Below are 120,977 nucleotides of genomic sequence, written 5' to 3' on the forward strand. Positions count from 1 at the left end.
AAGACGAATGCTATTGCCAGTCGAAACAAATCCTGTTTAAAGTAATGCTTCTTACCGACAATATACTCGGTAACCTCCTGCCATTTTGATTTTGAATCAAGTGTATTATTATAACTTTTTTGCCATGAAACACATCTGTTACTTTAACTGATAATCCAATGAGCCATCAAAACATTCAACACGTATAACACAAAACAGTTATTTGCACATCTAATTAACTGTATAAGACAAAACAATGAAAAGTCTGTTAAAAACTTTTATAAACAATTCAATGCTTAGGATTTCATAACAATCATTAGAGACTTTTAGAATAAAATTATAAATTCCAGTATTACAGCATACGGCTTCATACAGCAAAATTTATTTATAGTTCTACCAAAGCTTATTTTCAGAAACTCTACATCATATTTCATAATTTTTAACGATTCAAAAACAAAGAATTAAAAATATTTCTATACACGAAATCTACCAGTAATGTTCATATAAAATGCTTTTGTACTTTCAATTATAATATTTTTTTTAAGCTTGCTTTAGGAAAAAACATGGAAACATTAGTCATTATAAAAATAAACTATATTTAAGTTTCAGACAAAATACCCTAAAAATCATGAAACAAACAATAGGCAAGACTATTTTTTTATTTGAATTTTCAATTATACAGTAAGCATAGACTAACATTACATATATTTCATATCCTCAGAGAAATATAGGTATATGTATAACAAATAGCATGGTCAACATACAGCTGCGAAATTACAATAATAATACATATGTTTCAAACCCTTTTTAAATGACAGCAAAATATTTTCTTCAAAATTAAATAGAAAAAAGTTACACAAATAATATTACGATTATTACAAATATTAAACTCGATTATTATTCGATATCGTAATATTATAATACGAATACGATACAAATAATAATAGGAGTTTGAAATAAAAAGATTCAAGCTGCATCCTTTAAAAACAATTTTTGCTAAATTAAACTATTAAAAAATAGTTTTGCAAATTTTCTTGCGGAGAAAAAAAAAACAGCCCACAGACAATTGTAATTATGGGAACCATATATAAAAAACACAAACATATTTCACATATTGAATATCAATAAGATATTTCTTAATCAGATAAACATTTATAAAAAAAAGTATTAATATTAATCGAATTCCTCATAATTAAAATTATTCTACATCTTAACTTAAAAAATATTCTTCATTAATTTGATTTTCATCTGCAATTACTAAATGGGAGATGATTAAAATTCAATGAACAAACCGCATTTTTGAACTTTTCTTAAATCTATTAAAAATTAAATAAATCTATTAAAATTTAAATCCAGATAAACATTTTATGATAGATGTCTAAAAAATATTTTCAGAAATTATTCGACTTACAGTTTCAAAATTAATGTAACAAAAAAAGCATTTCAACAATCTGCTTATTATTTTATGTTAAATTGAAGGTAATTTCAGCTTTTATTTTGTTGAGAGATACCAACAGAAAGTTCGAATTACTGTTTTGGGAGGCCAGTTTCTCACCAGAGAAATGGCTTCTCCTACTCAAAAACTGAACCAATCATATTTTACTATTATGAGGATATCACTGAAATAGAAAGCTGCAGATATTGCTTTTTCTTAATTTAGATCCACAATAGGTGCCACACGATATATATGTTGTCAAATGTTTGGGATATTAATGAAACGTCCTCGAGATATCAAGAAAATGTTCGAATTTCTGCTTTGCGAAACCTGTTCCTAATTAGAGAAGTGGCTTCTATTCAAGCAAAAACTGAGCCAATTATTTTCAACTTGGATAATGATATCATTGAAATGCAAAGGAGCAGATATGGCATTTTCTTCATATACATCCACAATAGATGACACACGAAATATTTGTCATACTAATAAAATGTCCTCGAGATATCAAGAAAAAGATCGAATTTCTGATTTTCGAAACTTGTACTTTATTAGAGAAACGGCCTCTACTCCTCAGATTTAGAACCAATCATTTTCAACTTGGATGACGATATCACTTAAATGGACAGGTGCAGATATCGCTTTTTCTTAATTTACATCCACAATAGATGCCACACGAAATGTATGTTGTTAAATGTTTGGCATACTAATAAAATGAAATCGAGATATTAAGAAAAGTTCAAATTTCTGCTTTGCAAAACTGTTCCTTACAAGAGAACCGAATTCAAACAAAAACTGAACCAATTATTTTCATCTTGGATGAAGATATCGCTGAAATGCAAAGGCGCAGATATGGCTTTTTCTTAATATATATCCACAATAGATGACACACGAAATATTTGGCATAATAATAAAATGTCCTCGAGATATCAAGAAAAAGTTCGAATATCTACTTTGCGAAATTTGTTTCTGTCCAGAGAAACGGCTTCTTCTTCTCAAAAACTGAATCAGTCGTTTTCACCTTGGATTATGATATCATTAAAATGGATAGGTGCAGATACTTTTTCTTAAACTATATACACAATAGATGCCACACGAAATGTATGTTGTTAAATGTTTCGCGCACTAATAAAATGTCCTCGTGTTATCAAGAAAAAATGCGAATTTCTGCTTTGCGAAACTTGTTCCTTACAAGAGAACTGCCTTCTATTCAAGCAAAAACTGAGCCAATTATTTTCAACTTGGATGATGATATCACTGAAATGCAGAGGCGTAGATATGGCTTTTTCTTAATATATATCCACAATAGATGACACACGAAATATTTGGCATACTAATAAAATGTCCTCGAGATATCAAGAAAAAGACTGAATTTCTGATTTTCGAAACTTGTTCTTTATTAGAGAAACGGCCTAATCTTTTCAAATTTAAAACCAATACTTTTCAACTTGGATGACGATATCACTTAAATGGACAGGTGCAGATATCGCTTTTTCTTAATTTACGTCCACAATAGATGCCACACGAAATGTATGTTGTTAAATGTTTGGCATACTAATAAAATGACATCGAGATATCAAGAAAAGTTCAAATTTCTGCTTTGCAAAACTGTTCCTTACAAGAGAACCGCCTACAAACAAAACTTGAACCAATTATTTTCATCTTGGATGATGATATCACGGAAATGCAAAGGCGCAGATATGGCTTTTTCTTTATATACATCCACAATAGATAACACACGAAATATTTGGCATAATAATAAAATGTCCTCGAGATATCAAGAAAAAGTTCGAATATCTACTTTGCGAAATTTGTTTCTGTCCAGAGAAACGGCTTCTTCTTCTCAAAAACTGAATCAATCGTTTTCACCTTGGATTATGATATCATTGAAATGGACAGGTGCAGATGCTTTTTCTTAATCTATATACACAATAGATGCCACACGAAATATATGTTGTTAAATGTTTGGCGCACTAATAAAATGTCCTCGTGATATCAAGAAAAAATGCGAATTTCTGCTTTGCGAAACTTGTTCCTTACAAGAGAACTGCCTTCTATTCAAGCAAAAACTGAGCCAATTATTTTCAACTTGGATGATGATATCACTGAAATGCAGAGGCGTAGATATGGCTTTTTCTTAATATATATCCACAATAGATGACACACGAAATATTTGGCATACTAATAAAATGTCCTCGAGATATCAAGAAAAAGACTGAATTTCTGATTTTCGAAACTTGTTCTTTATTAGAGAAACGGCCTAATCTTTTCAAATGTAAAACCAATACTTTTCAACTTGGATGACGATATCACTTAAATGGACAGGTGCAGATATCGCTTTTTCTTAATTTACGTCCACAATAGATGCCACACGAAATGTATGTTGTTAAATGTTTGGCATACTAATAAAATGACATCGAGATATCAAGAAAAGTTCAAATTTCTGCTTTGCAAAACTGTTCCTTACAAGAGAACCGCCTACAAACAAAACTTGAACCAATTATTTTCATCTTGGATGATGATATCACTGAAATGCAAAGGCGCAGATATGGCTTTTTCTTTATATACATCCACAATAGATGACACACGAAATATTTGGCATAATATTAAAATGTCCTCGAGATATCAAGAAAAAGTTCGAATATCTACTTTGCGAAATTTGTTTCTGTCCAGAGAAACGGCTTCTTCTTCTCAAAAACTGAATCAATCGTTTTCACCTTGGATTATGATATCATTGAAATGGACAGGTGCAGATGCTTTTTCTTAATCTATATACACAATAGATGCCACACGAAATATATGTTGTTAAATGTTTGGCGCACTAATAAAATGTCCTCGTGTTATCAAGAAAAAATGCGAATTTCTGCTTTGCGAAACTTGTTCCTTACAAGAGAACTGCCTTCTATTCAAGCAAAAACTGAGCCAATTATTTTCAACTTGGATGATGATATCACTGAAATGCAGAGGCGTAGATATGGCTTTTTCTTAATATATATCCACAATAGATGACACACGAAATATTTGGCATACTAATAAAATGTTCTCGAGATATCAAGAAAAAGACTGAATTTCTGATTTTCGAAACTTGTTCTTTATTAGAGAAACGGCCTAATCTTTTCAAATGTAAAACCAATACTTTTCAACTTGGATGACGATATCACTTAAATGGACAGGTGCAGATATCGCTTTTTCTTAATTTACGTCCACAATAGATGCCACACGAAATGTATGTTGTTAAATGTTTGGCATACTAATAAAATGACATCGAGATATCAAGAAAAGTTCAAATTTCTGCTTTGCAAAACTGTTCCTTACAAGAGAACCGCCTACAAACAAAACTTGAACCAATTATTTTCATCTTGGATGATGATATCACTGAAATGCAAAGGCGCAGATATGGCTTTTTCTTTATATACATCCACAATAGATGACACACGAAATATTTGGCATAATATTAAAATGTCCTCGAGATATCAAGAAAAAGTTCGAATATCTACTTTGCGAAATTTGTTTCTGTCCAGAGAAACGGCTTCTTCTTCTCAAAAACTGAATCAATCGTTTTCACCTTGGATTATGATATCATTGAAATGGACAGGTGCAGATGCTTTTTCTTAATCTATATACACAATAGATGCCACACGAAATATATGTTGTTAAATGTTTGGCGCACTAATAAAATGTCCTCGTGTTATCAAGAAAAAATGCGAATTTCTGCTTTGCGAAACTTGTTCCTTACAAGAGAACTGCCTTCTATTCAAGCAAAAACTGAGCCAATTATTTTCAACTTGGATGATGATATCACTGAAATGCAGAGGCGTAGATATGGCTTTTTCTTAATATATATCCACAATAGATGACACACGAAATATTTGGCATACTAATAAAATGTCCTGGAGATATCAAGAAAAAGACTGAATTTCTGATTTTGGAAACTTGTTCTTTATTAGAGAAACGGCCTAATCTTTTCAAATTTAAAACCAATACTTTTCAACTTGGATGACGATATCACTTAAATGGACAGGTGCAGATATCGCTTTTTCTTAATTTACGTCCACAATAGATGCCACACGAAATGTATGTTGTTAAATGTTTGGCATACTAATAAAATGACATCGAGATATCAAGAAAAGTTCAAATTTCTGCTTTGCAAAACTGTTCCTTACAAGAGAACCGCCTACAAACAAAACTTGAACCAATTATTTTCATCTTGGATGATGATATCACTGAAATGCAAAGGCGCAGATATGGCTTTTTCTTTATATACATCCACAATAGATGACACACGAAATATTTGGCATAATAATAAAATGTCCTCGAGATATCAAGAAAAAGTTCGAATATCTACTTTGCGAAATTTGTTTCTGTCCAGAGAAACGGCTTCTTCTTCTCAAAAACTGAATCAATCGTTTTCACCTTGGATTATGATATCATTGAAATGGACAGGTGCAGATGCTTTTTCTTAATCTATATACACAATAGATGCCACACGAAATATATGTTGTTAAATGTTTGGCGCACTAATAAAATGTCCTCGTGATATCAAGAAAAAATGCGAATTTCTGCTTCGCGAAACCGTTTCCTTACAAGAGAACTGACTTCTATTCAAGCAAAAATTGAGCCAATTATTTTCAACTTGGATGATGATATCACTGAAATGCAGAGGCGTAGATATGGCTTTTTCTTAATATATATCCACAATAGATGACACACGAAATATTTGGCATACTAATAAAATGTCCTCGAGATATCAAGAAAAAGACTGAATTTCTGATTTTCGAAACTTGTTCTTTATTAGAGAAACGGCCTAATCTTTTCAAATTTAAAACCAATACTTTTCAACTTGGATGACGATATCACTTAAATGGACAGGTGCAGATATCGCTTTTTCTTAATTTACGTCCACAATAGATGCCACACGAAATGTATGTTGTTAAATGTTTGGCATACTAATAAAATGACATCGAGATATCAAGAAAAGTTCAAATTTCTGCTTTGCAAAACTGTTCCTTACAAGAGAACCGCCTATAAATAAAACTTGAACCAATTATTTTCATCTTGGATGATGATATCACGGAAATGCAAAGGCGCAGATATGGCTTTTTCTTTATATACATCCACAATAGATAACACACGAAATATTTGGCATAATAATAAAATGTCCTCGAGATATCAAGAAAAAGTTCGAATATCTACTTTGCGAAATTTGTTTCTGTCCAGAGAAACGGCTTCTTCTTCTCAAAAACTGAATCAATCGTTTTCACCTTGGATTATGATATCATTGAAATGGACAGGTGCAGATGCTTTTTCTTAATCTATATACACAATAGATGCCACACGAAATATATGTTGTTAAATGTTTGGCGCACTAATAAAATGTCCTCGTGTTATCAAGAAAAAATGCGAATTTCTGCTTTGCGAAACTTGTTCCTTACAAGAGAACTGCCTTCTATTCAAGCAAAAACTGAGCCAATTATTTTCAAATTGGATGATGATATCACTGAAATGCAGAGGCGTAGATATGGCTTTTTCTTAATATATATCCACAATAGATGACACACGAAATATTTGGCATACTAATAAAATGTCCTCGAGATATCAAGAAGACTGAATTTCTGATTTTCGAAACTTGTTCTTTATTAGAGAAACGGCCTAATCTTTTCAAATTTAAAACCAATACTTTTCAACTTGGATGACGATATCACTTAAATGGACAGGTGCAGATATCGCTTTTTCTTAATTTACGTCCACAATAGATGCCACACGAAATATATGTTGTTAAATGTTTGGCATACTAATAAAATGATATCGAGATATCAAGAAAAGTTCAAATTTCTGCTATGCAAAACTGTTCCTTACAAGAGAACCGCCTTCAAACAAAAACTGAACCAATTATTTTCATCTTGGATGATGATATCACTGAAATGCAAAGGCGCAGATAGGGCTTTTTCTTTATATACATCCACAATAGATGACACACGAAATATTTCGCATAATAATAAAATGTCCTCGAGATATCAAGAAAAAGTTCGAATATCTACTTTGCGAAATTTGTTTCTGTCCAGAGAAACGGCTTCTTCTTCTCAAAAACTGAATCAATCGTTTTCACCTTGGATTATGATATCATTGAAATGGACAGGTGCAGATGCTTTTTCTTAATCTATATACACAATAGATGCCACACGAAATATATGTTGTTAAATGTTTGGCGCACTAATAAAATGTCCTCGTGTTATCAAGAAAAAATGCGAATTTCTGCTTTGCGAAACTTGTTCCTTACAAGAGAACTGCCTTCTATTCAAGCAAAAACTGAGCCAATTATTTTCAACTTGGATGATGATATCACTGAAATGCAGAGGCGTAGATATGGCTTTTTCTTAATATATATCCACAATAGATGACACACGAAATATTTGGCATACTAATAAAATGTCCTCGAGATATCAAGAAAAAGACTGAATTTCTGATTTTCGAAACTTGTTCTTTATTAGAGAAACGGCCTAATCTTTTCAAATTTAAAACCAATAATTTTCAACTTGGATGACGATATCACTTAAATGGACAGGTGCAGATATCGCTTTTTCTTAATTTACGTCCACAATAGATGCCACACGAAATGTATGTTGTTAAATGTTTGGCATACTAATAAAATGACATCGAGATATCAAGAAAAGTTCAAATTTCTGCTTTGCAAAACTGTTCCTTACAAGAGAACCGCCTACAAATAAAACTTGAACCAATTATTTTCATCTTGGATGATGATATCACGGAAATGCAAAGGCGCAGATATGGCTTTTTCTTTATATACATCCACAATAGATAACACACGAAATATTTGGCATAATAATAAAATGTCCTCGAGATATCAAGAAAAAGTTCGAATATCTACTTTGCGAAATTTGTTTCTGTCCAGAGAAACGGCTTCTTCTTCTCAAAAACTGAATCAATCGTTTTCACCTTGGATTATGATATCATTGAAATGGACAGGTGCAGATGCTTTTTCTTAATCTATATACACAATAGATGCCACACGAAATATATGTTGTTAAATGTTTGGCGCACTAATAAAATGTCCTCGTGTTATCAAGAAAAAATGCGAATTTCTGCTTTGCGAAACTTGTTCCTTACAAGAGAACTGCCTTCTATTCAAGCAAAAACTGAGCCAATTATTTTCAAATTGGATGATGATATCACTGAAATGCAGAGGCGTAGATATGGCTTTTTCTTAATATATATCCACAATAGATGACACACGAAATATTTGGCATACTAATAAAATGTCCTCGAGATATCAAGAAGACTGAATTTCTGATTTTCGAAACTTGTTCTTTATTAGAGAAACGGCCTAATCTTTTCAAATTTAAAACCAATACTTTTCAACTTGGATGACGATATCACTTAAATGGACAGGTGCAGATATCGCTTTTTCTTAATTTACGTCCACAATAGATGCCACACGAAATATATGTTGTTAAATGTTTGGCATACTAATAAAATGATATCGAGATATCAAGAAAAGTTCAAATTTCTGCTATGCAAAACTGTTCCTTACAAGAGAACCGCCTTCAAACAAAAACTGAACCAATTATTTTCATCTTGGATGATGATATCACTGAAATGCAAAGGCGCAGATAGGGCTTTTTCTTTATATACATCCACAATAGATGACACACGAAATATTTCGCATAATAATAAAATGTCCTCGAGATATCAAGAAAAAGTTCGAATATCTACTTTGCGAAATTTGTTTCTGTCCAGAGAAACGGCTTCTTCTTCTCAAAAACTGAATCAATCGTTTTCACCTTGGATTATGATATCATTGAAATGGACAGGTGCAGATGCTTTTTCTTAATCTATATACACAATAGATGCCACACGAAATATATGTTGTTAAATGTTTGGCGCACTAATAAAATGTCCTCGTGTTATCAAGAAAAAATGCGAATTTCTGCTTTGCGAAACTTGTTCCTTACAAGAGAACTGCCTTCTATTCAAGCAAAAACTGAGCCAATTATTTTCAACTTGGATGATGATATCACTGAAATGCAGAGGCGTAGATATGGCTTTTTCTTAATATATATCCACAATAGATGACACACGAAATATTTGGCATACTAATAAAATGTCCTCGAGATATCAAGAAAAAGACTGAATTTCTGATTTTCGAAACTTGTTCTTTATTAGAGAAACGGCCTAATCTTTTCAAATTTAAAACCAATAATTTTCAACTTGGATGACGATATCACTTAAATGGACAGGTGCAGATATCGCTTTTTCTTAATTTACGTCCACAATAGATGCCACACGAAATGTATGTTGTTAAATGTTTGGCATACTAATAAAATGACATCGAGATATCAAGAAAAGTTCAAATTTCTGCTTTGCAAAACTGTTCCTTACAAGAGAACCGACTACAAATAAAACTTGAACCAATTATTTTCATCTTGGATGATGATATCACGGAAATGCAAAGGCGCAGATATGGCTTTTTCTTTATATACATCCACAATAGATAACACACGAAATATTTGGCATAATAATAAAATGTCCTCGAGATATCAAGAAAAAGTTCGAATATCTACTTTGCGAAATTTGTTTCTGTCCAGAGAAACGGCTTCTTCTTCTCAAAAACTGAATCAATCGTTTTCACCTTGGATTATGATATCATTGAAATGGACAGGTGCAGATGCTTTTTCTTAATCTATATACACAATAGATGCCACACGAAATATATGTTGTTAAATGTTTGGCGCACTAATAAAATGTCCTCGTGTTATCAAGAAAAAATGCGAATTTCTGCTTTGCGAAACTTGTTCCTTACAAGAGAACTGCCTTCTATTCAAGCAAAAACTGAGCCAATTATTTTCAAATTGGATGATGATATCACTGAAATGCAGAGGCGTAGATATGGCTTTTTCTTAATATATATCCACAATAGATGACACACGAAATATTTGGCATACTAATAAAATGTCCTCGAGATATCAAGAAGACTGAATTTCTGATTTTCGAAACTTGTTCTTTATTAGAGAAACGGCCTAATCTTTTCAAATTTAAAACCAATACTTTTCAACTTGGATGACGATATCACTTAAATGGACAGGTGCAGATATCGCTTTTTCTTAATTTACGTCCACAATAGATGCCACACGAAATGTATGTTGTTAAATGTTTGGCATACTAATAAAATGATATCGAGATATCAAGAAAAGTTCAAATTTCTGCTATGCAAAACTGTTCCTTACAAGAGAACCGCCTTCAAACAAAAACTGAACCAATTATTTTCATCTTGGATGATGATATCACTGAAATGCAAAGGCGCAGATAGGGCTTTTTCTTTATATACATCCACAATAGATGACACACGAAATATTTCGCATAATAATAAAATGTCCTCGAGATATCAAGAAAAAGTTCGAATATCTACTTTGCGAAATTTGTTTCTGTCCAGAGAAACGGCTTCTTCTTCTCAAAAACTGAATCAATCGTTTTCACCTTGGATTATGATATCATTGAAATGGACAGGTGCAGATGCTTTTTCTTAATTTATATACACAATAGATGCCACACGAAATATATGTTGTTAAATGTTTGGCGCACTAATAAAATGTCCTCGTGATATCAAGAAAAAATGCGAATTTCTGCTTTGCGAAACTTGTTCCTTACAAGAGAACTGCCTTCTATTCAAGCAAAAACTGAGCCAATTATTTTCAACTTGGATGATGATATCACTGAAATGCAGAGGCGTAGATATGGCTTTTTCTTAATATATATCCACAATAGATGACACACGAAATATTTGGCATACTAATAAAATGTCCTCGAGATATCAAGAAAAAGAATGAATTTCTGATTTTCGAAACTTGTTCTTTATTAGAGAAACGGCCTAATATTTTCAAATTTAAAACCAATACTTTTCAACTTGGATGACGATATCACTTAAATGGACAGGTGCAGATATCGCTTTTTCTTAATTTACGTCCACAATAGATGCCACACGAAATGTATGTTGTTAAATGTTTGGCATACTAATAAAATGACATCGAGATATCAAGAAAAGTTCAAATTTCTGCTTTGCAAAACTCTTCCTTACAAGAGAACCGCCTACAAATAAAACTTGAACCAATTATTTTCATCTTGGATGATGATATCACGGAAATGCAAAGGCGCAGATATGGCTTTTTCTTTATATACATCCACAATAGATAACACACGAAATATTTGGCATAATAATAAAATGTCCTCGAGATATCAAGAAAAAGTTCGAATATCTACTTTGCGAAATTTGTTTCTGTCCAGAGAAACGGCTTCTTCTTCTCAAAAACTGAATCAATCGTTTTCACCTTGGATTATGATATCATTGAAATGGACAGGTGCAGATGCTTTTTCTTAATTTATATACACAATAGATGCCACACGAAATATATGTTGTTAAATGTTTGGCGCACTAATAAAATGTCCTCGTGATATCAAGAAAAAATGCGAATTTCTGCTTTGCGAAACTTGTTCCTTACAAAAGAACTGCCTTCTATTCAAGCAAAAACTGAGCCAATTATTTTCAACTTGGATGATGATATCACTGAAATGCAGAGGCGTAGATATGGCTTTTTCTTAACATATATCCACAATAGATGACACACGAAATATTTGGCATACTAATAAAATGTCCTCGAGATATCAAGAAAAAGACTGAATTTCTGATTTTCGAAACTTGTTCTTTATTAGAGAAACGGCCTAATATTTTCAAATTTAAAACCAATACTTTTCAACTTGGATGACGATATCACTTAAATGGACAGGTGCAGATATCGCTTTTTCTTAATTTACATCCACAATAGATGCCACACGAAATGTATGTTGTTAAATGTTTGGCATACTAATAAAATGACTTCGAGATATCAAGAAATGTTCAAATTTCTGCTTTGCGAAACCTCTTCCTTACAAGAGAACCGCCTTCTATTCAAGCAAAAACTGAGCCAATTATTTTCAACTTGGATGATGATATCACTGAAATGCAAAGGCGCAGATATGGCTTTTTCTTAATATATATCCACAATAGATGACACGCGAAATATTTGGCATACTAATAAAATGTCCTCGAGATATCAAGAAAAAGTTCGAATATCTACTTTGCGAAATTTGTTTCTGTCCGGAGAAACGGCTTCTTCTTCTCAAAAACTGAATCCATCGTTTTCACCTTGGATTATGATATCATTGAAATGGACAGGTGCAGATACTTTTTCTTAATCTATATACACAATAGATGCCACACGAAATATATGTTGTTAAATGTTTGACGCACTAATAAAATGTCCTCGAAATATCAAGAAAAAGTGCGAATTTCCGTTTTGAGAAACCTGTTTTTCACTAAAGAAATGGATTGTTGTCCTCAAATACTGCACCAATCATTTTCGATTAGGACGATGATATCATGATTAAAATGGAAATATACAGATACAGCTTGTTCTTAATTTATATCCACAATACATGCACATGAAATTTCTGTTGTTAAATGTTTATCAAACTAATGAAAAGTCGTCGAGATATCAAGAAAAAGTTTGAATTTCTCTTTTCAGAAACAGATTTGTTACCACAGAAATGGTTTATTTTCAAAAACTGAACCAATCACTCTTTACTAGGATGAGGATATTACTGAAATTTTAAGGTGTTGATATCGTTTCTTCTTAATTTATTTCCACAATGGATGCCTCACGAAATGTATGTTCTTAAATTTTTGGCATAGTAATGAAATTGCCTCGAAATTAAATTGATATTTTAATTTTTGGATAAATAATCTTTTTCTAATTAGTTTTAATTTTCAATTCTCTTAAAATTCATGTAGTAGGTGCACAGTTAAACAAAAAACATAAGCTGGAAATTTCCTAGAGAAAATACTCCATTTGATTGTTAGAGTTGCCAGATTCATAGTGCATACTAAAGCAGTTCTCAAATTAAACTTATTATTTTTGAATACACAATTTGTGCTCTTAAAATTACAAATATAAAAAAGGGAGCATCACAGAAAGAAACGTTCGTAACAAAAACTTTAAATCTGCTTTTAATGTGGCTTCAAATGACACCTGATCTTATCCTTAAAATCAATCACTATTATTTTGGTTTCTTTTATTGGAAATCCTGTTTCTTTTTTTCATATTGTTTACCATGAGGCACAATACTAAAAAACCCATAAGTATTTTGCTATAATGAAGTAGTAGTTTCACATATAAAGCAGCAGAAAATATAATAATCATGGTTCCATAATAATCTGAATATCATTCAATAATCTTAGAATAAAGCAAGTTAAAAACCAGAAAAATTCAAAATATATACAAAACCATTTTTTAATTTACAATACTTCGGCAATGAACACAGACATGCAAAAGAAATATAACCATACACTATGCAAGAACAACAAAAAAATGGATTAGTTAAACTGAAAGGAAGCAAAACCACTTTCTTTTCAAGACATAAAATTAATTTCAATTACTAGCAAATTTTTAGATTGAAAAAGCGTATCAGTGTATTAAAAGCTATATTCTTTTTGATTAAAAAAATAATAATACACAATATAACATATGAGATCCTTCTCTCTCACATTCCCTAAAAGATTATCCTATTTCAAACTAAGATATGAAAATATATTTTTAAAAAAATCTAAAATTAGTCAAATTTTAAAACAAGAATTTCTTGAAACTTACAGGTTATTTCTAAAAATTCAAAAACCTTGTATTAACATAATCATAAAAAAAAATCAATATTAAATATTTTCTAAAAACGTAATTTTGAAAATCTGCAGCTAACTTTGAGATAACACATACAATTTTAAAGAATAAGGCGGTACAACAATTAATCTTAAAATTTTCACACATATAAATTACAGTCATAATTAAATCTTGCATAAAATATTAAAAATACCTTTCATTGAGCCAACAAGATAATCTAGTAAAGAGCGACCGAGTGAAACAATATCCATTGTGAAGTATTTAATACTACAAACATGACTTTTTGTAAAATATTCATATGCATTCGTTTTATATAAATTGAAAACCAATTAATTGAATGGAAAAAACTAAAAACTTTGGTAAAACAGGAAAATGACATATTGAAATATGACACGAATTCTTAATCGTTCAAGAGATATTAGAGAAGTGAAATGAAGTTGAGTTTCAAAAAACTCTTCCTCTGATAAGCCTCATACATGGAAAAGTGTCTTTTTGAAAAGACAATGTTTTGAACATTACATAAATTTACAATCACAATTAATCAAGATATTACTTTTCAAGTAATCTCAGAATTATCTATTTTTTTATATTATCAAGAAAAGTGCCAATCTGAAAGATGATACAGTATATTAAAGTCAACCTATATGAAAATTTTCAAATTATTTTAGATAACTTAAATATCCAAACTTGGAGATGTGGGGAAGTTTATGAATGATTTATTCATAAATCTGCAAATGAATATAATGTGAATTATTTTATGTCTTATTCTTTGAATAATATGAAAAATTTCTATATATTGAATATGTAGAATAATATATAATTTTTCATAAAGTCAAAATTTCTTTTTCAGATATATGCAAATGTTCCTTTGGTATCAGAAATTTCTCCAATTTCATCATTTATAAAACACTCCATTATATCAATATTTTTATAAGCATGGTTCAACATAGTTTCCAGGAAAAGGACCTGTTATTCCATTCATTACACCTTTATACCATCCATCATCATTTTTCTTCAGAACATAAATAATTGCATTCTCAGAGAAAGAAAGCTCATCTTCTTTATCAGCTGCATAATCATAAATAGCCACAACTGAAAAAATAAATAAATACATAAACACCAATAAAAAGTAAAGACGATCGGCATTTTGAGTTGATTAATAATAAAATTTCTCAAGTATAGAAATCTTAATCGCATCTAGAAATTTGAAACTACAATCATTTTTAGAATAAACAAAGAATACCTTTTGAAAAGAATTCATTGTAGCTTGAGCCACATATTTTATTTATATAAATATGAAATACTCATCACAGTAGATTTCTCTTTTGCAATTGAAAGCATGTACACGATTTAAAAAAAAAAAAAAAAAAAAAAAAAAACATTGCAGAGTTTCCGACTAGATTTTCACTTAATATAGTTTTTAGTCGAATTAAAATCTACAAAAGGTGCCTTAGTACTTTAAATGAATGCACAATAGATCTTGTGCAAGCTACTTCAAAAGACAAATATCAAAGCAGAGAGCAGGATTGTTTTTTTAGGCGTGTCCTCCACCAAAAAAAAAATAATAATAATAAATTTAAAAATGTATTAATTTTTTAAGTCAATATAATTTGTCATAAAACCTAATAAGGACAAAAAAAAAAAAAGTAGGGTTTAAAAAAAATTCTTTAACACTGTTGTGATGCATGAAGCATTTCTAAAAGTTCCTCATAATCTGGCCCAAATCAAAATGAGATTTTTTAAATTATTATACTATTATTTTTAAATATTCGAAGTATTACATATTTGGTTTGTGGGCTGTAATGTGCTCATCACTGATATGTAGAATTAAAAGAATTATACAAAATAAGTAAAACACATTTATCAAAATAAAAGAATAGGATAGATTTGAAAAGACTTTACGCAAGATTGCATGCAAAAAACAATAACATTTTAGATTTGTTTTACAGGGTATTCTCTAACAAATCATTTAATCACTTTAATAAATTTCACACACACACACACACACACACATATATATATATATATATTTGAAACACGACCCTCATTTTTTTTCTGATTCTTTAAATTGAGGAGTGTTAAGATTGAAAGTGCAACTACATAATAATATAAAAAATAGTGCAACTAAATAATAATATATAAAATATTTTGTAATTAACATTATCTAAACAAATAACTTCACAATGATCGTTATATATGGGCAGCCCTTGAAAACAAAATACATCATGAAATTTTTTTTTAATTGCATGTGAAGCAAATTTTATAAAATTATTTCCGAAGTTTAATGCTAAACTTAACATAGAATTTTATCCATTCAAATTCTGATAATTCAAATAAGCTCCAAATAAAAAAAATCAAATAATTGTTAGAGAAGAAGTTTTAATGCATAAGAAAAATACAAATCAAAAAGGATTTCTTTTTATATCATATTTTAAAAATATATATAGCGTTCCCAAATCTCTTAATACATTGAAAAGGAATATACATAAAAGTAATAATGAAAAACTTATATTACCTTTTTACCCTTATATGGAAACTCTAAATATCGAAATAAATCCTTTGTTATAAAACCATTCAAATGCTTTGGTAATGACGTTAATATTTACAATATTATACAGAGTTAATTCAAGCATAATCTTAAATTTAACGATTAAAATTTACAATTAATAACTTTTAATAATATAAATAGTACCCTGTCACAAAATTAAAATGCATTGCATGAAATAAAAAAAAAAGTATGAAATTATACAAAATATGAAAGATCTGATTCAAATATGAATTGGTAACTTGTCTATAATACATAAAATTGCACTTTGCTAATATTTTAGTAAAAATTATCTTACATATAAAAAGGGAGATATTACTTCTGAAAATTCTGAAGGCTTTAAACTTCAGAAATGTTATAAATTCCGCTTCCTCGTTTTTATCGGTGCGAAAGTATTTATGATTTCGTTGAAGTCAGTTCATACTAAAAAAAACTAAATCACAATGCTTTTTTATTTTTTTGTTGTTGTACGTATATTGTGAGATTTACAACAAATTAAGGATCTTCCACAGATTAAAAGATCGTTCGCAGCTTGTACTTCGACATTGTTATCATCAAAAGTATCAGCAGAGTTGGTTCAAATAAACTACAAACAAAGAAATTCATAGATGTGTTTATGTGGTAAAAAAAATCAGACTGATATTTAGTAATTATATCTAAAGGATCTTAAATCGTAATATAGATTTTTGTTGTATATACTTTCCATGATAAGCACTTGTATATTTTATGAAAATTATGTCCGGATATTCACTCAAAACACTAGCTCGAATTCCACAAGTTCAGGCGTACGGAATATCGTTGATATTTTTTCCTGAATAATAAAGTTTCAATAAATGAAAATTAATCTGGTCTTTCTTCCTTTAATATACCAAATAGGAAAAGCTAGGAAATTTAGTTTTATTATGAGTAAGTCCCATTCAGCACATTTTGAAATATATACCTTGAAAGTATATAAATCATAAATATACTTTCTAATATTCATGATTCGATTTTCAAGAGTGTAGTTTCCAATAATATGTTTTATTGTTCACATATGTGAAAAACGACTCGTCTCTGAAAAGCATACGATACAAATATTGAAAATTTTGAAATTTATTCTATTTTTAGTCATGCTATTGTTGAGTGTTCTTTGTTTTCGCGAAAATAAAAAATCCTTTCATATCAACACAAAAGATTTAAAAATTTTCCTTCTTGCTTTTCATGTAAAAAAAAAAAAAAAATTATCTATTATGAGGTTTGTTATCATTTATTCTGTTTAATACATAAAATAACTATAAGGTCTAAGCCCTAATCGAATAACAATACATTTCTAATTTTATTTTCAATCATTGCAGATTCATTGTAAAGGTTGTGGATTGTACATTATTTTTTTAATATTATATTAAAAAAAGGACAAAAATGAAGATTATGTTAAATTATATTTACAATTAAAAGACAACAAAATATTAGATAAAACTGATATCAAGAATGAGAAACACGATTTTTTCTTTTTAATTTACATTATTAAAAGAAACTTTTCATAATACATTCCAACAATTCTTCACTTTAAAATCTACATTTGAAGATGTGGAAATGATATTTAGCAAGAAAATTATTAGGAAACATCGTTAGGTAAGCATGAAGTTCATACTTTCTAATTCATTTTCAATAAAAATTCAGAAACCTAAATCAGCAACAAAAAAAAGGCAGAGTTATGAGAGTAATCATGAGAATCAATTTTTAACATGGATTCTAAATTATACAATAAGATCTAAAGATTTTGAAATTTGTAGGTCACTGTCTCTTAATTAAAGGATATAAAGCAAATATAAAAATGTTTAGTATAGAAAATACCCTATTTACAGCATTATTATGAAATAATATAAAAAAGGTATGGATGTTAATTTAAATGAAAAATATTTTTCTTTAGCTGCAAGTCTCTGAACAAAGATTCTTAAATTAATGTTACTGATACATTTTTTAAAAATTTTATTTATCTAGATAAATAAAATAAAATTGAGAGTATAAAAAAATTGCACTTTTATTACAGCTGAACAAACAACAAATATTTTTAAAAAATCCTCCAAATTATGAAATTTAAAAATTAATGATATCAGATAATTCTTACAATGAAATCTATCACATAAATTAAAAATAACACTGATGGTTTCAAACAATGTTTACTAATAATCTGAAAAAAAGATATTACCCTTTTCAAGATAGTTCTTTGGAACCCAATCAGGATCATGATTTCGGTGAAGAAAAGGTAGAGATGGAGGATTATAATTTTGATTATACAAACTATCATCTTCAGGAGGTGGTGGAGGAAAAGGAAGAGAGGCTGAAAAAGTACATTAACATATATATATGTATGTATACAACAAAATTATATCAGTTTGACAAATAATGATACATAAAGTTTTTATTTTAACAACAGGGAAAAATATCTTTATAAAATATCATATTTTTTTCATCACTGTAAACAAAATTGTATTAAATGCATTAAAACAAATAAGAGAATTTCAATTTTATTAAGTGAAAGAGTTTGCAAGTAAAACAGCATCTCAAAGACAGCTACACCAGGTGATTCTAAAGTTTGTTAACATATGAAAATTTAATAATTTAAGAAATAACAATAGTATTTAGGTAAAAATTGACACATGCTTGGAATGCTATTGGGTTTTATTGAAACAAACAAACAAAAAAAAAGTGGAAAAAAGAGCACTGGATAGGAAAATGTCAGTGATGCGGTATGAGATAATGAGCTGCAGTGAGTAAGGAAATATGGTACACTAGAAATCACGCCTTTACCCAAAAAGGCTCTGTTAATGAAGTTGTACTTCAGAATCGAGCATCTGCTACGGCAGTTTTATGATCCTATCACCATAAGAAGGGCATTCGAAAGGATAGGGTGAATTTTCAAATGTTAACGGAGTTTTGAATCACCCAGCATATGATTTTATCAAGTTATGAGATATTTTAAATTAAAAAGTTAGAAATTAATTTTGAAGTTCTCATTAATTAAATGCTAATTTCATGATAGAGAAACAGAATACCGACTATTTATTTTAATTTGAAAATAAAGAAATCACTGTATAACTAAACATATCTAAGCTATATAGACCTTGCATTCATCATTCCTTGGTTTCATCCTGCAGAGTCAACTACTAACAATAGCTAGTTTGTTCAAATACATTTTGTAGAATCTGTGGAAACCTCCTATACTTTATTAACCCATTGATTAAATGTTATTGACATGTAATAGGTTAAATATGTCTTTCAACAATAAAATAAAATGTCGAATTCGTTAGCTACTTAAATTAAGAATATACAATAACATTTCTAAATAACTATGCTTTAAAAAATAATAAGGATGACAGCAATTTTCAAAGCAAGCAACATTATGAAATCTTATTTAGTTTAGATGCAAAATTATAAAGGTGTACACAATAAAGGATATTCATGATTAAATAATGATCAGAAGAAAAAGCTAATGTAAAGTAACTGTATTTTCAAAAAAGTCAGAAATGGAAAAAGTAGCATGCATAGAAAACAACAATAAAACCCCCCACACAATGAACTAAATTAAGACACAAAATGCTACTCTTAAAATCAGAAAATGTACAAATATTTGTATATAAAAACTCGCAGAAAAAATAAGAAATGGAGAATACAAACTTTTATATGAATCTAAATCTTTCTTTTAAATACAAAAGTATTTTAGTTGAAGGAGTAAATATTATCATTTAATTGAATATGTGAGATCACAAACATGATATTATTTCTGCCGTTAAAGAGTAATTATATTTTGAACAACATGTAAGGGAAATATGGCACAATTTTAACAAAAATATTTCTCATAAATTATTTTCCACAGGAATAATATGGGAATTTTCAGAATAACATTTTAACAAATTTAAAAAAAACATAAAAATTTGACAGCAATAATTAAAATTTTTGGATTGTAAACCAATTACATTAGCAAGAAAAATGCCCTCCTTCACATGAGTTAAGGATATGGTATGTTTTTGAAAATGAAAATTCAGATTTAATTTTCAAAACGTTGCAAAAAGTTAATAAAGATACTTACATACCTAAGGCTCACAGAAAATTACAACATTTGTTTTATTTTATATTCATAAAAACCGAATCAAATAAAAAAATATATACTTATATCTAACTATTGGATGCAGCGTCGCAATTATGTTTAGTTCATCAATGACATAACAGACAGTTTCTTGTGGGAAAATAAAATTTCCTTTTTCATTTCTCCTTATAAATTATATCCTAGAAATATTCAAAGCTTCCTCATATTTTCTCTCAACTATTTCAATATAGCAAATTACAGATTTCTCTTTTGTTAAAAACTGAACTAAAATAAAATAATCTAAACTTATATTTTGTTTATCTTTACTCCAATCTACTTCTTGCATATTTTCCTGCTCATTTATATTAATAATATTTTAATTAAAGCTTTTGTGGTGGTGTTCATGTAGAGTGTTGTATAAAGCATTTCATCGCTATTAGAAAAATAAAGTCTTTATTACACTAAAGGGGCGGTCCAACGACCTGCCACCTCACGGATTTGGTTATAAATAAGACATCCGACCCACTGGGGGATCACACTCCCCCGTGGTACGCCTGTAGCTTCACGCAAAATGTCGGTAAATGGATAAACATCAGAGAACCGGAAATTTTTTTTTAGCTATGGGGGGGGGGAGGGGGTCAGAGAAACTCAGGGTTTTGAGCGGTCGAAAGGGGAACGCGTGCCGTCTGACGATTTCTCCGGTCGTGGGTCCGCTGCCACAGACGGGGGTGGCACCACGAAGGAAGGGTGAAAGTTATGCGACCACATCTGTGAAGATCCTCCGATCGTGGGACCGCGGCTTAACAACTATCGAAACATTGCTACTTAGATCACGTATACACAGAATGGCGATTCCTCGGGCGAAGTATTAACATAGATTGTATTAGGGAAAGTAGATAGGTTGCGCTTTAGAATGACATTATAAAAGATGGCGCTACGATCACTACATGAGTATTCCCCTAGTAGAGATCTTTTAAATAACAAATAATATTGCTATTGTTATTTTTAAATATGCGTTCCAAATATCTGTTATTTCAATCATATTATTAATTAAAAATTATTACTTAATATTAAATATAAAATTTATTAATTGTAATTAATACTTAATTTACTAATTTAAGTAACGTGTGATTGAATTAATTTATCTGTTTCAGCTTACTTCCTAAATTTTATTTTTTTTCTCAAAACTATTTTTTTAATTTATTTATTAGATTAAACCATTTTCTGGAAAAAGTGAGTTAAAAATATATGTCATTTATTTAAAATGTTTACTTCAGTCCTATATTCTACCAATAGATGGCGCCAGCAGTAAACAGAATACATGTAATCAAAGTCAATCATGTCACGAGCAATTAAAAATGATCTGTATGGAATAGAGTATCATCAAATACGAATATCGGTCACTCCTGTAAAGTGGAGCGGTAACTTCGCACTTTCCAGTGAAGCCTCGCACTTTCCGGTGAAATTACCGCTCCGATAAATTTCAGTGATATGCAATTCAATGATACGATACGATAATTCCAATAAGCGGTTCGTTCACTTTTCAATCCAATTTCTTTCGAGAGCTTCGATTGGACAGATTGTATTGATTGTTACTTTCCAGTGAAGTCACCACTACAGCAAATTTCAGTGATATCGTATCGATTGATACTTTCTATCGTGATCCAAAACCTGTAATCGAAATACATATGAATACCAATAAGACCGGTTACTCTCATGAAGTTTAGCGGCGACTTCACACTTTCCAGTAAAGTCACCGCTCCGACAAATTTCAGTGATATGCAATTCAGTGATACGATGATTCCAATAACCGGTCCGTTCACTTTTCAATCCGTTCACAGATTTCTCCTTTCCTGTTATGTTCGAGAGTTTCCATTGGACAGATCGTATCGATTGTTACTTTCCAGCGAAGACACCGCTCCGGTAAATTTCAGTGATATTGTATCGATTGCTACTTTCTATCGTGATCCAAAACCTGTAATCGAAATATCACCAGTAAGATCGTATCAAGCATTTGAATCACACCCCTCTTTGAAAAGTATTGATCACTTGTATTTGTGACTTTTTGATATCAGTTACGTAATAACCGCTCGTAAAATATTCGTCATCCCTACTAGTGAATAAGGAGAACGACAAATGTGATAATACAAGATAGTATACGTGCATAAAAAACAACATCACATAATACAATAAGTATAATATAGGATAATGATTTCAAATGGAAATTAGAAATTGATGCAATAATATATGAAATACATAAAATTACAGTTACAATATATATATATATATATATATATATATACACGACAATTTATATCTCAGTAATTAATCTCGTTGGAAAATGGACATGACGTCCACTACGAGTGGTAGTTGGTTTTGTCGGTAATTGTTCATTTTTAGAAGAAAGTTCAGCTTGAGTTTTATGAATAGATGCAGGTATAGAAGGTAACGAGTCATTAGATCCTGTCACCACATATGCAGGTTTGACACGGTCTAGGGAAACTGTGACATTTTTATTATTAACTTTTGATACAAAAGTTTTATCTTTCCTGCTGATTACAAGGTGTGGACCAATGTAAGGAGGTGAAAGAGGAGGTTTAACACTGTCCACTCTCAAAAATACATGAGAGCAAGTACTTAAGGATGGATGAATATAAATAGACTTAACCGAGTGTCTAGACGTAGAGATAGGATTTATAGATTGCATTAAAGCTTTGAATTTTGATACATAAGTATCTGTTAGTATTGATATATCTACTTTTGAGGTTAAAATGTCAGAAGGCAATCTGAGGGTTGTACCAAAGACTAATTCAGCACATGTGGCATTTATGTCTGGTTTAATTGCAGATCGATTCCCGAGTAAAACTATGGGAATAGATTCAGTCCAGTTTGGTTGACAATGGGCTATAATAGAACTCTTAAGATCCATGTGGAAACGTTCTACAAGTCCATTGGATTGGGGATGGTAGGACGTTGTGCGAATCGGATTTGTACCCAAAATATTATTCAAATGTCTAAATAGATTTGAATCAAAATTTTTACCTTGATCTGTAGTTATAGTTACTCGACAACCGAAACGAGATATCCAATTATGAATTAGAGCTTTACATGTTGTTTCAGAAGTTATATCTGAAGTAGGAATAGCTTCCGGCCATCTGGTAAATCAGTCAACTATTGTCATACAATATTTATAACCATCAGATAGTGGGAGTGGTCCTATGAAATCGATATTTATATGGGCAAATCGAGCATCTGGCAAAGCGAAAGTGCCTATAGGAGATTTTGTACGTTTTGGAATTTTAGAATGTTGGCCATTATGACAAGATTGAACAGAATTTTTAATAAATGAATTCATGTTTGTCGAAAAATAACGTTTAGTAATCAGCTTTCTTGTTGCTCGAATGCCAGGGTGAGAAAGATTGTGAATATTTTCAAAAACTATTGAACGAAAAGAATCTGGAATGTACGGACGAGGTGAATTAGTAGATAAGACACAATATAAGGTTACATCCTCTAAGGGAAAATATTGCTTCTAATAAATATTACTCTCTAATTTCCCCTTTATCAGAGAATTTAAAGCTTATATTTTCAGTTACTCTATTTATTTATAATGCGGAGTTTAAAATAATACATTTTAATTGTTAAATATTTCGTTTTCATTATTTCTTATTTTTTTAAAGATTGTCCAGATATATCTGTTCACTGAGTGTCGTTATCAATCAATTTCGGACATGTCGTGAGGGCGATGAATCTAAACAGCACATCTTTAAATTTAAAACATATTTTCGTAAAAACTTTAGAATTTTTATAGGAAAATTGTTTTTGTTATCAAAATCTATTTAGAACTAAACTGCTGAACATAAGTCAATGCTGCTCAGTCAATAAGTCAATGAGGTGCTGAAACATAAGTCAATTTTTTCAACATTTTTAATTATTGTGGTTATTTCTCTAAAATTTTAATTTACACGAGTGACTCAAGCTATTTTATTTAATTTGACGTCTAATAAAACAAAAGAAAATTGATCAATTGAAATTTAAAGAAAAGTGTTTAATATTTTCTATAGAAGAAGACTGCCGTTTCTACACCATTATTCTAATTTCCTTTCATGTGCTTTAGAAAGTAATTAATGAGTTTCTTCGTTTAAAATGAATTCTTTTTATTTAAATTATATATGATTTTCTGCTTTTGCTTAAAACAGTAAACGGAAATTCGTGTATGTAATAATTAACATGTAAACTGTTGTGTTTTCTACAAGAAAAGGTAAGACATTTGTTTGACTGCACTGTTTATGTATACTGATTTAATGAACATCCATGCTTACATTATACATGCCATACGCTCAGCGCCGATTTAATTACGTAATACAGTATGCATTTTTCAGGAAGAAAATGATGACAGAGCAAAGCAGAAGAAAAGTACAGTTACATATTAGATGATATGCTAGTTTATAATAGTCATATGAATAACTTCATTCTTTATAACTCTGAAAAAAAAAAAAACACTTTTATGGATATAGAAAAATTTTCACACTCTGGCGATGGAAATTTCTCTTTTTCTCTAATGCTCCTGCAAAGAACTTAAGATCTTAAATTGACTAAATTAAAAGAGTCACACTTACTGCGATTTATATCTGCACAAAATTCAGAAAACGTTATTCGTAAAAGTTTTATACTTCCTTTCTCCATGTGCACAAATTTTCAGGAAGAATTTCACAAATGTTCTACTTCCAGTACATTTGAGAAATTTTTAAAGCCATCCTAAATGTATGACTAAAATACTTTTATACACTTTATACAAAAGTTTAATTAAAATATTTTGGTTTATGGAAATGCTGAACCAATATTTATGACAGTTCACTTGCGCATTCTCCATATAAACTTCGTGAGTAGGGATTGCAATACCGGTATTTTGAGCCATTTGTACAATTTTGTAATACCGGTATTCACAAGTTTAAATACCGGTTTTTCGGTATTTACCAGAAATTTTTAAAATTTCCTCCACCATATGTTCAGGGATCGCCAACATAGCATCACCAGGGAACATAGAATCCCTATATACGTTTTTGTTTTTATGTGTCCCTAACGGGCGAAATTAATTAACTAATTAATTGCTTAAAACTAAATTAGCGAAACATGGATTATCCCTGAAAGATGAAATTGTATCCATAATGACTGATGAAGCAACAGTTATGAAAAAAGTTGGAAAGTTGATGGGTGCAAATCAACAGTTGTGCTATGCTCATGGAATTCAGTTAGGAGTAATAGATGTATTATACCAAAAAAATAAAGAACAGAAGAATCCAAATACTGTGGATATAAAAAATTCGGATTCCAATTTTGAAGAGAGTGAGAGTGATATTGACAATGAAGATAATGACAATGTAATTGTTGAAGAAGATATTGCTAATGAGGATGAAACATTAACCCATCAAGAATTGCTTCCTATAATTTATAAAGATCGAACAATTGTTAAGATATTTAAACGTTCCCTTATAAAAGATGACATATTACTAAAATACATACTAACTAAAAATAAAACAGAATATATGTTAATATTAGATTTTAAAACACGTTGGAACCGTTTACTCCTAACAGCACACATCACACTAGAACAACACACATCACAATCTGAAGATTATATATTACATTGAAAAATCGCACAGAAGAAAGGCATATCGAAATAGAAAATGCCTTATGGTATTTACATAATTATAATGATTTTAAAAATGAAAAAGAAAAAGAAAAGAAAATAACCAATTCAAATCTGATTAAGTTTATAGTAAATTTTCTTAACATTTTTTACCCACAAACCTATCCACATTCAGAAGAATTCGGTTCAGTTATCGAAGATTATGATGACACTAATGTCGATAGTGAAAAGGAATTGTCTCTTGAACAAAAATTAGAATTAGAGATAAATAAGAAAATTTCAACGAATCAAAATACAATACAGAAATCATCTATATACAAAACAATCAGATAAGAAATCGATTTAGTTGAAGATGATTGATTTAGAGGTAAATACTTGGAAAAAGTATATCGCGCATTGCTAACAGTATCACTAACTATCATAGGTGCCGAAAGAGCGTTTTCGACAGCTAGTAATTTTTGCACAAAATTACTTTTCAGGCTTAATGACAGTACAATTGATGCATTATGTTTTTTAAGATTACATTTCAAAAATTTGTATTAGTACCACAGACAGAAAAGTGATATTTACACTTTTTTTGTGATTTAAATAAGTTGTTCCTTTACTTTTTTGTGATTATTTATATACTGTTATAATTTATAAGTTACAAATTATTTTTTGTGATATTTACCCTTTCTAATAAAACTTGCAAATAAAACAAAGAAACACCTGTGTTTTCTTTCTTTTTCTAAAATTTCTAATACCGGTATTAAAACCGGTATCCCGGTATTAAGATCTAAAAAATACCGAATACCGGTATTGAAATTTTGGTCCGGTATTGCAATCCCTATTCGTGAGCCTTTTAATTACTTGAAACACTTATAAATGCTTTCTACCTTCTTTTTCACGAGTTTCGAATTAAAAGATACCGAATTAAATGACGATGCTATTTAGAAATTACGTACCTTTTTAACATATACATCTATTCTTTTATTATTATAATTATTTCATCTTCCAGAAATATGTTCCCAGAGAATTTGTTGACAGCTTGTTTTCAACAAGTTGAAACTGTGTTTAGAAAAATTTCTAAGAATGTTACTGTGGCGCCAATGGAAAATATTGATGGCGAGGTTACTATTGCAAACGATTCTCAGATCATTACATATTTCGAGAGAGAGCAAGTATACAAAGACGGCACTAATGTTTTAGGTAAGTCATGCATTTACGTAGCTTTCTTCCCTTCTCCCTTCCACTAACTATAGCAATTATATGTTTGAAATATAAGAGCTTTACATTAAATATTTTCTCTTCATAATTAAAAGGCTTCGCTCGCCAGCCACGATATCTTCCGATACTGTACACGTACATGAATAGGGATTTTATCTTTGTGTGTTAATAACATAGTCATTAAAAAAATGTTAATCCATATGAAATATTTTATTTACCAAAATTTGTTAAAAAATTTATTAATTTTTGTGGCCATTTATTACTTATATTTTTCATTTAAACTTACATTTTGTCTTTTATATTTATGTAATAGACCACTATATTTTACAATTGTTCATTTTGAAATTTTGCAGGACAAATAATAGTTAAGCCCACAAAAATTCTTGTACTACAAAAGACAGATTCATTAGGTTTCAATGGAATTAAGTTTAGCGTAATATGATTTTTCATGGAATATATTTTATATAATCAAATTGATATTATCTCAAACAAAATATTTTTAGGCTTCAAATGCATGTTAATTAAAGCAATCGACTTTGTTTTGCAGGCCTCATTGTCTTCTGCATTGCGTTTGGGATAATTGGTGGGCAACTAGGAGAATTCGGAGCTCCAATGGTTCGTTTCTTCGTCATTCTAAATGAAATTATAATGAGGATCGTCATTATAATTATGTGGTAGTAATATTTTATATTGTATCAAACCCTAAATGGGTATATACTGCTTTCTAATTTGATTCTTAAGAATGATGACAAATTACATTGTTATGGTTTATTTTGCAGGTATTCTCCTTTTGGCATTATGTCCTTGATAGACGGCAAAATCATGGCTATTAACGATTTATCAAAGACTGCCGAGCAATTAGGTTTATATATGCTGACCGTTGTAGCTGGGCTCCGATTCATACCTGTGTAACACTACCATTTTTGTATTTTGCTGTAACACATAAAAATCCATTCACTTTTTTTAAAGGCATGTTACAAGCTTGGGTAACTGGCCTCGGCACGACTTCCAGGCAAGTTTATTGAAGAATCACTCAATTTATTAATTTACCTGTGTTGCTTATATTGATGATTTTATCAACGTGTTTCTTTTTCTAGTGCAGCAACACTACCAGTAACTTTCCGATGCTTGGAAGGAAATAATGGTATAGATAAGAGAGTAACTAGATTTGTTTTACCAGTTGGAGCCACAGTAAATATGGACGGTACGGCCCTTTATGAAGCTGTGGCTGCTATTTTTATTGCTCTGATGAATGGTATTGACTTGACAGCTGGACAAGTTATATCTGTAAGGTAAGTGATCTGCTGATTTTTAAATGTATGCCATAATAATATTGTAATGGAGTTAATTAAATATTCCCTCAGCAATATAAATGAAGACAATAATTTAAATCTCAAATTCAATCATTCTCAGGAAGTACCTCCTGACAACAGAACAGGCATTTTTCGCTTTTACTATATGACTTTTCTCGTGATTAAGATCGGCACCATTTATCATTTTGTTTCGGCTAGCAGAGAAAAAAAAAAAAAAAAAAAAAAGGAGGGAAAATGCTACCTGCAATTTATCATTTTGAAAACTTAGTTCTATCAATTCTCAGTATTGATATCTTTTATACTTAATTTAATTATGACTCTTTTGAAGCATTTTTGGTGTTCTAGGTACCAGAGAATGAAAATTTCGTTTTTTTGGTGTGTGCTTTCACTGCACTTTGGAAAAAGATATTATAACGCAACCGTAAACTTCAAAACTTTATCTGCGATGAAATAAATGTTGAAATAATCTTAAGAAAACTGAAGATAAAAATTTTGAACTAGCTAACATTTTTCATACACTAAATATCATTAAATTCTGAACGGAAAAAAAAAAAAAAAAGCTTACTTTCCGATCTGATTGAAGATTAAAGGGTGAAATAAAGTACGAAGAATTGCAACGAAAATTTTTCTTTTACCTTTTTATAATGTATACAACTACATAACATAAGTTAAGCCTACACAATGTATTTTTTCGTATGATGTTCGTATGATGTAATACATAATACACAAAATTGTAAAACTCAGAATGATATTTATGCTCAAATCATCATCATCATCGACATTGAATGCCGAATTTAAATTTGTACTTACATCTGTAGGATTACCAACTGAAGATATCTCCATGATTGCTGCTATTGATTGGTTATTGTGAATATAATTTTCTTCATTATTTTATGTTATAATACTCATAAAATTTTTAAGTATGCACGAGATGTAAAAACAAATTAGAAAAATCACTGGGAAAGGATTTTATTATACTATATAAAACCCAAACAATTTAAATATGCATTAAGGAAATTTGCCAACCTTTAGTAGAACGCTGAACAATTAAAATTAGAAAAATGGTCCCAAATATAAATAATATCGTAATACAAATGTGCGAAATGTGTTTCCTTTCAAAACGTACAAGTTTCATGCACTAAAGTAAGTTCATGATTCATTAATTAATTAGTATTAATCTCATAAATCTCTGTCACTTACTACTTTTATTTCAATGGAATCAATCAACATGATGTCACAAAATAATTGTGCACATCATGTAACACTGAAGTGCATATTGTCTTGCACTGCATTGCAATAAAATCAAAGGCAGTAAAAAAAGCCCCACATTTTACATGTGATCATGAATAAACTCCATTTCAACAGGTAATTTCTAATTCTCTAAAGGAATTCTATGCGACGCGAATCAGAGATTGTTGTTTGGGAGATGATTAATAAGGATGTAGAAGAATGTCACTTCCCATTGGTATGGTGTATTGCTATCTTAATATAAGAGATTTTGCAAGACACGATTTAGATTGATATTTATCAGATTATTAATAAGAATATAGAGAACAATCGCTCTTCATGGAAATATAACGCGATTCACAAATTTGGGTGACTAAGATAAGATTCTGAAATTATAACAAAATAAACAGATAAAAATACGCATTTCTGCATTCTTGATATCAAAGTCATAAACAAGTTGATTAAAATAAACATACAGTAAACAAATATAGAAACGATTCGTGTCTAGTATTACAATGGTATTAATTTCTTCTAAATCGTATTCTACAACTTGAGTCATTTACAACTGGTTTTTGGAAAGCCTATCTTCTACATTTATTCCAATGTTTAATTGTAAAAATTTACTTGACCGAAAATAAACAAATAATATCTCAGTGAAAAGAACTTACTTTCTCTTATGCACTAAGCAGTCACGTATAAGTAAATGTCCTAGAAACTGATGCGGCACTGAAGTTGGAGAAGAATGGGTATCGGCTAATGCATCGTCTCCATCACCTGATTAGGATTCTGAATTATGAGGTCATTTCCAAAACTATAACTAATTCTGAACAATTTAGTATATATCTACAACATTAATTTTTATGAAATCCTCAAAGTATTGCGTTAGTTACACGTGTATATAATCAAGGTTGTTGAATCTAACTCTCTCTGTCTATATATATGCCTTTCATAATTTGTTTATTTTTATTAAAGTCACATTTATGTTCTATTCAAATACTGCTCCGAGTTTTTTAAATCTCGAATTTTAAGTTTAAATGCTGGAGAAAGGAACTTCTAACTCAACTATTAATAAGTTATCTGACTCTGCACTTTAGTTGAATTATGAAATCAGAAAAAAAAATTTCAGACTGAGACTGATTTGATGTCGATATTCAGTTTAAAAGTACAATTTTTAAATATTATTCGGAACATTTTCACTAAAGACATGAATTCTCATCTCAAAAAGTTTTCCTTTAAGCTGCAAGATTAAAATATAAAATAATTTGTAAAAAACTGGTTTTTGCAAATGCAGGAAAATGAATTTTAAAAAATGAAAATAAATTACATTAGTTCGAATATTAAAAATAACATTCATTATTTTTTTTTCATTTACATCCCATAATACTGCAATATTTGGCTATGTATTAATTCTCATTTGAACTTTCTACCTTTCTTAACGTTTAATAGAAAATTTATAAGTAAATAATTTAATAGAAATATCCAAAGCAATTTTGAAAAGAAAAATTATTTTACATTTTATATTTTACAGCGAAATCCTAAAAGTTCTTTTGATAATACTTATGTCAATTTAAAGAAATTAATTAAAAATTACATAATATCACAATTAAAAGATTAGTTATTAATAATAAAAATGTAATTACACTCGTCAAATAAAAATTAACTCAAAACTATATTATTATAGAATGTAATGAGTGGCAAATCGAAATATACAACAATATGTGTTAGTTACACTTCAAGAGGGTCTCAAAGATATATAACGCCAGGGTAGTTCCAGCTGCCTAATTCGCTCCTTTTATTGAATTGTAACTACTTACATTTTTATACGTATACAGTTTTCTCCCTCAAATTTTGATGCACTCGAAATTTACATGACAGTATGCATCCCATTTATCAAGCCGCCAATGCTTAAATTGTTTAATTTCCGTCTTTCTTTTTCAGTTTTTTAAAAATAGGGACAGAGTAAGGACTTCAATAAATGTTTTGGGTGATGCATTTGGAGCAGGAATCATTCATCACTTATGCAGAGGAGAACTAGAAAGCACTAATGTTAATAGAATTAGCATTGAAATTCGAGACTGTTATGCAGATTCAAGGCGAAGAAGTTCACTTTCCTCAGCACAGTATTCTTTTCGAAACCTAGCAAAGCAGAAGAAACAGCCTGGATTTGATAGAACGACCAGCACTGCTATAGATGATGATAGCAACAATGAAACTCAAATGTAAATGTCATTTTATAAAGTGTTGTATTCATATTCAACTTATTCATTGCATTAAAATATTTTTTAAATACAAACATTGTACTATCGTTATAAGAAAAAAAATTATAGAGAATACAACAGGAAACTTAACTATAATGATAAATAAAGTAAGCTAGCATATGTGTATAATAAGTGAATGTTTAAATATAATCGACCATTATTACAGCTAATATATCAATAATGATAAATAATAAAAGCAACAAAAGATTAGCATACTAACCATAATAATTTTTTACACATAAATTTATTTATACAACATTACACTAAAAGGACTGAATTCAGTATATATTTCACCAAAATGCTATGAATTTTATACTCGAAGACGAATGCTATTGCCAGTCGAAACAAATCCTGTTTAAAGTAATGCTTCTTACCGACAATATACTCGGTAACCTCCTGCCATTTTGATTTTGAATCAAGTGTATTATTATAACTTTTTTGCCATGAAACACATCTGTTACTTTAACTGATAATCCAATGAGCCATCAAAACATTCAACACGTATAACACAAAACAGTTATTTGCACATCTAATTAACTGTATAAGACAAAACAATGAAAAGTCTGTTAAAAACTTTTATAAACAATTCAATGCTTAGGATTTCATAACAATCATTAGAGACTTTTAGAATAAAATTATAAATTCCAGTATTACAGCATACGGCTTCATACAGCAAAATTTATTTATAGTTCTACCAAAGCTTATTTTCAGAAACTCTACATCATATTTCATAATTTTTAACGATTCAAAAACAAAGAATTAAAAATATTTCTATACACGAAATCTACCAGTAATGTTCATATAAAATGCTTTTGTACTTTCAATGATAATATTTTTTTTAAGCTTGCTTCAGGAAAAAACATGGAAACATTAGTCATTATAAAAATAAACTATATTTAAGTTTCAGACAAAATACCCTAAAAATCATGAAACAAACAATAGGCAAGACTACTTTTTTATTTGAATTTTCAATTATACAGTAAGCATAGACTATCATTACCTATATTTCATATCCTCAGAGAAATATAGGTATATTTATAACAAATAGCATGGTCAATATATAGCTGCGAAATTACAATAATAATACATATGTTTCAAACCCTTTTTAAATGACAGCAAAATATTTTCTTCAAAATTAAATAGAAAAAAGTTACACAAATAATATTACGATTATTACAAATATTAAACTCGATTATTATTCGATATCGTAATATTATAATACGAATACGATACAAATAATAATAGGAGTTTGAAATAAAAAGATTCAAGCTGCATCCTTTAAAAACAATTTTTGCTAAATTAAACTATTAAAAAATAGTTTTGCAAATTTTCTTGCGGAGAAAAAAAAAAAACAGCCCACAGACAATTGTAATTATGGGAACCATATATAAAAAACACAAACATATTTCACATACTGAATATGAATAAGATATTTCTTAATCAGATAAACATTTATAAAAAAAAAGTATTAATATTAATCGAATTCCTCATAATTAAAATTATTCTACATCTTAATTTAAAAAATATTCTACATTAATTTGATTTTCATCTGCAATTACTAAATGGGAGATGATTAAAATTCAATGAACAAACCGCATTTTTGAACTTTTCTTAAATCTATTAAAAATTAAATAAATCTATTAAAAATTAAATCCAGATAAATATTTTATGATAGATGTCTAAAAATATTTTCAGAAATTATTCGACTTACAGTTTCAAAATTAATGTAACAGAAAAAGCATTTCAACAATCTGCTTATTATTTTATGTTAAATTGAAGGTAATTTCAGCTTTTATTTTGTTGAGTTATTTTTCTCTGTTACTTCAGTAGCATATAACATTCAGACAATTTAAAATTAAATATCGATAATTAATTGTTAAAAATTCTTTCACCTATTCTCAAAATTCATAACTGTAAATATCATGATTGTTAAAGCAAATTGAAACATTATTTCGCAAGATATATATATTGTTCAGTTTATATACATATATATAAATATCGACAATGGACATTTTATTCAAATAAGGAAACTAAAATGTGCATAAAAATACAAAAAAGAGGTAAAGAAAACTAAGAATAAATAGAAAAAATAACAAATATATACATATACAAATAGATATATTTTTTTTAATATTCGAATCATGATTTTTTCCCCCTTACAACATAGTATACTATCTTCAATCAATAAGTTTTATAGAAAATTTTTCTTAAATCCTTTCTTAAAAAAAAGTACATATAAATTAATGATGCATTCAAATTGGTCGAAATTCACTTCATTGCACTACTTTATATCGGCAAACTGCAAATAATAATAAAAAAAAGGGGGCGGCTGCTATTAAAAAAATCTGCCGAAGCAATAAAAAATTACTTAAAATCTCAACAAAATTTTAATTTTACTAACGAATTTATTTAAAAAAATATTTGAATCCTTATCAGTTAGGGATGTTTTAACTTTCTACATTTACTTTATGAACATTTATTCATTGCGATTGTCGTTCCGTTTGAATGTTAAATTTTTGGCATACTAATGAAATATCATCCAGATGCCAACAGAAAGTTAGAATTACTATTTTGGGAGACCAGTTTCTCAGCACAGAAATGGCTTCTACTACTCAAAAACTGAACCAATCATATTTTACTATTATGAGGATATCACTGAAATAGAAAGGTGCAGATATAGCTTTTTTAAAATTTAGATCCACAAAAGATGCCACACGATATACATGTTGTTAACTGTTTGCCATACTAATAAAACGTCCTCGAGATATCAAGAAAAAGTTCGAATTTCTGCTTTGCGAAACCTGTTCCTAATTAGAGAACCGCCTTCAAACAAAAACTGAACCAATTATTTTCATCTTGGATGATGATATCAATGAAATAGAAAGATGCACATATCGCCTTTTCTTAATATATTTCCACAATAGATGACACACGAAATACTTGGCATACTAATAAAATGTCCTCGAGATATCAAGAAAAAGTTCGAATATCTACTTTGAGAAATTTGTTCCGGACCAGAGAAACGGCTTCTTCTTCTCAAAATTGAACCAATCGTTTTCACCTTGGATTATGATATCATTGAAATTGACAGGTGCAGATATCGTTTTTTCTTAATCTATATATACAATAGATGCCACACGAAATGCAAATTTCTGATTTGCGAAACTTGTTCTTTATTAGAGAAACGGCTTCTCCTCAAAAATAGAACCAATCATTTTCAACTTGGATGATGATATCACTTAAATGGACAGGTGCGGATATCGCTTTTTCTTAATTTACCTCCACAATAGATGCCACACGAAATGTATGTTGTTAAATGTTTGGCATACTAATAAAATGGCCTCGAGATATCAAGAAGTCTCAAATAATTTCAATTACTAGCAAATTTTTAGATTGAAAAAGCGTATCAGTGTATTAAAAGCTATATCCTTTTTGATTAAAAAAATAATAATACACAATATAACGTATGAGATCCTTCTCTCTCACAATCCCTAAAAGATTATTCTATTTTAAACTAAGATATTAAAATACATTTTTAAAAAATCTAAAATTAGTCAGATTTAAAAACAAGAATTTCTTGCAACTTACAGCTTATTTCTAAAAATTCAAATACCTTGTATTAACATAATCATAAAAAAATTAATATTAAATATTTTCTAAAAATGTATTTTTGAAAATCTGTAGCTAACTTTGAGATAACAAATACAATTTTAAAGAATACGGCGGTACAACAATTAATCTTAAAATTTTCACACATATAAATTACAGTCATAATTAAATCTTGCATAAAATATTAAAAATTCCTTTCATTGAGCCAACCAGATAATCTAGTAAAGAGCGACTGAGTGAAACAATATCCATTGTGAAGTATTTAATACTACAAACATGACTTTTTGTAAAATATTCATATGCATTCTTTTTATATAAATTGAAAACCAATTAATTGAATGGAAAAAACTAAAAACTTTGGTAAAACAGGAAAATGACATATTGAAATATGACGCGAATTCTTAATCGTTCAAGAGATATTAGAGAAGTGAAATGAAGTTAAATTTCAAAGAAATCTTCCTCTGATAAGCCTCATACATGGAAAAGTGTCTTTTTGAAAAGACAATGTTTTGAACATTACATAAATTTACAATCACAATTAATCAAGATATTACTTTTCAAGTAATCTCAGAATTATCTATTTTTTTATATTATCAAGAAAAGTACCAATCTGAAATATGATACAGTATATTAAAGTCAATCTATATGAAAATTTTCAAATTATTTTAGACAACTTAAATATCCAAACCTGGAGTTGTGGGGAAGTTTATGAATGATTTATTCATAAGTCTGCAAATGAAAATAATGTGAATTATTTTATGTCTTATTCTTTGAATAATATGAAAAATTACTATATATTGAATATTTAGAATAATATATAATTTTTCATAAAGTCAAAATTTCTTTTTCAGATATATGCAAATGTTCCTTTGGTATCAGAAATTTCTCCAATTTCATCATTTATAAAACACTCCATTATATATCAATGTTTTTATAAGCATGGTTCAACATAGTTTCCAGGAAAAAGACCTGTTATTCCATTCATTACACCTTCATACCATCCATCATCATTTTTCTTCAGAACATAAATAATTGCATTCTCAGAGAAAGAAAGCTCATCTTCTTTATCAGCTGCATAATCATAAATAGCCACAACTGAAAAAATAAAATAAAAATAAACAAAAATAAATAGTAAAGACGATCGGCATTTTGAGTTGATTAGTAATAAAATTTCTCAAGTATAGAAATCTTAATCGCATCTAGAAATTTGAAACTACAATCATTTTTAGAATAAACAAAGAACACCTTTTGAAAAGAATTCATTGTAGTTTGAGCCACATATTTTATTTATATAAATGTGAAATACTCATTACAGTAGATTTCTCTTTTGCAATTGAAAGCATGTACACGATTTAAAAAAAAAAAAAAAAACAACAACAACAACATTGCAGAATTTTCGACTAGATTTTCACTTAATATAGTTTTTATTTGAATTAAAATCTGCAAAAAATGACCTAGTACTTTAAATGCATGCACAACAGATCTTGTGCAAGCTACTTCAAAAGACTAATATCAAAACAGAGAGCAGGATTGTTTTTTTGGCGTGTCCTCCACCACAGAGGTGGCGGTAACAGGGGGGCAATTGCCCCCCTGTCGGCGAGAAATTCAGAGTTTCGTCGGCAAAAGTGTTCACCATTTCATAATGGTTGTAGAGAGTTGAGCATTATCGAATATGATTTTTTAAAATCCACCTTAAAGTTAACGATCGAAATATCCAAGTAATGGTTAAAGTGTTTAGGCTATATTTGGCAAAATCAAGGGGGGGGGGGTAGGTCAATAATCGATAGGGCGTTAGGTCAATAATATGCGGTATTTGCGTTAGGTATTTTGCGGACAATTTTTGATAGACCAAACTAAGAACTGAATGCAATGGATGTCGAAAACATTAAGTTCGCAGATTTTCAGACATCTGATTCAAATGTCTTTCATTAAGCTTATAATTTGTACTACTTTTGGCCCTATAACCGACAAGATAACAAGTGAATAAGATATTGACAAGGTGATATTCTCATTTTGCTAGCAATTTTTGATCGGTCGTATAAATTCAATGTGGTGAGTGCCGAAGATGTTAAATCCGCTGATTTTCAGACATTTGATTGAAATGTCGTTCACTTAGCTTATAATTTGCATTAGATTTGGCAATATATCCGAAAAGCTTATAAGATACCGCATTCTGCCGATAACTTTTGGGCGGCCCACTATGAACCAAATATGATGAATGTCGAAGAATATATCCACAGATTTTCAGACATTTGATTCAAATGTCGCTTATCAAGCTTTTAATTTGCACTATTTTTGGCAATATAACCGACAAGATGAGAGGTGTATAAAACAAAGACATGTCGCATTTTGTCAAAAAATTTGATCGGTTGACTAAGAATTCAATACGAAGGGATGTCGACGAGTCCAAATTCTCAGTAATTTTATTTAAATGTCATAATGTTCATTCAGCATATAATTTTTACTATGTTTAGCTGAATAGTCAATAAGCTGGCAAATGAATACGACGTCACATTTTTTCCGACTAATCATTATCCTTCGGCTAAGATTTTATCATAGATTATGAAAAAAAAAAAAAAAAAAAGTTTTTATCGTGCACTTCGATTACCTGCCAGTGGAATTATTAGAGAAATTGAAGCTTTTATATTATTCATGAATAGGACGATAGAGTTGTTTTCCAGAATTCATAATTCAAATCCAAGTTCTAAAATTAATCATCATCTTATTCAGATAATTGTTACTTCCTCGGTAACGAATTCATAAATTTATGTTATTCATTTCACTATGAGAATTGCCTGACTAAAATCTAGTTAATAATTAAACTAAATTTAAAAAAAAACAACAACAACAAAAAAAACACTGTTTTCTTTTGACACTCTTGTGAGTATGCATGCTAAGAAGAGTTATTTTGCTGCAACCAAATTATGTGAATTCATTATAAATCATTGGAGTAAGTAAATTGTAAATTAAATCCATTTAACAATAAAATATCTGCTTTCTTTTGCAATCTAATTTATCATGCTACAATTATTACACTAAAGAAATATTACCGACTTCAGTTGACGACAAAAAAATATTTTTGGTATGGTAGCTTTTTAGCTACACTAAAAAAAGTAACCAAGTATGTACTAATTTTTTTAAAATAAATTACTACCTAAATGCTTAAGACTCTGCATTCAATGTTATGACTATGTAATCGGAGAAGGTATCATTTATATATACTTTTCTTTCAATTACTATTATCGGAAAAAAGTATATAATTTCAGATGCTTCTAAACTTTTAATAGACTTTGAATAAAGATGTCTTGATAAAGAAAGGATTAAAATAGTTATTCTTAGAATATTCATAAATAACACATTAACACCTTGATATACGAATTTACTTAATTTCCTAATTAGATGACAGATCTTATTTGGGACAATTATCGTTATATTAATGCCCAGAAAAATATAAGGGCATTTGTGGTAATGATGCGTTTTCAAGTGATTTTAGCGTTTTAAATTACTTAATACTTTCACTTAATTACAGATTTAAAATAAAAAATTAAATAATTCCATACGCGAGTTAGACTCGCCATTGTATATGAAGGGTTTAAAAAAAGCCCATGCATGCAACTGAGGGGATAAAACTTACGTTTTGGTAGGAATATTAGCTTGTAATAACTTCAAATTAAGAAAGTACTTAATAGTACATAGAATAGTCAGAAAGTGCATAAATAAAAATGAAGATAGGTGAATTCATGTTCAAGATCTAATTTTTTTTTCAAATAAAATGCATTGGTTTTTTTAAGCTTAAATGTAAATAGAAAAATAAATACAAGGGGGATCTAGTGTTGAAGCAGTCCATTATTCATAAGAATATTTTTCATATCTTACATAAAATAGTAATTATGTACATATATTTACAAAATATTTTCTCCTGCCTTCTTAAAAAACAAGATATTGTATCTTTTCTGCATTCTATATTGTTCGTGTCCGAACTATAGTAAATTTTTGTTGAATACGTGCACTTATTTTCCTCAGATTCGAAACGCATCTTAATTCTTGCTGATTGTTGCAATTCTCACTTAACAAATATTTTAGGTAGGGGACTAAGCAGAGAAATCGGTTTTTGAAGAAAACATCGAATATTTTTTATTTATTATTCTGTATTTCTAAAACAGTTACTTTTATAAAACTTTTTGTTTCAACATTCATTTTATATAGCTTCTGATATAAAACAGTAAGAGTATGCATTTTTCCATTTAGCATGACACGTCATTCTAGTACAATAAGTGTTTCTATATATATACTACAATCTAGAATGGAATATGACTATATTTTTTCTAAAATTAGATGGCAGAGAAATTAAATCTCAAGAGTCTGAAAAGAAACTGAAATCTCAAGAAACTGAGAACCTGTTTTTTTACAAATACTTTTATAAAGTTTTAACAACGAAAAAAAAGGATCAGCATTTGAATAAAAAAGAATTAAATAACACTTGATTTTCTTTAATTAAATGTAAACTTAATTATTATGAGTTATTTTGTAGTCAAATTAAAGATATTGGGCTTGCCTCCCTGTCGGATTTGTCTTGCCCCCCCCCGTCGGCAAATCTCTACCGCGACCTCTGCTCCACCAGAAAAAAAAAATAATAATAAATTTTAAAATATATTAATTTTTTAAGTCAGTATAACTTGTTATAAAACCTAATAAGGACAAAAAAAAAGTAGGGTTTAAAAAAAATTCATTAACACTGTTGCGATGCATGAAGCATTTCTAAAAGTTCCTCATAATCTGGCCCAAATCAAGATGAGATTTTTAAAATTATTATACTATTATTTTTAAATATTCGAAGGATTACATATTTGGTTTGTGGGATGTAATGTGCTTATCACTGACATGTAGAATTAAAAGAATTATACAAAATAAGTAAAACACATTTATCAAAATAAAAGAATAGGATAGATTTGGCAAGAATTTACGCAAGATTGCATGCAAAAAACAATAACATTTTAGATTCGTTTTACAGGGTATTTACTCTCTAGCAAATCATTTAATCACTTCAATAAATTTCATATATATATATATATATATATATATATATATATATATATATATATATATATATATATATATTTGAAACACGACCCTCATTTTTTTTTCTGATTCTTTAAATTGAGGAGTGTTAAGATTGAAAGTGCTACTAAATAATAATATATAAAATATTTTGTAATTGACATTATCTAAACAAATAACTTCACAATGATCGGTATATACGGGCAGCCCATGAAAATAAAATACATCATGAAATTTTTTTTTAATTGCATGTGAAGCAAATTTTATAAAATTATTTCCGAAGTTTAATGCTAAACTTAACATAGAATTTTATCCATTCAAATTCTGATAATTCAAATAAGCTCCAAATAAAAAAAATCAAATAATTGTTAGAGAAGAAGTTTTAATGCATAAGAAAAATACAAATCAAAAAGGATTTCTTTTTATATCATATTTTAAAAATATATATAGCGTTCCCAAATCTCTTAATACATTGAAAAGGAATATACATAAAAGTAATAATGAAAAACTTATATTACCTTTTTACCCTTATATGGAAACTCTAAATATCGAAATAAATCCTTTGTTATAAAACCATTCAAAAGCTTTGGTAATGACGTTAATATTTACAATATTATACAGAGTTAATTCAAGCATAATCTTAAATTTAACGATTAAAATTTACAATTAATAACTTTTAATAATATAAATAGTACCCTGTCACAAAATTAAAATGCATTGCATGAAATAAAAAAAAAGTATGAAATTATACAAAATATGAAAGATCTGATTCAAATATGAATTGGTAACTTGTCTATAATACATAAAATTGCACTTTGCTAATATTTTAGTAAAAATTATCTGACATATAGAAAGGGAGATATTACTTCTGAAAATTCTGAAGGCTTTAAACTTCAGAAATGTTACAAATTCCGCTTCCTCGTTTTTATCGGTGCGAAAGTATTTATGATTTCGTTGAAGTCAGTTCATACTCAAAAAAACTAAATCACAATGCTTTTTTTATTTTTTTGTTGTTGTACGTATATTGTGAGATTTACAACAAATTAAGGATCTTCCACAGATTAAAAGATCGTTCGCAGCTTGTACTTCGACATTGTTATCGTCAAAAGTATCAGCAGAGTTGGTTCAAATAAATTACAAACAAAGAAATTTATAGATGTATTTATGTGGTAAAAAAATCAGACTGATATTTAGTAATTATATCTACAGGATCTTAAATCGTAATATAGATTTTTGTTGTATATACTTTCCATGATAAGCACTTGTATATTTTATGAAAATTATGTCCGGATATTCAATCAAAACACTAGCTCGAATTCCACAAGTTCAGTTGTACAGAATACCGTTGATATTTTTTTGCTGAATAACAAAGTTTCCATAAATGAAAATTAATCTGGTCTTTCTTCCTTTGATATTTCAACTACGAAAAGCTAGGAAATTTAGTTTTATTACGATTAAGTCCCATTCAGCACATTTTGAAATATATACCTTGGTCATATCAATCATAAATATACTTTCTAATATTCATGATTCGATTTTCAAGGGCGTAGTTTCCGATAATATGTTTTATTTTTCACATATGTGAAAAACGACTCATTTCTGAAAAGCATACGATACTCATATTTTAAATTTTGGAATTTATTCTATTTTTAGTCATGCTATTGTTGAGTGTTCTTTGTTTTCGCGAAAATAAAAAAATACTTTCATATCAACACAAAAGATTTAAAGATTTGCTTCTTGCTTTTCATGTAAAAAAAAAGAAGTTATCTATTTTGAGGTTTGTTACCATTTATTCTGTTTAACACATAAAATAACTATAAGTTCTAAGCCCTAATCTAATAACAATACATTTCTAATTTTATTTTCAATTCCGGAAGCCTTTGATAGATTTTAATAATTTACTCTCATTTTGCTGAAGCCGTTTTAAAATTTAAAAAATCGTAGGAATAGGAGCTTTTTAAAATTTTCTTTTAAATACAACAAATTGATTCCTTAATTTTGCAGCCCCTTGCAACTGCGCATAGGGCGCGGGTCCTGCTTATCCCATCCTCGTTACGCCACTTTCTCTTATATCTTTTCTGTTTTTCAAAGAACACCTCATTGCAGATTTATTGTAAAGGTTGTGGATTGTACGTTATTTTTTTAATATTATATCAAAAAAAGGACAAAAATGAAGATTATGTTGAATTATATTTACAAATAAAAGACAACGAAATATTAGATAAAACTGATGTTAAGAATGAGAAACACGATTTTTTCTTTTTAATTTACATTATTAAAAGAAACTTTTCATAAAACATTCCAACAATTCTTCACTTTAAAATCTATATTTGAAGATGTGGAAATGATATTTAGCAAGAAAATTATTAGTAAACATCGTTAGGTAAGCAGAATTAGAAAGTTCATACTTTCTAATTCATTTTCAATAAAAATTCAGAAACCTAAATCAGCAACAAAAAAAGGCAAAGAGTTATGAGAGTAATCATGAGAATCAATTTTTAACATGGATTCTAAATTATACAATAAGATCTAAAGATTTTGAAATTTGTAGGTCACTGTCTCTTAATTAAAGTATATAAAGCAAATGTAAAAATGTTTAGTATAGAAAATACCCTATTTACAGCATTATTATGAAATAATATAAAAAAGGTATGGATGTTAATTTAAATGAAAAATATTTTTCTTTAGCTGCAAGTCTCTGAACAAAGATTCTTAAATTAATGCTACTGATACATTTTTTAAAAATTTCATTCATCTACATAAATAAAATAAAATTGAGAGTATAAAAAAATTGCCCTTTTATTATAGCTGAACAAACAAACAACAAATATTTTTTAAAAATCCTCCAAATTATGAAATTTTAAAATTTAATGATATCAGATAATTCTTACAATGAAATCTATCACATAAATTAAAAATAACACTGATGGTTTCAAACAATGTTTACTAATAATCTGAAAAAAAGATATTACCCTTTTCAAGATAGTTCTTTGGAACCCAATCAGGATCATGATTTCGGTGAAGAAAAGGTGGAGATGGAGGATTATAATTTTGATTATACAAACTATCATCTTCAGGAGGTGGTGGAGGTAAAGGAGGAGAGGCTGAAAAAGTACATTAACACATATATATGTATGTATACAACAAAATTATATCAGTTTGACAAATAATGATCATAAAGTTTTTATTTTAACAACAGGGAAAAATATCTTTATAAAATATCATATTTTTTTTATCACTGTAAACAAAATTGTATTAAATGCATTAAAACAAATAGGAGAATTTCAGTTTTATTAAGTGAAAGAGTTTGCAAGTAAAACAGCATCTCAAAGACAGCTACACCAGGTGATTCTAAAGTTTGTTAACATATGAAAATTTAATAATTTAAGAAATAACAATAGTATTTAGGTAAAAATTGACACATGCTTGGAATGCCATTGGGTTTCATTGAAACAAACAAACAACAACAAAAAAAAAGTGGAAAAAAGAACACTGGATAGCAAAATGTCAGTGATGCGGTATGAGATAATGAGCTGCAGTGAGTAAGGAAATATGGTTCACTAGAAATCACGCCTTTACCCAAAAAGGCTCTGTTAATGAAGTTGTACTTCAGAATCGAGCATCTGCTACGGCAGTTTTATGATCCTATCACCAAAAGAAGGGTATTCGAAAGGATAGGGTGAATTTTCAAATGTTAACGGAGTTTTGAATCACCCAGCATATGATTTTATCAAGTTATGAGATATTTTAAATTAAAAAGTTAGAAATTAATTTTGAAGTTCTCATTAATTAAATGCTAATTTCATGATAGAGAAACAGAATACCGACTATTTATTTTAATTTGAAAATAAATAAATCACTGTATAACTAAACATATCTAAGCTATATAGACCTTGCATTCATCATTCCTTGGTTTCATCCTGCAGAGTCAACTACTAACAATAGCTAGTTTGTTCAAATACATTTTGTAGAATCTGTGGAAACCTCCTATACTTTATTAACCCATTGATTAAATGTTATTGACATGTAATAGGTTAAATATGTCTTTCAACAATAAAATAAAATGTCGAATTCATTAGCTACTTAAATTAAGAATATACAATAACATTTCTAAATAACTATGCTTTAAAAAATAATAAGGATGACAGCAATTTTCAAAGCAAGCAACATTATGAAATCTTATTTAGTTTAGATGCAAAATTATAAAGGTGTACACAATAAAGGATATTCATGATTAAATAATGATCAGAAGAAAAAGCTAATGTAAAGTAACTGTATTTTCAAAAAAGTCAGAAATGGAAAAAGTAGCATGCATAGAAAACAACAATAAAACCCCCCACACAATGAACTAAATTAAGACACAAAATGCTACTCTTAAAATCAGAAAATGTACAAATATTTGCAAATAAAAACTCGTAGAAAAAATAAGAAATGGAGAATACAAACTTTTATATGAATCTAAATCTTTCTTTTAAATACAAAAGTATTTTAGTTGAAGGAGTAAATATTATCATTTAATTGAATATGTGAGATCACAAACATGGTATCATTTCTGCCGTTAAAGAGTAATTATATTTTGAACAACATGTAAGGGAAATATGGCACAATTTTAACAAAAATATTTCTCATAAATTATTTTCCACAGGAACAATATGGGAATTTTCAGAATAACATTTTAACAAATTTAAAAAAAACATAAAAATTTGACAGCAATAATTAAAATTTTTGGATTGTAAACCAATTACATTAGCAAGAAAAATGCCCTCCTTCACATGAGTTAAGGATATAGTATGTTTTTGAAAATGAAAATTCAGATTTAATTTTCAAAACGTTGCAAAAAGTTAATAAAGATACTTACATACCTAAGGCTCACAGAAAATTATAACATTTGTTTTATTTTATATTCATAAAAACCATATCAAATAAAAAAATATATACTTATATCTCACTATTGGATGCAGCGTCGCAATTATGTTTAGTTCATCAATGACATAACAGACAGTTTCTTGTGGGAAAATAAAATTTCCTTTTTCATTTCTCCTTATAAATAATATCTTAAAAATATTCAAAGCTTCCTCATATTTTCTCTCAACTATTTCAATATAGCAAATTACAGATTTCTTTTTGTTAAAAACTGAACTAAAATAAAATAATCTAAACTTATATTTTGTTTATCTTTACTCCAATCTACTGCTTGCATATTTTCCTGCTCATTTATATTAATAATATTTTAATTAAAGCTTTTGTGGTGATGTTTATGTAGAGTGTTGTATAAAGCATTTCATCGCTATTAGAAAAATAAACTCTTTATTACACTAACAACTATCGGAACATCGCTACTTAGCGCACGTATACACAGAACGGGCGAAGAATTAACATAGATATTGTTAAGGAAAGTAGATAGGTAGCGCTTTAGAAAGACATGAATAAAAGATGGCGCTACGATCACTACATGAGTATCCCCCTAGTGAATAGAGATGCATAATGCACGATTTTTCGAATAAGAAATAATTTTGCTATTGTTACTTTTAAATATTTGTTCCAAATATCTGTTATTTCAATCATATTATTAATTTAAAATTATTATTTAATATTAAATATAAAATTTATTAATTGTAATTAATACTTAATTTACTAATTTAAGTAACGTGTCAATGAATTAATTTATCTATTTCAGCTTACTTCTTAAATTTGATTTTTTCAAAACTATTTATTTAATTTTTGTATTGGAGTAAACCATTTTCTGAAAAATTTGAATTAAATATAAATGTCATTTCTTTAAATTGTTTACTTTAGTTCTATATCCTACCAATAGATGGCACCAGCAATAAATGGAATATATGCAAAGTCAAATCACAAGCAATAAAGAACGATTTGTATGGAACAGTGCATCAACACATACGAATACCAATAAGACCGGTTACTCTCAAGAAGTGGAGCGGTGACTTCACACTTTCCAGTGAAGTCACCGCTCCGAAAAATTTCAGTGATATGCAATTCCAATAACCGGTCCGTTCACTTTTCAATCCGTTCACAGATTTCTCCTTTTCTGTTATGTTCGAGAGTTTCCATTGGACAGATCGTATCGATTGTTACTTTCCAGCGAAGACACCGCTCCGGTAAATTTCAGTGATATTGTATCGATTGCTACTTTCTATCGTGATCCAAAACCCGTAATCGAAATATCACCAGTAAGATCGTATCAAGGATTTGAATCACACCCCTCTTTGAAAAGTATTGATCACTTGTATTTGTGACTTTTTGATATCAGTTACGTAATAACTGCTCGTAAAATATTCGTCATCCCTACTAGTGAATAAGGAGAACGACAAAAGTGATAATACAAGATAGTATACGTGCATAAAAAACAACATCACATAATACAATAAGTATAATATAGGATAATGATTTCAAATGGAAATTAGAAATTGATGCAATAATATATGAAATACATAAAATTACAGTTACAATATATATATATATATATATATATATATATATATATATATATATATATATATATATATATATATATATATATATATATGTAATGATATTTTAACTCTAATTTCAATTTAATTAATTTTCATAGTAACTTCATCTTAATTTAGCCCATAGTAACTTCATTCTAAAATATTCTCTTATTTCGTGATCCAATTCCACTTTTCTACTTAATTAATTCAAGAGAAGCTTCATAAAATCATAGGGTTGTACCAAAGACTAATTCAGCACATGTGGCATTCATGTCTGGTTTAATTGCAGATCGATTCCCGAATAAAACTATGGGAATAGTTTCAGTCCAGTTTGGTTGACAATGGGCTATAATAGAACTCTTAAGATCCCTGTGGAAACGTTCTACAAGTCCATTGGATTGGGGATGGTAGGACATTGTGCGAATTCGATTTGTACCCAAAATATTATTCAAATGTCTAAATAGACGTGAATCAAAATTTTTACTTTGATCTGTAGTTATAGTTACTGGACAACCGAAAAGAGATATCCAATTATGAATTAGAGCTTTACATGTTGTTTCAGCAGTTATATCTGAAGTAGGAATAGCTTCCGGCCATCTGGTAAATCGGTCAACTATTGTCATACAATATTTATAACCATCAGATAGTGGGAGTGGTCCTATGAAATCGGTATTCATATGGGCAAATCGTGCATCTGGCAAAGCGAAAGTGCCTATAGGAGATTTTGTATGTTTTTGAATTTTAGAACGTTGGCAATTATGACAAGATTGAACAGAATTTTTAATAAATGAATTCATGTTTGTCCAAAAATAACGTTTAGTAATCAGCTTTCTTGTTGCTCGAATGCCAGGATGAGAAAGACTGTTAATATTTTCAAAAACTATTGAACGAAAAGAATTTGGAATGTACGGAGGAGGTGAATTAGTAGATAAGTCACAATACAAGGTTATATCCTCTGAGGTAAAATATCGCTTTTCTATTTTACAATTTGAAGACTTCAGATATTCTTTAAGTTCAGAATCATTTAACTGTGCAAGTGAGATGTCATGAAAATTTAAATTTTTCTTTGAAATAGAATTGATTTCAATGCGAGACAATGCATCTGCAACAATGTTATCTGCACCCTTGACATAACGAATATCGGTAGTAAATTGGGATATGAAGTCTAAATGTCTCAGTTGACGAGGTGAGCATTTATCCGGCTTTTGGTTAAAGGCTTCAGTAAGGGGTCTTTGATCAGTATAGATTGAAAATTCCCTACCTTCAAGCATGTGTCGAAATTTGTTTATGGAAGCATAAATAGCAAGAAGTTCTCTGTCGTATGTTGACCACTTAGTTTGACTTTTAGAAAGTTTCATTCAGAAGAATGCAATAGGTTTCCAAATTCCATTTGAAAATTGATTTAAAGAGCTTCCAATAGCAAATAAGGATGCATCAGTCCACAGACTTAAAGGAGATCCAGGAATCGGATGTTTGAGTAGGGTAGCTTCAGCAAGAGCTTTCTTAGCATTAGAAAATGCCTTGTCAGCTTCCTCAGACCATTGCAGAGTAGTTTCAGATTTTTTTGCTGGCCTTGGTGATTTCTTTTTGTTAGTATGGCCTTCAAGAAATTTAATCAAAGGTGATAATATGTGAGCTGCTTTGTTAAGAAATCTGCGGTAAAAATTAAACATACCCAAAAATCTACGAAGTTGAGTAAGGGTAGTGGGTCGTGAGAATGAAGCGGTGCGGGATGTTCGAGGATAGAACCTGGGACCTTGTGGTTAGCAGTCCAGAACTAACCGATTATACCAAAACGATCGTTCGGGTACTTAACAACTCTTCGGGTAGAAGAGTTGTTAACTGGCTTATATGCTATTCACCACAGTACTATCCCTTCAGTGAGTCGGAGGTGAGACGAACCATATGGATATTGATTGGTGATGTATTAAGTTATTAGTAGCTGTTGTTTTAATGGGCCTACCCAGTTGATTAGCGCCAAGCGTTATGGCGAGCGTTTGTAGTTGCTGATGCGTCAAGTGTGTCTGACGGCTTTTGGGGTTGCTGCGTCACGTGAGCCTGACGACTTTGGTTTGCTGCGTCAAGTGTGTCTGACGGCTTTTGGGGTTGCTGCGTCACGTGAGCCTGACGACTTTGGTTTGCTGCGTCAAGTGAGTCTGACGACTTTGGTTGTGGGTAGATAGTGCCACAACAGCTGTACGAAGGTTCAGAGTCCGAGGTCACCAATGAAGCGGTATGTGGGAATTCTTGAATTGCACTAACTCGATCTGGAATTGGAGAAATACCTTCTTTGGAAACTTTAAATCCTAAAAAATCTAGGGTAGGAACACCAAATGTACACTTAGAAGATTTAATTGTAAGTCCCTAATGGTCTAATTTTGAAAAGAGAGCTCTGAGATGTTGTCTATGCTCTTCGATTGATTTTGAAGCAATTAATAAATCGTCAATAAAAGCATACATCTAATCTACCATCTAATGTAATCGTCATTACCATCTAAATCTAGTAACTTCATCAATAAATCTCTGAAAGGTACTTGATGCATTGCACAAACCAAATTGCATCCGTGTGCTCTCGAAGAGTCCGAACGTACAAATAGCTGTTTTATGAACGTCCTCGGGAGTAATCGGAATTTGATGAAAAGCTTTTACTAAATCAATATGAGAAAAAATTGTGGTTCCATGTAGTTCGCTAGTAAAATCCAAAACACTGGGATTCGGATATTTGTCCTTTTTGGTCTGAGCATTAAGAACTCTAAAATCACCAACAGGACGCCAATCGTCACTTCCTTTTTTCGGAACCATATGTAGAGGAGAGGCATAATTGCTGTTGGATGGCCGCATATGGCCTAAATCCAACATATGCTGAAATTCCATCTTAGCGATTTTTAAGCGATCGGGTGCTAGCCTACGAGGTTTTGCATAAACAGGAGAACCAAAAGTTTCAATATGATGCATAACAGAATGTTTTACAGTTTGGTTTGCATATGGAGCTTTAACAATATTAGGAAAATCATTCAATAACTTTGAAAAATCATCATTACAAAATACAGATTTTACAGAATGAACATCAGTATTATTAAGAATAGCATGAGCATTTATATGTGTACACATATCATTTAAACGATGATTTCTTACATCGGGTTGCAAGTTAAAATGATGTAGAAAATCTGCACCAATAATTGCAGTTTTAATATCACAAACATAAAAAGGATAAACAAATTGTTTTCTTAAACCTAAATCTAAAGATAATAACTTTTGTTCATAAACATTTATGATGGAACCATTTGCTGCAAAGAATTTTTGAATAGGAATACACAGTTTATCATTCCTAGTTGCAGGAATCAAACAACAATCACTGCCAGTGTCAACAAGAAAATTTACATTTGATTTTCTATACCGAACAAAAAGGCGACGAGAACTACTGGGCGAGGCGTATGTCGCCGCTACTCCTTGCCGTTGTGGTTTGGCTGATAATTGCAAGACAGAATGTATTTATGCGCTTTGGAGTCGTACTTTCGATGATACCAACAGATATCATCATTGCTGTCATGGCTTTTCTGTCGAAAACGAGGTTGGCGATTCCGTGAATGACTTCTGGAATGGCGACGCATCTGTGCAATTTCTTTACGCAACATTTTAATTTCTGATAACAGTTCAGAATCAGCTGTAGCAGTTGCATTTGAAACAGCACTTACCTGGTTTGGTGTATATCCAGTATTTTGTAGGCTATTTCAGAGGCTTTTTGAGGTGTCAAAGGTTGTATTGAGGCAAGAATCGATTGCACATTAGATGGCAGTTGCTGAAGAAATAATTCCAGTAAAAGAGAATCGGCAATATTGTGACTTTCGGCACGTCTTTGCATAATTCTTAACAGCTCGGACGGCTTTCTATCATGAAACTGCTCTCCAGCCAATAACTTACGAATTTCCTGGGATTTCGATTCTCCGCATCGGGAAATGATCTCAGATTTAAGTTGGCTGTAAGGGTCAGTTGCATCTGGCGAAAGAATGATATCGCGCAGAGTTATCGCGATTTCAGGAGGCAAGGTGCTCACGCAGCAGTTGAATTTAGTGCGAGAAGCTGTAATTGGCTTTGGAATAGCCAATTCAAATGTTGACTCCACCATCGTAAACCAGAGGGAAGGGTCGGACGGAATGAAGTTAGGCATCTTCACCGCTGAGATTTCCTCCATCATGAAGTGCATTTTCGTTTCAAAACGAAACTTAGTAAGATAATATTGTGGGGAAAGGCAACGACCAGCATTAATACGAAAATATATTTATTATAATTAAAGGACAAAACATTATTATACTAACATAAAACACATAAAGATACATGAGCGTGAGCTGTACGTCTTACAGACTCACTACCCAACTCTCGTCTGCCAATAATGGCGGGAAGGCATCACGTGATTAATGACATGACGCAACATGGCCAGCATGGCGCCATACAGGATACGAGATCTGTCAGCACTTCCCACAATATTAACCAAATTAAAACAAAAGAGATGCGAGATTTCTTATCCGGGTCACCATTTAGCGATAGGAGATGCGTTATGATCACTACACTTTCATCAGAGATGTCATGAAGAGAAAAAATTGATTCCCCATCAATGGATTTACAAATCTGAAAATTTGTTTTTTCTGTCGTTTTGATTTCTATTTTTTGTATTTTTTCCTTTGTTCTCATTTCAATTGCCTCTTTTTTAGGAGCACCAATAAGAATACTTGTTCTATTTTTCTCTTCTTCTTTAGCTCAAGTATAATTTAAGTGCTTAAGTAATACATTGTTCAGAAAAAACTAAAACAATTGATAGTATAGAAATAAATATTTACTGAATGCCAATGATTGGCATTGATAAATAGTGTATCAGTACGAAAAGAAAACACTGCACAGATTTTTTTGTTATTACATATAGGTTTTACAAAAAAAGTCAAAATTATGAAAAAATTATGATATATGAGAAAAAAATTATGAAAATAGTAAAAATTCCTTTTTAACTTGCAAAATATAATTACTTTATTTATTACGTAGTTCAATTAAAAAAAATATTATAAATGTAAAATGTTTAAGATTTGTATGCAATCAGCCTAATTATTTGGCCACATATATCCTGGGATGAATGGGACAACATTTATAAAACTAGCTTATTACAACAAACATGGGACTTCAGGGCTTAACTTAACTATTCATTCATGAAAGATAATTATGGAGTCTACAAAGCATTAAATACAATTATGTTAGCTATAAAGAAAGGGACTGGAAATTTACATTGAAAATATGAGTAGTTACTTACTTTTGGTATTGTAAAATAATCTTTTAAATATTTATTCTCATATATGCTTGCAACTAAAAGAATTTACAGGAACAAATATGATGTTATGCTTTATCCATTTGGTGGCGGAGTCATTAATTAAAAACAAGGTTTTTTTTAAGCAATATTGCAGATGTCCCATTTCACCCTAATCTCCCTCCCTGAATTTCTCACAAAAGTTAACATACCAGATGAAATGTTATCTTAAACATCAAGAAATATAAAAATGCATAAACCAAAAAATGAAAAAAAAAAAAAAAAAAAAAAAAATTCTAAAATTAAGATGAAAACTAATTTTTAGAATTAAATAACTAAAAACAGATCTTATTGCACTCTCTAAGAAATGCAAATGGCATTTAAATTACATAAAAAATATAAGTACATAACTTTCAATCAGATCAACAGAAATACAAATGTACAATTAAAAGAACTTACCATTTCTAGGATGATCAAAATCTCTTGAAATAGAAGCAGGAGGTTCTAAGAGCAGAAAGTAATTTAAGTAGAAGCAAAGTAAATCACATAATGTTTTCATACCAATATTTTTAATTCTTAAAAACATGACCTTATTTTTAGAAGCCAGTATACTAAGTATTTTCTTAACTAATATAAAGGATGTCAATCCTTTAATAATCACAAGTGACTATTCCAAAGTGATATGCAGATTCGAAATATCTTCTTTGGAATCAAATAGCTTTTTCATCAGATAAATAGAAATGAATTTTTAAAAGAATGATGCAACTTATTATTGAAACAGGAAATTAAGAAGTGTCATTTAGTTTCCCTGAAATACAGCAACAGTCATATTTAAAATGACATCATAAGAAAATATAAAAAGACAGTTAAAATTTCATTTAGATCAGGAACAAATCATTTATCAGAAGTTCCACTTTGGGTCCTTATTTAACTTCAATAAAACATTCTTAAATAGAATCAACAGGCATGCACATCTGTCTTACTATTTTTTTTAATACTCTTGGAAGAAGATGGACATTCTTCAAGAATAAATGAATTAATTTTATGCTGTTTTCTTAAACCAATATAAGCACCACAAACAAAGCATAAATTGTTCTCAATGACTAACAAAGGAAAGTTCTGGATACAATGAATGCAGCCATTAAGTTATTTTAATAAAAACATTGTAAAAAGTTTTTTTTAAAAAAACACAAAAATGAAATATAAATTAATACCTGGAAATTTATCATTCAAGTCTGGTGGTGGTGGTGGAGGAGGAATCATAGAAGATCCAACTGTATTGGAATGATGGGCATGAGTCATTGGATGAACCATACCAATTTGTGGTTTTGAAGAAATCATACCCTGAGATGATTGTGAAGAAGAGAAAGCCATTGGCAAAGTTGAATATCCAGAAGTTCTTTTTGTTTCTTGTGCTCGAGGATGACCTATTGGATAATTAGGAGCATAATCACTAGGTACTTGAGGTGGTGCAATTGGTGGAACAGGAGTTCGGTATTCTTTGGTACCCCGAGATAAACTACCACCAGGTCGGACAGGTTGTGGAGGAGTGGGTGGTTTACTGGTTGGAGCTGGTCCAGCACTACCTCCATTAAGTGTACTCTGAGAAACAGAAGTAAGGGTATTTCTTGACCAAGGGGCATTGCTAGTAGATTTAACCCCATGACCAACATTGTCCAGAATAGTGTAGTCAATTGGTTTTCGGACATATTTAATAGGGCGCTCTTGGTTAGCAGGGGCTAATATTTTATGATGCCTCACTGTATTTTTATTTGTAGTTAAAACTCCAATTTCTCTTCTAGCAATTTTTTCTTTGTGAATCATGACAGTCTGAAATAAAATAATTAAATAATAAAAGAAATTCCAGCATTAATAATGAATAAAAAGTGCTAAAAATTAAAATCACCATACAAATAAATAAAAATTGGTAATGATAATAAATCAATAATAATTAAAGAATATTTAAATTGCTCTTACTTGTGATATATGGTTAATTTGAGACTCCATTTCTGCTAGCTGAGTTGTTTGCAAATCAAGCATATGTAATAAGTTGTAGGCTAAAGTATTTAACTGATAAGCAACACTAGCAAGAGACTGAGTAGTGTAGTTTTTGGTTTCTTCTAGAGCTAATCTCTTATTTTCAGCCTTAAGGGAGGAAAAATAATAAAAATCAAAGATTAAACTCATATATATTTTCCGAAACATGTAAAGCAAATATTATTTAAAAAGAAATATATACATAATCAAGTGTAAAGGAAAGCAATGAAAGAATAAGTTTGCTAAAATTAAAATAAGTATAACACATAACAATATTTATTTGATATTATTTTAAATGCCAAATTATCTATAGGGTGACTACTAAATACTTTAACACTCTAGAAAATAAGAATTAATTTAGATAGTTTGGTAAAAATAATGTATCTTTCTTTCTATTTCTGCAATTGACAGTTTAATAATAATACAGATAATTTCTTTATAAAGCAAAAATTTAGAATTATTTTAAGATGAAAGCTCCCTAAACCCATGAATATTTCTGAGATCTTTAATTACATATTTCCTGAAGGTAATATGTTTAAGAAATTAAGATGCCTTGGTTTTATAATAGGACACTTATTGATGAACTATAAACCGAGTATCGTAATCTAATATCTGCAAAGATCAATCTAAGCTTAGATGAAAATAAGATGGCTGCAGAAGAGAACTTGAGACTTAGAATTATGCAAATTAATATAAATGAAGACCTGAGTTTCCAGCTTTATTGCAAATGAAAAGTTCACAGTTTTACTGAAACCTAAGTAATAAAATTATCACTAAGATGGCAGAAACTATCGAACTGGTGTGAAAAGAAAAATGCTTCTTGAATAATATTTTTCAATAAGAAATTACTTAACTCTGAACAATACTCTAATGCCAAAAACAATGTCATATATTCAGCAAGCTTTAAAGCTGAAAACTTCCAAACTGTTAAATGCTTTCAGAACAAGAATTCTGCAATGGTTGAGGTTGAAGTATCAAATAATGGAAAACTGACTCAGGGCATGTAGACAAATTTTATCTCAAAAAATTAAGTATTTTATAAGTACTTTTTAAGCACCTTTAGAGAAAAAATAAGAACCAACCTTAGTATAATATCTTTGATTATAGAACTATGAGTTAAGTAATAAGATAAGTATCATTATTACTGATACTTATGACCTAGATTAGAATTAGATAAGTATCCAATTTATAATATAAAATGGATAATTATTAGATAAGTATCCAAATATAAACATAAATTACCACAAGTAATTACTGAACATTTTTCACAAATATTAATATTCTTATTTGAAATGCTTTTCTAAATGCAAGTTTCATTTCTTTTTACAGGACTTTCACTGCATATCTTAAATTAATTAATTGTATGATAGTGGCATTAAGAAAAAAGTTGTATTGCTACTTCATTAACATTCGAAATTCAAAATTCCTTTTTTTTAATACATAAACAAAACTAGAATGTTTCAAGATTTGAAATATGGTTCAATTTTTGGGTTTGTTTTGTTTAAATTTTAGTTGATATTTTAGGAAGAATTTTTTTAAGGGTGGGGGTGGGGGGAGGGAATAAATGTAAGTTCTTACGTTTTAAAAGCGCATATTTGTTATAGTTTTCATTTTTTCTCTTATCTTCTTTGTTTTTTATTATCACATTGTATTTACTGAATTGATTAATGTTTGCAATGTTATCAAATCATTTGCTTTATTAAACTTTATTTCTGAAAATTACGTGTGCAAACATGCTACAGAAGTGCAGGCATTTCATTTCGGAGGATCGAGAAAGCAGGCAACTCTGCATACTGGCGTTTTATATCTAAGAAACCAGCATGAACCAATTTCGTTCTGCACAATTTCCGAATGTTACGACCATGGTCCTGCAGCAATTTGGGCTCACCTTCAGCCAATATTCAACGAGCTTAAGAGAATTTCCCCCGAAGTTGAAATTATCCACTTTTTTTCTGATGGCCCTACCACGCAATATCGGCAGAAGAAAAATTTCTTCCTTTTGAATGAGCATATAGCAAATAATGGTTATAAGTATGGATCATGGTCTTTTTTTGAGGCTGGTCACGGCAAGGGTGCTGTTGATGGAATAGGGGGAGCCATTAAGAGAGCTGCTGACAAAATAGTTGCACAGGGGGCAGATATACCCGATGCAAAAACTTTGTTTAATGTTTTAATAAATAAAACAAACATTCAGCTTCATTATATCTGTGAAACAGATGTAGAAATGTTTAAAAAAATAATTCCATCTGATATTCCGGTTTTAAAAGGAACGATGAGCGTACATAAATTTTTTTCTTTTGGGAACAACTCAATGTTTTTTAGGGATTTAAGCTGTTTCTGCAGACAGAAAAATGTCTGTGACTGTTTTACAGTTAATGTATTTACATTAAAAGAAAATGAACAAGAAAGCACAGCCATGACAATAAATAACGCAAAAAATAATTGTAAATCTTTTTCTTCTCCTTTATCCAACAATTTTCAACAACACATTCAAGAAGGAAGCTTCGTACTTGTAAAATTGGAGGGTAAACGATCGATAAAATATTTCGTTTCAGAAATAATCGACATCCAGGACAACAATTTTACAGTTGTAAAATTGTTTACAGTTTATAATACAGTTTAAAAAAAGTCAGGAATCATGCAAAGTTCCTTTGAGAGGATGATAAAGAATATAATATTGAAGCAGAGGATATTGTAATGAAACTTCCAAATCCAAATCTAACTGGAGGCTCTTTTCGCCAATTACAATATTTGATGTGGATCTCTCCAAATATGATGTTGAATAAATAGCATTGTAACTCAAGAAAATACTAAAAAATAAAATGTGTACGCATGTTCCAATTCTGTATCTGTGAATTTCAAATAATATATACATATTTTTTTTTTTATTTTATATTAAAAAGTTATGTACTAAAAGAGAAACACATTTTAGCTTAATTCTATCTTTCAAGCTTTACATCAAAATTTGGCTCCTGAATTTATGTCACGTCTGTTACTTTGTGTCATGTCTGTTACCATTTCAAACTTTTCCTTAAAAAGTTTAAATTGACATAATATTGCTACAATTAGAGTTATATATTAATTGACTCTGCCTAGAATATATAAGAATGATAGACATTTTGCATTAATTGTTTTTTATAGTATTTTATATTAAAAAAATCCTTGTAAGAATTCTATATTAGTAACAGACATGACAAACGAAAGTATAAAAATACCATAAGAAATATTTTTTTATTCGAAAGTCTTTATTATATGGGTAAAATGACTCTATACTTATATTAAATATAGCTTTACATTATTGTACACTGAACTTAAATACAAAAATTACAAGAAAAATGTCCGGTAACAGACATGACAATTTTCATCATATCTGACCAAAAAAACATCAATTAAAAATATATAAAAGAAAAAAATGTATCAAAAATATTCAAGTAATATACAGAAATAATGTCTGTTTAATAATATTAAAAAAATTTACTAATTAAAAATTTTTTTATTATTGTCTTTTCAATTTCCAAATGGCACCGAATTTTGAAAATGACCCATTTACTGTTTGGGCTATGCATAACCAAATTTTTATCATTGCTCAAAAATTACAAATAACTTATAATAAAAATCAGTTTCCATAGTTTTTAAAATTTATTTGGAATACCTACAATTTTTTGAGAAACTATATTAAAAATAATCTCTATTGAAAAATAAATGGGAGAAAATTTGTAACTCATAATGATAAGATTTCACCTGTATTTTGAGTTAGAATATTCATATAAAAGAATATTTTACATTAAAAATATATATATTTAAAAAGTGCTTGTTTATGGCTGCATTGGGAATCTTACAACTGTTAATAATAGACATATTTTTATTTTTTTATGTACAACATTTGCACTTTCTAGTTTTAAACATCGAATTTCATATAAAATTTTACTTTAAATATTTATAAAAAATACTTCATATATTGCCCACAATTTTTGAACTATAAACAAGATTTGAATTAAGTTTTTTGACATTTAATTAAACAGTTAATATTTCATGAATGGAAAACATGAAAATAATCTCATCTGGAGCAATACTGAGGTATATCAGTTAGATGAAAAATATAATAAGCAATACATGTTCCACCAAGGAAACATTCGTACTTGAAAATAGTTAGCTTCACAGTATTCAGCCACCTTCTCCAAGTTTGAATGGCTATCTAACAAAGATTGTTGACCTTCAGGAATATGATGATCAATGAGAGATATAAGATCTGCCATTACAGACGGCATTTTTACTGCAAGAAAAATACAATGATATTAAAAGTCAGATTATACTTTAAGAAATGAGTTTGAATGCTTAATATCAAGTTTGTCCCATAATCCTTATATGTGTGTATGTGTGCAATAATTTCAATTAAACTGTATTCTTAAAATCAATCAATTTCTGATTATTTGAATTCAAACTTCTCTTTAATTTCTGAGTTGCCAGTGTTTTTGTTTCTATCCTCCTTAAATAAATGCTATTTCAGCTAAATCGAGGGAAAACCTCCTTTAGATACTATATATACTCTGAAAGCATTTTCATACCCTCTTCTTCCTACTTACTGCAATCCTGTTTAGCATTTGCTACTGGCTGGTCATGGTTCTGAGAAAGATCTTTTCAAAAGCATATCAAAAAGAGCATTTTTTTAAAAAAAATATCATAAAGATAAGAAAGGATGTCATTTAGAAAAACCCTAACCTGCTTCATTTCCAAGTATAAAATATACTATTCACACACATGTATACAGGGTATCCCAAACAAAGTAAACTGTTTATTTTCTTAACTATTGCAATTAGATATATATTTTCAAATGCAAAGTATCATCAAATAATGTAATCAAATATATGAAAATACTTTGGTTCCAACAGAGGCTAAAAATAAAAAGTTACAAAAATTAAATTTTTACACACTTCCACAGAAAAAAAAAATCCAATGAAAAAATGTGTTTCTTACACTTATCTATAAGCACACAAAGTTTCATTTTTCTATCTGTAAAATTTTTTAAGACATTAAAAGAAAAATTAATTGATTTCTATCATTTTTACATACCTCAGACTGGTGTTTGAATGAGTTTTCTGCTGTTTTTTACAGATAAAAGGTATATCACAAAAGGCTACTAAAAGAGCAGCATTTACATAATGATACATTTCTTAGCTTTCATTAATTTTGAAAAGTGGTAAGGAAATACAAATGAAGTGCCTTAATTTTTTTTTTTTTTTATCAAAATGAACATTTTTGACACCCATACAAAATAGCATTATATCAATACTTCTGTACGCAAGATCCAGTTCATCACTTGTGACATCAAGACAAGCTTCTAGATTTCACTGGTAAAGATTTATTACATCCACAGGAGATGGATATATGCAGAAGAATGTAAACAATCTCATAAATAAAAGTCAAGAAGTACCAGATCATTTAGGAGTCCCATAAATAAACTCAACAAGTATTTATAAATCAATTCATCGATCAAGGAATGCAGCATTCCATTATAATCTTACAAGAGATGTGCAGTGTAGAGGAGAACATCTACTTGTGACTACATCTGTAGAACTATCAAAGACCAAAAAAATTCAGAGATAATGCCATTCAAAACTAACCAAATATAACAGTCACCATTCAGTATTCTTTTGTACAAAATAGAACCAACCAAAGAATTTCCAAAAATGATACACTACACATTTATAGTAATTTTGTTGTATTCTTTGCACAGACATTTTTGAAATGATGAGTTCTGAATTCACTGTTCATATACTAACATGAGGGTAATTTGGAAAACAAATTAAGTCAAAATGTCATTTTTTGTATAATGCCTGTTTTTCCCCAAGGAAGTTAGAATCCTGTAATTTACAGTTGTCAGACCATTACTTAGGTACTTTTTCTAGAAGGATGCTGCAAACTTGGAATACAACATTAGTATTCTTCTGCAGATAGAATGACATTATGATTATATGCAATATAAATCATCAACATTTTAAAGTGTTTTACCCAAATATGGAAATATTCTTTTGGAAAATTTAATATCACATACACAATTGGAAGTAGAGAATTTTCTTTTCTTTTATGGCATTCCCCTACTTCTCTAAGACATCTAAAATAATCAATTACTCAAATTTTGATACATTGAATATTTTTATCAAAATATGAATATAATAAATGATTCCATTTTAATTATTGATATGTCCCTGAATGATTTGAATTTTAAAATAAGCATATTTCTGTAAAATTTGTAGGTAGAAGTATGAAACTTTGTATGTGCATAGATGAATGTAAAAGAAAGTTTTCACAAATTGACACTTTAAAACACTATGGGAGCCACACATTTTATTTTTTATTTTCTGACTTTTTATTATCAGCCTTCACAGAAGCCAAAGTACATTCATACAATTGTCAATCTTATTTAATGAAACCTTGTAATTGGAAGTATATTGTCTAAGTGTATTGTTTACATAAATAAATGCTTGTTCCATTTTTTTGGGGGGGGGAGGGGAGACTCCCTGTATAAAGAAGATATTTCAGAGCTCAGAAATCCCACTTGATATCAGGCTGAATGCAAAATTCCTTTCAATTTCAAATCTCATTTTAGTACTTACTAAAATGCACTTTTACATCACATAAAACCCTAGAAATACACTACATCGAAATTGCATAGTTTCAGTTAAATATACAAGAATAAATGCAGAACTTTCACTGATACTCAAATGACAGTTTAAATAATGACAGAGTTCTGAAATTTAATAATATATATTAATATATTCTCAAAAGAATTGCAATTTCAAAATTCACACAGCGAGATTATTGTAGCTATCAATGTAATACTAATATGTGATAAATATTTTATATTATCTATGTGTTCATAGTTTTAGCAAAGAAATTTTCAATTTTTTTTATAGCTATTTTGATTAAGAACCCTCACTTCAGCCAGAATCCATCACAAATTCTCTTAACAAATTACTCTTAATATTGCCTTCTAAGTAAAATAAGGATCCCCCCCTTTTTTTTCTTTTCTTTATCTTACTTTCATTTCTATTAGGTTCATGCCTTTTGGGACTGACCCTATTTGGATATGAACTGTAAGCACTGCGAAGCCTACACAAAATAGTTTTTTAATGATACATTTTAAGATTCATCTACATTATTTCATTATATAATATTGTAAATATTTGACCCTTCCAATAGTGTCTTTTTATTACAGATAAATATTTTAAGTAACTTAAAACAAGTAAATTGTAGGCTTGAAGTTCTAAGTATTCCATTAATGGCCATTTTAACTACAAGTGACACAAAGAACACAAGCAGGCCTTTACACAATCAAATGGGGGGGGGAGGGGAGCAGAAATTGATTATGACTGAAAAATTTGTATTTCATGGACATCAGTACCAATAATATTTTAATATATCAGTATTTGAAAGACTTCATAAAGCTTCCTGAATCAGTACTTAAGGTACACAAAATAGAATAAAAGAACTTAAAATGGGGTAATTAAAAAATATTGAAAATATTTATCACATATAAATAACATTAGAATAATCTGGTACATTTTCTACTGTTTAATAAAATGCAAAAATAGGTTGCTTATAATATAAATGTGAGCAATTTTTTAAATGTAACAAAGAAACAGACGAACTTATATATATATAATTAAATTCATAATATATATGTGTATACTATATAAAATTTGCAGGATATTTTTATTTACAACATTAAGCTCTTTTTTCAAATGACAGTAAGAAAATGAATTTCATAACCACACATTTTCAAAAACATTTATCCATCAGAATTTAATTTTCTGTTTTAAATTTAAAGGAAATAATTCAAAATTGTATAACAATGTTTAAAACATATATTTAACTTTTTTTTTTAAATATATTAGTGCAATTAAAAACACTTTAAGAATAAAATAATCAGGCTATATGTATTTAATAAAATAAAGAAAATTCACTCTCAACCTCAATCAAATATGTTTTTCAGCTACAATTAGCAACAGAGCAGAATTACTAAAAAGCAAATTTAATTTGCATAAGAGTGAAAAACCTACTAAAAATTTAAAATATCTCAAAGGATACTTCGTTAGAAAAAAAGTAAATTCTCCATATCATATATGAAAACCAAAGAATAGTAAAATAAGATGCATTTCAACACAAAAAACAGAGTTGAAAATAGGTTAGCTGCGTTGATACATGAATTTAATATATTGATGATAAAAAGGAAAAAGATAAGAGCATATATGGAATATAAAATAGTAATATTCTATTTTTATATACTTTAGCCCTTAATCACAAAAATATTAATTTAATTTAATTCTAATAAAACATTTATACATATTTATTTATTTGATCTTAATTTGTTAAAGTTTTTTTTTATATATATACAGAAACACAATGACTCCTAATATTTATTACTGATATCATATTGTGCTATATTATAGACTCTCATTTTTTGTAACATTGCCTAGTATTTCTTCCTTTAGAGAGAGCTTGCTACTTTTAACAATAAAAAAATTATAATGTATAACTGAAGAAATCACATCCTTAGATATCTATCTCTTTCTGGTTATATATTTTTGACGAAACCAGTTACAATCAAAATGTTTTATCAAACAACACGAAATTGAATACAAAATGTTAAATAGCTAATGCAAGTGAGACTTAAAAACTAATTTTTGACCAACTTATTTTATTAATAAGCCTTTTGTATCTTTGTTGACTGAAAAAATGTTAGAAGAATAACACTTCCTTTCATTTTATGAAACAGGAACTGAGCAGAATAGGTATCCAGTAAAGCTGCTATAGAGAGATTCATAAAATTATAAATACACTTTTTGTATAGAAGACTTTGAATGAAACCTACTTTAATCGTTTAAACAGTAGATTTTTCCGGCCTTTATATATAAAAAGAAAAAAGAATTACAAGAAAATGAGAAAGAATTATGCAACAGTACTTAAGTTTAAACCTCTATTTCATTTCATTTCTTTCAATTTCGAGAAATATGCAACTTAATCTGGTTTTACTTCAAATGACTTAAACTTCTTGAAACCATTATCAAATAAATAATTGAGCTCTAGAAAAAAAGTTGAAATTAAATAGGATAATATTTGAATCTTTTCACTCATCTATACTTATAATATTGATATTTAGCACCATTTTCAATATTTTATAATTGGTTGCGCTACTAACAAGCTACAACATTTGTTCATTGCTCCCGAAATTCTCTGCAATATAAAAATACCAAATTCGGCAACAGTCTTGTAGTAGAGGTGGTATCCGTTTTGATTTTGTCGCTTGCTATTTACTCTGGTGTTCAGCATCGCGAGGCAGAGATGTCCCATCAAACTGGAATACAAGGTTAGTTCTGTCATCAATTAGATTATCATTTTTTGTGTGTTTTGTATAAAATTCTATGTGTGGTTGTTAATTATTATTATTTGAAGAAGAGGCGTCTTTCATCCATTGTATAATAACACCGGAGTTAATTTACGGAACTCGAGTTGGAATTTGTTCATATTGTAATTTAGTATATTGTATTCTATTATGAAATTATTTAAGTATTTACTTTCAAAAATAGCAAACGAAAGAATTTGGTTATTTAACATTACTATTCCTATTCGTTTCATTTTTACGTGCCCAGATCGCGTCAAATGATGCTGATCCAGCAGGCTACTCAGACATGTTTGAAAAGGCGAATTTGCTACTGTATTGAATGTACATATATATTGATTATGAATTTCTGTATTGTTTGAGATTGACCAGTTTTTCACGAAAAATATTGTTTTAAATTTATGCATTAAGAAATATTTGAATTGAAAGATATTTATTCTGACCTCTTAATTTTTATTGTGTGAAGCTCATTCTAAGTAATTAAGAAAATCAATAGAATAAATCATCTAATCTCTGCTTGAAAATGTTTTATAAGTTTCTAGATAATATATATATTTTATTAATACGTAAAGTTATTAAGATATAGTAATTGTATGATTTGATGAAAGGCTACAAAAGATGATTAAAATTTGTTTACAATTGTTTTATTGAATTTACAATTGTTTTTATTGAATGTCATATTATGTGTGCACCATTGGTTAATAAAATTATATTCATATTAAATCAATAATTAATATTGTAAAAATTTTTTCATTATTATTCTCTGTTATTACAAAAGATCTTGCATTGAATTTGCCAAAACATTCTATTTATGCGAAGCACTTTTATCATTGTTTCTCTTTACACCAGCTGGTGCATGAGGCTACAACAGCTGCACACCATTTAATTCCTCCCTATTCGAGATTTGTCCATCCAAAAGAATAATATAGATTCACAATATCTGCTCTCAAATTTTTTTATATGGTCACAGAATAAATTTACATCAGAATTTCATATGTTGTATGTGTGTGAATTTTTGACTTAAAGCAATTTTATATAGCAATAACAGTATATGTATATATATCCTAGTTTTTTTTATAAAAATTATATTAAAGTTTATGATACAGATTTTTCTGAAAATTTAAAATACTATAATTTTCCAAATTATTTAAAATGTGCATTCATTTAATAGCTTTATCTTGCTCAGTATAAGTTAAAATTTGTCCATTATTACTTTGAAATCTATTTTGCACTTTATTGCGAGAAATAAAGATTTTCTATATAATTGATAATTCATTATAGCTTTTTAAGATATTACAAATAATTTCTTATTATGGAAGGAAAATTTGTTGAAGTGAAGTTATCAGAAGAAAAGAGTACATTATACATTTCATTTTAAAATTTTATGATTGAGTAATTTTAGTTATTTTTAAGCAGTTGTCATTTGTATATGCATATGCATGTTGCTTGTATTTTTCAGGAAGTGCTGAATTAAAAGAATTTTTCAGCAAGTGTAAAGATGGTACAATTCGAGCCTTTAAAGTTGCTATCAAAGATGGTAAACCTTCTTGTTTTTAGCTTATGTCTGACAGCTAAAATGTTCTTATTTACTGTTATTAAAAAATTGAAAAGAAATAATTAGATTTCTTAAATTTTTAATTTTATTAGAAAAAATTTATTTTCAAATCTTAATTTTTCTTAGATATTTCTGTTTTTGCATATTAATAAAGGCTTTAAATTTTTAGACCATATTATAATTTAAAAAAAAAATATTTACACATTTCATGGGCTAAAATTTAAAGATAATTTTGTGGCCTGATGTTCTAACATGGAATATTTTAAAGTTATAGGCAAAGAAGTAATACCAGTTTTGATTTGGTTTCAAGTGGCAAAATCATTTCTGCAATTGCATAATGTTCTTCTTGTAATATTAGCTCATATTATGAAATAGAAATGATGGAAGTATTACAATAAATGAATAAATTAAAATATATATGATTTATATTTTAGTTTGCTAATGTCCTGATATGTTTAATTAGTAAATAATGAACTTTTACACATTTTTATTCTTCAACTTATTTTTTAAATAAAGATTCTGATATAATTTGCCCTTAATTTATTTCTGATGTAATAAGCTTGATGATTTATTTAGCTATTTTATGAATGGTTCAATTAATGATATAAAAATTGTATATTTTCATATGCTTATCTAGCCAGGTGCAGATTCAAGATAAGATGTACCACTTGTGTATCAGGTGTTGCAAAAGGAATTAGTTGATTTTATTTTTAAATTTCATGATAAATTATTTTGACCTAAACATGTAAAATTCAAATTTCAATAATAATTCAGATTATCAGCCATTTATTTCCCTAGGCTTGAGAAAGCTAGCTCATATTTGTAAAGAAAACATTTTCTCCTTGCTGCTACTGTCATTTCAAATATCAGAGTAATCTATCATCTTTTCTTGTCATTACATATCAGTAGTCTTCAATATTGAAGGAGTAGTATACTTAATAAAAGTCTTATTTTCTTTGTATTGGTTTGCCATTTCAGGGTTTGAAAATGCTTCACTCCCAATGTCCTTCAATTCCTTCTTCATACATTTTTTTGAAAGCCCATTTGTTAACAATATCTCAGATTAACTAATGAAAGTTGTGTATTTGTAGTCCATTTTTTATGTCATTATGTGGTAATATTAAGTTTTGTTTTCTTGCAATAGGATCTTCTCTATCTATAATATTCATGAAAATTAAAATTAATCATTAAAAGTGGATTGAAATGAATAATGATCTACTAATGGAAAAGGCAAAATAAAAAACAGTAGCTTTAAGGGAAATAATAGCAATAACTTTCAAATGTCCCATGAAGTGAAAATATAATTAATTATAACATGGAATTGTAATCTAACAATATTCTTACCAATTGGATATTCTCCATCTATCTTTTACCAAGCCCTTTACTATGTTTAATAGAATTGTCATAAATACTTCCAGATTCTGTTTTAGATATAATGCAAGCTTACATAATACAAATTGCAGACCTCAGCTTAATGACTTTTTTAACTAACCAGTATAAAAATAACTGATACATTAAGTTTACAATTAAAAAAAATTATCATTCAGGCTTAATTTCATTCGTATTTTGTAGGAATAAAATTAAAGGCGGGGGCAAACTATTCGAGTTGTTTCATGCTGAAACAAAAGTTGCCATACCAGCATTACAGATATCAGTGGTAACTTTCAATACTGAAATTATGATAATTTTTAATATTTAATAGTAAATATTTAGTTGAATTACTTCCCTGCAATTACACAAACTTGTTAAACTCCAGAAAAGAAATAAAATGTCCTTTCCTGTTATACATATTTTCCTGTTTATATATATTTCACACCACTTATACAGCTTTATTAAATACTAACCGCCTTTGGCGACCAGCTGGTTCGCCAATCTTAATGTTCGTTAAAATTTTAATAATGAAATATTTTATGCAATTCCTACTTTAATAGCTTCTTCATCAAAATATTTTAAAACTTCAAATTTTGATAGTCATATAATTCACTCATAATATTATAAATGGCTTCAGTCATAACGTAATATGTATCTCTGTAATTTTCTGTTAGCTCCCGTAGAATTTATACTTTAAATTTAAGTGGAAAGGATTAATCTGCAATTAATATAATAATATTTTTTACTGAAACAAAGTATTTTTTTTTTTTTTTGTAATATGATTACTGAAAACAGTCTCTGAGCATTTAAACTTTATGGGCACTAAAGAATGTCTTTCTTAATTTATGTAATATTTCAAGAATTTGTCAACAAAATTTTCTCAGATTCATCATGACCAGATCGATTAATTAACAATGTTTAATTTTAAATGCATCAAACACTAAGAAAATAAAACGAATTGTTTAAAATAATTGGTTGAAAACAGGTTAAAAAAAACTACTTCAAAAACGATGGACTTAAATCTATAAGCATATATAACTAACATAAACACTTTAATTACAAAAGCATGCAACTAATCTAAAAATAATTTAAATCATCCGTTGATAATGGTTGCCATGTCAACAATCAGAACACAGTGCGCATGCGTGAATTTTCAACGTCAGTTATGGTAACGCAAATGTGCGAGTTTTTCTACGCCAGTTGGAGTAACGCTATGCAGATTATACATTTTTAATTTCCTTTATTCTGTTTTATTTTAATTCAAAAGTACTTCAGAATGAATCTGAAAGATCGATTAATTAACAATGTTTAATTTTAAATGCATCAAACATTAAGAAAATAAACAGAATCGCTTGAAATAATCGGTCGAAAAATGTTAAGCCTAACCTCATTAGCGTGGGGGAAAAAACAAGCCTTACTCATTTGGCGGGAAAATTAGTTTTTAATTAATAATTAAAAAAAGGGACCCCAGGTGCACATTCCCGACCTCCAAGGTAGACATGTACCAAATTTGGTAGCTGTAGGTTAAATGGTCTGGTCTGTAGAGCGCCAACACACACATTGAACTTTATTGTAAGTATAAATATATCAATATAGAACATTAGATAACATAAAGCTGATATATAAATGGAGGGAGCTAGTCGCTTCTTTCTTATCGAAATACGTGTGCCCAACATGAGTCACGTGACTTAAGGAGAGTCTGAGGGTAAGAATACCTTTTTTGGCGCCATATCGCAATTCTTGGCATACTCATACCGCCGTATTCACCAATATGCACCAATAGCATATACAAAAAATATATAACTAATATAAATACAATTTTCTTACAAAAGCATGCAACTAACCTAAAAATAATTTAAATCGTCCGTTGATAATGGTTGTCATGGCAACAATCAGAACACAATGCGCATGCGTGAATTTTCTTCGCCAGTTACGGTAACGCAAATGCTTGAATTTTTCTACGCCAGTTGGGGTAACGCTATGCAGATTAGACATTTTTAATTTCCTTTATTCTGTGTTATTTTAATTCAAAAGTACTTCAGAATGAATCTGAAAGATCGATTAATTAACAATGTTTAATTTTAAATGTATAAAACATTAAGAAAATAAACAGAATCATTTGAAATAATCAGCCGAAAAATCTTAAGCCTAGCCTCATTACTGTTGGAAAAAGAAACTGAAGCCTTACTGATTTGGCGGTGGGGAAAATGAAAAGATTTTTTTGGTGGGAAAGTTTTTAATTAATAATTAGAATTCTAGTTAAAAAATTTTAAAAAAAATTGACCCCAGGTGCACATTCCCGACCTCCAAAGTATACATGTACCAAATTTGGTAGCTGTAGGTCAAATGGTCTTTTCTGTAGAGCTCCAACACACATGCACACACACACACATTGAGCTTTATACATAAGTATAGACAATGCAGCATAATGTTATGAATTTTGTAAATTGAATGTATTCTGGCTTCTTAGTGAGGTGTTTGGTTCCTAAATTTGTAACATATTTGAGGACTTTGCACCTTAAAATTTCTTTTTTCTGGAGAAGTTTCAAAAACTTTGTTTTTCTTAAGTTTAGTTTGTGCTAGTGCATTTTCACCAGCACTTAAGTTTAGATTATGTTAGTGCATTTGTATGTGTTTTGATAAATGCTCATTCTCTTTGTTTTCTTTAGTTAATGAATGATAATCTGTAGTAATATTAAATACAAGTCAAGCCAGATCTGTTAGGAGTCTCTCGTCTCTTGCACATTTTTTCTTTATTTCTTTATGATGTTTATAGAAATACATTAGATATCAGACTAGGGTCAAAAACTTGGAAAATAAAGCAGCTACCTTTATATCCCTTCCCTAAAAGACGTGTTAAGCAGCTTGGGAGAGATGTAAGCCATTCAGCAATAACATATAAAAGCTCTTGTCCTAAAAATGCTGCTTTCAGAACTCGTTTTTTCAGTTTAGTCATAACTGTAGATAAAATCTTTAATTTCTTGATTGCTGTTTTCTTTTATTCATTAAAATTTTTTTTCTTTTGCATTAAATCAAAATCTGATATGAAGTCTCTCATTTTTTGATCTTCAGTTTCTACCTTACTCTTCTTTTTTCATTTGTTTTTCTTCCTGCACATTATTTTCTTTTGGTTATGACTCAAGAACATTTTCACTTATACCATAAGTTTTAATTTCTTATTTCTCCTTGGAATTGGACATAATTCCTACTAGTTTCTTTTTCTCTTTCCAAACACTATCTATTGATCTTTTTCCAGTAACGGCATTTTTGTTAAAACTCTGAAATTCATGACCATTCTCATTGAATGTATTGGCTATAAGACCTCCAGTCTTATATTCTACACTTTCTGTATTTTTGTCTGATTTATCATCCTCCTCAATGTCTCTAAAAGACGTCTTTGGCTTCTTTTTATCATCTGCTGATCCACTAGCTTCTCAGTATATATAAGGAATGAAGAACTATAGGCATTTCCTCTCTTATCACCATATTTGTAACTCACTTTCATAATCACTTTTGCTATCATCATCAGAACCAACACAAATGCTACTTTGGTCATTTTTACCTTCATCGAAACTTTCATTGCCTGATTCATTTTTCTTTAGTAGGTTTCTTTTCATCTGCACACAGCAATGACACTAGGAGAAAAGTGGGGGGGGGAGGTAGTTGCCATTCTGTCGGAAACTGCTTGCCCCCTAAATGAAAAGTTTTGTTGTTAAAAATTTTTATCATTTGGGAAGGAAATGTATAAGGTAGTATTTCAAAGAATCGATTAATTTAAATCGGATTCTGAAGTTCCCCGAATTCAACAACTGGTTAACAATGGTTAAGTCACAGAATTTCAGATATCTGATTCAGTTGTCATCCACTCAGCAAATAGTTTGTGTTATGTTGACAGAATAACTAGCTAATGACAAGTAAATCATGTATTTTACCGATTATTTTTAATTGCTGGACTTAGAAATTGATACAATGGATACCAAAGATATTAAGTAGGCAGAATGTTGAGCATCTGATTCAGTTGTTCATTCAACCAGAAATTTGTACTATATTTGGCAAAATAATTGACATCAATCAGATGTTGCAATTTTTGCCGACTATTTTAAATTGGTTGACTAAGAAATAAATACCAAGGATGGTTACGATGTTGACAAAATATTAGGCATCTGACTCTGTTCATTTAGACTGTAATTTGTACTACATTTTGCAGAACTGATACAGGATGATTATGAATCTGGTGTGAGATATTGATTGACAGATTTTAGGTTGGTCAGTTAAGAAATGAACATGATGAGTGAAAATTTGTAGGGGTTGTTACTTTCATTGCCCTGTTTCGATCAGTTGTTGATGGAACTTTTAGAGAAAATTAGAGTATTATTATTACTATACAGTACTTTGATGTACGGTAATACCGTGAATACATGGTCACTATTCGATATGTTTTCCTTGATTACATTTCTACTGAACCCTTGAGAAATTAAAGAAAAATGCTTCTTTTTAATACACATCAAACTTATGAAAAATCTTTTTAAACAATTGGAATGTTAAAGAGATTTCCAAGGATTTTTCAGCATATGAATATTTTTTTGTGTTCTTTATGATTCTTTCTATAAGAAAAAAAAACTTAGTTATTTTATTCTGAGGGATTGAAAAAAATGATAAACTCTTAACTAAAAAAAAATACCATTAGAAATTTTCAGATAAATATGCAAGAGAATTTTGAACTAAAAATTCAAATTTTTATTAAGTAGTAACTTTATTTTAAATAAATATTAACTTTTTCAAAAATATTAGAGTAATAACTATAATTGAGTTTTTATACTTTTGGTAAACAATCCAACTGAAAAGTTCTGTAACTATTAATTTTATTGATTTCATTTCATGTAGCGTTAATTTAATTAGCGTAAATTTAATTGATCAAGCTTAATAGTAATAATAATAAAATAATTATTCAGTTTGGTAAAATTTTATTTAATATTTTATCTACATATTTCAAATAAAAAGGAAAGAATGAATCAGCCAACCAACCCTACCACTTATCTGATTTCAATAATTTTTATTTCATATAAAAGCTAGTGTTCTCTAGATATGTCAGTGATCGTTGTTCTTCCTTACCCTTCATTTTCAAAAGAAAACAGCTAAATACTTAGGTGTATTGTCTATAGGTAAAAAAAATGACAAAATTCCCAGTCATAACTATTAAATTGAGTGATCATAAGCATTCATATGACCTGAAAACCCTACGAAATCAATACATCATCAATGGTCGTTTACTCCCTTCTCCTTTTTAAGAGATATTACTGAATGAAACTTTGACACAGCTTCAACAGCTCAACAGATTTCGCCAATATCCAGTGCCTGTTTGTGCAGTTTTACCACTTTGAAGAATAACTAGCCATTTAGAATGCTCTATCATTATTGTGTAGTGTTTATTTTTATTTTTGTAACTGTACTTTTACTGTACCTTTGCTGTGATGAAATGTAATTCATCCAAATTTCTTTGAGTGAATTATGCTTATAATTCTAGCCACCTCAAGAATCTCATTAATGTTAATATAGTCATGTCAACTAATTTTGATATATGTGATCAAAATAAAAGAAAAAGCTGTTTTAAATGATTAGTTATGATGGAGCATTTTGATTGCTTAGTTCTGCTTTCAAAGTAGAAAAATTAACTGGTGGCATCTGTTCATTTATTGAGATTTTGGTTCCTTTTAAGTTTTATATTGCAATATATTTTATAAAAAGTGGGAGCAGATCATCCTTGACAACATATTTAGGAATGATGAGCTTTCATATGAAATAAAAAATGAATTCAGCATATTTGATATTTTATTTGACTGTAACTAAGAAATTCTGTCGGAGATTTTCCTCACAGAGAATTTATTTGTTTCTGAAATTTCTCTCGAAAAGGGACGTTGGTTGAAAGCAAGAGACCATTAATGATGTACGTTGATGTCATTAATTTCCATAAGAAATAAAAACTACCAAAATCAATTCCAGCAGTTATACCCTGGAGAACTGTTTCTTTAATTTTGTTATTTACTGAAAATAAAGAAATTGTGAGTAATTGGAGGCAACTAATTTATTCTTTATTTTCTGTCATTAATCGCTGTTTTGTCATACAATTCTTATTACCGTGATACCATACAACTATTTAATTATTACAAATAGTTATTTATTATAATTAAATTAGCTGTGTAATTTTTGATTATCTTTATATAAACATGAAATTAAGTATTCTGTGTTATTCTAACTTTAAATAAGAGAAATATTATTTGCCCCAACCATCTATGTTTTGCCTTCCTATTGGAAAATTTCTCCCACAGGCTCTACATCAGTATTTTTGCTGTTCTCTTCAAGAATGTTCTTTTGCTCAGATTCTTCAGCAGCACTGACTTCATGCTTTTGGAGGGCTTCTTTAAAACTTCTGTGCCATGGGCCCCTAACAAACTTAATCTGCCCCTGCACCCAGTTATATTATTAGAGAAAGCTTCGCTATATCCAAATAATATATAACTCTATTATATGGTTTTTGTAAGTTTCATCTCCTTACTATTTTCTTATATAAGTTTTAACAATGTTTAATCTTTCATAATATCAAATACTGTGTTTGTAAATTATATTGATAAAAACATTTATTAAATTTAGGTTGAATTTGAATGTCTTTTTAATATGTGGAAATTAACTTAAATTACGAATAGTAAATATATGTGCCTTTCGTATTCAGTTATAATAAAATTACATTTGCATTCTGCCATTATAATACAGCTGAAACTCCTATCTTCTACATCGAATTGAAGGCTAATTTTAACTATTGAAATTCTACAGTAAATGTTAAGCTAAATTAGAAAAGAGCTAACAGTTGTTTAAATTATAAAACTTTTTGTATTGAGCAAAAATGCAAGCATTTCAGTTTATTTTTATATTAAATTTTAAATAGATAATCTGTGTTTTGCCATAAATCTTGTTAGTATGGAGGAGTGAAAAACTGGTATTCTTCAGCAGATATACCAGACATAAAAGAATTCAATAATTTTGGATTCTTTTTTTCCTCCCCAATCTTGCAGATTTGTAGAATATTTATATTCCTTGAATTATTTTACTATGCACTTTTGCTGTTTGTTTACCATGTGTATTAATTAAAGTGTTTAATGTATGTAATATTAATTATTTTAAAATTTAATATACAAGTAGATTTGTTTCTATTTTCAGAAGAGTTAGTTCTGGAGAAAAGCTGTGAAAGTAAAGGAACATGGGAACAAGATATCCTTTTATTATGCTTCAGCAATAATTTTATATTATTCGCTCATTTATTAAATTATATTCACAACTAATCGAAATATGCAGGTTGTTTCAAAATCAATTATTTTTATTTTTTCTGAAACATTTTCATCTAAAAATATTCACATGTTGTGTCAAAGCATGCATTTTTTCAACATATAAAATTTACTTATTTGAAAAGTTCTTTCAAAGTGTAAACTCTGTATTAAAGATTTAACATTTTTGAAGCTTAAATTCAAGTATTAATGGCTTTTGCATAACTTCTGAGCGCTCGTAAAATCTCTGAGATTGCTAATCCCCTCTCTCTTTGTTAATGTAAAAAAACTTCAACTTATTAAAATATTGTCATTTAATATTAAGATAGTTGTAATTTTTTATTTAAAAATATGGATATTTTTATTGTTAATTTAATAGAAATTATTTTAATTGTTATTCAGCATTTTAAATAACTAAAAATATTTCTTCATAAATTATTCATAAAGGGAATGAATCAAAATGGTTAATTATTGGTCTTGTAAGTTCAATCTTTATTTTGCACTGATTATATTTTCAAACAAGAGAATATGATAACTGAATAAAATTCAAAATTTTGAAATAACTGTTTATCCTTCTAACTCATCCCTTCTAAATGCATTGAATTAAGTTTTCATAAAATAATTTTTATCTTTGTATTAATGCATGTTTGTATTGGTATAAAATTGAAGCCAAATTTTTTAAAGCTCACTGTTATGAAAAAAATTGTAATTTTATATGTAAAATAAATCATTCATGAATAAATTTCAAGTTATTTACATACATATTTTTGATTACCAAAAACTTAAAAATTAAAACCAGCAACTATGTAGTTATTGAGGGTAGAATTATATTACAGATTTTAGTTTTTCATTTCATATCCTTGACAAAATACAAATTATGACAAACTGGTTTTGCCTCTATTGGAACATCAGCAACCTTGTTATGTATTTTATCGTTTAGATAGTCAAAATGAATCTGGTTACGAGTGGTTGTTTATCAGTTGGTCTCCTGATAATTCAGTGGTAATTATATTCTTATTTTCTTTTTAATAAGTAATTTATCTCCAAAGAATTTGATAGTGGATTTTTAAATTTGTTTCTTTATTATTTAAGAGTAAAAATCTGGTAAAATGGTTAATTGTATGACATAATTTATTACAATTTGAGGTGAATTATTGAATAATTAATGGCTTTTCAACAGTTGAACATACTTATCTCTAGGTAAGGCAGAAAATGTTGTATGCGTCAACGAAAGCAACACTTAAAAAAGAATTCGGAGGTGGTCAGATTAAGGATGAACTCTTTGGAACACAACGGGTAAGAGATTTTTTACCCCCTTTTTTGCTTGCTTGCATTGAAACGGTATTATATATATATATATATATATATATATATATATATATATATATATATATGTAATTGGTGTGATTTATAAATTCTAATAAGAATGTTGTTGAAATTAATGTACATTACCTATATGGCTAATTTTTATTCTAAAACCAACATTGTTTTTGCCAGATAGCATGTTATTTATTTGAAAAACTGAATTTCCTCTTTAAGATTTTTGATATTTATATACATATGTCTTATATATTCAATTAATCTGCATTCTTAAATTTCTTTTTAACCATTTTAATTCAACATAAAAGCACTTTAACTTCTGAGTTGAGCTGGTTTACTATCCTACCTATGGTCTGCTTACCTATACCTATAACTTTAACTGTCATCAGGGAATCTGCCTTTAGAGCTAATAAAAATTGCCAATTTAACCTTTTGTCCTCTTTAATCTCTGAAATTATCAGTGTTAAGCTTTGTTGCATTTTTTTACCTGTGGAAATGGTTCAGACACATTAAAATATCTGAAAAGTAAATCTGTAATTTGAAGTCTTTAATAAACTGATTAATGGTTTTTCATCATGAATGCATTTTCTTCATGAAGATTTTAGAGCACTTTTTTTTATTATATATGTTTGTTTATTGTCTTTTCTAGGAAGATGTTAATTTGAAAGGCTATAAAAAGCATGTAGAAAGTGAAAAAGCTCCTCAGCCTTTTAGTTCATCAGAAGTCATTTTGCAACAAATAAAAAAGGATGAAGTGAGTTTATTTTAGTATAATATTGCCTTTATTTTCTTCAAATTTCCTAACTTCCCTTGGAATATTATCAGTTTATTAATATTATTTTTGTTGGATTGAGGGAAGCAGAGGATGTCATTGCATAGGTATCCATCTGTACAAAAATATTCAAGAAAAATAATTTGCTCACTTCATTTCAACACACTCCTTTTACGAGTGATACACTTTTCAAATAATTCTAATATTAAACACATAAAATATAAATACACATAGGCATACAAAAAATATGAAATTAGTGAAATATTTTCCATGGAATATTTCAAATTTTCATTGTTAGCAGTCATTATAAGAATATCTGCAATTGCCATTTCATTTTGGATATATTCTAATTTATATTACATCGTCTTCCTGCAAATCTTTCACAAAATGAAAATGTAAATTCATATGCCTTAATTTATACGAATACCTATTATGTTGAATCTACTGAATTGCAGCTTGACTATCTGAATTTAAGGTTCAGCATCATCTGTATAGTGTTTGCATTTTAGTTTAGTTATCAAATGGATAATCCAAATAATATCTTTATAAATTTCAGAAATTGCATATAAATTTGCTTCATATGTTGAGAGATTGACACTCTTTTGTTTAGGATATTCCTAAAAATTTAATGAATTGCCTAGTAAAATTATGTCATAGAAAATGATTTACCATTTTCCACATTTTCCCAACTAATATTCAGAAAACCAAATTCTTATCTTTTTTGTCCATTCGATTTCTTAATGCTCTTAGAGGTAAATTATAATGCTTTTTTTTTCTGATTTATGATTAAACTGTGAAAGACGAGTTGTACAGATGCTATTTCAGGGTGTGTTCTATTAGCTAATTATCAGGGTTCACCAATTAATTGTGCATATCAATCTGTTCATTTGTAGTAGAAAGGCTCTTATCTTCTATTTTTCCAATAGGTGTTACATTTTGTTTAACCGATAATGAATCATCATATTCAGATTGCCTATAAACTAATGCCATTTTCAATCCCATATATAAAAAGTTACAATTTCTGCAATATAGATTTTTGCAATGCCTAAAATGTCGATTTGTTTTAAAATTTCCATACTTAAAAACTCGCCAGTTTTGCTCTCAGATGTTTCAAATATACTTTAAATGATAGTTACAATTGTATGACATATTTCATCATTATAACAGGGAAAAACTAAATCATCTACATACATACATACATACATGCATACATACATACATACATACATACATACATACATACATACATACATACATAAGGTAATTTTGAATATTATTCTTGATGGAAACATAATTGTCTGCCTTAATCCAAATTTTTCTAATTCACTTTTTATACTCGTAAATAAATTTCTACATGGTTGTAGTAAGTCGTAAATAGACTCTTTTTTTTTTTTTTTTTTTTTTTTTTTTTATTTGCAAAACTTTTCCTCTCCAGTTAATTTTACATAACCAGGTGAATGTCATATATAGTTTCATCTAGATTACTATACAAATATAAATTTATTAAGTTTTTTTAGAAACTGCACATGCATCAAAGAATTTAACCACTGTACCATACTTGAGTGTATTGAATGGTTTGTTTATCATTTGAGAAACTGTGAGTTTACTCAAGTGGATTAGAGTTTTTTTTTTTAAACGATGAGCTGCTCAAAATCCGTATTTAACATAAATTGGACGGATAAAAAATTTAATCCTGATTTTGCTGAATGGGTTTGAGAAGTTTTGCTGCTCAAAATCCGTATTTAACATAAATTGGACAGATAAAAAATTTAATCCTGATTTTGCTGAATGGGTTCGAGAAGTTTTGCAAAATCCGTTTGCTGCGTACTGCTCACTTTGTAAGAAGATAAGTCCAATTTAAATGGGAAAACAGAGACTTACTAGTCATGCCAAAAGAGGAAAAAATACAACACTGCCTTCCAATTCAAAAGAGTCATCATTGATGTTGGGCGTAGTATCTAAAAGGAATGCAAGAAAAGATGACATGTCAAATCCGAAAACGGACATCAAATTAAATGTCCGAAAATAAACCGATATCGAACTTTTTTGTTCAAGAACAATAATTTAAAGCTGAATTTTTATAGGCTTTAAAACTTGCTGTGTCACATTCATCTTTTAATCCATTCGATGATATATCAACAATATTTTCGCTTATGTTCCTCTGAAAGTGATATAGCTAAAAAGTGTACATTAGGATGTACAAAAATGTCTTACCCTATTTGTTAAGAATTATCTTCATGAAATTGATGGTTGAAAAATCTGCAGAAGTTGCAGAAATTGGTTTTCAAATACATGAATTGGCAAAAATGAATTTGAAAAAAAAAAAAAAAAAAAAAAGGTAATCTTTGTAATGTTTTTGTTCTGAAGTAGTCATTGAATGATTTGTATCATGACAACAAAAATGTTTTGTATTTTATTTCACCCAAGTCCTGATTTAAAAGCGTGCATTTTAAATAGTACACGAGTGCCATTTGCGCGTTTCCTCGCATCATAAATATACATATGGAGATAACACGCAGGGATTTTTTTTCCCCGATTTGAGTGGCATCTCTATTTATGGCTTTCTATTCTAAAGGCTCTTTCTTCTTAAAAATGAACCTGGAAATATAATTTAATTGATTAATACCAGGTTTAATTTTAAGCATAAATATCGGTAATTTTTTAAAAATTTTGTAAAAGAAAAAAGGGGGGGGGGGTCTAGATGATTGTGAAGAAAAATTTCAATCTTAACCATACAAAAACCAAAAAAAATTAATCAAAATTTAGTAGAAAATAACTATGTATTAAAATTTGCCAAAGTATAAAAAAAATGAAGTCTATTTTCAATTTCTTTACATTGCCTTGAAAATAAACAAAGGTTTGGAAATTTCAAAATGATGACATTTGTTTCAAAATCTGGCTAATCGATGGTGTATGGCTGAGTTTAGGAAACATATTAACTTGTGTGAGAAAGCAAAAAAGAAAAAAAAAAATAGAATATGATCACTATAGCCATAGAAATGAGAAGTTAACTATTCTCAAATGAGAACAATGGCCATGTTGGATAAACAAAATTCTATCTTTTTTTGTTGTTTTTTTTTGCTACTGTGTTTTTGTATTTAGCATTGATACATGTCCTGTTCATTGTGTAAATTTTCTTTTTTCAACTCTAAAAAGTTGTTAGTTAGATTTTTAACTGTGTTTTTAAAATTTTAATATTTAGCAAACTGAAAAACAACAACAACAAAAAAAAAAAACACCGAATTTTACAGTAAATTTTTCTTTATTGCATATTTTATTTGTGCATCCATTTCAGGCTGCAGGAGGTATTGATGCCAAGCATCAAACAATGCAAGGCGTGTCCTTCCCCGTGTCGGATGATCTCATTAATGCTTTTTGCGATTTAAAAGACTATCGTATAACTTATGTACAAATGGTAAGTTCTTTGCTTATTGTTTAGTAATATTTTGCTGTTTATTGATATTGCAGATCTCGAGTTTCAGTTACAGCAATGTCATCATTGTAAAAAAAATTTCCAGAATTCTGAGCAAGAAATAAAGTATGTGTATTTCGTCATAAAGTGATGAGATGCAAGAAAGGAAAGTTAGATTTTATAAATGTGACATTTTTTGTCTCTGAAGTTATGGGAGATGTGAAGATAATAATTAAGCTCTTTTCAAAAAATTGTGAAATAATTAAATACTATCTATAAAATTAGTAAGGGAAAAAGGGTAAGGATTCCAAATCTGCTTGAAGTTTCTAGATCAGTAATTATTGGAATCGGAGAACAATTATAGAACATGTATTTTTTTTACCCTTTCCTGTTGGAGAAGGTGCATTTTTTTCCTGAAAGTAAATTACTCTATTTGAAACTTAAAAACTTACTTTTTTTGCAGACATATAATGTTGATAAAATAATAACTATAATTATATTTGTTATTTAACAACTGCTCTGTAAATTTTTGAAAAATTCAAAATGTTTAAATTATTCATGAATCAAAAGATTTCAAATATATCTTGTAAAGAAAATTATTCCATCACCCTTCAGATTTCTTTTGATATCATTACACATTTCAAGTGGAATTGCTTTATTTAATTTTTAAAAAAAAAATGTTTTTAAAATCTTCTAGGACATAGGCAACACTGCTGTTCTGATAAAATTTAAGCTTCCCCTCTCCTCTCCTCCTGCTTTGTTTAAATTATAAGTGTAATTTTTTTTTGAATAAGGTTTTTTCATAGCAATAAATCCATAATTTGATTTCCTTAATTAAGAACATTTAAAATATATATATATTGTATTGACAAACTTTTTAAATTTCGTAGAAAAATATTTCAGCTGGAGCATGGCTAAAGACTCATTAACTACTACTTATGATGATAATAATTTTGGTTAGGGTCTAAAAAAATTAATTTAAAATAAAAATAAAAAAGATTAAAAAGTTCGTGTTTGCACTTGCAGTATTTGAAATGGGTAACTTTCAAAACTGAGCATTGTTAAAATAATCCCCCCCTTGAATTTCTATTCTTTAAAAAGGATTTTGAATTCGGATTATTTTTGTATAAAAGCAAATTGTCTTGTCAAACTTGCATGTATTTCAACAAATCATACAACTTAAAAATATTAACATCTAATTTAACAGTGTACAAATAAATTAATTTTATTTTCACAAAAAAACCCATATAATTTGAATTTTTTTCATAATTTTTAAAAAATTTAATTAGGCTCATTTTTATAGCTCAAATTTTCCTTCTTTTCCACATATTATGTGCAGATTTTAAATTTTTCTCTAAAATTCCAAGCATGTAAATTCATTATAAATAGAACTAGATTATTTGCCTTAATGCTTGATTATAAAAATAATTAAATGAAAAATAGTTGAATGATTTGTTAGTCATTTGTATTTTAGGGGAAAAAATGTGAATCTTCCCCCACACCCATCATACCGTAAATTAAATAGTTTTTCTTTATGAACAGTGCTTTAAATATTTAAACTTCTTTTAAATCTTCCTTGAATCGTTATAGCCTTTTCTGATATTCAATAATTGATATATGTACTTCATAATATTGTGGAGTTAGTAGTTTTTTTCATAAACATTACTAGTTATATTTTCCCATTCATTCTCCTGAAAACAACTTATGTGTTTCTTCATTTATGAGATGCCTTTCAACAAATTTTAGTATTCAATATTTAATGTTGCAAGTGCCTTGCATTGTGTTTTCATGTGACAAACTAGATACGGATGTTCAGTGTTATATCACAATGAGCATCATTATTAAATGCTTCCAAATAGTTAATTTAATCTTGATAAGTTATATCACTATCATTGATATATTCATAAAGATTTATCAAGCTATGTTTATAATTAGCTATATGTTGACCACTTAACTGCCACTTGTATTTTGACCACTTCTAGACAATTGTGCTAATAAATGAATATTTCTGTCTATTAAAGGAATGTATTTCCAGTGTTATCTTTTGCTTTGATTTGAATATGGGCTTGAGGTAATCAAAATTGTACCTTTTGGATTGTAATAAGCTTTAAGTTCTTTAGCAATTATCTTTTCTGTACCTGTTTTATTCCAATTTTTTTAAATATATTCTAGAGTATTGATATGGAAAAAGAAGAGATCAATCTAGAAGAAAGATTAAATATTGATGCCAATTCTCTGCCTGAGAAGATCCCATCTGATCATGCCAGATATCATTTATTTTGTCTACCTCACTCATACGAAGGAGATCAATTAAACAGTATTGGTAAGTTTTTGGCTTGCACTCTTAAACTGCGTAACTTGGCCATTTAAAGTTATTGTAATAGTTATAAATTTAAAAACTAATTCTATTTTTGCAAAATAAGTTTGTTATATGCTGTTTATGCTATATTTGGGTGTTAAAAAATATTTGAAATAATTAACTTAAAGGATTCTGATTTCTAATTTGTTGTTTGTATTAATAAAATTTAGCATTTCAGAGAATATAAATAATAATTTTAAAAGTATTCTTACATCTTCATTTTGTCACTAGATCAAAGCATTTTATCCGCTTTGCTTCTCTTAAAATGTAAATTGACACTGAATTGATTTGGTTTAATTTGCACCTTCAGCTGCAGTATCCTTAGAAAATCGACATAAAGAAAGTAGACTACCCTGAGCTTTTTTTCCCCTCCCTTTTTGTGGAAAAATTAAGATTTTCTACCTGAATTACTGTTTGGGACTTCAAACAAATTTTTGATAATTCATGAACCCGATCTGGTACAACGCCACATGGTGAATTCTGAATAACGGGACGTCGTGTATAGCGACATTTGACCCTTTGTGATCTATGTAAAATAGTCTTCATTATTAACAACTTTTGCACCTACCTCTGTTACAAAAGTATGACCCATCATTTTGCAGTGCATCTATATAGCAGTGTCACTATTATTATTGTCGGAAGGGAAGTAATAACCAACTACTATATGTGAAGCTTCTTATTTAAAAGGCTCCCTGGTAGGATATGATGATGAAGAAGTAATTAGGATCTATATTGCCCAGCTAAAACATGTAATTGCGTGTATGTACACAAGAGCCTTTTCTCAAACTCTAATGGATTATTAAAAAAAAAGACTACAATAGAAAACAAAATGAGTACACCAAAAGTCATGTACAGTCATGGGTTTCTTTGACATAATAACAGTATTTGCTTGATTTGAACGTTTGTCATATTAATAGCTCGGGATTTATTGATTGGACCTGTCCCCTTTTCGAAGAACAATGCTGCAGGTGATTCGAGATGGCTTTAATGTCCCTTTGAACGACATTAGCCTGAAAATATTATTTTGGCATCCTAGTCAATTCTTCAGTTTAGATAAGAGATAAAAATTATTCGGTTCTGAGCTGCATTCACCATGAAGGGAGACAAGGATAAAAGTTTGTCACAACATATCTTGCTTAACGCATTGATTAAACTGTTTGAAGGAGTTGGATAAAAAACAGAAGATGATGGAATCCTAGGCAATGAGCTGGCCAACCAAGTTGCCAAAATTGCAACTTTGAAGGGTGAATGTTTAAACATTTCTTTTCTATATTCTTTGATTAAAGGAAAATTCAAATAATTCCAGAATAATGAGGATTTTCAAAAAAAATGTTAAGGCCCTTCTTACATCCATCATTGGTAACATCTTTCTTTGAAGAGAGAATATTGATTTACCAATATGACAAATCTTCGTGACTATTGTTGTTGACAAAGGATCTTGTTTCTGCATAACTATTAGTAATAAATTCATTGGGTTTTCTACAGTTGTTTATTATTATGTATCATGGGCAAATGAAGGGGAAAAAACCGCCGTTGCATTTGCAGTCATTTCAAAATGACTGCAATGAAGATTCTGATTGTCCTCAAACTTTTACATAGTCCTTAAAATGCCCTTTTCTAAAAGGAAAACTTCGTTTTGCTAAGTTTTATGTTGACAGTAGTATATGTCGTTTGTTATATCAAAGCTTAATATTTTTCTCTTCAAAAAATGTAACTTGCATTGCTTTGTCGTTTATTACACCGAATGCATAGTGTCATGAAAAGTGCTTTAATTTAAAAACCAATTTTGAGCACTTTAAAAGTGCTTAATTTTGTAAAAAGGTTCTTAAAAAGTGCTTTATTTTCTCGAAGTGCAGAGATAACTTTTTGAAGGGTGCCAATATGTATTAATATAATACTTATTGGCACCCTTTTTCCCACTCCCTTTTCAACAATGTGCATGTTGTTTATTGAAATATTGGGAAGGTTATCCCGAAGGAACAGTACGAAATGCTTATTATGGCATACTTCTTTGACTCGGGAAAACGTTCCAACTTCAGTGGAATTCAAAAATGATGAATTTGTTTTAGTTATGCCTGTTAAATGTACATTTAACCTTTTTATGTGTTAAAGAAAAGTATGCAGATTGGTCTGACGAGTGGTAAATAAGAATACAGCAGGATGAATTTGGTGCACCAAAGGGATATATCGATTGCTCTAAAAACATCTACAGTGAAGCCTCTTAGTCCGTTGCACATTCGATCTTTGTTCTCATCAGTATGTTGTTTTGCAGCAATCTCTCGGACAACCTATGTAAAGGAATATTACTCTTCTATATTGAATTGTAATTCATTGCTGTGTGTAATTACGTTAATCGATTGCATAAACTTTAGTATGATGAAATTTTAACTTAAAGCGATAGCACTTCAATTATCGTGATTTTTAAACTTTCTTTACAGGCTAAACTGTATCATCGTGATTTTTTTTTTAAATTTATAGGCTGAACAACTGTAAACTCTATTATTCTTTTCTGTTAAAAAATTTTCATCTAGAAAACTCAGAACAAGGCTTTGTTCTACCGTCAATTTTTGGCAGTTTTCCCAATCTTATGATGGTATCCATCCTGGAATGCTTTAGCTTTTAGCGCCATAAGGCTGCAAATAAAATGTTCTAAATTGCTAAATATTGTGAGTTAGCATTGGAGGAAATTTGTGCTTTCCATCCCACCCTAGTTGGATATTTATTGCTGCACATATAAAAATCAAATACAAAATTTTTGGTCATATGCCTTTTGATTAAATTTTTGGTAATTCATATACTTCTTCTATATTATTGTCAACATTTTTAGAAATGATGTATTCATCCAAATTAATTAGTAATTTGTTAATTTTAAGAAATGTTCGAAAAGATACCAGATTTTTATTGTTAATCTTATAAAAGTTGACAATGTTTTTGGTAATGATAGGTTTTTCATTTTTATGTTTTTGTCAAAATTAAAAATTTGGTTTATAGCAGAAGACGTTGTGCTTCTGTTTGCTAAAATATATTATTGTCATAAATATTTTCTTATTTATGGGCAAATTCACAAATCATTTTTAATAAAAAGTTGCCATGGTTTAAAGAAATTTCTATGTTTATTATGCTTAATTCTAGCAAAAAATAAGTGATCCTTTGCATATAGATCTAAATATTATCTTTTATGCAACATCTTAATTGTAATCTTTCATTAAATTGCTGTAGAATTGGAGCATATTAGACATTGACTTTATTACTTTCTGTTCTAGAAGTTATTGGCTTATTAGAATAAAGATTAAGCACATTTCTAATCAAAATATAATTATGGTAATTAAGACAAATTATATTTGTTTTTTGTGTTTACATTTGAAATTAAGTTTTAGATGAAAGGTTTTGTTATGAATTTTATCGAAAAAAATTATTTTCTAAATGTTATTCATTTATGTGTGCTTGAATTTTGCATTCTATCTTTTTCTTTGTAGTTTTTATTTATTCTGTTCCTGGTTACAATTGTTCTGTCAAGGAAAGAATGCTTTATTCGAGTTGTAAGGCTCCTCTTCTAAATGTGATAGAGAACAGAATAGGTATAGAGCTTGCCAAAAAGGTAACCTAAAGATTTGTAAAAGAATTTTGCTGCTGTTCCCCTTAAAGATTTTTTTCAGTTTGAGTTTAAATTTTTGGAGTTTTGAGTTTGTTCTGTAGGGTAATTCTGAAATTTTAAGGCTATTATGTTTTTTTCCATTAGAAATTTGATTTTAAGATAATTGACATGTAGGAACTTCTCTTATATTTGTTAAATTATTTTCTAATGTATTTAACTTCATTTTACTAATTTAAATATTTTATTTCTTATCAGTATTGAAGAAAGTTAATTGTAATAAATTAATAGTGTGTTTCCCTTCGAATTTATGAGACTACATTCTCTTTGAAAATACATTATGCAAAAAATATCAGTTTTTTTGCAAAAAGTATAAATATTATTTGTAATTTCTACCTCTGTGGGCAATGATTAGCAGTAATTTTGCGTAGTTTGATGACAAGACCCTTGCTTTCTGTCCTGAGATTATTTGCATTCTTTGAAATGTTATATGTTATACTTATTTAATTAATGTTGTATTTAGTTTAAAATTTAATGAAAATGCAAATGTTTCAGTTTTTGAACTTAATAGAATTTTGCTTCGTTTTGGATGGCTTCATTTTTTTATTATTTAATTTTAAACTTACATTTTGATTCGTTTTTTTTTTTTAAATCTTTCTTATAAATTTAATATTGTATTTTCATGAGGGTATTCAAATTGTTGCATTAATAGCTCTCATGTAGCTTCAAAGTAGTCCAATAACTGATACAGCAATGCATTTTAAATTGTCACAATCCTTTTGTATCGAATATCTTAAATTTTAGTACAGAATATTGCCAAGAAAGTCACTCTGTGAACAATTTGCTATTTAGTTTAGAGTAATGCAATAATTAATTTTTGAATATTTATGATTTTTTTCAAGTGCATGTTTACACTTCGTATGATTATCATTACAAACTTGCACTTGCACATTTAGCCTCTGAATTTTATAATTGGTTAATTAAACTTTTTCATTTATGACTGAAAATTAATCCATTAATTCCGTATGTTACATATCTGAAATTTTTGTCAATTTTATCATTAATTTTTTTCTTTATTCTGTTTTATAGAATTTATATGATATACAGTGGGGGAAAAAAGCAAGTGCATAACATGAGATACTTATTGTATTTGGTCTCTGAAGTTTTAGTTTATTTTAATAAAAATAAAAGAATTTTTTATTGAAAATTTAGAAAGTATATGCCTAATTGAATTAAAAATTGCAAAGAGTTTTAAAATAAATTGTTTGGAAAACAATAAATATTTTTATTGTGCAAGATGAGAAATAAATCAAGTTTCAAAAGTTAAATTTAACCAAACAGAAGGGGGGGGGGATTTTTGATGCTATTCTGTAGTGTTAATTATTTCGCATTTTTAATAATGATATAGATTGATACAAAAATACTGTTTTTGAATAAATTGAAATCTCTCTTAATTAAAAAGTTTAGAGATTAGTTTGAGAAGCTAAAAGTGCACTCAAGTTTTCTTTACCCGCCATATATAAAGCTTCCTACAATAAATCTGAAATTACTGTTCTGTACTGTTTAAAATTTGCATTTGATAACTTCTGTGTTTTTAAATGTAACGGGAATTTATTTAATTAGTGGCGAGTTAGCTTTAATAAAATATAGTAAAAGATTGAAATTATTTATTGCTAAAATTACTTTTTGTTTCAGATTGAAATAGATGACGCACAAGAACTTACTGAAGAATTTTTATTAGATCAGATCCATCCAAAGCAGAATATTTTTAAGCAAAAGTTTTCAAAGCCCAAAGGCCCAGCTAATCGTGGAGCTAGACGTTTGCTGAAAACGCAGAATGATGAAAATTGAAGGGGATGGTAGTTGAACTACTAGATAACTTTGATTTCATGAATACTCTTCAAAATACTCTTTTATAAATTTTTATTTATACTCAATGCGATTTTTATGAAGACATGTAAAATTGTTTTGTAATTTTTCATGATTAAAGACAGTATTGTTTCCGATTAATAATCTTTGACTCTTTAAAAAAATACTGTATTGAATTGATTGAAAATTGTTTTGTTAAAAGAAAGACTCTTTTTTTTTTTTTTTTTTTTGGTCCTAATTTCGACTTTGTTTGAAATCTGTATTGTTAAAAAATTTATTTCTTCATTAATTGGATTTAATAATATACTTGAATGGAAATTAGAAATAAATGCAAGAATAAAATGCTTTTAAACTTTTTTACTTTGAAATACGCTGATTCTTGCCTAATATATCTTGATTTAATTTTGATGTATGAAAACACATCTTTGCTTACTAATAAGTGATTTTTGATAAAAATTGTTATCATACAATTCTGATTTTTCCAAATCCTAGTTATAGTTTGAATATAAAAATATTATTACACTGTGTTTTATAATGAAAAAAAAGATATTAAATTGTTTTTAACACACTATGAATTTTAAAGCACTATTCACTTTGCTGTTGTTCTTGTGGTAAGAAAATGGGACTGATATGGCATTTTATGAAATTTTCATGTCATCGATAATATACTTACAATTCTTTGTATTTCAGATGTTATTAAATTAACCATGACATTTATCGGTATGATTTGGTTTTTCGAGAATATTTATATTTCTTGTTTGGTTATTTTTAAATCGATATAATTAAATGATTGTAGATAGGTTCATAGAACTTTATGAATATGGTCGATACGCAATTCTTTAAAAATTTATTCACTTGTTTAAACCATGCTGCTAAGCTCGCATTTATTATGTAAATGTAATATTCGGGTCAGTGTGACCGGGGATTAAATACGAGATCCAGCATCTAATGCACGACATATTTTTCTTTTTATATAAAAAAAAATTTAAATAAAAGGAAATTATGTTTAGAAATAAGTAAGAATTGTTTTAGCAGAACAAATTTGATACAATCGAAAAGTAACGCAGTTAATATCCGAGTCTAAACCTTATGTATTTAATATATATAATATAAAGAACGCTTTTGAAATGTTTCCTCCTTTGTTTTCTTTTGGGACAAAAAATTGCTGCATGGTGCCTTGCAAAGAGGGTTTTTTAAAAAAAAAAAAAAATGATTCTTGCATAATATATTTCATTTATTATCACTGTTTGACGGACACAACTTGAATCGCGCACGTTTATGACTCAGTTGTAGATTAATAGTGGAATTTGATGTTAAATCATTTTATCTTACCATGTAAACTTTCTTATGTGACTCTTCATTTCTATGGTGATGTTGTCTTGCCTGAATATATAAATCAATTAATGATTGCCTATACTAAAAACAGTCTTTTGGTGAATTTGTTACCATATGGTATTTACTGATATGCAAAGAATAAATTCACTACAAACAAATCTACCAGAAAAAATATCAAATATAATCTCATGAATTGTGGTGGTGGCTCGTCAACTCAAAATCCAACAATGCTGCAAAAGACATTTTTCATGAGTTGAAATGCATTATCTCTCCAAACCAACGTAAATGTTCCTTCTTCGACTACACAATCTGACACATTTTGTGCTTAATCTGATATAAGTGATGATAATTAACAATGCATTTTAGATGTCTTCCCATTGTTCTATAGAATCCAAAATTTACAATTTTAATTTCAAAAACACACATTTATTTGTTATGCTTATTGTGTTTTAGAGTTGTGTTTATATGCACACGGACAACTAAAAATCCGACAGTGCTGCAAAATTCACTTTATCTGGTAAAAAGATATACTTGTAATTCTAGAATAAAGATCATATACAGGGTTGCCATGGCACCGAGAGGACCTGGAAAACAGGGAAAATACAGAGAATTTGTAAATGGTCTAAAAAACAGAGAAATTCGAAAATTTTCGTAAACTCCGGGGAAATACAAGGAATTTTCTTGGAACCTTTTGTATTCCATCTATAAAAAAAATCGACATGTGAGTATTGCAGGAATAAAAGATCGTACCCATAGCACCAAAAATGGAACAAGTGTGTAATCGAGAAAACTCACTCTTTTTCAACTTGTTCCCCCACTTTTTGTATAGAACTGTCTAATTTCGATTTCAAAGACATTTTTTCTATTTTTATGAAATTCCCGTAGTGTATGTGTTGAAGATGTGCAAGACTACTATAACTCGTAGTGTAGTAGTGAGAAAATAGAATAAATTTCTCTTGCGGGAATAGCAACATTTTATCTGCGGAAGCATCGGGGTGGTGTTTAGTTACTCACACGTGAGTTTATTGCATGATTTATTTATTTATTGAGAAATTGTGAGTTTAGAGTAGATTAGAGAACTTTTTTAAATAATGGGCTGCTTAAAATCTGTATTTGATACGAATTTAATGGATAAAAATATTAATCCTGACTTCGCCGAATTAATTAGAGAAATTCCATAAAATCTGTTTATTGCGTACTTCTCGCTTTGTAAGATGCTTATAAATAATATGGGAAAACAGTCATTTACTAGTCATACCAAACGAGGAAAACCTGCAAAGTTATGTGCCATTTAAAAATACTCATAATTGATATCGGATTAAAAAGAGTTCAAGAGAAGATGACATGTTAAATCCGAAAGCATCAAATTTGAAAATAAGCTGATTTTGAACTTTTTAGTTCAAAAACAATAAACGAAAAGAGAACTATTGTGGACATTAAAATTTTTTGCGCCACATTCGTTCTTTATACGGAACGATATACGGAAAAATATTACATATGTTCACTGATAGTAAAATAGCAGGAAAAAAAAAAAGTACTTTTGCTCATACAAAAATATCGTAAATTATTTGTTACGGATGTTTTCAACAGTTACAGATTTTTTCAGCATTCTTTTATAACAGTATTGAAAAATATATCGAAAGTAGCATGGTTGAAATAGCAAAACATATTAAACAACTTATTTCTGATACAGCTTGATAATTCTAAAAATTTATGGCTGAGAAAAAATAACGAAACTGGAATAATGACTACAAGTTACTTGATTACTAGTGAACCTACTGAAACTGGGCAGAAAAAAATGTTTTTAGAGAGTGTTTTATATTTGGAAAGAATTCTATAAAAAATATTTGAACGCGTGTCCAAAAATTTTAATGCTTTAAAAACTGCATCTTGTTTAAATCCATATTTATTGAAGAATCTTGCTTTTTTTTTACTCAATAAAACTATTCGTTAATGTTATTCCATTATCACTAGCACATGAGTGCTGTTCATGCATTTCTTCTGTTATTGCACATATGTATAGGTAAAACACGAGGAATTCTTTTTCCGGATTTGAGTGTCAGCTCTGATATATTAAAATACACTCATCTAGCTTATTGCAGTTATGACTTATTCGCATGAGAACGAATTGGTAGTTCAAAAATTGATACAATAGTAATGAAACCTCATACTGAATTCCATCTATTTAACTCATTGTCATGCTCATAGGTATACTTCTTCAACTTCTCAAAAATTTCGTTCAAAATTTGTTAGAAATTCATATTTAAAGATTGTATATTAAATTTCATTCATATGCTTCGTGGCGTTTCTGAATTTTGTCCACAGGCAGTCTTTAAAAAAAATTAAAGAAATCAGTGAAATGCGCCGATTCATCAAAATCTCAAGATCGAATTTTTTGATGATGGCAACTTTCTTTTTAACGAAAGTGAAAATTTCTGTTATCTTTTATTAAATGAAAATTCTTAAACTGGGTGCGGGATGCTTTTTTTTTTTTTCGCATTTTATTGGAATTAAATAAAAAATATATATATAAAGTTTTTTTTTTTTTTTCAATCCACTTAGATTAAAACACTATATTTCATGGAATGTCAAACAATTTTACAAGGACGTGTAAATCGTTATTAGAACTCTTCATTAACAAAAGAACCCTCCAAACTATTTTCGCATGCTGTTTTAAACAATTTTGTGTGAAAGATTGCTTAAATAAATATAAAGGTAAATAAATATGTTAGTTCTGTATGTGCGCAACTGGAAACATTTTCTTTTTCTGAATACTAAAGATAAATAAAAGAAAAGAGATAGATGGAGGGGGGATGTCAGTTTATGTTTTTCCTTATTGTTAGGGATGGCTAGCCTTGGAACAGCCCTTAGAAGACCGTTTTCTCTCAGTTAATACTTAATGTAGCAGTTCTCGATTTTCTCAGATGCACTTATTCCATACTAGAAGCCAGGCAGTCCATGATTTTAATTTTGACATTCCGCGATGTTTCGGGAAGTGATAAAAGGTTTTCTCATCTTAACTGCGATTATAGGATGTGACTGATTAATGGTTTAATATGTAATCCGCTAAAATTATGAATTATTAGGAAGAAAAAGTTGATAAATGTTAAAAAATAAATTAAACGTTGATTTGATAAAACGTAGGGTGTATTGCAGTTCTGCATTCCAAATGGACGAGCCGCCACTAATTAGGAAAAGCGATTTGTTTTTCTTTTACAAGTGTACATATTCGAAAATTGACCAGGAATATCCTCCTTTACTGAGTTGTAATCTAATATTATTTCTGGGGTTTTGTATTCTCTGCTGTAATGGATTTCCCATGATGCATTGTGTTCATAATAAACGTTCTTGTACTTTTTGGAATGTAATCCACAACAATTGTATCATCTGTTAAGTAAAAACTCCAGCTATGTATCTCTTTGTCATTTGATCAGGAAATTCTGTTATTTATTTTTTTTTAATTTTTTTTTTTTTAATAATACCAAGCATAGTTTTATTTCCTTTGAGAATTTGAGCAAATTTGTGGGAACTGAAGTTATTACATGTACCATTGTGCCCTCTTAGTTTATATGTTAGATCATTTACAATTTGTATGCCTTGATTTTTTTTCCTTGATTCTTTTTTTTGCATTATAAATATATTAATATTAGAACAACTGCAGTTTTGCTATCACAGAAAAACAATATTTTAATTCCAGAATTATGTATGTTATTTGATATTTGCTATTCACTGGCCATGAAAAGAATTAATTGTTTGTCTACTTTAAATTTTCATATAGATAGATTTGTTTTGGAATGAATTTCTAGCCATTTTTAGACCAGGAGAAAGTTTGTTTGTGCGACATCTTTCTAGAAGAATTGGTTTATTATCAAAGCGGATACTTTGCAGGAATTTTTTTGACTTTTCTTGTTGATTTAGTAATATACTCTGCAAATGTTTTCAAATACAGTTAAAAGGAAACAGTAGCGGGTCGCATTGACTACATACATAATGCATTTCGAAAAAAAATTATAGGAAATACATAAATAAAAGAAAATCCTTTTCAGAGCAATAATATAACATCTTTATTAACAAAGTTATGAAACTTCTATAAAGTAAATTGATACCATCTTCTTTCATAAGAAAAAATATTTCAAGTCAACTATACGAAAACAGAACAGTAGTGTACGAGATGCAAGATCCTTCTTTCAAAGCGTTTACTATAGTGAAATATTTAACAAGCACTAAAAAAGAAATCAATGATGATTCGTCCACCATCATTTTACTCTTATGAATGGAACAAGCTTTACTTGTTTTACTTTCAATTTAGATCTTCATCACTATTGAATTGACCTTGAATCACAATTAATCACAAAGGAAATAGAATTTTAATCTTTTACAATTATGTACTACAATTATGTTTCATATATTTGTGCTGAAACTATTTTACTGACTAGATTTGTGAGATTAATTTCTTGTTAAGGATTTTTGAGAAGATAATTTATACTCTTGAGCCATTAGCAGATGACAAGCCTACTTTACTTTCTCTAAAACTTCGCACCATGCTTGACCAGGATTGATTGATATACACTATACTCACCTAGATAGATCTTTTATGGATTTGATATTTACCCCCCCCCCCTCAAAATTAATTACAATATATAAACAAGATATTGCATTCTTTCCTTTGGGTTATAATTAAACTGAAGCCCTTATTAGTATTAAAATAATTATATAGATAAAATTAAACATCTTTGGTGCGTGGTTTAACACGCATTGCCAAATTTAAATTAAAGTATTAAAACATTTTTACTTAATGAAAACTGCCAGCCATATAAATAACAAAAATAAATTTTAATTACAAATTAAATTAACAAATATATATAGGTCATGATACATTGGCCGTAATTCCATCGACCAGCAGGAGACAGACGTTCTAAGCCAGCTGGCGAAGGCAGGAAGTGAGTCACTCGTATCCGTTGGAGAGCAAAGTTCATCTCCAAAGGTATGATTGATATTGATGCTTATCGCCAACTGGCGAAACAAACAGTCATTTATCGCCTGTTTGGCCACTGCACATCTCAAGCAAGTCATTTCCTTATTCAGTGCATTTTTTTCCTAAACGTATTTTTATTGTAGCCTTTCAGTTTGTATCGCTAATAATTTTTTCTTATGGTTTTACTATACAATAAATTTTATTTGCAACCAAGGCGTCGTGACCAATTTTCGTGTTCCAATGTATAGTAATCCTTTATATTAGATCTGATTGTAATTCATAAACTCTCTACATGGTGAAAATATGCAGTTAAATTTTGGAAATGTTGTTTAAATTGGGAAAGATTTCTTCCCCTAATAGTTCACAATGTAACCTCGAAATGCGACTCAAGTCTGCTCAGTATTGCTTTTTGGTTTTTCATTTGTTAAGCTTTTTATGGAAGATTCGTTATTTTTATATATTTAATGTCATTTCTAGTTTTTATTTGCCGTTAATACACAATCCTTTTTTAAAATATTTAGTTTTTCGTCGTTTACTCTTAAATTTTTGAAATTCGTTTCCTCTCTTTTTATGATTTGTATCATCATATATCTTTTATAATTCGTATCATGTTCTCTTCATAATTTGAATAAACTAATCGCATTGGAATGAAAATTAGATGAAAGGCTGTGTTTAGATTTAAACTTTTGGCGGTTATTTTCTTATTAATTATTTCATTAATTGATAAATTATTACATTCTTAAACTGTCAACTAACTATTTTTGGAGTAAGAGAGAGGAGAAAGAGCACGGAGAATATTTAAGCTGTAAGTGGGACGACTGTATGGTTAAAGTATATGTTAGGTATTGAAATAAACCATAATCGTTATTAAAAAAAAAGAAGCTAAGATTAATACATAACGAATTTCATTTCTTTATTTAGTTACTTTGTGTGTGATGGAATAGATAGAATCGCAGCGAATAATGAATGAATAGAATTATGCGTTTGATTAGAATGGCTTTGAAAAAATGCACATGAAGCGGAATATAAAATTATTACACTAGGAGCATATTATACTTATGCAACATAATCAAACTGTATTATCAGAGAGCAATTCACTGCATTATATGCATATTCCTATAATATATATTAAATTTTTTAATTGAGTAAAGTAAATAATTTTTTTGTTTCACATATTGCAAATGATTTTAAAATAATTCAATTAATTGTGTTATAAATTAACAAAACTTCAATATGAGAAAAATATTACAACTTGCTGCCAACATTTCAAATTATTCGTAAGTGATTTCTTGTCATATTCGAGGGATAATTTTATGTATTTATTGCATTTCTCTTGTCATGTGCGTTTTCTATCTTTTAATTTATGGGTTATAACTTATTAAAATACTGTACTATTTTAATAATTAGATTGCAGACTCTTGTTATCGCTTTAGAGGAAATTCTTGATTTGAATATTTTAACAAATTGATCAATAATTTTTGCAGTTCACTTTCTCTCTTCTTACTTATAGGTCCATTTGATTGCCATAAGATAGGATAAGTTTTATCATTAGCATCTACACTCTCCCAATAGTTTATTTCTAAACCGTTAGAAATAGATATATGTTTCCAGTTGAAAAAAATAATAATAAATGAAATAGAGATATTCATTTTATGTTATTGGAGTTAATTAATGTAGTATTGGAAAACTTTCGAAATCTATATTTTTATACAGTTAGTCATATTTGGAACAATATTCTTCATATACTAAAATGTTAAACAAAAGTTCTTTTTTTTTTTTTTTTTTTTTTTTTGCAACTAAACCTGGCACAATTAAGACGCTTTGAATTTCATTATTTAAAGCCAGTCAATAGTCACTTCTAAAAAGCACTACCTTTTTATTTGTGGATGTTCGTTGAGGTGGTCGAAAATAGAAGTATTCAAACCTGGTAGAAGAGATGAACGTTTTTCGTTCCAAATATTAAAACTTTGGGCGTGATGCTATAATACGTATATGGTTTCAAGGATGGGCTGATTTAAATTCTTTACACTTCTATCTACATCCAAAAGCCATTGAAAAAATTGCACGCATGAATTTCAGAATATAATCATGGAATTATAACAGCGTTGCCAGATACAAAAAAAAGATAAATGAGTGGCTTGACAGAGACTATATAAAGTTTAGAACTTCATAATATTTTTGGCTATATATATAAAGATTGAAACAAAATAAAGCATAATGTTTTATTTCACTTAGAGCATTTTTCCAGTTGGAAAGTATATGTCTATCGGATTAAAAATTAGCTATTGGATTAGAGTTGACACTCTGTATATTTTAAAGTACATTATCTTTGGGGTCTGTAGATAAAATATATCTTTTCTTTATTTTTAGCATAATATTAGTTTTGAGGAATTTTTTCGTGTGACATATCTTTTGGCCGAGGATGATCGATTCTTAAAAATTATCGGAATGTTAATTAAGGCAAGCAGTATAATAATAGTGACAATAGCAAGACTTTTAGTCTTGTATATCACTAACCGTACTCCCCTAGGGGTGGCATCTCTGATATGGGGCTGAGATATTTCCGGCATGGTGTTTGGTTCTCGTGGTCCTGGTAGTTACGAAAAGGATGAGGCTCCCTACCGATGAGGGGACAGTACTCCTTAGAGAGGGGTTGTGCCATGGCTAGTAATGACTCTTAGGACTCAACCATAGTTCTCGCCTATGTTGTGACAACGTCCGGTCATTCAGATTTTATCCGTGTGCTTTAGGATGATTAGGAGTAGTCGACTGTGATATCATTAACCGTTCAGGATTTAAAAAAATATTTATAATATAAATTTTAATACATGTATGCAGAATTATTCCTCATTTCACCACAAGATTCATGCTTGCACCCTATGACATCACGTCAGCAATAGCTGCTGATTGCAAAATATCAGATTCACACGACCTCTCGAGCATGAAAAATGGCCAAAGGCCAATACTAAGCTTGCACTTTCGAGTCGAAGAGCGCGATAAAAAAAGCGCAGATACAAATCGAGCTTAAGCATCAAGATGCATCTTGGGTTGTAGTTCATGAATTAGCTCTCACTGGCGAATTTCCGATTAGGCAGCAGCCTATGGTCCTTTTCCAGTTACAGCCAAGTAACTGGAAAAGGGAAGATATTCTTTTCTTCACATTCCACGGGCCATTCCCCTCATATCTTCAGCGTTTCAATCTCTTCCCTAATGTATTCTACCCTTGCTGAAATCTCGATGCCAGTCCGATCCACTACGCAACAGAATGTATGCTGACTTCTTCCTTCCATATGACCAAGCCAACATCTGAACTAGAACGAGTTTGGTTCCACAGTGTTGCCTCCACAAAAGGATCCAGGATGAAAATTCGGAGATTGATTCGTCATCTCCAAGAAAATCAAGATCTGTTTAGATTTCAAGAATGCTATTCTCAAGAATAGCTCTATCTATACATTATATATTTATTTTTGTGTTTGTACATAGCATTTATTTGTATTTGCACTTTTTTTTGTGCTGTTCCGTGTTTTTTTTTTCTTTCTGTTCCCATTTCTAATTTTTCGTTAATATATTTTTTTTGTCTGAATTTTGTAATTACAAACTGTAAGTCTGTTTATGTAAAAGAGCACAAGTTTTCAGTTTATCTCCGATGGTTTGCTTTACAAGCCAAAGCTACTTCCCATTTTTTATTTCCAATAGCTCATTGCTTTCAGCTTTCTTTTGTCCAGTATTAAAATCCCCTAACCAAATTTCAATCAATAAATGTTAGACGTCGATCAATAGTCACAGGGATGGACAGGACAGGAGCGTCTTTCCATTTCTCCCCCACTTCATGCCCATTACACTGTTTAAATAATCAGAGGGTTATAGTTGCAGGGGTATGAAGCGGTGTTGTGTGTGCCTATGGTCGCAGTAGCCAGGTCGATTAGAAAGATATTATTTACCTAGATGACAAATAAATATATAAAAAGCACAATTTTTTAGTAATAAAATATAAGAATATTATTCAGACTTGTGCTATTGATCATGTTCCTATCTGTTTCATTACGTGCATTTAATTATTGCAAATTTTATATATACCGAGTATGCTTAAATAATTTTGCTTAGAAATGCTAATGCTTCACAGTCATGACTCGTAGTAAATAAATAAAAATATTTTTTCTCAGTAGTTTACTAAAGTAAAGAAATTAACTTAAAATAATTCATTGAAATATTGATTGAAAAATGCAATGAAATGTGAAACTAAATTAACCAATTTATGAAATAAGGAAACTCATAATATATAGGTCTAGAGCCGCAAAATTCCTAAATCTGCCATTGACAACATCCATTGCTCCGACAATCTTTACTATTTCATCATCAATTTATCCAACTCAAATTTATGAATAAGTTATTAAGAAAAATTAATCGTTAAATAAATGAATAAGTTTCTTCTTTTTAATATGTCAACTCATCTCAACAAATTATTTGATAAATATTTTGAACTGTTACCAAGGTTTGAACACTGAATTAAGAAAAGGCTTTCTCGTTTCAATAGAGAAAGTAACTTGAAAGAAAATACTGTGGCATGCGCATACGGCTAATTCTACACTGAATCTACTTTTAAAGAGTCGTTAAACCGTTCTTTGAATACTTTTAATTCTAATTCGTCGACACTTTGAATTCTTTTTCTGGTCTCTTGAATGTCCTATTAACATAATGTTAAAATAACATCAGTGAACCAAATTTATTCTGTTTAGTTTGAAGTCAAAATTACAAATTGTGATTATTCAAAATTTCCGAATTGTTCTCGCTACTTAAACAGAGCCATATTTTATGTCCTCATTGATCATAAATGACTTTTTAAGGTCCTAGATTTACTCCAGTACTTGACTGCAATTCAAGGTATGTAATAAAAAAAATCTCAATTCCTGGAATTTTTTCAATTTATGTAAGTTTATTAAAATTTTTAACAACAGATATTATTACTTTATTTATTAAATATTCATACTGTTTATTAATCAATGATGTATCATCTATTAACACTGTTAAGTACTGTCAAGGAATCTTACTTTACTATTTTTAGTTTAAAATTTACGTTTTCTCTTTCTCTTAATTATTCAAATTCCGCTGCTTTTCATTATTTTGCTTTTTTTTTTGCATTAATAGTAGGAGTTATCCTCACTTTGTTTGGACAAAGCCAGATAGCTGCTAACAAATGTGAATTAAAAAGATGAACTTTTAAATGCAGAAATTATAAAGTCAATCTAAATAATCATTTTTTTTTTCAGTATAGCTGTATTTAATTTATGAAACATTCTAAAATATTCTCGAGCCTTCTAGAAGATTCTATAATATTCTGCAACATTCTAAAACAATTTTCTGGATGACTATCTAACATTATGAAACATTTTCGAGCATTGTATCTAGTTCATTCTAGAACATTCTGGGATCTTCTAGAACATTCAGAAACATTCTGATATGTCGGCTATTCGCCATTCGATTCCCAGCTGCTTCACTGACTTCCTATAAGAAGTCCAATGGTGCGTTTGGGATTCATATCTCTAAACTTAAGCCCTGCAGTTCTAAACTGAAACCTTTTTTATAGATGAGGGATGGAGAGCTGCTATAATCCCCATGGAGTTGGGAAGATATACTACAATTATGGACAAGCTGTACTTGTCTTTATTATACATATTTTTATGCTTACAAAAAGGCAATTTGTTTTAATAAATCCTTGATACTTCTATAAATATAAACAGATATAAATTGCCATTGAATGTTCAAGTTAATATAAAGAAATAAATGTATTAAAAGGAATGAAAGGATTTTCAAATATTCAGATGAGGAATAAAAGTACCCTCCCCCCCGCCTCCCCCGTTCGATTACCTGAGTTATGAATAAAGTTCAGTCTGAGTTGAATTTTGAAGCATTTTTTTTTCAAACATCGCGATCACGGAGCCCTTTAGAGCGATGTGAGCTTAATTTTTGTAGAATTAATAGTTTGCTGACGATATTTGAAAATTATTTAAAAAATAATACTTTTCAGCTAATTTTATTTTAAAAAAGGATTTGTGTATTCAAATAAGTTAATAATTCGCATCCGTTGTATTTTTTTCCTTTGCATATTTATTTCAAAGATGATTTTAGAAGTTATTATGATCATTATTATAATTCAGACTACGAGAGGATATTACCCTGTTAAAACTTAAAGTTCTTTTGCATGTGAATTCGTCATGCATATTTTTATTCACTTTAATTCATTAATAAGTAATCAGTTAATGAATAATAGGTATATTAAGATTCAAAATAAAACTTTGGGCAAAATCTTTGTAAAATTGAGTTGTATTAAATATGAAATATTTTTTGTTGAATAAACTGCATAATTTTTCTGCTTTAAGTTAATTAAAATGGTGTGGTAAGACTTTCTGCTTAAAAATGTCTGGAATGTGTTTGCTTAAGTGACCTTCCGCTTTTGGACACTCGTTTTTCACTATGTGCATTCCCATTTATATGATTAGGTGTACCAATAAATTATAAAAAAAGCATGGAACTTTTTCCTTTTAAGATGTTTTGACTAGAGTAGTTTCTTTCTTTCTTTCTATTTTATTTTTTATTTATTTATTTTTGTTTTTGTTTTCCTTTTTACAAATCGAAAAACAGAATAGGGACAGTATTTTGATTTGGGACAATATGCAAATTTTTTTAAAACAGTGACATACTTTTCAGTTTGCTGAATGAGATGGCCTTATTCTTGATCCAGGATTTCACGATATAATAGATATTTAAAATTATCATACAATTACCGTTACATAATTAATCACAAAAAATTTTAATAAATAAAAGAAATAATTAAGATACGAGAAAGGTATTTATACAATTTTACGCAAATTTGAAGAATGATTATTTACATCTGATATTTATACTTAAAAAAAGGGAATATGTTTGTATTATATTCGGAGAAATCTATTATTGCACTTACAGCCATGAAATTTTACCCAGAAGCATTTCTAATGTTGACTCAATACATATTGAAGCTCAAATTTTAAAGCTTAATGTATTTTTAAAAAAGTTAATACTATGTATTGTTTGAAAGGATTTTTCTCACATATTTACCGGCAGTATCATTTCTACTGATTTTCTGGGGAAAAATCTGTGTATCATAGAGGAGAATAAATAATTGCCGTTCCAATGAAATTTGGTTTAAACGTCTAACGTAATTTATTGAATTTTAAGACATGCAGGGTATGACATAAATTCGTGCAAAATTAAAAAATTCATAATAAAACAGATAGTGGTTGGAAAATATTTTGGTTTGTGTGAATATGAGCAGAGAGATTTTGGATTTTTTTCTATGTGTAAAAAATGATTCCAAAAGTAACCGAAAGAGGGCACTCATACGCCACAATGAGACTTTTCTGAGAATTAGGCTAACAATAAAACACTTGGCTGGAAATAGATTCGTTATTCCACCCCTTCAGCGTGCTATCGTGGTGGTTAAATTTTCAAACAAGAATGGTGAATCTACAGTTATTGCATTGCGAAAGTTTTGCATGGTGAAAGGACTGAAGGTGTAATAAAGCGTTCTTCATTGAATGGAATACTGAATTTAGTCTGGCCATCCTTAAGTTGGATCGCATCAGTATTGTAAAAAATGTCATGGAAGAATTGATAGTTGAGACATCAACCAGGAATAGCAGTGTTCGTGAAGCTGGGAGAATAATGGGGTTATGAAACGACGATTCGGCGTATTCTGCACAGAATCTTGGATCTGTAAGATAACGGGCATTTCATCAGTTGTTACCGATCGATACAGATGAAAGTCTAAACTTTGCTACACAGGAGCTGACACAAACGGAACATGACCTATAGTGGTTGCAGAAAATCATGCGGATGGATGAAGTCCGTTTTTCACTGCATGGTGTCGTCAATATGCAAAACAATCTTGTCGAAGTCCAATCAAACTCTCATGAGTACCTGACAAAGCCTCTGCATTCTCCTCAAGTGACTATTTGGGATGGTTTCACCGCATCTTTCATTCTTTGTGGTTTCATCCCTTTCTTTTTTGAAGTATAATACATTTTTGCATGACCACATTTTGTCTGCATTGCAAGAAAGGCATGCGTAATCTGTCATCACTTTAATGCAGGATGGTGTACCATCCCACTTTACACGAGAAATCATGGTGCTTCCATCGGATCCTTTCACGGAACCTCTCTCGCCTCGTGAAAAGGCGAGAGAGATTGTGAATTTAAGTAACCTTAACAATCACCAGACTTAACCCCCGGTAGATTTTTGATTGGGGGATATTTAGTCTTATGAGTATCGGGGCTTTCCAACCACTTGGTGGAACTGAAAGATGCCATTCGACGGACAGTCGGTGGCATCGATGCCGACATGCTTTATTCAGTTGTCATAGGCGAAATGATGTGCTTCATTTGCTTAATACCTCGTGATGGTTATCATGTTGACATTATTTACTTGAAAATAAATTCACAGTGTCATGCTATTGTGAGTTATTTTATTGTTTGTTTGTATTTGTCTGATTTGCATAATACATCTCAGTATGATGTGTAAACACCCTCTTTTCGGTTACTTTTGTATTAATTTTTTTATATATGGAAAAAAACCAATGCCTCTCTGATCATATTCGCGCAAACCAAAAATTTTCCTAACATTACTTCTAGGAATTTTTGCTATTTGCACGAATTTATGACTCACCATGTAGTTCGTTTTTCTGGAAACATTTTAAGAATAAAAGTTTCTGCATCCGACTTTATGATTTTGTCATCTTTTGCAAATTTTTTTGGGTAATAACTGGAGTATTTCTTCTTAATTTAAAGCAAGAGTGCTTCTTTATTAATTTTTAATTAATTAATTTCCTAAAGAATTCAAACATTTTTTTCGGTTATTTGCGACACTAAACGGTTACAAAAATTTCTTTCTTTCTTAGATTATTGTCGGCTTAGTGTATCACATATTTCCAATCTTGACCAGGCAAGGAACCGAACAGAATTAATGTTCTGAAAATCACGTAACGTTAATTCCATGCAGACACAACTGTTTTCAAATATTTTTCTAATAATTTCTTGGGGAGGTTAAATAATTGAATCACGAGAGATAAATATGGGCCTAGGCAGTTCTTATTTGTAGATTTCAGAATTAATTAGATTTTAACTAATGATAATTTATGACTAGAAATACTCCTTTTGGGAGTTTAAAGTTATGGATAAATTTTTTCATCAAATAAAATGTGTATTATCCCATATTTATATTATTTTTTTATTCATAAAGAACTTTAAAAAGTACTAAATGTTTTTAGTATAATTAAAAATGATTTTCTGTTTAAATTAAACATTTTTTTAAATTTAAATTGGGTAGATTCAGTTTTTAAAATTGAATTTATTTTCAATTTTTCACTCATTTCCTGATGTGCTAAATGGTTGAAATTTTGCACACGTGCATTCCTGATGACAATACATTTTTTAATACTTTCAGAAATTTATTAGCACTTAATCAAAAATTAAATTAAATTGTGATTCCTTAACAGCGGCCCCCTCTGGGAGAGAATTTGAGAAACAGTAGATATGAATATTAAGAAGTAGAAAATAATTAAAATAAAAAATTATGCTTAATACACTAATAAATGAGTGTTTAAATCTAATTTTAACTCCTTTCATGTGTTATTTTTTCTGCTGTCTAATTAGATTAGACCTTCCGTTCTGGAAATATATTGTGGTTTTGATTCAACTAAGCGTCCGTAGAATACTTGATATGTTGAAGAATTTCTGGTAATTTATTTTATCGAATTGTAACATCGATATGAATAATTTTATTTTAAATTAGAATTTAAAATTATGATAATTCGATGTATAAACGATGTGTAACACGCTCAGGCACTACTATAATGGGGTAAAATTAAATCTATTCGTGACTTTAAAACGATTAATTATCTTTTTATGATTTTAAAGGAACAGGAAAGAATTGGCGTTTTCAGTAAATTCTTTTATCTAAGTCACTGAAATGGGAAATCGTGGATGGTAAGTCTTACCTAGCCATACTGGAAAAGAAAAGAGTGTTATCTGTTACTTCTGGAATTTTATTGCGTTTGCTAAGTGTGGTTCCTTTGCTTACACATTGGGTAATTCGAAAGTATTAGAACAAATTTCAAAAGTTGGACAGACATGTTTAAAAAAAATCAGTTTTTCCTAGTTACATGTAAGTATGAACAAAATCGTTGTGGACTTGAAACCGTTGTTTTACCTAGAATGACTGTGTAAGACTGGTCATCCGTATTACAAAACGGATATAGCGGAAATAGGATAGAATTGTATATCATTGCTGAGATGATAGGCAACTATTTTATATATGGGGCAGCTTACCCAAAAATGGATGGATAATATTGGGTTTGCATCGTGAGATATTTCTAGCTGGACATTTTCCTCCTCATGAACTGATTTCGCCCTTGCACAGAATGCTATGTGAAGATGTATCTCTCACAATGAACACCGAAAGTAGTTAAAAACTTATGGGTTTCATGTTTATTTAACTTGTTTTGTAAACCATATCTTCAATAATTTATTTTTAATTCTCCTTGTGTTGCTAGCGCATATACATGACATTTTAATTTATATGTTCACATGTAAAATTGATTTGTTTTGATATGCCTGGCGTCCTCCTTAAGTTTGTCGAAATTCATCCAAAACAGCTTATAGAACGGACTGACAAACTTTAGTTTAGACTGTCGCCAAAACTGCCTTAAAGTTTGAGCATGTTTAAAAGTCTTTTTATTAATTAGTAATAAATAATTGGCACCAAAAAATTTCGCAGCTTGCGATTAACAAAATTTTAAGATATTTTTAGATATTCATGTACCTAACTTAATGACTCACAGAAGGTGCTGTGAAATATTTATTATTCCAGGTCAATGCTCTTTAATAATTTAATGATCTCAATATTTACTTAAAATACAACACGATGAATATGGATAAACTTTCGAATTATTGAATTGTTCCGAATGATTTATATTAACTTTAAATTCATGAAAAAAATTTGTAAGACCTGAAACTGCCACATTATATGGATGCATTTTGATACTATTTACCCAGTTAAAATATTCTAGCAGAGTCTACATCGAAAATGTAGGTGTTTTTACACACTATGGATTAAGTTAAGATAACCCAAAATCCTGATCTGTTTTGAGATAATGGACGTGAAAAATGAGCTACTTTCTTACAAAAAGAAAACTAAGTAAAATTTACTACTTTAGCACTTCTGATTGCTTCCCAGTAATATGATTATAACGGATCGATGAGTATTTATTGAGGGGAAGTAAAGGAAATGTGTTTCATTCCGTAATGGAGTGCTTTCTGGAGTACTGCAATAAATCTGTTTCATTTTCTGACGTATAGATCGTTTTGAGTACATTTATAGTCTACAAGCCATATCTCGTTATACAGATCAGGATCGGCATTCAAAAATAGTTTCATTGAGTAGAAAACTGGGAATTTTATTTCACAGAAATCTTCTACTTTCTTGCATTTGATTCAGTAGCTTGATCCTTAAACCTGAAATTAAATTGTAAGGACATAAAATGACGAGCTGTAAATCCAGTGATTGATGTCAAAGGCTTTTGCCTTCATAAAATATTCCCTATCTGGGCTTACCGTGGTAGTTTCGGCGTCAATTTAGAAACTTTGTTCATCTAGAACTTTCGCGATTAATAATGCACTTAAACTCATAAACTGATAGTAAATGGTAGGAATAAAATACAATGGAATTTTGCTAATTTGAACGTTTTGTATTTTTGTACGAATTTCTGTCTAGTCACTTAAATTTCTGATTAACATAATATTAAGATATCATCTATAATTCGAATTTATTTTAGTTCATTGGGATTAAAAATTGGGATACATTGACCTTATTTTTAATTTTTTAATTAAATAATTACGTCCTTATCTTGGCCCTTGATTCATTCTAAAACTTAACTACTACGCAATGTATTCAATAAGAAAAATTAATCACAATTTCTCAATTAAAAAAAGCAATCTTTGACATCTTAGGAATGTAAATTATAATACTACTTTTAAAATTTTATAGAGCAGTTATTGTATATTAAAATTTTAAAATTTATATACTGCTTGTGCACTGTTTATTAAAATTACTTACTTTATTATTGGAATTATTGCATGTAAAACTATAAAATTTTTTAAGCTGTAATAATTATCTTTTTATGCATTAAATTAATTACAGTTTATTTATTAATTATATGTCACTGCAATAGTTAGATATTAAAAATAAATTTCTGCCTCCATAGTTTAAAAATTGTCTTTTTCTTTTGCTGCACTTATTTTTAGACCCAATTTTTCATAATTTAATTTTTTATGTACTTAGAATTTTTATTGTGGATCTTTTAGTTTTGACTTAGCGAATTTCACTGCATTTCGATAGTTGAGAAGAGGTTTGGTTCTCATAATCCCTTAAAGAAATTAAACCCCTTAAAGAATTTTCTGAAATTCCTGTCATCATGGAATTAAAATTTTTTCTAGAGCACATATAAAGATAATGCTCAGTATAACAACAAAGATTTAATTACTCCTGATTTTCTCTTTCTCATTTTACATAAAGTTGATCAAACTAGATCAATTTTATTTTGCAGCAAATTTTAATGTTTAAATGATAAGAGTTTAGGTGTGGGTTTTCTGTAGGATATTAAGATGAGGAGATAGTTTGCCTTTGCAGATTCCAAGCTGATTATATAACCTCCTCTTTTATTAAAAATTTTTAATTTCTTTATTTTATTATATAACTTTTTATCTTGATTATGACTATATAATTTCTCCCCAAAGTTTTCTTGTTTGTAATTTTTTTTATCAAATTACTTATCTCATTTGACAATATATTCTGAATAATATTATTTAATACATGCCGAAAACTGTTTTATATAAATTATTTCCTCTTTTTCTTTCTCTAATACTTGACATTAGTAGTACTGAATTATGACGGATATCTGAGAATCTACTGTATTTTCTATTAGTAAGTAAAAACATCATTAATTCTAAGAATGGGCATTTCTGATTGTATTAAAATTTATTGAATTAGTAGCACTTTCCTTCGAAAATTTACTGATTATATTAAAACTCTTATTCAATATTAAATAAATATTTAATTTTAATATTTCATGATTAAAATAAATAACCATTCAATCTAACGATTTATATCCAATTATAATATATTTAATCAAAGTGTTTTGAATAATTCCAGTTTTAAATAAGTATTCCAGTATTTTGAGCTTCTTTCTCTATTAAACTTTAAAATATTTTTATCTGATATTTTGTACAAAATCAAATTAGTAGCCTATTATCTAGATATTTTTATTTACAGTAATTTTAGAATTTAAAGAAATTAAGTTTAAGAATGTACTGAAAAAAATATATTTACTTTTTAAAATGAAATGAGCATCTGAATTAAAGAATTGATTAATAGTTTTATCATGAATAAATTTCCATAGCCAAAACATTGTAAATGAATAATTTGTATGGATTTTCAGCATGAACACTTTTCACGTTTTCTTGGTTCAAATACTCATTATCTTATTAAGAAAAACAATTTAAAAGTAAATGTAATACAATGAATTACAATTTTTTTTATTCTTTCATTGAAGAAATTTCTTTATTTTCATCGACACAATTGTTTCTTGTTTGAATAGAACGCGAACGTTACCTTTCCTGGGAAATAGAATATGTGGAAATGACATTTTAAATCCTAAATTGAATCGGATGTAAACTCTTTTGCGATAATTTATTGGAAAGAGAGTATAAAACTATTTTTATCAATAGCAGTTGCACAGATTTAGATTTAAGGCACGTAATTTTCTCGACAACAGATTGAGTAACCTTTCTAGCGACACTTTAACATTTAAGATTCTTTAAATAAAATGCAATTCTTTCTTATATTCTAAAGAATGTGGGTGTGATATGTGGTAAATTTTTTACTATATCTGTAATCAAATTTGAGATGAAATAGATTTCAAACAATTTTTTAATTTTAGATGTAATTTGTTGAAATGCATTGAAAATATTTTATTGGTAAATATTTTAGTCATATTATCGCACACTAAGTAAATAACAAAATAATTATTTTTAAGTTTTCATAAATTTGCACTCATGGAAAAAGATGCACAAAGTAAATTTCATCATTTACCAAGAAAGAAAGCATAATTACATGGAAGTATGGTCCAGACAACGTGACTAAAATTTAAATAGTAGAGTCGTTAATGGATGACATTTTCGTTGAAGATCTAACATGAATATAGGCCTGTTCATTAATCACGTTGATGTGCTGTGTAAATTCGAATCAGTGAGTACCTGACCACAAATTAAAATTATCAAGTCTGCTATCAACAGCGTATAATGCAATTTTCCAATAGTAGGCTTATCTGACAAGTCAAATCACATTTGAACATTGTAGGTACCTTATATATAATCATACATAATTTAAAAATTTTCTAGAAATAAATAACTCTTAATAAATAATAAATAAATATTTTTTGACCGTAAAATACGTATGCGTAGAGTGGTTCTAATATTGTGGTTAAGTTATCTAAGTTTAACGCTGATAATGTCCCTTCTTTTCGTTCTGTTTAAGTATTAACATAACCGCACCGTTAACAGTAATAGCTGAGAAATAAGTTTCCTCTGGTTGGAAGATGTAACAAAAGTCGAGATTGATCAGAGATCTCCAAATGATATGCGTATGGTACTTTATAATGAAGGCTTACGCATAAACTTGTGAACCACTAAACAAAATGTACTGCAAAGAACTATGTGAAGAAATAATGTTTTTATTCAATCTTCAGATTTGTTTACTTACCATTTAAAAATAATTTTTTTTAACAGTAAGTAAGATTTTTTAAAAATAATTATGTAACTGTTTAAAAAATAATTTTTACACACACACACACACACACACACACACACACACACACACACACACACACACACACACACACACACACACACACACACACACACACACACACACACACACACACACACACACACACACATATATATATTTAATTTAGTTGTCTTCGCATTCGTTTATCTTTGTAAATATACACTTTTTCTGATAATTTCAATGGCCCAGGGACTTTGCTTATATTACTCATGCAAATTAGCTCTATTATTAATTTAGATAATTTTCACATTTTTTTTCTCATCCAGATTTCTTTGTTCGGAAAGATATCAAAGAGTATAAATAATCATCGAGAGCATCAGAAAATGGCAAACATTCAGTGGATGAATACTGTTACGTGTTTATGCTAGAATATGATTATACATTATGCAATTTTGTTACAAACTTGTAATGTGGCTTCCAAGCACGGTTAGTTCAATCATTGGAAAGACCGTTTTACTATCAGCTCTGTTGGGTGCTGATCAGGTGCCACGTCAGTGATCTCAGAGCTTGGTGACAAACTTGGCGACCATTTGGAGACTTTGGTGACAAAATAGATATTACTGGAAACTTCCAGAATTCTAGCAATTTAGAAAATAGGAACCGAGATACGCCTGATTGGTCCAGAGCCTTCTCTACCCGTCTCCAGAGAACTGTAAAAGGCCGACAGTCTCAAGCTGTAGTCACTTGGAGTCGTGTATCGAGTCGTCGAGAGAATAGCAACGGCAGAATCGATTGGATTTGTCCAGAGAAGAACAAGTGTTGTGTGGAGCTCAAGCTGAACTGAGCTGTGTGCCGAGCCCTGGTATTTACAGTGGAAGCAGCGTCGAGTCGTGTGTGGAGTAGCCAGTCATGTAGTAGTGTGTAGGCAGTTGGATACAGCTAAAGTGAGGAGACAGTGGAGAATTGCAGACCTTTGGAGAGACCGTAGGATGAAGCTACGTAGATTCACACCTTTTGCTGAATTCTGTCTGGCCGCTTTGTGTGCTGTGGTTATGATTACTACCTATTACTACTTGTGGACTACTGTTTGTTGTAGTGTGCTGCAGTGTGTTTCCTGTGTTCGTCTCGGCTGTATATTTGTTGTCCTTGTATTAGTGTCTTCGTTTTCAATAAACGTCATCGCTTGTTACTAAAGGACTATTTATTTCATCGACCAACAAATTAGAAAAAGAACCCCTGACTGAAATATTTGTAACAATATAGACACCCCCCTCCCCATAAAGGAAACGTCTTCGAGTCATTTCACTTGGCCTCACTGTCACTTGACAAACGTAACTGCTTGTGCCATCAAATATCTAACTGCGCACTAGACAGTCTTGTACAGTGATAGGTATTTTGTTTCCTTGTAAGACACGCAGTTCATAACAATATGAAATGGGATCGGCGCTCTTCCTGCGCTATCATGAATTGATTCCATTAGAAACACAATCAAAACTTTCATTATCACCATCCAGTCAACTGGCATTATCAAAATAAAAGTAATTTTGAAAGTATGAATTGAAATCCTAAATTTTACTCTAGGAGGTAAATAAATATACTAGTGTTGTTGAAAAGAAAGTTCGGGGTTGGATAGATTCAGATAATTCCATTCCATCGTACTTCTTTTCTAGTACTTCTTTCTGACGGCGAGGTAAGCAAACATGTACAGAGAAGACAGAAAAATTAATAGTTACAGGAAGGAAGATGAAGACGATTTGCAAACCAAGACAGTTTTGTGGAAGAACGCCAACGAAGTATTGCAGTTTTCCATAAAATTTATTCATCTACGGCAATATATAATTTTAAGAAGCTAAATGCACAAGAATTTTTAAATCCTGACGATACTCTTGTAAAGGTAGTGGGGAGAATTCCTAATTAATTGAATTAACCCTCTGACTGCGTAATTCTTTAAAACCACTATTTAGATGCGATGTTTGCAAATAAGTTTAATATTTTTCAAAGAAAGTGAACTGATACTATATATTATACGATAATAATATAATATAATAAAAGTCTGTAATCGTAAAAATAAACACTCTAAACTGTGAAAAACGCGGGATGCAACAGAAAATGGACTAAATGCGATCCGCGGAAATCGCGGGATACGTAGCTGGAGGGTTAAACATGTAATAGCTTTGATTCTACTCTTTTGCTTGAAGAAAGTCATTAATTTTTCCCTATGAGATTAAAAGGTTATAAAGGAAGTAATAGTACTTAATTTTTCTGATGTAAAGAAAATAACTGCCAATCTTTACAAGGAGTCCTTAATATGAACTCTAAGTTAACCTGTTTACTGGGGAATGAAGTTAAAATCAACTCATTTGGCTTTGAAATATTTCGCCATACCCGGTTAATAGGTTAATGGATATGAAGTAAGTACTTATAGAGGCCACTATTAAGTAGTTAATGGGGACTAGTTTAAAATCACTGAATAGGAAAATTCATTTTGGGAGTAATCGATTACATTAATTAAATTTCGCATTGCAAGGGTCGACTCTATAACAACTAAAATCTATGCTTAGTTCAGTGCTAATTCAAATGTTGACAAAAGCCAAGCATTGTGTATATCTAATAAAAGATTTATTACTATTTTTCCTTCATATCGTGTAATATATAATCAATATGCCTATTGCTTAATTTTAATATTATTTGATATAAATAAGTATATTTAGTTAAAATTAAATACGTCTTTGTCATTATTTCATGGATAATTCGAATCTAGCTTATCAATTTTCATCTCAACTTTGCTTTTCGTATTTGGTTAGGTATTGAATATCTATGGAAATTTAAACGAAAATGTTTGATTAACCAAACGCAACTGATTTGTTTTCTACTGTATTGATTTAATCATTTTTATTATGTAAGTTTTCGGAAATTTTGCAATTTAAATTTGATTATTTGCTGAAAATCAACACATTACATTGTTCCGATAAAGATATAAAAATACATGATTTTTGTCAAATAAAAAATTAGTATCAAAATAAATTCCTAATAGTTTGAAATTACACATGTATTTCAATCTATTAGGAATTCTCATCACCACATAAGTAGGCAGACATTCAAAATTACATCATCACACTAAGAAACGCTTAACTTTCATGTAATGATATGAATAGTAATGTTTAATTTTGTCTTTCTTAATTGTAAAACTACGTACTTGTAATTTAATTTTAAATAATATGTAAGATTTTTGATGCTATTAATTTAATTTTGGTTATGGAATGAAAAACATGACCAACGGACCTCTCATGGTATTAAGTTTAATAGATGATAGATGGCATCATAAAAAATGAACAAGTATGGTCTAGAAACATATATCCAGTTATATCAGAAATACTCTTATCTGTCTTTGAAGAGATTCCTGGTTAAGAGATATTTTAGAGATCTATCTAAGGAGTAATATCTGAATATCCTTTTATTTATTATTCTCAAATTCAGAAAATACCACTAAAATGGTGAGTACTTTCAACACTCATTGGAAATTTGGCCTCGGATTTACTCGTGTTTTTGGCTGAGAAGAAATATTATGTTAATTATACATGTTATATTACTATTAAATAATTACGGTCTAATACATTTCTCATTACATGCAACCTATATACTATATATATGATGAAAAAATAATCTTTTATCAGTTTATTAAAAACGAGATTTTTTTAAAGCAATGTATGAGGGTCAAAACAAAATTTATTTGACATCGTTAATACTGAGACAAAATAATTTGTTATTGAGACAAAATAATTTGTTATTGAGACAAAATAATTTAAGACATCGTTAGAAATACTCGTTAGGGAATTGTAATCCTATGCAACCACATTTATAAAATTTTTAATATTCAATGAATGTTTTGTTTTTATGATAAGCATAGTGTCTTAATTTCTTATTAGTATCATTTTCATTGCCCCGCGCGTTTACAATATTGCTTTGATCTCCATAGTATAGATAAGAATTATTTTCTGTTTTAAAATACATTTGTAAAACCTACTGTAAGGATTTTTTTATATTTTCTGTTTCCAGCTTTATACTTCATAATTCGTTATTATGAAATTCTGCAATTATTATTTTTTTTTGTAAAATTCACAGCCAGATGGGGAGTCTTATATAAAAATCAAATTTGATTAAAATGAATCCATTAATTTTATAATAGTGAATAATTAAGAGCTGCATTCTGTACATACAACTATATATAATTTCAGAACATAAATTCCTCAGAAACTGGGTGAAAAATCGATTTCAAAATTTCAAATTTACTAACGTTATAGAAGTCAAATTAAATAAAAGCATGTAGAAAAACCTTTAAGACTTATTAATACATCATATGAACTTTTTTTATTTATTTTAAACTAGCCGCCTTTGGCGACCAGCCGGTTCGCCAATCTTAATGCTCGTTAAAATTTTAATAATTAAATATTTTATGTAATTCCTACTTTAATAGCTTCTTCATCAAATATTTTAAAGCTTCAAATTTTGATAGTCATGTAATTCAATCATAATAATATAAAGTCCTTCAGCCATAACATAATATGTATCTCTAATTTTCTGTTAGTTCGGGTAGAATTTATGCTTAAAATTAAAATGGAAATGACTAAACTGCAATTAATATAATAATATTTTTTACTGAAACAAAGCATTTTTTTTTAATAATATGATTACTGATAATAGAGTCACTGAGCGTTTAAACTTTATGGGCACTAAAGAATATCTTTCTTAAGTTACGTAATATCTCAAGAATTTGTCAACAAAATTTTCTCAGATTCATCATGACCAGATTGATTAATTAACACTGTTTAATTTTAAATGCATCAAACTTTAAGAAAATAAAACGAATCGTTTAAAATAATCGGTCGAAAACAGGTTTAAAAAACTACTTAAAAAACGATGTACTTAAAACTATAAGCATATACAAAAAAATATATATAACTAACATAAATACAATTTAATTACAAAAGCATGCAACTAACCTAAAAATAATTTAAATCATTGAAAACAGGTTAAAAAAATCTACTTAAAAAACGATGTACTTAAAACTATAAGCATATACAAAAAATATATAACTAACATAAATACAATTTACTGACAAAAGCATGCAACTAATCTAAAAATAATTTAAATCATCCGTTGATAACGGTTGTCATGGCAACAATCAGAATGCGCATGCGTGAATTTTCTTCGCCAGCTCCGGTAACGCAAATGCGTGAATTTTTCTACGCCAGTTGGGGTAACGCTATGCAGATTATACATTTTTAATTTCCTTTATTCTGTGTTATTTTAATTCAAAAGTACTTCAGAATGAATCTGAAACATGGATTAATTAACAATGTTTAATTTTAAATGCATAAAACATTAAGAAAATAAACAGAATCGTTTGAAATAATCCGCCGAAAAATGTTAACCCTAGCCTCATTACTGTTGGGAGAAAAAAAAATTGAAGCCTTACTCATTTGGTGGTGGGGAAAATGGAAGATTTTTTTGGCGGGAAAGTTAGTTTTTAATTAATAATTAAAATTTCAAAAAAGGGACCCCAGGTGCACATTCCCGACCTCTAAGGTATACATGTACCAAATTTGATAGCTGTATGTCAAATGACCTGGCCTGTAGAGCGCCAACACACACACACACACACACACACACACACACACACACACACACACACACACACACACACACACACACACACACACACACACACACACACACATTGAGCTTTATTATAAGTATAGATAATAATTTATGAAGTATTTCTCTATGCAAATGGAAATACCAAAATCTTATTTGGTATTTTTAATTATATGACCAGTTAAAAATATATATTAATGATATATTAAATTTTACGCTCAATAAACGTATTTAAATCGAAAAAAAATTGAGGGTCTTTCTTCTATATACTTTCATGAATTCCTGATTTTCAAAATTAATTTATAAAGAGCTCCATGCTTGTATAGCACTGTTGGAAAGAGAAAAGATACTACTGTCAAACAAAAATAGTTTACTAAATTTTATTACAGTTTATTTCCTTGATTTCTCTTTGATAGAACGCTTCTATTTGCTATGAAATTTTAAAATTGTATAAAAGTCGGTCGTATATCAGTAATACATTAAGTCATTGTTTTCATGTATTAAACTCCATCCTTTCATTTTCATATATCTCATGCATAATACACCATTCCCAAAATTGTAAGAGATTCACAAAAATAAAAATAAATTGCTTCTCATCAAAAAACGGTTTATGAAAATTAGCTCAAAAGTATTATTTAATATAAATTCTTATATCCACTAATTGGTTAACCTCATAATATTGAATCGAAAATTAAATTTAGGACATTTGAAAATGATGGGAAAATTATTTTACCTCTTTTTAAGTAAACCTTTCTTTAAAGGTTTCTATAGTTTCTACTGACGAAAATGCTCCTTCATAATTTTTATAAAATTTAGCATTATTAGTCAAAAGATATATATTGTTAATTATTTGTATGATCATGGAAAATTCTTGACATAATCCTGGAAAACTAATTCTTAAATTTAGGGTTAAATTAATTTTAAAAACTTTTTAAATTTATATTAATATAAATGTATGGAATATAAAATTTCAAATATTTTTAAAATAGAATCTTAAAGAAAAGTGAAGATTTAGCTATTGATTAAAAAATCTTTAAACAAGTAACAATGGTTAAAAATTAAAACATTTGATTTGGAAAACCATTTTCAGTTTACTCCGAGATTCGAGTAGTTCATTTTTATTCCTTTCCTCTTTCCTTCACCAGCATTTGGTTTATCGGCACCGCTTTTTCATATCATCATTTTCAAAAAATGTTGACTTTATTGTCAATGGTTCTCCCATTTTCATTTCTGATGCAGTAGCTTCTTATTTTCCTGAAGAAGAAGCACAAAATCGAGATAACGCACATTAAATTATTATTATATAAAAAGATGTTTATTGTTATAAGAAATACACAGAAAAAGAGCATTAATTACATACATTAGTATCATTCACATTTTTAAGTTAAATGCATAATCTGCGTGAGAGATCAATAAAGTTTTTAGATGTTACGAATTTTTTTAAACATGTTAAACTTTTGATAGTAAACATTTAAAAAATGACTTTAATTATTAAACAAATATTAATTTATTTACTAAGTAAATATTAATTTATTTAATAAGTAAATAGTAATTTATTTATTAAGTAAATTATAATTTATTTATCTAATATTATTTATAATTCACTAATTGATTATAAAATATTTTGATTTTAAATGTAGAATTAAAAATTTCTTTAAGATTTCCTTTGTATTTATGGGATATTTATTTTATTATATTTTAAAACATTATCATGTTTCTGGGAAAGCTGTAAAGGTATTTTAAAGCTAACTATAAATTATATTAAGGTGGTTTTCAGATTGCTTGAAATTAATTTGAGTTACGTAATTTTTGAAACGTTTCTCAATGTGATGCAATATTTATTTTTCAAGGAAACGCACAACGACAACAAAATGTTGTTTGTAATCCAAAAGAATAAATAATTTGTCAAAAACGAAATGGACATGGGCTATTTATGTCAAACTAAGATTAAAAACATAGAATAAGTGCAGAATGAATTGCTGAGTAATTTGAAATACTTGAAAACAATCAATAAATTCTAATAATTCATTGAGTTCTAGGAATTCGTGTTAATTGATATTTTCCATTTCTAATAGAAACTTCATATACTAATTAAAGTAACAAAGAGGATTACAAAATGCTTGTATGATAGTGACAGAAAATGATGGCATAGGAATATGCTAGAAAACCTAAGTCACTAAAATCTTCGGTGTCATTCTGCCAGCATAAAACCACTTTTGCCGCACATTTAGAAATGTAATATTCTGTGTGTAATTAATTGTTCTCGCAGTCGGGGTGACAGTATTAAGATAAAGTTATTTGCCATTAAAAGTCCACCAATTTTATTTCTCCATGTCGCTATTGCTCTGATTTTTGAAATTAATTACCAGAGAAAAATTAAAAGGGGGCATTTTGAATTTGGAACTCTTGATTAAAGTGGAATAAATTATTTTTAATTGAATATATATCGTATCTCACCATTTTCCTTCTTTTCTGTCACTGATTCAGAGTGAAATATGCTTTATATGTTGCGGAAAGTCGAACATCTTTTCTTTAGTATTTTCTGTGAACTCAAAAATTTAATTATTTTAATTTTTATGAAATAAATGTCAAACTGCATGTTTTAGCTTACAATGTGTGTAAAATTCTTCCCGTAATGATTTGACAATAAATTATCACAAGCAAATCATCAACTCTTTTTTTGTTGTTAAGCCTGAATCTGAAATTGGTTTCATTATAAAAAAAAATTAACATGGGAAATATTTTATTTGAATATTATGAAATTATTACTAGCATTGTTAAATTACGAGGCATTTTTTATATAAAATATTATGTTATAGAAGTTTGCTTTTGGATCTGGCCGGTTAAAGAGATCCCAATCCATGTCCGAAGCTACTTGTAACTCTTCAGTCCATACTTGGGTTTTTATAAGTATATAATTATATTAAATAATTTCAAAATATACGATTGGTATTCAAACTTATCTTTTATTCGTTTGCTTCAAAGCTGAAGATCATAATAATGTCTTAATTCTTCATTCATAATAAATATCATATAATGTCATCATAATTCTTATTTCTCTTATATATAACTTTTCAAATTTTCATTTTCACATCTATTACCTTTTTAGGAACATTTTCATTTTTTAAAAACGTGTTTCGTGTATAAATCTAGGGAAAAGAAAATCAGGCCTTAAGGTTTGGTTTTATCAGATAATATAAAATAAGTTTTTAAAAATATATCACTGTTATTGTTGTGAGTACTGCTCACTGCAGACAGGAGGTCTGAAGGAGGTTTTCCTGTATTCTTCAAACTCGAACACAAATGTTGGCTAGTTTCTACCGAAAGCCCTTCAAAAAGGTAGCTTTCCTCTATATATAGGAGCGAAAATCATGATTTGTGCAACCACCTATCACTTTAAAATCTATATTAATAAGAACTTAAAAAAAAGGAACTTAAAAAGAGAAATCTAGATTATTTTTTTTTTTTTTTTGAAATACAGCTTTTATACAAAAAATGAACTTAAGTGTGAGAAAAGTTAAATTTTCAGTTAGAAAACTTTTGTATATCGACTAAAAACACATAACAAGAAATGAATATTAGAAATATAAATTCGTTGTTTTCAAGAAGGGCATGGCTAACATAAAGTTTTCGAAGAGCAAACAATAAAGTCATACAGAAAAACATGCTAAGTAAAATTTTCTCAAATTTGCCTCATTTTCAGACTTTTTTTCTCGTGAAACGTAAAAAGCTCAAATGTTTACGAGCAGTAGGTGCAAATATTGGAGAAGAAACAAGCATAAAAATACACAGAGAGAATAAAAAATATTTTGAAAAAAAAAACTTATATTTCTTTCTTTTATATTTTCTTTTTTAAAGTATCGGAGTTGAATAACAAAGTTGTTCTTTTATGACCAAGGGCTGCTTTTATTTGCTTTATAATAAATTAGGCATAATTTCATTGGGTAAGTAGCTCACATTTCAAAAACTTAGATATCCTAGTTGTTAACAAATTCAAATCATTTAAATGAATAGTTCTTCAACATTTCGAAACTCCTTTCAACAAGGTTAAAAAGAATAAAGAAATCGAGATTCCAAAGTTTTCTGAAATTGCTAATTTACAGGATCGATTTCTAGATACCTGAGTTTCTATGATATTTTAAGCGATGCTTTAAACTTTACAATCTACAATTAAACTGAAACTTATAATCGACACTGTTATAAACGAATATTTTACTACTATTTAGTGATAGTTATAAGTGAATTTTAAGTTTCATGTTCTAACAGAAACATTCATATGCTGGAATGGACTGCAAATATTAGATTTTTTTGTCTACATAACGCTGGAACAGAATGAATGTCGGTATTGATGTGTTATTAAAATTGTTGATAAACCAAAGATATTTTTATACTTTCTAAAATTTATATAATTTCAGGATTTTGGCCTTTGCAACTATTTCAGTTTTATGCTCTTAAATTCGTTACTTTTTTCTGCTTTAAAACATGAAAAAATACTGTGACGTTATAAAACGTGATCTTTCAGGAGATTAATACTATTTTCCATTAATAAATAATATCAGAGGATTATTTCGTTTCTTATCAAGCTTCAATGGAAAATAAATGGGAAAATTTTTGAAAAATAATACATTGAATTTAAATGTCTTCTGTCCAGAAAATAAAATATTTATTACCCATAATAATTTCATTTTGATCCTCAAGAAGATAGTTCACATTTCCACGAAGTTACAGCCATAGATCAATGGCATTTATCTTCTTGTGAATAAAATCACCATTTATAAACCACTATATGTTTCATTAAAGTTTCATTTGGTAGCTACATAGGTTTGAAAATAAAAAGAAAGAAATATTAGAAGTTGAGTGATTTTTTAATTAACATATTCTTGAGCATCACTGAGGTTATTAGGGACCGAACTTATAATTTTGAACTATGACTAGATAAAGGAAAAATACTTGAACAAGCACTTTACTTTCTAATTTCTAAATATAACAATTTTGACATTATACCTAACATTGGAGAAGCAGTATTCATTAAACTCACTGTGAAGTTATTCAAGCTTTTGGTACATGAATGATTGCTCTTCTCAGCCAAGAAAGAAATAAAAACTTTTTGGATATTCTCCCTAAAAAAATTGCCGGTTAGGGTGTTAAATCTAATCGCGATTAAGGTGTTAAATCGATTTGCAATTTTTACACAACCAGGTTCTAAAATGAGATCATCATCAACTGTCTTCCTTTTCTATCAGACGCTCTAATTCCCTTCACAGGCCTGTATGCATTTTTCTCATACATATTCTATTTGACCTTTTTTTTATCTCTCTCTTCTACTTCTTATATTGCCACCAAGGATATTTACTTATTGTTTCACGTACTCTGTCTGAAAAGAATTCGATTAATGTTTTCAGTTTTATTCATAATGAGAATCATCCTATCCAGTTGTCTACTCCTTTTAGTCTAGCAGCACTGAAGCCAGATAAAGTGCCACTTATTGTGGTCTCATACAATTCTTGTCTAATCCACATAAACTGAGGATCTCCGTTGGTATCGAGTTCCATATCAAAGTTAAGCAACCTAACAGTAGAGATTAAGCAACCTTAACAGTAGAGAAGTAGACATTAAATCACAGTTGACCTTAGTATCATTGAAAATAGTTTATTACAACTTTACTAAATTTATTTCATTTTATAATAATAATTGGAGAGATAATAGCTATTAAAATAGAAGAATAGAGATGAGATCTTTGCTTTTTACATATCCAGAGAGACAATCAGATTTCATTGATGAAATAACATGCTGTTGCTTTGTGTATGAATGCTTCATTTTATGTAGAAAAACTATTCCTAGTAGAAAAATTTTCCGGAATTGTAATGATAGCTATCATTTATTTTACAATATAACTTGGAGATAATTATTCCCAACGTGATAAGATTTGGCAACATCTCCGAGTTTGAGAAGCAAAATTGCTGTTTCAAACCTGTAGCAACAAGTGAAACTTAAGATCATTTTAGTTTGACAGTTACTTCAAAAGAGCTTTTAGTAATGTTACTGCTTATCTTTTACCGTGCACCTTATCTTAATTTAACGTGCATTTAATGGAATCTAATAATGGATCTCTTAATGGAATAATCCTCTATAGATCGAATATAAAAATTGAAGAGGAGATTGTCAACCGCTCACTAAAACTCGCCTTGTTCTCAGTAAAAAGTATAAGGTAGGAGGCTCAAATATTGTCTACATTCATAATACTTTCTACCTTGGTTGCTCCTTGATTATTTTGTGGCCAATTCCAGCGCCACGAAACTTACCCTTTTAT

At 29.0% G+C, this 120,977-nt stretch overlaps 2 protein-coding genes, 1 long non-coding RNA gene and 1 pseudogene across 4 annotated transcripts; 2 read left to right on the forward strand and 2 right to left on the reverse strand.

Annotated features, from left to right (window-relative positions):
• Positions 1–628: 628 nt before the first annotated feature.
• LOC129960154 (uncharacterized) lies at positions 629–21,601 on the reverse strand. Of its 2 annotated transcripts, none has more exons than XR_008783538.1 (3): positions 21,202–21,601; positions 18,864–18,995; positions 629–15,222 (listed from the first exon to the last, which is right to left on the reverse strand). It is a non-coding gene; the product is annotated as an uncharacterized LOC129960154 (long non-coding RNA). The 2 variants fall into 2 exon arrangements; XR_008783537.1 differs by having other exon boundaries at positions 20,825–21,601.
• Positions 21,602–24,472: 2,871 nt separating this feature from the next.
• LOC129959805 (excitatory amino acid transporter 2-like) lies at positions 24,473–32,360 on the forward strand (annotated as a pseudogene).
• A 982-nt stretch (positions 32,361–33,342) lies between these two features.
• On the reverse strand, positions 33,343–63,855 carry LOC129960155 (abl interactor 2-like). Its single transcript, XM_056073341.1, has 7 exons — positions 63,735–63,855; positions 59,002–59,135; positions 54,803–54,970; positions 54,040–54,655; positions 53,285–53,329; positions 44,035–44,166; positions 33,343–37,099 (listed from the first exon to the last, which is right to left on the reverse strand). The coding sequence occupies exons 2-7, from the start codon at positions 59,128–59,130 to the stop codon at positions 36,936–36,938; spliced, it is 1,254 nt and encodes a 417-aa protein (XP_055929316.1). The 5' UTR covers positions 59,131–59,135; positions 63,735–63,855; the 3' UTR covers positions 33,343–36,935.
• Positions 63,856–64,128: 273 nt separating this feature from the next.
• Positions 64,129–88,025, forward strand: LOC129960804 (twinfilin-2-like). The gene is made up of 10 exons (XM_056074456.1): positions 64,129–64,229; positions 65,722–65,799; positions 74,401–74,451; positions 75,379–75,506; positions 75,705–75,800; positions 76,474–76,578; positions 79,892–80,011; positions 82,181–82,331; positions 85,844–85,965; positions 87,655–88,025. The coding sequence occupies exons 1-10, from the start codon at positions 64,205–64,207 to the stop codon at positions 87,808–87,810; spliced, it is 1,032 nt and encodes a 343-aa protein (XP_055930431.1). The 5' UTR covers positions 64,129–64,204; the 3' UTR covers positions 87,811–88,025.
• The last annotated feature ends 32,952 nt before the right edge of the window (positions 88,026–120,977 follow it).

This window comes from Argiope bruennichi, chromosome X2 (assembly GCF_947563725.1).
Source record: "Argiope bruennichi chromosome X2, qqArgBrue1.1, whole genome shotgun sequence".
Lineage (NCBI taxonomy): Eukaryota > Metazoa > Arthropoda > Arachnida > Araneae > Araneidae > Argiope > Argiope bruennichi.

Coding starts and splice junctions, on each gene's coding strand:
- LOC129960804 (XM_056074456.1), top strand. CDS start 64,205: ATGTCCCATCAAACTGGAATACAAG. Junction 65,800..74,400: donor TAAAGTTGCTATCAAAGATG/GTAAACCTTCTT, acceptor TTCTATTTTCAG/AAGAGTTAGTTCTGGAGAAA. Junction 80,012..82,180: donor GTATAACTTATGTACAAATG/GTAAGTTCTTTG, acceptor AATATATTCTAG/AGTATTGATATGGAAAAAGA.
- LOC129960155 (XM_056073341.1), bottom strand. CDS start 59,130: ATGCCGTCTGTAATGGCAGATCTTATATCTCTCATTGATCATCATATT. Junction 54,971..59,001: donor GTGAAGCTAACTATTTTCAA/GTACGAATGTTT, acceptor TCCTCCCTTAAG/GCTGAAAATAAGAGATTAGC. Junction 37,100..44,034: donor AAAGAACTATCTTGAAAAGG/GTAATATCTTTT, acceptor TTATTTTTTCAG/TTGTGGCTATTTATGATTAT.